This window comes from Poromitra crassiceps (genome assembly GCF_964638095.1).
Source record: "Poromitra crassiceps genome assembly, chromosome: 7".
NCBI lineage: Eukaryota > Metazoa > Chordata > Actinopteri > Beryciformes > Melamphaidae > Poromitra > Poromitra crassiceps.
The window spans coordinates 50,252,623-50,376,630 of NC_139628.1; the positions used below are offsets into that span (position 1 = coordinate 50,252,623).

At 42.9% G+C, this 124,008-nt stretch overlaps 5 protein-coding genes across 9 annotated transcripts; all 5 read left to right on the plus strand.

The window, feature by feature from the left end:
• The first annotated feature begins 32,266 nt into the window (after positions 1-32,266).
• On the plus strand, positions 32,267-59,190 carry LOC310780111 (placenta-specific gene 8 protein-like). The gene is made up of 5 exons (XM_083640662.1): positions 32,267-32,342; positions 33,816-33,853; positions 48,861-49,041; positions 50,614-50,765; positions 58,833-59,190. Exons 2-5 carry the CDS (start codon positions 33,818-33,820, stop codon positions 58,962-58,964), a joined length of 501 nt encoding a protein of 166 aa, XP_083496788.1. The 5' UTR covers positions 32,267-32,342; positions 33,816-33,817; the 3' UTR covers positions 58,965-59,190.
• Positions 59,191-67,913: 8,723 nt separating this feature from the next.
• LOC310780112 (placenta-specific gene 8 protein-like) lies at positions 67,914-78,332 on the plus strand. Of its 2 annotated transcripts, none has more exons than XM_083640663.1 (5): positions 67,914-68,014; positions 69,221-69,258; positions 71,639-71,792; positions 74,716-74,867; positions 77,971-78,332. In XM_083640663.1, exons 2-5 carry the CDS (start codon positions 69,223-69,225, stop codon positions 78,100-78,102), a joined length of 474 nt encoding a protein of 157 aa, XP_083496789.1. In that variant the 5' UTR covers positions 67,914-68,014; positions 69,221-69,222; the 3' UTR covers positions 78,103-78,332. The 2 variants fall into 2 exon arrangements, with proteins under 2 accessions (XP_083496789.1, XP_083496790.1); XM_083640664.1 differs by having other exon boundaries at positions 67,952-68,014; positions 69,164-69,258.
• Positions 78,333-80,718: 2,386 nt separating this feature from the next.
• Positions 80,719-92,043, plus strand: LOC310780113 (cornifelin homolog B-like). 2 transcript variants are annotated; one of them, XM_083640665.1, is made up of 4 exons: positions 80,719-80,815; positions 86,670-86,822; positions 87,477-87,628; positions 91,844-92,043. In XM_083640665.1, exons 2-4 carry the CDS (start codon positions 86,672-86,674, stop codon positions 91,940-91,942), a joined length of 402 nt encoding a protein of 133 aa, XP_083496791.1. In that variant the 5' UTR covers positions 80,719-80,815; positions 86,670-86,671; the 3' UTR covers positions 91,943-92,043. The 2 variants fall into 2 exon arrangements, with proteins under 2 accessions (XP_083496791.1, XP_083496792.1); XM_083640666.1 differs by lacking the exon at positions 80,719-80,815 and adding an exon at positions 86,218-86,407.
• Positions 92,044-97,194: 5,151 nt separating this feature from the next.
• LOC310779313 (placenta-specific gene 8 protein-like) lies at positions 97,195-103,514 on the plus strand. The gene is made up of 4 exons (XM_083639848.1): positions 97,195-97,268; positions 98,377-98,475; positions 98,852-99,003; positions 102,639-103,514. Exons 2-4 carry the CDS (start codon positions 98,379-98,381, stop codon positions 102,774-102,776), a joined length of 387 nt encoding a protein of 128 aa, XP_083495974.1. The 5' UTR covers positions 97,195-97,268; positions 98,377-98,378; the 3' UTR covers positions 102,777-103,514.
• Positions 103,515-109,029: 5,515 nt separating this feature from the next.
• LOC310779312 (placenta-specific gene 8 protein-like) lies at positions 109,030-121,635 on the plus strand. Of its 3 annotated transcripts, XM_083639846.1 has the most exons (5): positions 109,030-109,134; positions 111,040-111,123; positions 112,203-112,487; positions 117,507-117,658; positions 121,058-121,635. In XM_083639846.1, exons 3-5 carry the CDS (start codon positions 112,205-112,207, stop codon positions 121,196-121,198), a joined length of 576 nt encoding a protein of 191 aa, XP_083495972.1. In that variant the 5' UTR covers positions 109,030-109,134; positions 111,040-111,123; positions 112,203-112,204; the 3' UTR covers positions 121,199-121,635. The 3 variants fall into 3 exon arrangements, with proteins under 3 accessions (XP_083495972.1, XP_083495973.1, XP_083495971.1); XM_083639847.1 differs by lacking the exon at positions 111,040-111,123 and having other exon boundaries at positions 109,060-109,134; XM_083639845.1 differs by lacking the exon at positions 109,030-109,134 and having other exon boundaries at positions 111,021-111,123.
• The last annotated feature ends 2,373 nt before the right edge of the window (positions 121,636-124,008 follow it).

Consider the following 124,008-nt stretch of genomic DNA (forward strand, 5'->3'; position numbering starts at 1 on the left):
GACTGTGACAGACAGACCGATAGAGAGACGGAGGGACAGGCATGCAGACAGACAGACAAACAATTAATTATGTTCCATTCTGTGCCAACTGTCTCTGTCTCTCCAGCCGATCATGGCAGTCCAGCTCATCCTGACTATTGTGCTGAAGATCTACGACCTGTGTGAGCAGGTGAAAGTCAATAAGGAGGAATGTATGGAAGTCAAAGAGCGCGTCCAAATGCTGGAGATTCTGGTGAGGGCGGTGCAGGAGCCAACCTCCCCCAAAATAGAGGAGGTGCTGCAAGACCTTCTCAGCACCCTGGAATCAGCCTTAGAAGAGATCACAGAGTACACCACAGCCGGCAACGTGGCCAAGTACATGAAGGCGTACGGCCACAAAGACAAATTCGAAAAGCTGAACACACGTCTCACCCGCGCCTACGAGGTGCTGTCCACCTCTGTGGGGATTAAGCAGCTCGTTGTGTTGGAGAAAACGCAGAACCTGCAGGTGGAGCAACTCAACGTGCTGAAAAAGATACTGAAGAAGAAAAGTGAGGGGTGCTCTTTTCTCTTTTTTATCCTTCCTCTGTGTACACACAGTATGTGGAGGCGGTAGCTGGGTGTATACTTACCCCGCTAGCCGGGCACTTCCTCGCTCATACTGAGCATTAGTGCCCGGCGAACGTCAGCGCATTTCCCATCAAACAATCGTGCCGCTCTCACGTCTAGGTATAAAAAGCAACCCTTACCTGAGCCAAACACGTGAAGTGAAGACGCTATCCGATGGCCAACATCCTCTTCTTTTAAATACATATAGTTGCCTCTTCCAAATTGTTGCATAAAATCCACTTTTCTGTCTTTGAAAAACCTAAAATGTAGGTGCAATACCATTCCGGAAGTGTGGGGGGGGGGCATTAGTGAGTATATACAGTGAGTAAACACTGAGTCGTAGTTCCGGGTTGCTCCAGATGAATGATTTCAAAGACATTTCTGTATAAATCATTACAATATGCTCCCGTGAGGTGGGGATGCTGCCGGGCGGTATCTTCCTTGCCTTAAGGCACGCGCAAACAGGTGCGCAAGCGTAAATAGGTGCGCAAGCGTAAATAGGGGATATCGCCTGTATGAAGATAGGGCCCGTGGTCTGCACAGAGGATGACAGTTTGTGTCACTTATTCATGTGAGACACTCGAATGAAAACTGAACATAATGAATGTTTATCATTATTTATGTTGAGATGAATAGGAGTTGTTGGCTGCTGTTAAATTCAAGCCCTTTTAAAGTTCTCTCTCTCTCTCTCTCTCTTTCTCTCAGGGGATGATGGGCCGACTTCAAAGAACCAAGATGCTTCCTCCCATCATCATAACGTCAACGTCGACGTCAAGCCTAGTACATACACCCTCACCCCTACATAAGATTACGTGATTTAAAAAATAAATTAAATCCTTCAGTTTAATTGTAAACTGTTAACAATTCTGACCTGTTTTAAGCCCAGCTGGCAGCACATTCCATGTGTTGGAAAACACCCTGAGGTGCAGGTGACAGCATCATCTGTTGCTAGCACAGCTTTAGATTATGCTGTAACCTTCCATCAGCCTTCATAGTATCATCCAGCACTTCCTGTGTTTGAAACAGTTCCTTCTCTCCCTCTCACTGCTCTCTCCTGACCTCCGCCTGGGCAGTCATCAATGTCCACGTCGAGCAGCCGGTGATACACACACAGCCACAGCCAGTGGACAGCTCAGTTCATGTGCAAGGTCAGGTTTCACACACACGCACGTACGCGCGCAAAAACTGACCCACTGGGATATTGTCCTTCAGATGTTTGGGGTGATTGCTTGTAGCATGCACTATTGAGTTGTGTTCCATGTCTTTTCGATAGATAGAAGTGTGAATGGCTCCAGTTTCATCCTCGAATATGGTTAAATCCAAATAGTTGATTTTTTTCAGTGCTTTGTTCACAAGTGAATTTCAGGAAACTCGAGCTATTGTTAAGATATCTCACAAAGTCAATCAACTCCTCCTGCGTCCCCTCCCAAAATATCAAGATGTCATCAATGTACTGTTTATATAGTTTTATCTTTGGGTGATATGGATTCTTACTAGGATCATGTATAACTGTTTCCTCACATTTCCCCACAACCAATCCAGCCACAGGGGGTGCTGTTGCTGTCCCCATTGCAGTCCCAGCTTGTTGGAGGAACCAATTGGAATGATATTGCATATAGTTGCGGCTCAGAACAAGGTGTAGCAGTTCCAATAAAAATTCCTTAGGGGGGGTACGGTGGTGCAGTGGCAAGCGCTGTCGCCTCACAGCTCGAAGGTCCTGGGTTCGATTCCCACCTGGGACGCTGTGAACGCCGAAGGAATGCGTGCCCGTCCGCATGTCCTCGAGTGCCCACCGTCCGGGTGGGGTTGTCAAAAGGGCCTTTCTGTGTGGAGTCTGCATGTTCTCCCCGGGCCTCCCGGGGGTTTCCTTCATATAGGAACCCCCTTCACCAAAACATGCAATATCCTGGTTGCTGATGTGGTGCCTCCTCTGGTCGTTAAGGGCGCCTGTTCGGAGGGAGGGGAACTCGTTGGAATAGCGTGATCCTCCCACGTGCTATGTCCTACCGGTGAAGCTTCCCCTGTCAGGTGAAAAGAAGCAGCTGGCTAACTGCCCATGTCTCGGAGGAAGCATGGAGCCAGTTTTCGGCTCTCCCCAGATCGGCAGAGGGTGGAGCAGCAAGGGGGGGCGGGCTCTGTGGGATGTTTGTGGATTTTGGGGAGGCTATAAATAATGGGGGCAACTGGGTGCTGGTTAGTTAGGTGGGCATGCTCCTTTTTTCTGATCCAGTTTGATTCAAGCGCAACTTACAGTAGATTGCCAATTTCAGATTTAAATTCATGTTCATGTTTAAATTCACTGCTGATGTCATGTCATGCCCCACAATCGCCAAGTGATGTCATACCTACTGATGATGTGGATGACGTGGCATGGCACAAAGGGATTGCAACATTAAATCCTGTGTGTTTGTAAATACTTGTTTAATATAATTGCCGTTTTCATGACTTATACAGTATGTGGCTATCCACAACAGCCATATAGAGGCTGATTTCTAAAGACAGGTGTTGGTCTGGAGGTCTCATTGGAGCTTAAAAACACCCTGAGGTGCAGGTGACAGCATCATCTGTTGCTAGCACAGCTTTAGATTATGCTGTAACCTTCCATCAGCCTTCATAGTATCATCCAGCACTTCCTGTGTTTGAAACAGTTCCTTCTCTCCCTCTCACTGCTCTCTCCTGACCTCCGCCTGGGCAGTCATCAAGAAGTCGAGGAGAAAGCCACAGCGCCCCCAGGTGGACAGCTCAGGAGCATGGAGCACTCATCTGTGTGACTGCTGCAGTGATCCGGGCACCTGTAAGTGTGTGTGCAAGGTCAAGTTACACACACACACACACACACACACACACACACACACACACACACACACACACACACACACCCACATACACACACACACACACACACACACACACACACACACACACACACACACACACACACACACACACACACACACACACGTAATGTGTGTGTGCTATGGGGAGGTATTTTTGGGCTGTGTGAAGACAGCCACAGAACCCAGACTAGCAATGGAAATACCGCAATTTACTTTCAGAATAAACATATTCAAATTCTCACCTTTGGAGAAAAAAGGTATAGCCTATTTCAACGAACGAAACGGCAAACCTTGTATCAATATGGAGTGAAACTGACTGTAAAGCATTCATCAAAATGAATGCTTTACAGTATAAGATTATTAGTTTTATTTTGAAAGCCCTAAAGCGGAAGACCTACTTTTACATTCTGGCTGACTTGACGCTCGTGCACTAAATGTTGATGCCAATGTCTGTGACGTCTCTGAATCAAACTCCACAGCTCTGGGAGAGAGGAGAGCCAATCAACCTGAATGAGCTGTGACTTTATTTTTTTAAATAATAATTATAGCTGCTCCGCTATATATTATAGCTGTTCATTCATTTAAATCGAGCGAAAACCAAAACAAGTCAGCGACACTAGACATTTCACTAGGTAGCAGACACTGCTCGCCGACACTTGAAAGTGTCGACTCAAGTCCTCGTTTCTGTCGGCGACCGTTTCAAAGGTGTCGGCAGACAAAGCATAAATTGGGCTTAACACTCCAAAATTTGTTTGTTTGTTTTTTATTTATCTCATGTCTCCTGCCCCCCAGGTTGCTGTGGTGTTTGGTGTTTTCCCTGCATGCAGTGCCACACTGCCAAAGGCTTTGGCTGGTGCTGCTGCTGGCCATTTCTGGATCTCTGCCTCTGCTGTGGAGTGAGCTGCGGATTCAGCAAATCCATCAGAGAGCGCTACGGTATCAGAGTAAGACCGGGGTGGGTGGGGGGTGGCTAAAGAAAAATAAAGACTACAGTATATAGGACAGCACTCCAAATTGACTTTCTAATTGCCACATAGACGTTTCAGGGAATTGGCAATTTCACAATTAATCAATCAATTAATTAAAGTCCCTGGAATCCAAACATAAATATGTGTTTTGAGTTTGTCACAGCACAGGAAAATGTGTTATTAACCACCCAGTCAAATTTGAACTGCCCCAAAAACTAGGGATGCACCGATTTTCTTGGCCGGTTTCCGATTTCCAATTTTTGAATAGTCTGACTTGCCGATACCGATTTTGGCCAATTCAGATTTTCTTTCTAAGAACAATAATTGACAGCTTACACAATTTTTTTTGTAACTTTGCTTTAATAGAAAATTAAGATTCATGTAACAATTCTTATAATTTGCATGAAGTAGGGCCATCTCACTCAAACACATCTCAAAATAAAAGTGTTCCTGGTTACTGGACAGAACTTTTCTTTTTGTGTGCAAATACAATTAATATATATACCGTATACATTTCAGTATATCCCACAGCTATCATGCATTTACTTTTCCAAAAGAAAACGGGTCCAACAGAACATCAAAATGTTATCCATGGACAAGGAGTTTATAGGCTCCTCCAGACCTTTGAAGCCACGCCCACTCCACAGTTGTGGATTTGGTTGACGATTCAGTCTGAATATCCTCCGCTCGTCTCACGTTTTGAGCAATATATTATGAGGAAAACCCTCATCCCGGCCGCGTCATTACCCAGGACCAGATCTATAGTACTAAAGGGGAGGGTTTGCATCTTCGCTAATGTTACATAACCATGAATTTTCTCAGAGTCAAGGTAAATGCAGTGGAGAGGCACCATCTCAGTACACCACATGCACCTCGCACCACCGCAAACTGTCCGGTAAAAGTGGACTTAGCACCGCCTGCTTGGCTCTGGTGTCTCTTGAGTATGGTAACTCCCTCTGAGCCACCCAAACTTCGAAATGTTATTCTTTTCCTTTGTTATCATCATCTATAGTGGTTATTTGCATAAAAACAGACAGTTTGATTAGGAAATGATTGTATCTTTATTTAAATATGTGCTTTGATTGAATTTTGTTGAACTCAATTTGTAACTTGAGTTACTTGACAAAGTAACTGGTATAATATTACTGAAATCTTATAAGTAATAAGTTATATTACTGAGTTACTGCTAAAAGTAATATATTACATGTAATATGTTACTTTTGTAATGAGTTACGCCCAACACTGACGGCTGGTGATCCCATCACAAGATGGTCTCTTGAGCTACTCTTCAGTACTCTTTTGAATCTGTATTTGGTAATTTGTTGAACTGATTGTTGCATTAACCTCTCTCTCTCTCTCCCTCTCCCTCTCCCTCTCCCTCTCCCTCTCCCTCTCCCTCTCCCTCTCCCTCTCCCTCTCCCTCTCTCTCCCCCTCCCTCCCTCAGGGTTCGTTCTGTGGTGACTGCTGTAAGGTGATTTGGTGTTACCCGTGTTTCTGGTGCCAGATGGCTCGGGAGGTGAAGAAGATGAACAGAGAGGAGTTCCCCAAACTTTTGAGTAGCCAGTCAGATTGAAAAGGTAGCCGGATCATGGTCGCGGCGTTTGTTCCAGTGTCAAAACATACCCTACAAACTCGTGATTTTGTACTAACTGAAACTCATGGACCACAGTGCAGTGAAATAAGCTGATGGGTTTTCACATTAAATTAGTGTTATCACCAATGTGAAGAGAAGGGAAATATTTTATATCTGTATTTGTATGTGCATTTTCTTTCTTTCAGGGTAGTGTGTCATGGTTTTCAAGATTAAAGATTCCTTTATTTGTATTTTTTTTTTGTACTTGCAAAAAAAAAAATGTACCTCACTTGTAGTCTAGCAGTGCAGAGCTATGTCTAATGACTGCATAAAAAGAAGATTGGATAAAAAAGGCACACTTAGTATAAACCGACAGCAGCAATAAATATCACTATAAAAATAATCAAGTACAATCCTTCTAGATTGATCAGTCACACTCGTATGCCCCTCCCACATAATGCAATGTGGTCTCCAACCTGCACCATGCTCTTCAAGAGGTCCCCCTTCAGTAGGAGGCCAGCTCAGGCCATGTCATCATTGTTCTTGAATCATCATTTCATTGTAGTACAGGGGAAATGGTACATGTGAAAGAACACTCCCTTTGTACTAATGTTAAGCTGATCAGACTGCACAGACTGTGTGGTCGATTAGAAAGGAAGTACAGGAGGAAGAGTAGTGGTAGGGACTACGGCATGGTGCCGTGAGAAAAGTTACCACTGGAGAGGAGAGATTCCTCTCCAGGAGCTGCTGTAGGCTGTGTGGGTCACCCGTGTTTCTGGTGCCAGATGGCTCGGGAGGTGAAGAAGAGGAAGTACCAGTACCAGACTGCCAACACCAGCGTGGTCACCACACAGGTCATCAGGGCCTAGCAGCTAGCACACCCACAGCAGCTCACCGACCTGGGATCAGCTGACGCCCACATCACTGGGGGGTCCGTATGTTTCAAAACGTTCTCAAGGGAGTTCAGGGGAGATTATCTTAGCAAAAGAGCAAGCAAAAGCTCGTTATAATGTCATAACCAAATGCAATATGCCAAACAGAATATCACTCCAGCTGTAAAGTTTGTGTGGCACACTTTTTGCAATTAGCAATACGCACCATGGATATTAGTGTACTGCTGCGCACACAATTCTGGACTCCTTTTCGGACGGGCCTGACAGAACCTATTAACCCCAAGTCAGGCCCGTCCGAAAAGGAGTCCAGAATTGTGTGGCGACCACATTCTCTCATATTTCTAAGGACATCAAGTCAGTCGTTCAGAAACACTGGCATATTTTATCAAGCGACCCCTCTGTAGGACATTCCTTTAAGAGACCCCCTATTTTCGCTAACAGGAGGTCTGACAACCTCAGAAACATCCTAGTCAGAGCAGACTGTTATACCCCTCCCATTAACTTTCTCTCTACTCTACCAGGTGGGAATTTTCCTTGCGCAGGTTGTGCTCAGTGCAATGCAATGATCAAAGGAGACACATTTCGTCACCCTCATACGGGTAATTCTATCTTTATTAAAGACAGAATTTCATGCAGGACCAAATTTGTAGTCTTATCTTTTGAAATGTCCCTGTGGCTTATCTTATGTTGGGAAAACTACCAGGGAACTAAGAACCAGAATCTCTGAGCACAAAAGCTGCATTAGAAATAAAGACATCAAATCGCCTGTGGCTAGACACTTTAATTCCGCAGGACACGACGTTTGCTCCCTGAAATTCCAGGGTATTGAAGTAGTCCCCCCACCTAAGCGAGGAGGAAACAGAGATAAATCATTATTGCAAAGAGAAGCCAGATGGATACATATATTGCAAACCGAGAGCCCTAAAGGCCTTAATGAAGAACTTATTCTAAGTTGTTTTCTCTAAAAATTCTTTATTATTATAACCTGCTTGTTTTCCAACATGATTTTCTTGATACAAATCTGTTGACAGACTTGCTTTTTCTCTACTACTATTATTATTGTTATTATTATTGTTATTTTTATTTGTTTATTGTTGATTATATTTTTTCTTTTTGTTGACTAGACTACTGTGATTGTGCGGTGATGTATTTGGCTCTTGACTCATGGTAGATTTGCCTGTCTGTCTTCAATCACTTCCTACTGTAGGTCTAGGATTGCACAACTTCTCTTTGCACACGGCCCTGACGGCCGCAACCTTGGGTGCACTACAGGTGCCTTGCGTAATGATTGGTGCCCTCCTTGATGTAGGCTATGTTTGTATATATTTCTGAAAGTGTCTCTTTCTCATTGTTGACAAAGGCTTTACGCCGAAATGTCTGATTTTTCTCTGCCCAATAAAAGGCTTTTTTTCAAATTAGCGAGTTCTATTCATAGCCATTATATTATATTATATTATATTATTATACATGATATTATTGCCAGTCATTATAGTCATTGCCAATGACTCATTGGAATGCCTTAAAGCAGCTACGAGCAACTTTTTCGATTGTTATTAAACAGTATAAATTTAATATCAATGCATCACATCTTACCTCTAATAGTCGACGAGACCAAAGCCGTGTGTATCTGAGATTGCTCCCTTAGGTGATTATTAAGTCTATAGTCTGTCTAAACTCGCGCCAACAGGGGGCTCTCTAGAGCGACCGGACCGGGTAACCCGGAAGTGAAACGCGGAAGTGAAACCAGGAAGTGAAACGCAGCTGCCTTTTTACGCCGTTTGCGCTGCCTAGCAACATAACATAAACAATGTGAATGCCACGCATACTCGCGGGAACATCTCTCGTTATATTCTAATAGGTTTTTTGGAAGTTATTTTGTGGTTATGGCCGAAGTGGCTGCTGCAAACCGTTTCATTTCAATTCCTGATCTGCCCTGGCTACAGACACACTAACACTGGCCGATTCACTCGGGGTTCAAGCGAGACTACTCTGCGTTGGTATCGTCGACTATTAGAGGTAAGATGTGATGCATTGATATTAAATTTATACTGTTTAATAACAATCAAAAAAGTTGCTCGTAGCTGCTTTAAGTCAATGTCAAATGTCAAATGCCCAAATGCCTTCAATGTCATTGGTTCTCACGCCCGTCGTGGCAGGGGGTACCTGTGGTAGGGGGTCTGTGGTAGGGCTGCACGATATTGGAAAAAACTGGCATTGCAATATTTTTTTATTCTGCGATATATATTGCGATATGAAAAAATACAGGAATTTTCACCAAAAGACTTGCATACTGTAGGTCTATCAAGCCTTGCCCGTTTAAGAAGGTGGCCTAGTGGGTAACCTGCATGGTTGACGTAGTAGGAGAGTGAGTTTTTAGCTGCAGTTGCAGGATGCTAAGTGAGTAAAGGTACTTTACTTAGTAGGAAAAGAGCTTAGAACGTAACAGAGAGGGCGTGCATTACTGTAGGCTATGAGTTAATTTGCCTTACTTGACATTGCACGCTCTGCGATGTGACTATTATGGTAAATGGTAAATGGCCTGCATTTATATAGCGGTTTTATCCAAAGCGCTTTACAATCAGTAGGTAGTCTACATTCACCCATTCATACACCGAAAGCACCCACCATCGGGAGCAAGGAGGGTTAAGTGTCTTGCCCAAGGACACAACGGCAGCAGCTGGGAGGGAGCGGGGATCGAACCGCCAACCCTTGCGTCATTGGCCGACCCGCTCTACCTCCTGAGCTAAAGCCGCCCCCTCCGACTATTGCACATGTGCACATTGCGATGACGATGCTGAAACGATATATTGTGCAGCCCTAGTCTGTGGTAGGCTTGCATCCGCCCTTGTGTATCCTGAACAAGTCTCAAGTTCTAATAGCGCCTTGTTACCTCAACACAAACTTGTGTGCAACTTAAGTAGTGAAGGCGTGACATAAACTGCTTATTTATTTTGTAATTAAGCCTTCATTATTTTCTTCGTCGACCTTTACAGAAGAGAAAGGTAAGAACATTAGTGTCATATACAGTTTTATGTAAACATAATAATGACTTATTGAAGTTGTAGCCTAAGGCCTAGCCTACTAGATTACTATTCATATGAAAATAAGTTTATTTGTAAAAAGAAATATCACAATAATAGAGTTTATCCTTTCCCATTATATATTTATATATTTATGCTTTCATAATTATTTTACGATTCTAAATCATAATTAAAACATTTTCACCTAATCATTTTCACATGAATCAAACACATCTTTTTTATGTGCACTCTAGACAGTATAAAACAGGTGTTCATTTTATTTTCAGCAAATGAACTCTATTAGGTGAGAGTGGGGTGAGTTGTGCCACCCCTTGTATCTAGAAAACCATAGAAGAAATTGGTCATGTGACCACACATTTTTGAAGAGGCATCCATTTTACTCACTCTGCAAAGAAGGGAGGCAGATGGCACAAGAGCTAAGCACATTCAAGTTCAAAAAACTGTTTTTTGCCTCTCAAAGTAATTTTTTTATGATCAAGGTTTATTGATTGTTGTGTCTGAACAATTATAGACAAGCTTGAAAACATTTCACACATGTGTTAGTGTTTTAGTAAGCTACAATATGAGGCTATACTGTTAGCATGATGTTAGCTCCAAACCAGCTATATGATACAAGTTTGTTAAAATGGTGGGGATGGGGTGATTTGTGCCAAAAGGCCTGGGTTAAGTTGTGCCAGTGCAGTTGCAGTTGATTTAGTGAAATTTTATTTCATTTTGTTCTTAAAGTCCCTGGAAACCAAAAATATTTTATTATTATTTAGCATTTTGAGTTCATCACATCACAGGACCCTATGTTAATAAGCCACCAGCCAAATTTGAACGATGATGAACGTCGCAAAGCATATAAATTTAGGTTTGACAGGTGTGGCAAAACGCATGAAAATCGATTATTTTTTAGAGTGTATTATCTCCCGCGGAATGTGTGGGCGTGTCCCATCTACAGCAGGGAAATTTCTGTCTCGGAGAGCGCGAGAGAGAGGGGGGAGGGAAACGGAGAGAGAGAGAAAGAGAGATGAGTGCACACACCGTGTGTGTGTGTGTGTGTGTCTGTGTGTGTGTGTGTGTGTGTGTGTGTGTGTGTGTGTGTGTGTGTGTGTGTGTGTGTGTGTGTGTGTGTGTTCGCGCGTTGCTCCCCTGGTTGCTCCGTGGCTCTGAGAGGAAGAGATCTCTGTCCGTTCTCTCTCTCTCTCTCTCTCTCTCTCTCTCTCTCTCTCTCTCTCTCTCTCTCTCTAGTCCGAGAGAGAGAGAGAGAGAGAGAGAGAGAGAGAGAGAGAGAGAGAGAGAGAGAGAGAGGAGCACATGGCTTGAAACCCGACACCTTGCTAATCTCACACACAGGCACAGGGAGACGGACAGCGAGGGAGCGCTGTCACTGGGGGCAAAGAACAGACTTGCCATAGGTGGGTGCGGATTGCACGCGTGTACAAAGGTTATATAGAGCTTATGACGTCATAAGCTCCTACATTTTAGCACCTCACGCGCTGCTCTCTTCAATGAGGAAGTATCTTGTAGAATCTTGTAGAAAAGTGTCGATTTTAAGGCTTTGGGTTGAAAGTAATGCATAATAATTTCGGAGGCATATAATTAGTAACATAAGATCCTAAATAACATAGTTAGAACGTTTTTGTGGATTTTGGTTTCCAGGGACTTTAAATGTTTAAATAGACCTTGTTGAAGAATATTGCAGTATTGGCAAGTGTAGCCTGGCTCTGTGATAGTTGATTTTGTTCATTTTGAACATAATTTTTATTTCTGAAAATTTTAAATATGTAGGTCAACTGCTGCTACCGTTTAGCCTTGTTTAACCCTGTTATAGTACACTGGACTTTAGTGTTATCATTATTTTGTCTTGCTTTGATATAGCATTACAGTATATGAGATGAAAATGTTCTGTTTTACTTCAGTAATCAATGGCACAATTTACCCCAACGTATTCTCTCCAAAGGCAAAACTTACCCCACACCGGGGGCAAGTTGTGCCAAGAGACCACTTTTTTAAGAATAGCCATATTTTTTTAACAGTTTATTTAAGGCATTCCAATGAGTCATTGGCAATGACTATAATGACTGGCAATAATATCATGTATAATAATATAATATAATATAATATAATATAATATAATATAATATAATGGCTATGAATAGAACTCACATCTGCATGCCGCAGACACACACTGGAGTGACTTTCATGTCAGATTTATAAAGCATTTCAAGCAATTCCGGTGTAATGCAGCAGATGGCGACAGAACACTATGCCATGACTATAATGTTCTGGCAGCAATGCTGCCTTCCAGTACTGTTGGAATTAGGCTATTTACAGTTTCTTTATACTGTATTGCTACAAAAGATGTAGCCTAATTAAGATCATCATCATTACTGGCACAAATAGCTACACAACTGTTTGAGCTATTTACATATTTATGTTTAAGTGACGTAAGCTACAGAGTGATGCTGTCGATTAGGTTACAACCCGAGTCATAACAATGGATTATTTTGCAGCCTAAAAGGCTACAGTCTAACATGAATCAAAGCATAAATTACCGGCCTAAAAGGCCTACACTTTGTTCTGACCTGCAACATAAAGTAGCTCTTAAAACTACATTTCTTGCCATCCAACAATACATTTTGTTACTGTGACGGCCCTCTGCTTTGCAGGGCCTGCTTTGTGTGTGTGTGTGTGTGTGTGTGTGTGTGTGTGTGTGTGTGTGTGTGTGTGTGTGTGTGTGTGTGTGTGTGTGTGTGCATATGCTGCTGCAGGGCTTGGTGTGCTTGTGTGTGTGGTGTCCCCTTCTCTAATTGCCTGCAGGTCCAGTATAGGTGGAGTTAATCAGAGCAACCTGGAGCATGGAGTTAATCAGAGCAACCTGGAGCACCTGATCAGTCTCCAGGAGGCTTTAAATCTGGCTGGCAGACCTCAGTCTGTGTCTCTCCCTCTCCATGCCAGCACCATGACTCTTTGTTTGTGAATTTAGTTTCTATACCTTACAACACTCTACCCACCATTCCACACTCATCCAACAGCTGACGCACTGATTTCACTGACTTACACACCTCATAGTACATTTTTGTATCTTTGTTTACATTTGATTCATTAAAATTGTTATGATTTACCACTCTAAACAGTGTGTCTCCCATTTTTGTCATGGCTTCACGAGCCAGGTCATGACAAATTGGGGGCTCCTGTCCGGTCCGGTTTATAAAATAAGTAATTGAATTGGCTCTACAGTTGGACTGAGCTGATGTAATTAATTTTTACTACGGAGCTACACTTTTGTTGATTGTTGAAACCTTGAATGGGTTTTTGTTTTTGTAGTTTTTGTGCTACTGTGGAGATACACTGAGTGGATTAATAATTTTGTTTTTGTGATTTCAGACTTGGTGCCAAAAGGTAAGTGTCAAAGGGTGTAAGTGTTTTCTGTGGCTGCGCATATTCCCTGGTAGGTACAGCGACGATTCCTCTTTAGGATCGTTGGGCTTTTTTTTTCCCCTGTAGTGCTGTGAAGAAATGGTTGGAGCTATTGTTCGTATGAATTTAGCTCGGGAGCGCATCCCTAGCCTTGGTGGGGGCTGCCAGTTAGTGGTCTCCTTCACCTGCTAGCGGGTTTGAGTATATTCGACCCACGGAGTTCGACATGACATGACTAGCGTGTGTCATTGCATGCCGGGTTATGACAATTGGCAATCTAGGATTGTCCCTTGTCATGGCTAGCGCATAACTACCCGCCATTAACTTTGCATGAAGACTAGGGATGAGTTATTTTAGCATAGGTGGAAATAGAGGGGATTTGTGTAGCCTACTATTTTGTGGGTGATTTGACCCTGGGCACCTTTTTGGCACTTACTCTTTAAGTTGACTTTGGCATTTGGGAGAATAGAGGGAGCATTTTTTTTTTTTTTTTTAGACATTTACAATTTTATTTTATTAAGTCAGTACATCTTTTTTCTTTTCTTTTTTTGTAAGTCCACAAAAAAATACTGGAGGCACAATTACGGACTAAAGCTGATGTCTATGGCTTCATCGCTGAGGCTCAGCATGTCGGGAAGTCTTTTATAGACATTTACAATTTTATTTTATTAAGTCAGTTCATGTTTTTTGAACTGAACTTTTTCAACTGCTTCCTGGTAGAGAAAGGATCTGCACCCAGAGTGGTGAGACTGTCTCCCAGGTCCAAACCTTTGAACCTGCCATTCATGGGAGAGGTTGTTGTGGTCACAGCGTCTGCAAACTGATTGGCTAAGTTATCGCATTCCCAGTTCAGGATCTGAGCCCTATTTCTCGGGGCAGCTGCCTTTGGAGGAGCACCAGTCTTTGTCCTCACACTGGCCTGGTTAATACCGGCCTGTTGAGGAGGAGGTGATGGTGGCGGCATTAGTGTGACCTGGTTAACACTGGTCTGTTGAGGTGGTGGTGGTGGTGAGGGAGACCTGACGAGCTGAGGTGGGCATGCTGGCGTGTCGAGGGGCCCATGGAGTGAGGTATTCGCTCGTGACGACACTTCGGTGGTGGCTCTCAATTTCTTTTCTTTTTTTTTTTTTAGCGCTCGAGTGTTGGAAGGCAGAAGCTTGTTAGGGAGCATTTTTTCCCCCCTCTTGTTTGGTGTAAAGTATGAACAATAGAATAAAAATAGGAGAATTATTAGAATAAAAATAATGCTTGGTATATAGATTACTTTGTTTTGAATAAATTTGAATGTAAAAAAGAAATGTCTGATCTGGTGGCAGATTTTGTTAAGGCTCCATTAGAAGGGGTTTTGGATAAATGTACTAGGAGCAGCTATTAAAAATAGTTAGCCATTATGATATTGAGATTTCTGATAAATGGTTAAAATACACTGTTAGGAGTATTTTGAAAGCAAATCTGAGTGACATGGGGGTTTTGGCTAGCTCAGGAGGAGCCCTCTCCTGTTAAATTAGCTGTTTTGTCGCCGCCTGTTCTCTGACGAACAGTAATTTAACATTTGAACAGCAAAAAGAGTTGCTTGAGCTACAGTTACAGCATGTGCAAAGAAAGCAGGAGACTGAGATTGAGAGGCAGATCACTTTGACATCTTAGGAAACTTGCGGTTATTGCCCAGGTTTAACGAACTGGAGCCAGAAATATTTTTCTCCTCGTCCAAAGCTAATTGTGGCCTCATTAGTTCCTGTGTCAAGTTTGGGACATTCAGTTTCCTGAAACTACTTGTAAGTATTTTGCCTGGCAGTTTTGACAGTTTTTTGATGTGTGATTTAGTGTTTTCCAGATGCACCTGTGTGAGCTCATGTGGTAGCCGGTGTTGACGACCGTTCGGCTGTGGCAATTTGGTCGTGACAATGGGCGTCGGAAGCTGTGCATGCTAGAGTCTTTTCTGTGTTTTTCGTGTGGCTTTTGACCCAACCTTGTGGTAAGGTGGGTGTAAAAAGCAGATGATTGGTTGCTGTGGTGGGAAAGGAATAGTTCCTGCGCTCCAGCATTTTGTGTTGTCGGGGCAGTGTCTAGCATTTCATTGTGGGAGGGGTGGTTGAGGCTGCCCGTTCCACACCAAGGACTGCTGCCGGACGAGTGGACAGTGGTGACAATTGCTGCCCACTCAAGTCCAGACTAATCCGATGGCTCAAATGGAGGCCGGGGTAGAGACGACAGAGCACCTGGGACTCGCCCTCCACGTGAGAGGTGGAGCTGGAAGCGAGGGACCGTGAGATGGCTGAGGTTGCGCAACTCATGTATCTCCATGTCCGACAAGCAAAGCTGGAAAAGGAGTCTGCTCAAGTCATGTCTGCAGTCTACCCTGGTGAGTTTACGGTTTCCCACCCTACTGTGTCAGTGGACAAAATGCTTTGTTTCATTGTAGTGTTCAAACTAAGTCGTGGAAGTTAAATTCATTTTGGTTGTTCCTGTGTTAAAGCTGTTAGTTTTAAGTCTGCCAACCAAGAATACATTTTGCCTGTTGAATACATTTTGCCTGTGTTAAGTCTTGTGATTTTTTTTTTTTTTTTTTTCTGGGAGTGGCACTTCGGCTTTATTGTGGCAAACGGACATCTTGAGGATGGGGATTAAGAAAGAGAGAGGGGGGTACGTTTGGCCCACGCTGCTGTGTGGTGCCAACATCTTCATGCTTTGGCTCCAGGTCTTCTGTAGCCCTTCCTCCAACTGTAGACTCATCAGTTTCAGAATCCTCCACGGCAACACCTGAGATTTCAGCGGTGGTTCCCAGGGTGGAATTGTCGAAAAACATACTAATATCATACCAGCTAAATTACTCTACTATAGAGAAAGAAGCACTTGCACTAGTCTGGGCGCTGATTTCATTTTGATGTCTTATGTGGGCTCTGGTGTTGTGCCTGTAGTGGTCTACACCAACCACAATCCCTTAACGTTTCTCAACTCTCTGCAGTGTCCAAATCAGAGATTGATCAGATGGTCACTATTGTTACAGTCTTACTGGTTGGAGATCCGTTACATCAAAGGTTCTGACAATGTGGTGGCGGACACTTTGTCTAGAGCTCCTCATCAGTAGGCTAAATGGCCTGTTCTAACCATGCCTGTTTGTTTCTGTCCCCTTCATTCTTTCTTTCTTCTTATTCTTCCCTCTTAACTCATTGAGTGCCAGCCACTTCTGGAAAACGGATGCTCCCAGTGCCAGCCCTTTCAGAGCGTTTTCAGTGATAACTCAAGACCCACAGAGTATTGTGTGATATTACTATGTAAACACCGAACACGCCCAAAGAACGATGAGACTCTCTTGTATCATCAGCAAAAAAAAGTTTATTGATATCATTTTCCGTTCTTGATATCATTTTCCGTTCTTTAGTTATCAGCAGGAGAAGATAGGTTGGTTTCAACAAAAACAGACGTTTCAAACTAGAAGCTGAGATAATGAGCCTTTTGTGAAATGAAGCATTTCAAGCACATCACTGACTCTGAAGCTAATATTTTCTGATGTAGTGACACCTCAAAAATAATTTCCTTCAATAAAACAGCGGAAAACAAAGGAATTTTGATGGCAAAATAATATTTTTTATCTGCAACCAGCAGTGCTGGCCCCTGCGTGCGCAGACCCTACACAGCCAAGGGCGCACGGTGATTATGATGTCATTGCACGGGGCGTGTCGGGGGGCGAGGCCTGAGCGCAGCGCTGTGCGTCCATGGAGATGTTTCTATCAGCGCGTCGGGTTTTGCTGCCTGTGCCTGTGAGATCTCCGTGGTAGGCTATCAGCGGATATCTGCTGTGATTGAGTCCTCACTGTCGTAAAGTTGCCTTTGAAGCATGGCGTTCGATTATAACGAGCTAGTTGTGTGGCTTAGCCTTCCCAAATGTTGAGGGTCGTTTTTTATAATTTAATACATAGAATTGGGAACGTTACATTCAATTTCATTCAGACTGCCTGGAGCCTGGAGCTGCGCATTGAGTATGTTCTGTTTTGGCCCGCGCAGAGTGCGCGCGCCCCAGCGCAGAAACGTCATTACGCATGGACGTGCCACGGCAGGAAATCAAATTCTGCTGCTAAAATTGAGTAACCAGGAGATTATTCGGTGAGGAAATCAACTATAATTCACTGAGAAACTGTTATCACATCGCAAGGAGGGCTTATGGTAAATTAATTGAGAAGACTTGTACATTGTAGCCTACTTGCAATAGGCTATTCACCTACTGCTATCCCATAACCCGGAGGGTCATTGGCACTACAGCCAATCTGTCACAAGCTCTCTCCATCTCTCTCTGTCCTCGGCACGAGTCGTTATGAGACTGTTTTAATTGAGTCCACTGTAAATATTCCAATCTTTTCTTTTGTCTGCGCCGTTTACCCGCTGCAAACACGTTTGTATTGTCCCACCCCAGTCAACAAAATAACCCAAATTGCATCCTAACACAGAGTTATAGTGATGGTGTCGTTATGAGAGAGGGATAATATATACAGTCAATAGGCCTACACCTATCCAAATTACGCATGGCGAGAATTACAGCATGCCTCACGCAAACTGTATTACAGGGACTGCAAGACGAGAATCTGGTTTAATTGATGTAACGCCCAGGCATTGCCAGGCCACACCTGTGAATAATTTTGGTGGTTAACGCCGCCCAAATCCCGTTTGCGCCGTGCATAAATGAGTTACGATACGATACGATACGAAATACTTTATTAATCCCCCAGGGGGGAAACTGAGTGCCACCATACTGTACATGCAAGACAAACAGACAATGGTAAACAGTAAAGACAATTAAGACAAAGAATAAAAATGAATAAAATACATGTGACAGCAGTACAAAAAAAGAGGAGAGCACATTGCCAAACGAGGCCAACCAGGTTAATAAGTCCAATATTCCATGATGCCACCCACTGCAGCAGTCTGCAGGCTAGAGTGCAGCAACAAAATAGCAACAACAAGCAGCTCAACGACAATAATCGTTAAAAAACCTCACAGCAGCAGGTACAAAGGATTTTCTAAATCTCTCTGAAGAGCACCTAGGCATAATAAGCCTGTCACTAAAGGAGCTCTTCAGGTCACTAAAGACAGCCTGCATTGGGTGATCCTCATTGTTCATGATCCTCCTGAGCTTCCGACCCATTCTCTTCTCCAGGATCGTCTCAAGGGAGTCTGGCATCACGCCAATGATGGATCCGGCTTTTCTTATTTTTATCCTCGGTTTTTAGACCGCAACAAACAACAGCATAAAACAACACACTTGCTAAAATACTTTGATAAAACACATGGAGGAGGGACCTGCTTACATTAAAAGAGCGGAGCTTCCTAAGAAAAAACAGCCTGGACTGTGCCTTTTTAAAAATGGCACTGGAGTTCTCACTCCAGTCCAGCTTACTGTCCACCAGGACACCGAGGTACTTGTAGGAGGAGACAAGATTCAAGATTCAAGATTCAAGATTTATTAAGTGTCCCAAAAGGGCAAATTGGATTGCAGAAAGCGTAGTACGAAGTACATACATAAAAACAAATAAGACAAAAAGAACATTGTAAAAACAGTCTAGAGCAGCAGTTTAAAGTGCAACACAATAGTTAAAGTGCAAATGACAACAGTAGCAACGATCTAAAGTGCACAGTAGAGATATAAAGTGCATAGTAGCAAAGTGCAGTTCGCTCACAGCAGCACATTTATATCACAAGAAAGAGCTACAATGTATCATTGTATTAAAGCACAAGAGAAAAAACCTCAGTCCAGACCAAAGGGCAGACTACCTCAATTGCCTCACCATTGATAAGAACAGGAGTGACTGGGGCCTTTTTCCTTCTAAAATCAATAATAAGCTCCTTGGTCTTGCTTATGTTTAAAATAAGGTGGTTGTCTCCACACCATTTCACAAAATGGTCTACCTCCTGTTGGTAGGCAGGGGGTTGTCGTTGGTGATGTAGCCAACAAGTGCAGAGTCATCTGAGAATTTTTGGAGGTGGCAACCGGATGCTCTAAGCCTACAGTCTGAGGTGTAAAGTGAAAAGAAAAAAGGGGAAAAGACTGTGCCTTGGGGCGCACCAGTATTGGTGATAATGATTTTCGAGATCTCGCCACCGATTCTCACAAACTGGGGTCTAGATGTGAGATAATCTACAACCCAGGCAACCATGCTGTTGTTTATGCTAAAATCAATCAACTTGTTGGCTAAAATATGAGGCTGGATTGTGTTAAAAGCACTAAAGAAATCAAAAAACATAATTCTAACAGATGCACCAGCTGTCTCTAGGTGACTGTAGACTCTGTGGAGCATATAGAGTAAGGCATTGTCCACTCTGACGTTTTCCCTATAGGCAAATTGCAGAGGATCCTGGAATGCAGAAACCTGCTGACTAAAATGCCCAAGAACAACTCTCTCGAAACATTTCATAATCTGGGAGGTGAGAGCTATGGGCCTGAGGTCCTTAAGTCCCTGAGCATTCGGCTTCTTGGGCACAGGCACAATACAAGAGGTCTTCCAGCTAACTGGGATCTTAGACAGGGAAAGAGAGAGAGAGAAAATGTACTGGAGAACACCACTGAGTTGCTGAGCACACACCTTAAGTGCACGTGGCAAGACCCCGTCTGGGCCAGCTGCCTTGTTGGCCTTAAGCCTCTTGAGTTGGGAGCAAACCTCCTCAGAGGTGACTGTAATTGGGGGGCTGGGGTTACTAGTAGACCCCCTCATGGACATGGTGGATCGGACTGCTTCAAGCTCAGCAGTAAAATCATGTGTGTGGAATCTGGCATAGAAGAGGTTAGCCTCATCAGCACTAAAGGCCCCCTCCTGGAGCCTAGCAGTGGAGGGGCCATACCCTGTGATTTGCTTCATGCCCTTCCACAGCCCCCTAGTGTCACACTGCTCCAATTTACCTTCAACTTTATTTTTGTAATTCCGCTTACCCTGTCTGATAACACGTTTTAGTTCTTTCTGTGCTGATTTAATCTGGTCCCTGTCTCCACTTTTAAACGCTGATTTTTTGTTGTTAATAGCAGCCTTGATTTCTCTGGTTACCCACGGTTTGTTATTAGAAAACATTTTAATTGTTTTACACGGGATGATCATATCAACACAAAAGTTTATGTACTCAGAAACACAATCAGTAACATTGTCCACATTATTGTCCTCGTTGTGAAAAACAGACCAGTCTGTGCATTCAAAACAGCTCCTCGCATGCCTCCTCTGACCACACACGCACAGATTTAGTGGATGCGGGCTGTCTGTGAACCAGCGGAGTGTATCTGGGTGACAGCGACACCAGGTTGTGGTCAGAGCAGCCGAGAGGAGCAAACGCTGTGGACGAGAAGCTGTTCTTAACGTTCGCGTAAAAGAGATCGATTGTTTTATCCTTTCTTGTGGGGCAGGTGACAAATTGTCTGAATGAGGGCAGGGAGGAAGAGAGTGTACAATGGTTGAAGTCCCCGTTTATGATCGTGAGCGCGTGTAACGTACAGACTGTGTATAGCTGCATTTGCCGGATGTAGATGAAACAGTCTGTTTTAAGAGACTAGGAGACTTGTGTTGCAGATCGTGAGTGACCCTACTAATTATGTCAGTAGCATATTTGGCGTTGGCCGATGGTGGGATATACACTACGAGGACAAAAATGTTGGAAAATTCACGCGGGAGGTAGTAGGGTCTGCAACTCACCGCCAGCAGCTCAATGTCTTTGTCGCTCACTCTCTCCTTCACCGTGATGTGCCCTGAGTGACACCACTGATTGTTCACCTAGAGGCACAACCCTCCACCAGATTTTTTGCCCGTCCTCTTCAGATCCCTGTCCAGTCTAAGCATAGTAAATCCATCCAGCTCTGTATGCACGGCAGGGATCCGGTCCGTCAACCAGGTCTCCGTGAAGCATAACAGGCTGCTTTGTCGGAAAAGACGGTCATGTTTCGTCAGACCGGCTAAGTTGGCACGCCTCTAATCTGCGTTTGCGCCCGTTGTTATGACGAGTTATGCTTCCCGCGAGTAATTGCATCCAACCATATTTTGGGTCTGTTTTAACTTAAAAACAGGGTGGTCACGTCTACCCAAACAATTATATAATTTTTAAACAGTTATGTTTATGTATAAATCATTACAATATGCTCCAGTGAGGTGGGAATGCGTTTAGCTGCTGCCGGGCGGGGGTGCAAAACTCACCTGGACAGCAGACTGCAATCGTCCCTGCCTTAAGGCACGCGCAAACAAGCGCAAATAGGGGATATCGCCTGTACCAAGATGGGGCCCCCCGACTCTGGGCCAGGTTTATCCATATATCGGATCGGGCGAGTGCCCGGGGGCACCCGCCAATTTGCGTTGTTGGGGGGGGCACCACACATTCAAATTCAATTCTTTATAAGCTTCGTCATATTTTCTTTATATATTAGGCCTACTCCATGGCCGAAATTAATCTTCAATACTAAACGATATATGAATAATGAGAAAGAATTGTGTTTGGTGTGTAGGTGCCCCCCCCACCCCCCTCCATCACATTTGAATGTATCCAGTTCAAGCATTTTGTGTGATGAGAGAAAACATGTTCACCAGAGGAACTGCTAAGAAAAGGTAGGCTGAAAACTACTTCCCCAAGTCTGACATGTTCACCACAGTCAGGCTTTTCTTGGCCTGCCTGTTAACTGTGGATGAGATGTCTCTCACCCTGTCACTAACTGTAGACTAAGTGTGACCAGGTCATAAAAGAGCGACAACGCCACCTGGGGAATTGCGCCCCAGGAAATACCGAAAATGGTTTACTGAATGTACACTTTGATACCCAAAAGGCAAACACAGGTTCAAAACACACTGGGCAAGAGACGGACTTCCACAAATATAATTTAATGTTTATTTTCCTTTGACACAGGTTTAAAACCAGAGAGACACCATAAAACAGTTCATACAAAAATATATTTCTTTTTGTTCAGTACACTGGTTAGGATTACCACATAGATAGGCTATAATTTCCACGTTAATTAAGCGAGTGCAACTGCTAAGCGATCACCTCCTGGAGATACACAGCGCAAGGGGCTTACACGCCATGGGCAGATTACAGAAGAGCAGATCAAAATTAAATACTCACAACAAAGTCACAAATCAAACCACCCAGTGCTTTACCAAACGAGTAGAAGGGGAAAACAGTGCCGCCACCAAAAGTCTGCCATACGGTGCCCAAGCGCCTGTGAAGGAGGGAGACAAAGAGCAGTTAGCCTACAGCTTTACTTAGTGGTGTGCTGTAATAGCCTATAGGTGACTGAACCAGACCATAAAATACTCACAGCTCTACATATATACAGGCAGAAGAGAAACTCAGACACATCATTCCATCACTCCTCACACACACACACACACACTCACACACCCGACTGGGGGCGTATAAGTAGAATTTATAGGACACCGCCCCAGTCATAAATATAACAAAAGAAAAAGAAACAAACTAAACTTAATAAGCTGTGGTGTTGCTGAGTTGGAGCGTCAGTCGCTACACAGCATAGAGTATGGAGACAGAGCAGCAGACACCGGACCGGTGGCCACAGGTATGTACGGCCCACGCTGATGCAGCTTCCCGCAGGGGCAGGGGGACCGAACGTGGGAACCCCAGCCGTGGCTTACCCACTATACAACAGAACAGAGAGCACAGCAGTGTTATAGTACCTATGGGCCAAATATAAGCCAATTACGTACAGGTCCAATGAACCAGCTTACCCGACAAAGCGAGCTGCCTCACGCCAGGCTCGCCAAAGGTAATTCACCGGGTTTCAGGGTTTGAGGAAAACCAGGCACCCACTCCGCTCTAGAGGTAAGCCTTGACGGCCGCTTCCTCTCACAGCAAGCAGCCCTGCCGCGCTGGACAGGGGCAACTGTAGAAGCCGCTGTAAAGCGGGGACCAAAGTCAGACTGTAACCCCCCAGTAACAACGTGAAAGTACATGACGTAAGTTAGTAACGCTTTAGAATACAGCCCGCAAATAAGCATGTAGTTATAGTATAACAACGGGGTTTAGGGCTGTAGTTATAGTCTAACTACGGGGTTTAAGGAGTGAATTATAAGATCTGTACTTATAGTCTAACTACGGGGTTTAAGGAGTGTAGTTATAGTATAACAACGGGGTTTAAGGAGTGTAGTTATGGTATAACAACGGGGTTTAAGGAGTGTAGTTAGAGTATAACAACGGGGTTTAAGGAGTGTAGTTAGAGTATAACAACGGGGTTTAAGGAGTCTAGTTAGAGTATAACAACGGGGTTTAAGGAGTGTAGTTGGAGTATAACAACGGGGTTTAAGGAGTGTAGTTAGAGTATAACAACGGGGTTTAAGGAGTGTAGTTAGAGTATAACAACGGGGTTTAAGGAGTGTAGTTAGAGTATAACAACGGGGTTTAAGGAGTCTAGTTAGAGTATAACAACGGGGTTTAAGGAGTGTAGTTAGAGTATAACAACGGGGTTTAAGGAGTGTAGTTAGAGTATAACAACGGGGTTTAAGGAGTGTAGTTAAGAGTATAACAACGGGGTGTAAGGAGTCTAGTTAGAGTATAACTACACTCCTTAAACCCCGTTGTTATACTCTAACTACAAAAAAAAAAAAAAAAAGACCCACCCAATGGGCAAGCCAGGCACAGTTTAGTCTGAGCCATGGAGCTGACCGATTGTGTTGTGAAATAATCAACCAGGATGGTTGGTGTCCAGCTGATGGTGGTGGGCTGGTCTGGACTAAAGTCCAGATTCAGCCCGTTGTCTCAATGTGGTGCTGCTTTCACCTTCTGCAGCTCCCACTGTCACATCATCTCACCTGAAGTGACTTCTTGCTACAGTTTTTGAGCTTTGTCTTTGGTGGTATGGAGCCTTCCTTGTCTGTGGTGATGGAGTTGCATTAGATCTCTGTGTAATGTTTGTTTTGACCCATTGATAGCTGATGCAGCATTTGCTTGTATATCCCTCATTTGTGTGTGTATCCCTTTAAGACCGCGAACTGCGTCATAAGCAGTTCGCTGTTTTAAAGGGATACACACACAAATGCTGCATCAGGTATCAATGGGTTAAAGGTCCTATCCGTAAGTTTGGCCGGAAAATAAATGTTCACAACGTGTTTTCTATTACCAATGAGTGAATGTGCCATTCCGTAACTTAAAAAACGAGCCCAGCCGCGTCTCTCTGCGTTCACCCATTGCAAAGATATTGCAGGATTTTTCTTGCTGGTCACGGGCAAATTTGGCGGATGTGACGTTCTGCTTGTTCACGAGCATGCCTCTTGTTCCCATGGCTCTGGCGGAAATATCAACGAAGAAGATGGCTAACAGGAAGTGTCACGTTACGTTTGTCGCTAGCTGCCAGCAAAAGCAAACAACAACAACACAGACGCCAGAAAAAATTCCACACAAAATAAATACATATTTATCTAGTGAAGCCCGTCTGGCCAGACAGCAGCAATGTGACCGTCATCGGGGGAAAACTAGAGTCGGGACTGTGTTTTCGGTTCTTGGAGGGACCTTGCTGCTTGTAGTTGCTGTAATGTGGTTTTGACCAGATAACGTTAGCTGCTTGCTAATGGATTTACCACCTGGTCAGAAACTCCGCTAACATTACCGTCTTGTGTGAAGTAATGCAACAGTCACAAATATGCCTAACGTTACTACCGTTATGCTTATGGTCATGGAACATTATTGTTTGACTGCAGTTAGCTGCGGTGGTGAGACTGCCTATTCTAACGTTAGCTTGATGCTATAGGCGGCTAACTAATAGATTTAGCTATATTTATAGAAATTACCACCAGTCCCACTAATAACGTTACCGTCTCGTGTTGATAATGAATGTAATAGTCGTAAATATGCCTAACGTTACTGTCTGTTATGCTTATGGTAGGCTACATTGTTTGACTGTTCAGTTTGGTCAACTATTAGACGGTACCGGGGGAGAAGGCTCTGATTGCAGTTACTGTCGCTGCAGTGGGACTGCACATTAGTATAACGTTAGCTTGATGCTAATCGCAGCTAACTAATATTGATTTACATTTATAGAAATGACCACCGAGCTCCACTAATAACGTTACCGTCTTGTGTGGATAATGAATGTAACAGTCGTAAATATGCCTAACGTTACTTATGAAACATTGTTTGATTGTTCAGGGTCAACTCCAGGCACTAGAGGGGAAGCAGGGTAGTTCCTGGCTCGTGAATATCCTATCCATTTCCCTGCAGCCAGGGCCGTAGCTAGAGGGAGGAAAGTGTGGACGATTCCAAGGGCCCTTGACCAGGCCCGGTTCTACGGGGGTGCAAAAGCATGCATTGCACCCTTATTTTAATTGTCTGCATGCTCAGTTGAAAAGTTTTTTTTTTTTTTTTTTAATAATAAATGCTGCAGCTGCACACTTACTGTTTAAACTTGAATTATAATTGTTGTTTTTCTTTGTTCTTTGATGTGAATTTATGGCTTTTTGGCACCTATATGTAACCTTTTGAGGTTGAGATAATTGTATTATCATTATATGGTCCAAATATTTCAGTAAAGCACTTGAAACACTTGAAATATTCTTGCTTGGGTGGTATCATTCTACTTGAAATGATGGTAAAATGCATTATTTTTAGTAAAATAACATGTCAAATTTGGGCCCGGCCTTCGGCCGGCCATCTGCACCCCTTCCTATCTAGGATGCATCCCTAGTCATCTTGTTCTGGAACCGGCCCTGCCCTTGACTGACAGGGGCCCTAAAAAAATGGCCTTTAACACATTTCTTATAGCATGATGATGATGCCAACAGGGCAGGGAGAGGTGACATGGTGAGTGAGAAAAGGAGAAAACATGTATCAAGACTGAATAATCATCTCATGTTAATAATAAAAGACTCCTGTTGGACTCCATATGTGTATCAATATTCTTTCTAGTCATTAGTTTAGTGATAGCATTTCTTTGTTCACTGTGGTGTATTCAGGGCAGAAAGAGAGCATGATGATTCAACAGGGCAAGGAGAGCTGGTATAGCTGATATAGAGGTGATTGAGAAAAGGCAAATAATGACATTACAATAGTCTCTAAGCTGAGCTGAATATTAATTTAAAATGAGATATTCCTCTAAATTGGGCTTCAAATGGCCAAAACTTTCCGCCGCCGCCCTTCGGACGCCGGCATCCGTGGGCCCGATGTGATATCCTTTCATGGGGCCCAAAATCCCTGGCTACAGCATACTGTAGGTTGAGTGCATAGGTCATGTTCAACTAATTTATTCTGAGCTGATAATTAGAATTGCTGATAATTAGAAGGTTCAACTAATATTAATTAAATAGTTTACAAATTGTTGAATATTTGTGACATCTGTAAAGCATAGGTTGAGTGCATAGTTCAAGTTCAACTAATTTATTATGAAACTATGTAGATATGTTCATGAATTGTCACATAATACTCTATAGATCATCTGTTAAACATCTACAGATTAAGCTGAATTGATGAATTGTTGAATGTCAACTAATAAGCTGTTGAAACATTACTAATACTCTGTAGACTATCTGTAGGCGGACTATCCAAGTAAAGTGTTACCCACACATCAGATGACATCTCTCTTGACGCACACTTGAAGGCTACTCTGTAGACTCAACCTATCTATTATTCTGGCCCTGTAGAGGGCACCGTGGCATGGTGACAGGGCACAGTGTGCGATAGAGAGGAGCTGCAAATGTAAGGTACAAGTTTATCTAAATACTTCTGTCTGTGTATGTACTGTACACAGGTTATCCAAATATGTCTGTCTGTGTATGTACACAGGTCATCTAAATATGTCTGTCTGTGTATGTGCACAGGTTATCTAAATATGAAGTCTGTCTGTGTCATAACTATATGTAACTAAAATTGATTGATTGATTAGTTTATTTGGTCATATTGTTCCAGAAATCAATAATCAATACAAGAATTTTCATGTGGATCAAACAGGACCAAAAGGTGTAGACTGAAGCCGGGGCTTATTTTGTCTACCCTTTTAACACAGTCTCAAAAAGCCTTTGTAGTGCAAAAGAAAATATTTAGAGAATGAAAGAAACGAAATAAAGAAAAATAAAAAATAAAATAAAAAATGTTACTCAAACTGGCGTTGTCTCGGCTAAGAAGCATCGAAATTCCATAATATATAATGTAATATATATATAAACATATATCTATATACATAGATATATATATATATATATATATATATATATATATATATATATAATATGGCTATACCACTGTTTTATATTTATCTATAATCTTGCATTTATACATATTTTTGAAAGTCTTAAGTGAGTTGCACAGTTTCATTTCATCATCAAAATTGTTCCACAGGTTCACCCCTTTTACTGAGATGCATCTCTGTTTCACATTCGTTCTTGTTTTTGTTTTCATAAACATAGATGTTCCTCTTAGTTCGTAAGGACTGGTTCTGCGTTGGAAGAGCCTCTGAACACAGTCAGGGTGCATATTATTATTTGTTTTGAACATAAACTGAGCGGTTTTAAAATCCACCAAGTCATTGAATTTTAGAGTATGTGAGTTTATGAATACAATGTTGGTTGATGCGTAGTAATCTGCATTGTTTATGAGCCTGATTGCCCTTTTCTGTAAAATAAAAACCGGATTAGTTATTGATTTATATGTTTGTCCCCAGACCTCCACACAGTAATTAATGTATGGGACTAGGAAACAATTGTACAGCAAGAGTAGGGAACTGTGATTGAAGATGTCCTTTGTTTCATGTAATATTCCTATTGCTTTCGATAGTTTTGACTTGACATGGTTTACATGCGGCTTCCAGCTCAGTTTATGGTCAATAATAACACCCAAAAATTTGTTCTCATATACTCTTTCTAATTTGATATTATTGATCATGATTTGTGCCAGGTTATTGGTTTGACGGTATCCAAATAATATGAATTTTGTTTTATTTATGTTTAAAGATAATTTATTAATGTCAAACCAAAGTTTCAAATATTTAAGTTCCTTTTGAACAATGTTGAGAAGCTCAGCCAAGTCCTTTCCAGAGCATAGCAAGGTGGTATCATCGGCAAAAAGTACACATTTAAGGAGCTTTGATACATTGCAAATATCATTTATATATAAAGTGAACAGTATTGGTCCCAGGATTGATCCCTGGGGAACTCCGCATGTTACTTGCAACTGATCTGATTTGACTTCATTTAACTGCACATATTGTTTTCTGTTTGCAAGATAGTTGGTAAGCCATGTGTGTGCATTTCCTCTGATTCCATATCTTTCCAGTTTTCTCATCAGTAAAGTGTGATCAATAGTGTCAAATGCCTTTTTTAGGTCTATGAAGATCCCAACTGTATGTTCATTGTTATCAATGGCTGTAGATATTTGTTCAGTCAGATCAATCACTGCCATTGCAGTTGATCTTTTTGACCTGAATCCATATTGATGTTCACTCAAAAGGGTGTGGCTTTCAATGAAGTGATCTAATCTAGTGGCAAAGAGTTTTTCTATTATTTTTGAGAACTGAGGAAGAAGAGAAATTGGTCTATAGTTTGAAAAGGTGTGCTTATCTCCGGTTTTATATATTGGCTATTTTCATTGAATTTGGAAAAATACTGGTAAGAAATGATTGATTGCAAATATGTGTGAGTGGTTTGGCTATATACTCTATAATATATTTTACTAGTGCCATATCAATATCTGTACAGTCTGTGGATTTTTTATGTTTAAACTTGCGAACCACATCTACCAGTTCATTCTCACCTACTTTCTTCAAAAAGATGGTGTTTGGGTTTCTGGTGATACTATCCTCAACCTCATCCCTTTCTAAAGGAACGGTGATGTCCTTTGCTAAATTAAAGCCTACATTTACAAAGTAGTCATTGAATTAATTTGCCGTTTCCTTAGATGTGGTTGGGATTGATTGATTATTTTTAATAAAATAGGTTGGGTAACCTGATTTTCCAGTTCCCTTTTTAATAATAGTGTTGAGCACTTTCCATGTGCCCTGTGTGTTATTTTTGTGCTTTTCCAACAATTTATTTTAATAATCCTTCCTGGAGATTCTCATTATATTTGTCAATTTATTCTTATACTTCTTATATTTACTTTCTGCTTCCTTGGTTCTCACTTTTAGAAACTGTTTATATAAGAGATTCTTCTTTTTACAGGCATTTTCCAGCCCCCTGGTCATCCAGGGCTTACTTTCATATTTGTTTTTCCTCAGTTGAGTTCTTATAGGGCAATGTGAGTCATAAAGGGTGTTAAATACTCTCAAGAATTCCTCATATGATTCATTGGGATCATATTTGGAATAGACCTCGCTCCAGCATTGCTTCCTTAAGTCATCCTTAAGACCCTCTATGGCAGTTGCTGTTTTAAGCCTCATCCATTTATTGTTAACAGTATCATTGCTTGGTTTATTCTTGAGAAGGTTCTGAAAGGTGGCAAATACTGGAAGGTGATCACTTATGTCACATAGGAGCAGTCCACTAACAATTTTACTCCCCAGTTCATTAGTAAAGATGTTGTCAATTAATGTTGCACTGTTACTGGTTATCCTTGTAGGTTTTAAGATAGTAGGGAGTAGACCTAAACTATACATAGTGTCAATAAAATCACTGTTTTCTTTTTGTTCATTCGGGTTTAGCAGATCTACATTAAAGTCTCCACACAGAAAAACCCTTTTCATAGAATTCATTTGTTCGTACATATCAACCATCACATCCTTAAATATGTCTAAGCAGGAACCTGGTTTTCTATAAATGCAGCTTGCAATTATGTTTCTAGAATTTTCCATTATAATTTCAATGGTTACGCATTCCATCACATTCTGTATTGTAGTTGACATTTCCTTTACTATTTTGCAGTTTAGTTCATTGTTAACAAATAAGGCTACTCCACCTCCCTTTTTTTGTTCTCTGTTAGTTGTAAACAACACATATCCATCCAGTTCAACCTCTTCTTCTTTCCCTTCACAAAGCCATGTCTCAGAGACAAAATGGAAATGTATATGAATATATTAATAACTAGTGATTGTCTAAATAAAGGCTAATTTGATTTAAATTTTCTCTATCATACAGGGTACCAAATCTGTACTTACAGGGTAAGTACGGGGTACAAGAAGTGAATTTACCCTGTAAGTACAGGGTACCACATCACCACACCTTTAGGCTACTTACAGGGTAAATTCACTTCTTGTACGGGGTACAATATGTAAATTTACAGGGTACAAGATGTGAATTTGTGAGAGATGTAAATCATTTGTGAATCCGGCCCCAGGTCTGCATTTTTTACTGCAGGCCAAATATTTATTTAAAATCATTTTTCAAAAACAATCAATTCATTAATTACTAAACTTACTGTTTGCATGTGACAGCTTATTCTAGTGAATGCAAGTATTGGGAGAAACTCCAGCAGAGCAGAGTTGAATTTTGAATGGTTAATATGTTTTCTCGTCAACTCATTTGGCAAGCTACTGCAGTTGGACTCCACATTTGTGAAAAATTAGGCCAATGCAGAAGTACCAAATACTGCAGTTCCTCAAATGGCCACTTGAGACTGGCTCCAAAAGTGAGTCATTTCCTGGTAAAAAATGATAATATCAAGTTTTGGTGTTTTAGCTAATATCACGTTTCATAACAACTGTATGGGGGGGTTAATATAACTCACCTGTTTATACAGTCTACAGTTTATACAGTATATAATATATAATATTGGCCCATGACCTACTTTTCCACAAAGTTTTGTGGTGTTACATGAATCAGCTTGGACGATAGGCGACATTTTGTGATTGGTCATGTGCATTACCACGCCCCATTTTGGCCAGTGGGTGTAGAAATTTAGTCAGTTCGTCCATATTTACATTAATTTAACACGTTGACTGCCACTGACGTATGAATACGTCAAAAAAAATCCAGCGGTTCACTGCCATTGACGTATTAATACGTCAAAAAAATAATTTTTTTTTTTTTGACGGTGCTACGTGGATCAATGCCCCCCGCGTCTCCTATGGAGATATTGGAAGTATTGAATGTGTATAATCTATTTTACCGACCAGCTAGGTGGCGACGGTGCCCTCCCGACAGAGAGAAAGTCAACCAAAAGCAGCCGCCTCCCGCGGCTGCTTCCTCCATTCTCAAGGAAATGGCTTGCCGATTTTACAGTCATCAGTCACCAGACTCGCCGCTCTCGGGCCGCGCCAGCAGCAGCACACGGGGGATTGCAAATTTGCATAAGCCTAGAGTCGCACGGGGCTTCATCGGGGCTCTCAAACCCAAGAGACGAGTGAGACCTATCCACACTCGCTGCCAGGGAGGGAGGCTGCTCGAACTCGCTGCCAGGGAGGGAGGCTGCTCAACTCGCAGCAGCAGCAGCAGAGCACTCGCTTGTGACAAACGCAGGCTGAAAGCCACTAGACACGCCCACGGAGGGAGGATTTGAAGGAGAGGGCGTTCGGAACTATATTGTTTGGATGTCTGATCTCTCACTGATGCCAAAAATAAATGGTTAAAGTGACTGTTCTGCCTGTTTGATTGAATTTCACAAAACTGCGATTATCTCAGCTTTCACTCTCAGACAGCTGAAACCATGCTGTACTCAACGGCTAATATCTACATAACTACTAACTCTACAAACTAACTCTTTTAGACAGAGAAAGCACACATTCTATTAGTACTTTTCTGAACTTTGTGTTCACAAACTCCAAGCAGAAAAGAATCCTCGGCTCTTTTAAAATGAGCCAGAATCCTCAAAAAACGGCCTGGCAGAAGCTACCTACAGCAAAAAAAAAACGGCTGGCAGTCAATGTGTTAAATAGAATATTAATTAGCATAGGATACTAAAAATGGTGTGTTCATGCTGCCATGCTAGCATTACATGAACTATATTTTGAGCTGACCTAAGTTTAGAATCCTCCAGCCACAAGGCTGTCAAAAGTGGGGGGCATAAGTGAAGTTACGCCCTTTTGGCAGAGAACAAAAACCCCACTGTTACGGCTTTCAGTGTTTAAACTATAGGTCATGATTTCACTGACTGACTGACTGACTATTAGGATATTATTATTTTCTTCATCGATCTTTACAGAAGAGAAACGGTAAGAAAAATTGTGTCATATAGGCTACAGTTTTATGTAAACATAATTAATTATTGAAGTTATATTCATATATGAAAGTATTTTTTTTTAAACATAGCTCCATTTATATGTTATCCTTTTCCATTATATAGGCCTACATATATTTTGCACACAATATTGTTTATGTGCACTCTAGAGAGTATCAAACAGGTGTTTATTTATTTTAGGAATAGCATTTATCAAGTGGTGTAGTGGTCGCTGGAGAAGTGGGTAGACTGTAATTTATGCCCCCCTGCCCTATATATATACATATATATATATATATATATATATATATATATATATATATATATATATATATATACATATATATATATATACATATATATATACATATATATATATATATATATATATATATATATATATATATATATATATATATATATTTTTTTTTGTGTTTCGTTTTGTTTTTCCCCTGCCGTCGCACGCAGTACACTTCAGATTCAGATTTCAGATTCATTTATTAAGGACTGCACAACAAGTTGTCGGAAATTGCTTTCGGTACAGCAATTGTTAAGCACATGAATATTGTGTCAGCATGAGACATTACAGTACATAGACAGACATATGGCAACATAAATACAGAACATTCAACATATACATTGCTGGAGAGGTATGCAGTGAGATTTCAGAGGTGAGTGGAGTTCAGAAACCTGATGGCAGTGGGGAAAAACCTGTTTTTGAATCGTGTTGTTTTGGTGGAAATTGATCTGTAGCGCTGTCCAGAGGGCAACAGTTGGAACAGGTGATTGGCTGAGTGAGATGGGTCAGAAACTATTTTTTGTGCTCGTGTGATTGTCCGTATATGGTAGAGAGTGTCTAGTGATGGGAGTGGGGTACCTATAATTTTTGAAGCTTTTTTTATTATTCGTTGGAGTTTGTTGCGTGAGTTACTGTGTAGGTGTTGGGTGAGGTGTTGGGTTCAGGATGCAACGATCACACGGACGGTAGCCAGCTGGTTTCATCTGTTTGTTGTTGTTGATTGTTCACACTGTAAACATGAAAGCCAGATTATTGGAAATTCTGGCAGCAGTGGAGGTTGAAGATCCCCTGGCAGGAGAAGGGGTAGGAGGAGTGACATTGATGAGCAGCGCGCTTTTCCTCCAAATGTTGAACTTTTTTCAGCTTGAGATGCCCAGAGTGCTCCGTCCAAAAATACTAGCCGCCAAGGTGCGCTCCTTGAAAGAGGAGCGCTCCTAGTGCATCCTTACCATAGAGAATGAATTGCAGAAAGGCACTGGTTTCTTAAACACACACATCCTGCTTGAACAGCCCCTAACTGAACCAGAAAGCAGGTTACAACAGCAGCAGTGTAGCCAGCACAGCTTTAGATCAGTCTGTAACCTTTGATCAGCGTTCCTGTGTCTGAAACAGCTCCTTCTCTCCCTCTCTGTGGTCCTCACTGTTCTCCCTTGACCTCTACCTGGGCAGAGATGGCCGTCCTGTACCAGCAGCCAGGCCAACTTACAGTAAGTTGACCAGATTTCTCAAATGAAAATCGGGGACATTTTGTGGTCTGCTAGGGGGGCCCAGGGGGGGCTGTGCCCCCCCGACTTTTAGAAAATTGTGTACATTTTACAGAAAAATGCATCAATCTGGTGCACTTTGAGAGCAAAAGTAAGAGGCTAGATCTATGAAGAACTTTGTGATTTGGAAACAATTGAAAAATAAGCAGTTTACAATGGTTACTAGTTATCTGGCACATTCTACCACAAATTAGACGTGTATTGTGTAGAGTGGCAGGAACATAGAGAGGGACAACTTCTCTCTTTAACCTCACCAACTGGTGGATCATTTATTTACACAAAACAAAAACATTACAGTGGTGGTTTATTACCTCAGTAAACACTTTCCTTGAGTTTAGGGTGTCGCTCAGTTTCAAGTATTCAATGGCCACATGACCATATTAAATGCTAATTTAATATTAAATGCTGACAAAATAATAAAAAAAATCATGTTAATACTAAAAGGCAATTTTAATGATTAAAATTGTAATCTAGAGATAAATATGACCATAATTGTGTTAATTTAAACCAGGGGTTATCAAAGTTTTGATGGCTGAAGGCCAATTTAGGGAGTAGGCTAATGACTAGACAACAATGATCCATTGCCAATCATGTTAAAAATTGACATTTTTTTCAATGGAGTTTGGTGTACATACAAACGTTACTGACTTCTCTGCAAAAACGTTTTGAGTTAGTTACTGCACTTACTTACCAGGTAGTTTTACTGTACTTTTAATTATTCAAAACAACTGGGATGGATAACACGCTGAATGGGGTCCGGTAAACAAGGACGGTAGCAAAAGCAGCAAGCAGATGCCGCCTCTCGTTCAGTTTATGGTCAATAATAACACCCAAAAATTTGTTCTCATATACTCTTTCTAATTTGATATTATTGATCATGATTTGTGCCAGGTTATTGGTTTGACGGTATCCAAATAATATGAATTTTGTTTTATTTATGTTTAAAGATAATTTATTAATGTCAAACCAAAGTTTCAAATATTTAAGTTCCTTTTGAACTATGTTGAGAAGCTCAGCCAAGTCCTTTCCAGAGCATAGCAGGGTGGTATCATTGGCAAAAAGTACACATTTAAGGAGCTTTGATACATTGCAAATATCATTTATATATAAAGTGAACAGTATTGGTCCCAGGATTGATCCCTGGGGAACTCTGCATGTTACTTGCAACTGATCTGATTTGACTTCATTTAACGGCACATATTGTTTTCTGTTTGCAAGATAGTTGGTAAGCCATGTGTGTGCATTTCCTCTGATTCCATATCTTTCCAGTTTTCTCATCAGTAAAGTGTGATCAATAGTGTCAAATGCCTTTTTTAGGTCTATGAAGATCCCAACTGTATTCATTGTTATCAATGGCTGTAGATATTTGTTCAGTCAGATCAATCACTGCCATTGCAGTTGATCTTTTTGACCTGAATCCATATTGATGTTCACTCAAAAGGGTGTGGCTTTCAATGAAGTGATCTAATCTAGTGGCAAAGAGTTTTTCTATTATTTTTGAGAACTGAGGAAGAAGAGAAATTGGTCTATAGTTTGAAAAGGTGTGCTTATCTCCGGTTTTATATATTGGAATGACCTTGGCTATTTTCATTGAATTTGGAAAAATACCGGTAAGAAATGATTGATTGCAAATATGTGTGAGTGGTTTGGCTATATACTCTATAATATATTTTACTAGTGCCATATCAATATCTGTACAGTCTGGATTTTTTATGTTTAAACTTGCGAACCACATCTACCAGTTAATTCTCACCTACTTTCTTCAAAAAGATGGTGTTTGGGTTTCTGGTGATACTAACCTCAACCCCATCCCTTTCTAAAGGAACGGTGATGTCCTTTGCTAAATTAAAGCCTACATTTACAAAGTAGTCATTGAATTCATTTGCCGTTTCCTTAGATGTGGTTGGGATTGATTGATTATTTTTAATAAAATAGGTTGGGTAACCTGATTTTCCAGTTCCCTTTTTAATAATAGTGTTGAGCACTTTCCATGTGCCCTGTGTGTTATTTTTGTGCTTTTCCAACAATTTATTGTAAAAATCCCTCCTGGAGATTCTCATTATATTTGTCAATTTATTCTTATACTTCTTATATTTACTTTCTGCTTCCTTGGTTCTCACTTTTAGAAACTGTTTATATAAGAGATTCTTCTTTTTACAGGCAGACTAGACAACAATGATCCATTGCCAATCATGTTAAAAATTGCCATTTTTTTCAATGGAGTTTGGTGTACATACAAACGTTACTGACTTCTCTGCAAAAACGTTTTGAGTTAGTTACTGCACTTACTTACCAGGTAGTTTTACTGTACTTTATTGATACACATATGGAGTCCAACAGGAGTCTTTTATTATTAACATGAGATGATTATTCAGTCTTGATACATGTTTTCTCCTTTTCTCACTCACCATGTCACCTCTCCCTGCCCTGTTGGCATCATCATCATGCTATAAGAAATGTGTTAAAGGCCATTTTTTTAGGGCCCCTGTCAGTCAAGGGCCCTTGGAATCGTCCACACTTTCCTCCCTCTAGCTACGGCCCTGGCTGCAGGGAAATGGATAGGATATTCACGAGCCAGGAACTACCCTGCTTCCCCTCTAGTGCCTGGAGTTGACCAACCTGAACAATCAAACAATGTTTCATAAGGCATATTTACAACTGTTACATTCATTATCCACACAAGACGGTAACGTTATTAGTGGAGCTCGGTGGTCATTTCTATAAATGTAAATCAATATTAGTTAGCTGCGATTAGCATCAAGCTAACGTTAGACTAATGTGCAGTCCCACTGCAGCGACAGTAACTGCAATCAGAGCCTTCTCCCCCGGTACCGTCTAATAGTTGACCAAACTGAACAGTCAAACAATGTACCATAAGCATAACAGACAGTAACGTTAGGCACGACTGTTACATTCATTATCAACACGAGACGGTAACGTTATTAGTGGGACTGGTGGTAATTTCTATAAATATAGCTAAATCTATTAGTTAGCCGCCTATAGCATCAAGCTAACGTTAGAATAGGCAGTCTCACCACCGCAGCTAACTGCAGTCAAACAATAATGTTCCATGACCATAAGCATAACGGTAGTAACGTTAGGCATATTTGTGACTGTTGCATTACTTCACACAAGACGGTAATGTTAGCAGAGTTTCTGACCAGGTGGTAAATCCATTAGCAACGTTATCTGGTCAAAACCACATTACAGCAACTACAAGCAGCAAGGTCCCTCCAAGAACCGAAAACACAGTCCCGACTCTAGTTTCCCCCCGATGACGGTCACATTGCTGCTGTCTGGCCAGACGGGCTTCACTAGATAAATATGTATTTAATTTGTGTGGAATTTTTTCTGGCGTCTGTGTTGTTGTTGTTTGCTTTTGCTGGCAGCTAGCGACAAACGTAACGTGACACTTCCTGTTAGCCATCTTCTTCGTTGATATTTCCGCCAGAGCCATGAGAACAAGAGGCATGCTCGTGAACACGCAGAACGTCACATCCGCCAAATTTGCCCGTGACCAGCAAGAAAAATCCTGCAATATCTTTGCAATGGGTGAACGCAGAGAGACGCGGCTGGGCTCGTTTTTTAAGTTACGGAACGGCACATTCACTCATTGGTAATAGAAAACACATTGTGAACATTTATTTTCCGGCCAAACTTACGGATAGGACCTTTAACCCATTGATACCTGATGCAGCATTTGTGTGTGTATCCCTTTAAGACAGCGAACTGCGTATGACGCAGTTTGCGGTCTTAAAGGGATACACACACAAATGTGGGATATACAAGCAAATGCTGCATCAGCAATCAATGGGTCAAAACAAACATTACACAGAGATCTAATGCAACTCCATCACCACAGACAAGGAAGGCTCCATACCACCAAAGACAAAGCTCAAAAACTGTAGCAAGAAGTCACTTCAGGTGAGATGATGTGACAGTGGGAGCTGCAGGAGGTGAAAGCAGCACCACATTGAGACAACGGGCTGAATCTGTCCAGACCAGCCCACCACCATCAGCTGGACACCAACCATCCTGGTTGATTATTTCACAACACAATCGGTCAGCTCCATGGCTCAGACTAAACTGTGCCCGGCTTGCCCATTGGGTGGGTCTTTAAGCACTGTGATTGGCTCGAAGGTCCGAACACCGCCAGCCGGCAAATTCGTGTCAAAACTAACCAACTCAGTTGTTTAAGCCACCAAATTTTTAATGCTCTGTAATTTATTTTTTCAGACCGTCATCAGATAGCACGGCCAACTGAATATATTGCAATTCATAGGCTATCCGTTATTATGGTTGTTATAAGCATCACAAACCGCACGTCAGTTTCAAAGTGAAAACCTTTCAAGAAGCATAAACTCATTGTGACGTTCTTCACTCTTTTAAGTTGTGAAAACGATCTCTCACCCTTAGTCTACAGTTAGTGACAGGGTGAGAGACCTCTCATCCACAGTCAACAGGCAGGCCAAGAAAAGCCTGACTGTGGTGAACATGTCAGACTTGGGGAAGTAGTTTTCAGCCTACCTTTTCTTTAGCAGTTCCTCTGGTGAACATGTTTTCTCTCATCACACAAAATGCTTGAACTGGATACATTCAAATGTGATGGAGGGGGGTGGGGGGGCACCTACACACCAAACACAATTCTTTCTCATTATTCATATTAGTTTAGTATTGAAGATTAATTTCGGCCATGGAGTAGGCCTAATATATAAAGAAAATATGACGAAGCTTATAAAGAATTGAATTTGAATGTGTGGTGCCCCCCCCAACAACGCAAATTGGCGGGTGCCCCCGGGCACTCGCCCGATCCGATATATGGATAAACCTGGCCCAGAGTCGGGGGGCCCCATCTTGGTACAGGCAATATCCCCTATTTGCGCTTGTTTGCGCGTGCCTTAAGGCAGGGACGATTGCAGTCTGCTGTCCAGGTGAGTTTTGCACCCCCGCCCGGCAGCAGCTAAACGCATTCCCACCTCACTGGAGCATATTGTAATGATTTATACATAAACATAACTGTTTAAAAATTATATAATTGTTTGGGTAGACGTGACCACCCTGTTTTTAAGTTAAAACAGACCCAAAATATGGTTGGATGCAATTACTCGCGGGAAGCATAACTCGTCACAACAACGGGCGCAAACGCAGATTAGAGGCGTGCCAACTTAGCCGGTCTGACGAAACATGACCGTCTTTTCCGACAAAGCAGCCTGTTATGCTTCACGGAGACCTGGTTGACGGACCGGATCCCTGCCGCGCATACAGAGCTGGATGGATTTACTATGCTTAGACTGGACAGGGATCTGAAGAGGACGGGCAAAAAATCTGGTGGAGGGTTCTGCCTCTACGTGAACAATCAGTGGTGTCACTCAGGGCACATCACGGTGAAGGAGAGAGTGAGCGACAAAGACATTGAGCTGCTGGCGGTGAGTTGCAGACCCTACTACCTCCCGCGTGAATTTTCCAACATTTTTGTCCTCGTAGTGTATATCCCACCATCGACCAACGCCAAATATGCTACTGACATAATTAGTAGGGTCACTCACGATCTGCAACACAAGTCTCCTAGTCTCTTAAAACAGATTGTTTCATCTACATCCGGCGAATGCAGCTATACACAGTCTGTACGTTACACGCGCTCACGATCATAAACGGGGACTTCAACCATTGTACACTCTCTTCCTCCCTGCCCTCATTCAGACAATTTGTCACCTGCCCCACAAGAAAGGATAAAACAATCGATCTCTTTTACGCGAACGTTAAGAACAGCTTCTCGTCCACAGCCTTAGCTCCTCTCGGCTGCTCTGACCACAACCTGGTGTCGCTGTCACCCAGATACACTCTGCTGGTTCACAGACAGCCCGCATCCACTAAATCTGTGCGTGTGTGGTCAGAGGAGGCATGCGAGGAGCTGAGAGGCTGTTTTGAATGCACAGACTGGTCTGTTTTTCACAATGAGGACAATAATGTGGACAATGTTACTGATTGTGTTTCTGAGTACATAAACTTTTGTGTTGATATGATCATCCCGTGTAAAACAATTAAAATGTTTTCTAATAACAAACCGTGGGTACAGAGAAATCAAGGCTGCTATTAACAACAAAAAATCAGCGTTTAAAAGTGGAGACAGGGACCAGATTAAATCAGCACAGAAAGAACTAAAACGTGTTATCAGACAGGGTAAGCGGAATTACAAAAATAAAGTTGAAGGTAAATTGGAGCAGTGTGACACTAGGGGGCTGTGGAAGGGCATGAAGCAAATCACAGGGTATGGACCCTCCACTGCTAGGCTCCAGGAGGGGGCCTTTAGTGCTGATGAGGCTAACCACTTCTATGCCAGATTCGACACACATGATTTTACTGCTGAGCTTGAAGCAGTCCGATCCACCATGTCCATGAGGGGGTCTACTAGTAACCCCAGCCCCCCAATTACAGTCACCTCTGAGGAGGTTTGCTCCCAACTCAAGAGGCTTAAGGCCAACAAGGCAGCTGGCCCAGACGGGGTCTTGCCACGTGCACTTAAGGTGTGTGCTCAGCAACTCAGTGGTGTTCTCCAGTACATTTTCTCTCTCTCTCTTTCCCTGTCTAAGATCCCAGTTAGCTGGAAAACCTCTTGTATTGTGCCTGTGCCCAAGAAGCCGAATGCTCAGGGACTTAAGGACCTCAGGCCCATAGCTCTCACCTCCCAGATTATGAAATGTTTCGAGAGAGTTGTTCTTGGGCATTTTAGTCAGCAGGTTTCTGCATTCCAGGATCCTCTGCAAATTGCCTATAGGGAAAACGTCGGAGTGGACGATGCTTTACTCTATCCCAGCAAGCAAAATTACGTCATGATAACGTTGTGATGACGTGTTCCAGTGACGTTCAGGACTAGGTGATTTGGGGATGATTTAGACGTCTACGCGGGAACGTCAAGCTGACGTCGAAATATGACCGTTACCATGAATGGGCATGTTCAGTTATTCTGCTATGTACACAGTGTATATTCAGCAACTTTATACATAAAGCTATAATTATGTCCAGATTAACAATTTTATGCTACATTTTCAAAAAATATAATACCACCCCGAACTCGGGATCTACAACTTACAGGCCGGCTATTCTACCGCTACACTAACTGTTCGCTGAAATACTCTGCTGTAGGTTGGAGTAATATAGCCTACTGTTTCAAAACATGGAACCCTTGTTATTTTTATACCGGTATAACATCCATGGAGTCGGGACAGTTTTATTAAAAACGATAGCTAATTTAATTCAAAACTGAATCTGGAAGAATCATTGAAGGTCCCCTCAGTCAAAATTTACAAGTGTCACCAGACCAATGTTATTTGTCCAGCTTGGAGGATCGCTCATTTAGGTGAAAATGAGGTTGTAGCTCGTTGTCTACCTTACTAAGATGGGGAGGCGTCGTGTGTGCAGTACACGCTTCGTTTATGAGCTATTGATCCGGGAAGTGCAAATCTGTCAATATATTTCCAACTTTACCGAACTTTTGTGGATCGCACATCACAGTGTAACAGTTTACAATCTGTAGCAAGCAGAACCCTGAAACACATGCTACAGCAGGCAACTCCCAACTCAAATATTTACGCCTCGCAGTGTATTTTCTCTCTTTCAAAACAATCTGGCAACACGATATGCAAGTGAGACAATTGCAGGATTCCCCCGCAATTCATCTCCTCGTAGTCCCACCTCCACGAATAAACAGTTTGTTAATCAGCAGATGTCCACACGTGCTGATCACTCGGATTTTGGATAAAAAATAGCCCAGGCTGAGAAATACGTGATTGATTGCAACCATTTAGTTATCCTCATGGATATTTCAGTGGTGAGTGAAATTAGTTGGATAGTGATACTTGGGCCAGATCTGACCCGTCATGATATGACTTGAGCTGGCCCCGATTGGGCTCTCTCGATTCGTCCGGGTCCGTCCGTGCTTGCTGGGATATGCTCCACAGAGTCTACAGTCACCTAGAGACAGCTGGTGCATCTGTTAGAATTATGTTTTTTGATTTCTCTAGTGCTTTTAACACAATCCAGCCTCATATTTTAGCCAACAAGTTGATTGATTTTAGCATAACCAACAGCATGGTTGCCTGGGTTGTAGATTATCTCACATCTAGACCCCAGTTTGTGAGAATCGGTGGCGAGATCTCGAAAATCATTATCACCAATAATGGTGCGCCCCAAGGCACAGTCTTTTCCCCTTTTTTCTTTTCACTTTACACCTCAGACTGTAGGCTTAGTCCAGCATCCGGTTGCCACCTCCAAAAATTCTCAGATGACTCTGCACTTGTTGGCTACATCACCAACGACAACCACCTAGCCTACCAACAGGAGGTAGACCATTTTGTGAAATGGTGTGGAGACAACCACCTTATTTTAAACATAAGCAAGACCAAGGAGCTTATTATTGATTTTAGATGGAAAAAGGCCCCAGTCACTCCTGTTCTTATCAATGGTGAGGCAATTGAGGTAGTCTCCTCCTACAAGTACCTCAGTGTCCTGGTGGACAGTAAGCTGGACTGGAGTGAGAACTCCAGTGCCATTTTTAAAAAGGCACAGTCCAGGCTGTTTTTTCTTAGGAAGCTCCGTTCTTTTAATGTAAGCAGGTCCCTCCTCCATGTGTTTTATCAAAGTATTTTAGCAAGTGTGTTGTTTTATGCTGTTGTTTGTTGGGGGAGCGGTCTAAAAACCGAGGATAAAAATAAGATCAACAAACTGATCAGGAAAGCCGGATCCATCATTGGCGTGATGCCAGACTCCCTTGAGACGATCCTGGAGAAGAGAATGGGTCGGAAGCTCAGGAGGATCATGAACAATGAGGATCACCCAATGCAGGCTGTCTTTAGTGACCTGAAGAGCTCCTTTAGTGACAGGCTTAGGTTAGGTTAGGTTCGCTGTCTTAAAGGGATACACACACAAATGCTGCATCAGGTATCAATGGGTTAAAGGTCCTAACCGTAAGTTTGGCCGGAAAATAAATGTTCACAACGTGTTTTCTATTACCAATGAGTGAATGTGCCATTCCGTAACTTAAAAAACGAGCCCAGCCGCGTTAGGTTGGCCTCGTTTGGCAATGTGCTCTCCTCTTTTTTTGTACTGCTGTCACATGTATTTTATTCATTTTTATTCTTTGTCTACTGTGATTGTCTTTACTGTTTACCATTGTCTGTTTGTCTTGCATGTACAGTATGGTGGCACTCAGTTTCCCCCCTGGGGGATTAATAAAGTATTTCGTATAGTATCGTATCGTAACTCATTTATGCACGGCGCAAACGGGATTTGGGTGGCGTTAACCACCAAAATTATTCACAGGTGTGGCCTGGCAATGCCTGGGCGTTACATCAATTAAACCAGATTCTCGTCTTGCAGTCCCTGTAATACAGTTTGCGTGAGGCATGCTGTAATTCTCGCCATGCGTAATTTGGATAGGTGTAGGCCTATTGACTGTATATATTATCCCTCTCTCATAACAACACCATCACTATAACTCTGTGTTTTGATGCAATTTGGGTTATTTTGTTGACTGGGGTGGGACAATACAAACGTGTTTGCAGCGGGTAAACGGCGCAGACGAAAGAAAAGATTGGAATATTTACAGTGGACTCAATTAAAACAGTCTCATAACAACTCGTGCCGAGGACAGAGAGAGATGGAGAGAGCTTGTGACAGATTGGCTGTAGTGCCAATGACCCTCCGGGTTATGGGATAGCAGTAGGTGAATAGCCTATTGCAAGTAGGCTACAATGTACAAGTCTTCTCAATTAATTTACCATAAGCCCTCCTTGCGATGTGATAAAAGTTTCTCAGTGAATTATAGTTGATTTCCTCACCGAATAATCTACTGGTTACTCAATTTTAGCAGCAGAATTTGATTTCCTGCCATGGCACGTCCGTGCGTAATGACGTTTCTGCGCTGCACAGCGCGGAGATTATGGTGCGATCAAGCGCAGCGAGTGTTTTAGCGCCTAAGAGATGCACACATACGCCTAGAGCGACGCTTAAAGCGACGCTTTAAGCTACGCCTACGCATATAGGCATCGCTTCATGCACGCTAGGCGCCTATTTGCGTTCACACAGGATGCCACACTGAAGCCCCGCTCTGTGCTACGCTGATCAGAGCCAGATTAACACCCCCAGGGGCCCCGGGGCACTGAAGCTCCCAGGGGGCCCCCTACCCATCGTCCGGATGTTTGGATGTTTTTTCGCCATATTTAGAGGAATATCTAATTTTAAATTAACATTAGTATTATACTGTTATGTTATTATTCCGTCTCTGAGATGCAGTTTCTCACTTACTCATAGGCGATTCTAGGCTTTGCAAAGAGGTAGCACCAGCAGGATAAAGATATTAGTCTGACTGGGGAGTTTTTAGGGGGCCCCCTGGACAAATAAATTTTGTACATTTTAAAGTAAAATGCATGAATCTGATGCACTCTGAGAGCAAAAGGAAGAGGCTAATCTTCACATTAATATCCTCTTCACTGTGCTGTGGCTTTACAATGATGAACAAATAATTGACATTACATTTCCAATACAAAACAGCAGAGGGTGCCGCAGCACCACAAGCACCCCCACTTCCCGCGCCCCTGGTCACTACTTGCCCACAGGCATCCAATGAGACTAAATCATCAGACTTAATCTTCTTGGAAACACATTTTATTTTGTCCTGATTGGTCTTAGATTTGTGTCATAGTTCTGTGGAGCCCAACATGAGCCCGACAAAAAAAAAAAAAAAATTGTGGAGGGCCCCTTCACCCCGAGGGCCCCGGGGCACCTGCCCCGGTTGCCCTATGGTTAATCCGGCCTTGACGCTGATCACATGAGCAGCGGTTTTTTACACTTTTCAGATCTGATTTATAGCATGGGTGAGTATAAACCTCTTTTTTATTGTAATGTGCAAGTGACGATGTCTGTCTATTTCCTGGCCGGCTGTAATTGTTATTTTCCCTCGGGTAATCATGTGACTATGAGTCATCAACACCATGAGTGATACATGCATTGAGACAGGGGGGGTATATATACATCTGACAGAAAAGACGTTAATAGAGGAACACATGAAGGACAGCTCTCCTACTATGCACTCGTTAATTCGCGCTCCACCCTCCCTTTTGGGCAAACTCGCTAGAAAATATGGCCCAAGTCAACAACAGCCAGCTTGACAGTTCAGCGCGCCTAGACGCTGAAAAATAGAACAGACGCCTAAACGATAAATGCAGCGTAGGCGCAGTGCGAGCGTGGCTTCAGCGCAGCGTGGCAGCGGTATGTGTGAACGCTCTCTTCTGTTAACAAGGACGCCTACATTTTATGCGTTGCTTAGGCGTTGCTTAAAGCGTCGCTCTAGGCGTGTGTGTGAACCCGCCGTTAGCGCAAAGTAATTGCGCGCTGCTGACGATAGGATAATGTCATCTATCCCCACATTTTAGCGCTGAAACACCTGCTTTCTCATGTGGCATGCCTATGCCCAGTACAATTATAACAGGCATGCGCTTGTGCCTGCCCTAAATTTGCATTGCACGCAGCGTTAAACGAGCGCAAACGCTAAATTACCAAAGATAGGGCCCTTAGTTATTATTCTGGCCTTAATTGTGTGCATGTGCGGTGTGAGGGGGGCCCTTTATGTATCGAGGCCCAGGGGCTCGTCATGTCATAAGATCCCCACCCCCCTTCCTTCCCCCTACCGCGCCGCCTGCTTACTTGATTGTTGCGCTGTGGCCTGGCTTTCAGCCAGTGGCGGACTGCATAATCGGGCACGTCGGGCAAATGCCCGGTGGCCTGGCCTGGCCTGGCCTGCCAAAATTATTATTATTATTATTATTTTTTTTTTTGCAGGCCAGGCCACTCACTGAACAGCAGGCCAGGCGCCGCCTACTGGTTTACTAGTGGTTTTATTACTTTATTCAGGTTTGAAGTGGGTGCATCTCATTGTAAAATTGGACTTGGCCCAAATTGGGCTTCAAACGGCCCAAATTGGGCTTCAAACGGCCCAAATCTGGCTTTAAACGACCCAAATCTGGCTTCAAACGGCCCAAATTGGGCTTCAAACGGCCCAAATTGAGCTTCAAACGCCCCAAATTTTTCGCGGCCGCCCTTCGGACGCCGGCACGCGCGTCGGCCCGTATCGGCCTGGCCTGCTTGGTATCTAATGCCCGGCCTGAATTATGATCCCAGTCCGCCCCTGCTTTCAGCCATTGTGGGAGTTCTGCTGGACTACCTGGTTCGTCCAAAACTAAAAAGTATTGTGATATTCTGGGACTGGGCTAATCGTTAGGATGTGTCCCCTCACTGTTTAAGCAGGTGTGTGAGCGTTAATAGCCGAAGGCAGGTCTTGCTGGCCTCATACCATTTTTTTCATCCATCAGTCCATCTTTTGGCAGTTTGCCCAATGTGCCTTATAAGTTATGTGTATGGATACATAAAACATTTGTACAACTTTGTACTTCTGCTTCATCTGTACAGTCAATGTTTTCATGAATAGTATGGATATAAATTGCCTGTAGACTATCAACTAGTTTTCACTTTACTTGGGTAGTCCAAATGAAAATCTACAGATGTTTAGTGGTTATGCAAGAATCAAGTTCCATATCTACTTGCATATCTAATTGCTCTATAGATAATCTGTTAAACATCAACAGACTTTTACCGCACAGACACAGACATGAGGTGAGTGGAGATGAAAAGGTTTATTTGCAAAAAGATGCTGGTCAAGGGGATGTGAATGATAAGATGGATGGAAGCTGGAAGCCACGAGGTGTTTGTGATCTAGGCCGAGCAGGCAGACAGGCTGAGAGACAAGTGGTGCAGCAGAGAGGAGAATAATCTTCAACACAGAAGAAACAGGATTAATCTAGCCTATACAGGCACAAGGAAACACTGGGAAAACTCAGGTAAACTGTATATGGAGCAGCCAAGAGAGTGACTACCATTGGTGGTACCAGTGACGCGGACCAGCTGATGAAGTTCAGTGGGGCCATTGAAGACCGACACGGCTGAACCGTGACACAGACACAGCGAAACAGTTGAATCCCCTCACTAATAAACTGTTGAAACGTTGTGGAACATTGGTATATAATCTTGAACATCAGTTGATCATTAGAATGTTCAACAAAATTAATTAAATGGTTAACTAATTGTTGAATATTCATATATAGGTTGTTGAACATTTGTAAAGCATAGGTTGAGTGCATAGCTCATGTTCAACTAATTTATTCTGAGAATCGCTGATAATTAGAAGGTTCAACAAATATTAAATAGTTTACAAATTGTTTGTTGAATATTTGTGAAACATCTGTAAAGTAGGCTATAGGTTGAGTGCATAGTTAAAGTTCAACTAAATTATTATGAAAAGATGTAGATAGGTTCATGAATTGTCACATAATACTCTATAGATCATCTGTTAAACATCTACAGACGAAGCTGAATTGATGAATTGTTGAATATCAACTAATAAGCTGTTGAAACGTTACTCTGTAGACTATCTGTAGGCGGACTATCCAAGTAAAGTGTTACCATTATGGCTAGGTCTTTTCCCCCTTTTATTTTATTTTTATTTATTTTTCTTATCCTTTGCTAAGGTGTGTATATATGTATGCATACATTTTGCTGTTGTGACTTATTGATATGCTTTACTTTGCTGTTCGGAATCAGAATTTAATGTACACTGAACCTGTATAAGTCAGGTTTTTCAAGGTAGGGGCGGGAGGAGGGAAGGGGCATCTGCTGTCAAAAAAGAAAATCTGAAGGAGAAAATTAATGTTGTCTGTGCATGTTTGCCATGTTTGTCCTTCAATAAAAATAATTGGAAAAAAATAAAATAATAATAAAGTAGAATAAAGTAGAATGTACAGTGTCAAATTGCAGTTATTGCACACTGGAATTATACTAAATCAACTTGCACATTGCATGTGGCGTAGCTAAGGCACAGTTAACCTATCGGCTGACTCAGTCTCAGGGAGACTGAGTGTCTCCGAGGTGCTCTTTTTAGTGAGGCATTAAAGAGACCAATGGCCACAGGCAGGAATGATTTCCTGTGCCTCTCTGTGGTGCATCTGGGTGGGATCAGCCTCTCACTGAACGTGCTCCTGTGTTTGACCAGCACGCCGTGGAGTGGGTGAGAGTCATTGTTCATGATGGAGCGTAGCCTGGTCAGCGTTCTCTTCTCCGACACCGCTGTCAGAGAGCCCAGCTCCAGCCCAACTTCAACTGGGTTACACTAATTACATTTCTAATTGTCATCATATTGTTTAGAGATAACCTTTTGTTGTTGGCCCACCAAAAGGCATTTAAAGACATAAACAAGTCCCTGCAGGAAAGTCACAAAAACTTGTGAAATTCTGGATGGATCGATAAACAGATATAACAGATGTTGTAGTTGGCTCTAGAGGACAATACAGGAAATCATAGTCGGTTTTTGTTCCTGCATGCTTATCATTATGTGTTGCTGACAGAAGTCAGAATCAAGTCAAAACAAATTAATTAAATCGATCAGATCAATCAGTCACTGGTTAGCCAATCAGATTCAGCATGTCACATCCATATCTAATTGCATATCAGCCTGTTTTTTATTGGTGGGTTAGTACATCATTCATGTTTACATCTAAATTGGGCTTCTCTTAGAATGCTCAATTGGATTATGGCACAAAGGATTGCAACATAAAATCTTGTGTGTTTGTAAATATATAATAAAATTGCCGTTCACATTATGCTGATTTATTGTGGCTACTGTATGTGCAACAGCCATGTAGAGGCTGACATGCAAAGAGAGGTGTTGGTCTGAACATTTCATGTAATTTGAGCTTAACTGAACCAGAAAACACCCTGAGGTGCAGGTTACAGCAGCAGCACTGTGACCAGCACAGCTTTAGGTCGGATCATCACCCTGTAACCTTCCATCAGCGTTAAGTATCATCCAGCACTTCCTGTGTCTGAAACGGTTCCTTCTCTGCAGCTGCCAATGATGCAGCCGCTAATCCAGCAACCACAGATGATAGTCCAGTCGGTCCCGATGATAGTCCAGCAGCCCCAGGTGGTCCCTCCCCAGGTGGAGGTGGTCACCACAGTGACCACCTCCGCCTCAGATGGAAGATGGAGCTCTAGTCTGTTGGACTGCTTCAGCGATATTGGGATCTGTAAGTTCAAGTTCAAGTTCAAGTTTGGCAAAACAGACAGAGACGGACAAAGAATGTTCAAATTAACCACGGGACTACAGGTGCTTCGTAAATAGCCAGTAAATTGGAGTAAATTGGGAGTGCTGGAATACACAGGGCACATGGCACTACACTCTCATAACAGTTAGCTTAAACAAATAACTGTGTGAACAGTAGTCTGTAGATAAGTCTCTTTCTTTCTTTCTTTCTTTCTTTCTTTCTTTCTTTCTTTCTTTCTTTCTTTCTTTCTTTGTCTCAAGTTATAAAGAGGAACCATGTAGCCTAAAGAACTAGAGTACACTCGGTAGAGTGCATACCTCTGCCAACCATTTTGTGGTGCAAACTTGCCTTTTTGTGCCTTTTGGTGGGCGTGTAAAGATAATCAGTCCTTCCTTGGCCCATGAGCAGGCTTTCTATGAGGTTTTGTGGTGTTATGTGAATCCGTTTGGAAGTTAAATGCCTTCTTGTGATTGGCCACGACCATTGGGCTAGTGTGGGAAAGATAATCAGTTCTTAGTTGGCCCCATGATTAGCCTCAACGCGAGACTCATCAGTCATTCTTCCTTCTGAGTCTCAGATGCACGGCCCCTATATCCACTGCAACGCCGACTAAATGGCTGCACGTGATATAGACGTTATCAATCACAATAAAACTGTACCCACCTCAGAGGCAATGTTGTTATCCAAGATGTGGGTGCCCTGGCACTCCCAAATAGTACGTAGTTTCCAATACCGAGCCCTTTTTCACATGCCAGTGTCGAAGTTTTTAGGTGCTCCACAGCACCGGATTAATTGGTTCGGTGCTCAGTGGTTGGGAGGGTGTAGTGCAGTTTACAATTTTGAGCACCGGCTCCGCCACTTTCTTTCTTTCTTTCTTTCTTTCTTTCTTTCTTTCTTTCTTTCTTTCTTTCTTTCTTTTCAAGTCATAAAAATTTACCATATAAAGAAAAGTCACACCCTAACCTTATGTCTCCTCCAATGTATTTTTAACCTCACTCTTACAGGTAATTGTATCCCTAAAATCTGGAAGTCTGTCTATATATTGGTACATGTTTATCTATAAATCCATCCTTGGATTAATTCCATCGTACCTCTGTGGCTATATTTCTAGAGCCCACAGTAGTTACCGCTTACGCTCAACCGATTACTACCAGCTAAATGTCCCCAAAATTCGTACGGATCGTGGCAAACATGCTTTTATGTATTCTGCCCCTACAGCTTGCAACTCACTTCAGAGCAACCTCAAACTGAAGGAACTTGTTCCACTTGGAACTTTCAAAAATCTAATGAAGGTCATAGAAGTAGATTCTTTTCGTATTTGCACATGTTTCTTATGAACGTTGTAACTGCTTTTGCCTGTTTTATTGCATGTTTGTGCCTTGGTGTTTGCCTGTTTTAATGTTGTAACTTTATTTCTTTTATGCTGCTATCTTGACCAGGCTTCCCTTGAAAAAGAGGTCTTTGTATCTCAATGGGACCCACCTGGTTAAATAAAGGTTAAATAAAATGTCGTGATCATGAACATTCATTGTTACCATGTCTCCTGCCCTCCAGGTTGCTGTGGCCTCTTTTGTCTTCCTTGCCTGCAGTGCAAAACCGCCGACGACTTTGGCTGGGGCTGCTGCTTTCCGCTCTGTGATGCCTGGAGCTGCTGTGTAGTGACCTGCCTACTCAGCGTCTCCATGAGACAGCGCTACGGCATCGACGTAAGACAACATTTGTTTACCGAAAATCTACATAGGCTGCTGAGTCAACTTATTTACTCAAGTAAAAGTACAAATCCCACAAATCCCTCCTGGCACTCTTGCACCAGAATCAGAATTACTTTTATTGCCACGGCCCACGGTATGCAAGATTACTGTACATATGAGGGATTTGTCGTGTCATTATGCAATATCAATATATTGTAGCGTTCCTGATACTTCACGAGGCAGAGGCTTCTTGCTGGTACAGGTTCTTTATTCACAGTTATTCATATTCACAACTCTCCGCTGTTGTCATGCTCATAGATAGCAGCTTCCCCTTAGGCAGTGCACGGAGACTGATGCGCATGCTCAGTCTCCGTCAGGAAGTGGTCCCACAGCATAGTGCTCCCCAACATAACACTCCCCCACACAGTTCCTATCTGTAGTGGAGACACTACCATTGCTCACCACTATGTGTGTACTGCTGATTCGCTACATACTCCCCGCCCAACAATAAGGTCAACGCCCACGTTGACACCACATCACACCTCCCCTGTACCAACACTCCCAGCATCTTTTTTTTCTTTTTAACAGTTCTTTGTTTTTTAACCACATTTTTATGTTTCCATCTCAGGCTTTTCCCACGTCTCCTCCCCACAATATCTCATGCCATACACATCATTCACTTTCCATTATAACACTTCCAACCACCATCTCCTCCTTTTTTTTTTTTTTTTTTTTTTTTTTTTTTTTTTTTTTAGTACAACTCGAAGTTGCTCAAATGTCCTGGAGCCCTTGGCTCTCTCCGTGGCCGTGTTAGTCTCTGTGAATCTGCCGGTGGGCCTGACCCCACCTGCAGTGTCTCTGGTGCTTCAAGTCTCTGAGTGGGGCCCGCCCGGTCATGGCCGGACGCCCCTCTCTGTGGAAACAGATTCCTTCTTTCACTCTGTCTAAGTGAAACCGCTGGGCGGCCGAGATCTGGGGGAAGGGTGCACCCCCCCCGGTATGGGGCCAACCTGTCTCTGTGGAGTACCTTCTTGCCACCAAGTGGCATCTGCACTCGGTACACCACCTCCCCCATTCTCTCCATCACCCTGCATGGGCCTGTCCAGTGACAGTCCAGTTTAGGGCTACGCCCTTTTTTTCTCCGGGGTGTGTACACCCACACCAACTCCCCCCCCTGGAAATGGTTTCCCTTTGCCCTCACATCATAGTTCCTTTTTTGTCTCATGCCCGCTTTCTCTAGCTGGTCCCGAGCGAAGTTGTGAGCGGACTCTAATCGATCTTGTAGCCTCCTGGCGTACTCTCTCCCCGGGGGAGCGTCCAGTGCATCCGGTGGCTTGCCGAACGCCATTTCTGCTGGTGTCCGCAGTTCTCGACCTAACATGAGCAGGGCGGGTGTGCAGGAGGTGGACTCGTGTGTTGCGGATCTGTAGGCCATGAGGATGAGAGGCAGGTGCGTGTCCCAGTCCCTCTGGTGCTCCTCCGTGAGGATGGCCAACTGCTTTTTCAGTGTCCTATTGAATCTTTCTACTAGGCCATCGCTCTGGGGGTGCAATGCTGTGGTCCGTGTCTTTCTAATGTTCAGTTTCTCGCACATGGTGGCGAACACTCGTGACTCGAAGTTTCTTCCTTGGTCACTGTGTAGGGTCTCTGGTGCTCCGAACCTACTGAACATGCCTGTGACTAGTGCGTCGACCACCGTCCCCGCCTCCTGGTCGGGCAGCGCGTATGCCTCTGGCCATTTTGTAAAGTAGTCCATAGCTACTAGGACGTATCGATTTCCACTCTCTGAGCGTGGAAACGGCCCCATCACGTCTACCCCTACCCTCTCCATGGGGGCTCCTGCTGCTAGCTGTTGGAGCGGGGCGCGAGACTGGTCTAATGGCCCTTTGTACGCCGCGCAGAGGTCGCAGCGCCGACAGAAGTCCTGTACGTCTCTCCTCATCCTCCCCCAATAAAAGCCTTGTCTGATGCGACGGAGGGTTTTGCTCACCCCAAAGTGGCCCGCCCCTACTGTCCCATGGCAGCTCCTGCACACCTCATCTCTCAGTGTCGTTGGCACTACTTTTCGCCACTTGTTTTCTCCCGTTGCTGGCTCTTTCCAGCACTTCATCAGCACTCCACTGTTCAATCTCAGGGTGTCAAACCCTGCCCACAGCCCTTTGGTTGTGTCGGTGGCCCCCGCCACCTCCTCCCATTGCGGCTTCTGGCCCGCTTCTACCCACTGCAGCACTGGTGACAGCTCCCTGTCGTTTTCCTGGTGGCCCTTCCAATCTGCTGCTTCTGCCATCCGCAGTGTCTTGCACACTGGCCCATCTCCCGTGTGGTTAGGGCAGACTCTAGCGTCTTCTTGGAGCTCCCTCTCTCTCCCCTCTCTCTTCTCACAGTACACACACCCCCTTTCCGCGCAGGGTCGTCGTGACAGGGCATCTGCATTTACGTGGTGTCTCCCTGCTCTGTGCTCTATGGTGAAGTTATAGTCCGCCATTCTCTCTAACCAGCGGCACACCTGTCCCTCCGGCTCCCGGAAGGACCATAACCACTGCAGCGCTGAGTGGTCGGTCCGTATGGTGAACTGAGGCTGTCCCAGGAGGTAGTATCTAAAGTGTCTCAGTGCTTCTACGACTGCTAGGAGCTCCCGGCGTGTGACGCAGTAGTTTCTTTCTGTCTTATCAAACGTCTTACTGAAATACCCCACCACCTGCTCCCCCTCCGGCCCTGCCTGGGACAGCACGGCCCCCATACCTCCATTGCTGGCATCAGTGTCTAGTAGGAACGGCAGTGCGGGGTCTGGTGCTCTAAGCACGGGGGTCTCGGTCAGCGCTTTCTTGAGGGTTTCGAACGCTAGGTGGCATTTTGCTGTCCAGTCGAAGTCTGTGTTCTTTTCTTTAAGCCGGAACAGTGGCTCTGCGATGTCAGAAAATCCTTTTACAAACTTCCTGTAGTAGGATGCTAACCCTACGAAGCTCTCGAGTTCACTTTTGTCTCTGGGGGTGGGCCATTCTGAGACTGCCCGTGTTTTTTCCTCTAGAGTGCGGATGCCCCCCTCGCCGATGCCATGTCCCAAGAACTCTACCCTCTTCTTCAGGAAGTGGCACTTATCTGGGTGTAGCTTTAGACCCGCCGCTGCTATTTTCTGTAGGACCTTTCGTAATGCTCCCACCGCTGCCTGAAACGAGCCCCCGTGTGTCAAGATGTCATCTAAGTATACGACGCATTCTGTTTGGGGAATGTCCCCCAGCAGTTTCTCCATTAACCGCTCGAACGTTGCGGGTGCGTTACACAGCCCGAAACTGAGTACTCGAAACTGCCACAGTCCTCTCTCGGTGCGGAAGGCGGTCTTTGGCTTGGCATCGTCGCAGAGGGGCACCTGCCAGTACCCACTGCGGAGGTCTAGGGAGGAGAACCAGGCTGACTCCCCCACTATGTCTAGTAGCTCCTCGATGACGGGCATCGGGTACGCGTCTTTTTTTGTCACTTTGTTCAACCCTCTATAGTCTACGCAAAATCGCATCTTTGCGCTATTTTTCTTTTTTACCAACACTACTCCCGATGCCCATGGGCTCTCTGACGGCTCGATGATCCCTGCCCTCAGCATGTTTTCTACAGCTTCGTTCGCTATATCTCTTCTTGCTGCTGGAATTCGACGGGGATATGATCTGATGGGCCGCGCCCCTTCAGTGTCTATTTGGTGTTCTACCAGGTGAGTGCAGCCTAGTTCATCGTCCGTCATCGCGAAAATGTCTTTGTACTCTTCTAGTACTCTCCACAGTTCGTCACTCTGTTGTGGTTCTAACCCCTCGCTCTGACGTTGGTGTAGTGTCCTGAGCATTTCTAACCTCTCTCTCTCTCCCTCTGCCTGTTGCATTGGCTGAGGGCAAGTGTTTGGAGGTGGGCTAGGGGCGTGGTTTTGGGGGGGGGCTGGGTCTGCTAGGTGGGGTTCATGCTCTACGGTGACGCGGTACACGGTGATGTTGTTAACGTTAGGCCGTTCCCTTGGAACGGTGGGCGGGTGGCTCATTTGGACTACCGTTCCTTCTGCAAATGTCAATGTGCTTCTTCCTAGGTCTACTGTGCATTTGTTCATCGTTAAGTAGTCTTCCCCCAGGATGCAAGGCCCCGCCATTTCTACCACCCACACCGGAAAGTCCACTGTCTGTCCCCCCACTGTTATCAATACGTGTCCCCTCCCCCTCATTGGCATTAACTCACCGGACACTGTTCTTAGCAGCTGTGCTGCTGGCTGCTCCAGGCGCATCCCCTCGGGCATCATGTTGACGTTCACCAGCGTCGCCGTACACCCCGTGTCCACCAGGGCGGCGCAGTATCTCCCCTGTAGGTAGGCTGGAACATGGCAGCCGTTCATCGCGCGCGGCCCGCTCTGCATGTTGACAGCTCCGGCGATGTCGTCTACTTCGGGGCACGGCGGAGCCCCACCTCTCTGTTGCTGTCGGTGGGCTCCCTCCTGCGACGCTGTGGCTACGGGGACTGTGGCATCGTAGACCCGTCTCGCCCCATCTGGACGGGCCCCGTACCGTTTCCCTGGTTCCACGTTCTCCGGCGGCAGTCTGCTTCCCGATGACCGGGACGCCCACATCCCCAGCAGATCATGCTCCCTCTAGCCCAGCTGTTGTTCCGCTGGGTGGGCTGTCGAGCGGGGTTGGGCTGCAGGGTCGCTCTGCGGAGCAGTTGTTCTTTGAGCTGTTGTACTGACTTGGACAGTTCTTTCACCATGTTGCCTTGTTCTGCCAAAGCCGTCTTCCACGCTGGCTCTTCTTGTATCGGGCTTTCCGCTGCCATTCTCACTACGGGGACAGCTCTCCCCTCTTCGCTGTTCATGGCCCAGCCCTCTACTGTCTCTCTTTCAAACGCCAGCTCTAGCGCTATTTCTAGTGTCTTTGGCCGTTGCAGCATTACTTGCTCTCGTAGCCCTCGCGGCGCGATAGCCTGGACGAAGTAGTTTCGGGCTAGCTCGTCCAGTGCTTCTGGCGGCAGCCGGCTGTATACACGCCGGCTGAGGATCTCAATGTCTGTGGCTAGCGCCCGCAGCGACTCCCCTGGTCGTCTACGCCTGTTACACAGTTCTGCGACCATAATGCCTTCTTCTTTGCATCGTCCGAAACGCCTCCTCAGGGCCGCCATCACCACGTCTAAGTCTTTGGTATCTGCCATTGCTGCTACACATGTTATAGCTTCACCCTCGAGTGACATTACCAGATGACTGGCTCTCTCTCCCCTCGACCAGCCATTCATTTCCGCTGCTACGTTGAACATTGTGCAATATGGCTCCCATTCGCCTTTACCGTTGAATTTTGGCGGGGTGATTTCCTTTCTTCCTCGCCGCCCGCCGTCCTTCGTCTCCTCGACCCGTGTCCCGTCTTTGTCTCCGGTTCTCCGGCTAGCTTCACCGGGCTGTGGCACAGCCTCCATGGCTACAGCGGTGTTGTCAACCCGCTCGATCTTCACTCTCACCGGCCTCGGCTCTTCCGCTCCTTCTCCCGCCTCGCTAGCTTGCCTGCTAGCTCCCTTGGGCTGCGGGTTAGCTTCCGTGGCTACGGTGCTAGCTCTGTCTGGCTCGGATTTTATTTTCACCAACCCCAGGCTTTCTGTTGTTTTTCTTTCTTGGATCCCTGTGGTAGCAGCTGCGTCTACCCAGACATCATCCTCCTCGGCCGGCTGGTAGTCTACCGCGTCTACCCAGACATCATCCTCCTCGGCCGGCTGGTAGTCTGCCCCGGCTCTCGCCTCTCCCGCCTCTCTCTTGAGTCTTTGCTTCTCTCTCTTCAGGAACTTGTTAACCATCTTGCCGATTCTGGAGGTAATTCACCGTTTTAAACTTCTGACGCCAATGTAGCGTTCCTGATACTTCACGAGGCAGAGGCTTCTTGCTGGTACAGGTTCTTTATTCACAGTTATTCATATTCACAACTCTCCGCTGTTGTCATGCTCATAGATAGCAGCTTCCCCTTAGGCAGTGCACGGAGACTGATGCGCATGCTCAGTCTCCGTCAGGAAGTGGTCCCACAGCATAGTGCTCCCCAACATAACACTCCCCCACACAGTTCCTATCTGTAGTGGAGACACTACCATTGCTCACCACTATGTGTGTACTGCTGATTCGCTACAATATCATCATATCATCACGTCATGTCAATATTCAGATAAGGAAATAGTTAAAACAACAAAAAGACAATCACAACATTGCAAGTGCCGTCCAATATATACAATATATACATGAGTGGAGGAGTGTTCAGTAGGCATCCAGTTTCAACCTGTAATCTGGCCCATTGATAATGTCATTGGTTTAGCAAACCTGATCCCGCCCATTGATGATGTCATTGGTTTAGAGGTTGCAAGAGGTCGGGACTACAAATCACATGTAATCTAAACTGAGAAGTAGTGGTTTACTTAGCAGTAGTTATTCAATTTAGTTTCTGACCATACATAGGCTATATTCACTAAACACGCTGTTGCATGTAAGAAAAGTCAATGATGTCAGCAATTAATATGTTTTTATGGTGAAATATTGATTGCCTTCTGTAATTTCTTCAAATGACAAAGACAGTACAGTTCATGTGTGTGTGTGTGTGTGTGTGTGTGTGTGTGTGTGTGTGTGTGTGTGTATGTGTGTGTGTGTGTGTGTGTGTGTGCGTGTCGGCCTGTGGACAGATTTTGTGAATGCGATAGCGTGCAAGATGCACGAAACTTTACAGGTGTGCAGTTGAGTTCTTCACAATGAAGACCGAGTTCAAAAATAGGTCTGATCTGAGCAAAGGGGCTGGCCTAATCACTTAACGCCCCACATTTGTTCTAAGTCACGAGCGTCACGGCTGGTGGCCATCACAAGATGGTTTCTCATTTTCAGTACTCTCTTTTGAGTCGGTATTTCATCATGGACTGATTGCTGCATTCAGGTGCGATTCTAGGATCAGACCTCTTGGGGGACTCAGCCCCTAATCAGAATGCATAGTACAGTGCCTTGCAAAAGTGGTTAAATCCCTCACGACACTGGATGGCATGATTAAATATTTTTCTATTTTAATTTACAGCAATAATTATAATTATTATTATATTAATATATATTATTATATTATTTATTATAAAATATTATAATAAAATAAATTACTAAGTAACATGAGTTTTTACACCACAAACTCTTTTTGTAAATGAAAATTTTAATATGTGCTCTCACTGAGGACTTTATTGGGAACACCATATAATACGGGTAGGTATCAGAAATTTCAGCTCAAAGTCAACTGGCTACCAAAGTGACATCCGCCTTAAGGCTTGATGTGTTGCATTCTGACATACTTTTCTGCTGAAAAGTATGTCAGACTTTTCTGCAGTTGTTGTTTTTGCACCATTCTGTGTATATTCTTGTGAGACCGTTGTGAGATCAGCAGTTTCAGAAGGGTTGTGAACTTTGGCATCAACAAACATACCGTGACGCAGTCAAAGTCGCTTATGGTGTGAGTTGATGTTAGGGGACATTCACACCAAAAGTGTTTTTGGAGCTGCCGGCGGCGGCACACCAAAGCACTTTTTATATAATAAAAATAATAGAATAATGAAAAACACATAGAATAATGAAAAATGCTTTTGGTGTGAATGTCCCCTAAGTCAGTTTGTTGGCCATAGAAACCACTCGCAATGCCAGCATTGGTAAAATAGCTGTTGAATTCAACATATTGCTTTAATCAGAGCAAAGATTATTAATAAACAATATAAACACATATTGCATAATTACACCTCAAATTAGGTCAACACTTGATTATTATTATTATTATTATTATTATTATTATTATTATTATTATTATTAATATTATTATTATTATCACCATTATTATTATTACCATTATTATTCGTATTATTATCATTATTATTATTATTATTATTATTATTATTATTATTATTATTATTATTATTATTATTATTATTATTATTATCATTATTATTATTATTATTTAGGGGTGCTGAGATTAAATTTAGGTGTGCTTGAGCACCCCTAAAAAGAATCTAAAATCATCAATGGTTGCATTAATATCTCTCTCTCTCTCTCTCTCTCTCTCTCCCTCCCTCCCTCAGGGTGGGTTCTGTGATGACTGCAAGAAGGTGGTTTGTTGTTACCCGTGTTTCTGGTGCCAGATGTCTCGGGAGGTGAAGAAGAGGGACAACCCCCGGACTGACACAGTGGTCACCACCACCAGACAGTTCTGACCACTGAGGTGCTCATCAGTGGCTAGCACGTCCACAACAGCTCACTGACCTGGGACCAGCTGATTCCCACATGACAGGGGTTTCCGTATTATTGAGTGTTGTTATGTTATTCACCTCATGTAGCCCCGCCCACTTGACCCATTGTGTCACGACTTCCCGGTCAAAACGCAAGCTGTTTTACCTGCTCAGTCTTAGCCTGGGTAAACCCAGCCCCCACGTGACCTGCTCTCAGACCTGTTCTCAGTCACTACTTGTGACTAGTGAGCAGGGTCTGTCTGAGAGCAGGTCACTGGGGGCTGGGTTTACCCAGGCTAGCTCAGTCTGACTCACCTAGTCAAACCTAGATTGACTCATATGAGTCAGACTAGGTTTATGAGTCACAGGATGTATAGACACAATCAGAACCTCCGATTGTGTTTACACTTCCTGTTAGTCTCTCAAGCCAGATTGTCTCTACATTAAGCATTTCTGTTGACGCTTTCATATTTTTCAACCCTTTGTGTGATTTTGATTAATAAAATGGCTCTCTGTCAAGAAACAAGTGCAATCCTATCTTTAATCAAGTATTATCTGGTTCATCAGTGTTACTTACTTTTCCTTGACAGATCAATGAAATCCACTTTCCTATCTTTAGACTTCAGAATTTCTATTTTCTGTCAAATCACTTTCACAGCAGACAAAGAAGACATTTTGGGTCTGCATCACCAACAGTTTACGGTTTCTAACTTCCTGTTTATTTTCTACTACTGAGGAAGGAAGAGAATCGGGCACATTAGACCATAGGAGGCTGGAGGGGCGCTCTTGGCTCCTCTCTGCCTCCCAACCATAGTCAGCCTGGCCATCGGGGGCACCGGGACAAATCCTGGTGGGCTCGTGGGCCGCTTGACCAGGCAATATATGTATTTCAATCAGGAGAGACTAGAGACCAAAGGATGAATAAAGTGATATTTATTACAATAAAGTGAATAATTTACTACAGAAAGAATGATGAGAATAACATTTTGTTATTAGTCTTTGGCGGTTAGACACCGCAGGGAGATCTTGAGAGAGCTGCACCAGCCCAGATCAGCATCCAGATATATCCCCCTGCAGTGTCTAGATACTGGTGGTGCTGGTGATCTCCTTCTGACACTCATGATGAGACTCTTCCGACTGAAGAATCGGATAGGTCTGCGATGACCGGGAGGAGAAGGGGAGGAGGAGGGTGCGAGCCTGACAGCAGCGATGATTGAGAGGCTGAATGAGACAGAAACAAGCATATTTAAGGAACCCGCCTCCAAGCAATTGGCTTACGACTGGGTTGTGGAGCAACGTGATAGGCTTACACTGGAGGTGCATAGGGTGAGAGGTGATGAGAGCAGTGATGTGACACTATGCAATTGGTTAACAAAGACTGGGCAACAACCAGCTGATTGTTCATTGAAACCCGGAAATTGACAGCTTATTATGATCTTGTGAGTAGATTGAAGAGTGGAGATATAAAGTGAATTAAGGAAGTGTAAAAGATATTATAGTCTTCCTGCTTGAACTTACGTTGAGAACTACATATATACTTATATATATAGTTTACCTGGTTAAATGTAAGTAAATAAAAAATCTATAAAAAATCAATCAATCAATCAATCAATCAATCAATCAATCAATCAATCAATACATAAATACATAAATAAATAGATAAATAAATAAATAAATAAATAAATAAATAAATAAATACATACATACATACATACATACATACATAAACACATAAATACATAAATAAATAAATTTAATATAAATTTTTACATTTGAATATTATTGTAATTTTTATATTCGAATAAATAATATTCTTTGACAGCCCTACAGCACTCAGCATGTATTTTGAGCTGACCTAAGTGCTGTCTACCCACAAGGCTTGGTCAGTGTCAAAAGTGAGGTTTTGCTCGGTGACAAAAGGGCGTAAGTGCAGTTACACCCTTTTGGCAGCAAACAAAACATCATGTTGTTTTTCTTTGTCACTGTGGGACCAGTCATCCCTTCTTGGGACAGATAAAACTGAAGTCTGAGCTTGACCATTTCACCTTCTTCCACTGTCCTCTACTCTCGAATATATCACTATTGATTGCCATGTACAAACATCTTCTTCATGCATTTTCCCCCACGACGTAGACGAGGACATCACAAGCCAAATTCAGGTCAGTCAGTCAGTCAGTCAGTCAGTCAGGAAGTGCTTATGAGGTGATGGGTGCAGGCCTTGTAGTTCCTGCCTTGCCTTGCGAGTTCCCTCCTCCTGCACCTGCACAGTTTCCATCAGCCTATTAGTCCTGTTACTTGGTTCCACCTTCACCTGCCTGCCATCAGCCAATCAGCCCCCAGACTCATCCCATCCAGTGTGCATATTTATAGTCTGTGTTCATTTGTTGGGATTGTCTGTGTTGTATTGTCGTTTTCTTCCCTTTTTGGAAGAAAACGACAATGACTTTCTTGGACCATGTCTCATGGTGATTTTACACTATAAATAAAACTGAATTGAATTGAATTGAATTGAATTGAATTCCCACACCTGTTACCGGCTGTTAAGTTGGATTCTTGATTCCTTTCCCCTGCCGTGCACCGGCCAGATGTAATTTAGTACAAGTTTGCTTTTTTGTGAGATCGCGTTGTTCTTTTTTTGTGACCACAATGCTAGTTTTTGCCTGCAACAAGCTGACAACCACATCTGCAGAAGCGTTGCATTTTTCCAAGCCTTGTCTGAGGAGAGGCCCAGAGTCTCAGACTTTGAAAACCCCTGATCTAAAGTGTTTTGTCGCCATCTAGTGCATTAAACCGGATGTATATGTACATTACATATACATACATATACATTACATACATCAGACAGAGTAGAGAGAAAGTTAATGGGAGGGGTATAACAGTCTGCACACAATTCTGGACTCCTTTTCGGACGGGCCTGACAGAGCCTATTAACCCCAAGTCAGGCCCATCCGAAAAGGAGTCCAGAATTGTGTGCGCGACCACATTCTCTCCTATTTCTAAGGACATCAAGTCAGTCGTTCAGAAACACTGGCATATTTTATCAAGCGACCCCTCTGTAGGACATTCCTTTAAGAGACCCCCTATTTTCGCTAACAGGAGGTCTGACAACCTCAGAAACATCCTAGTCAGAGCAGACTGTTATACCCCTCCCATTAACTTTCTCTCTACTCTACCAGGTGGGAATTTTCCTTGCGCAGGTTGTGCTCAGTGCAATGCAATGATCAAAGGAGACACATTTCGTCACCCTCATACGGGTAATTCTATCTTTATTAAAGACAGAATTTCATGCAGGACCAAATTTGTAGTCTATCTTTTGAAATGTCCCTGTGGCTTATCTTATGTTGGGAAAACTACCAGGGAACTAAGAACCAGAATCTCTGAGCACAAAAGCTGCATTAGAAATAAAGACATCAAATCGCCTGTGGCTAGACACTTTAATTCTGCAGGACACGACGTTTGCTCCCTGAAATTCCAGGGTATTGAAGTAGTCCCCCCACCTAGGCGAGGAGGAAACAGAGATAAATCATTATTGCAAAGAGAAGCCAGATGGATACATACAGTATATTGCAAACCGAGAGCCCTAAAGGCCTTAATGAAGAACTTATTCTAAGTTGTTTTCTCTAAAAATTCTTCTTTATTATAACCTGCTTGTTTTCCAACATGATTTTCTTGATACAAATCTGTTGACAGACTTGCTTTTTCTCTACTACTATTATTATTGTTATTATTATTGTTATTTTTATTTGTTTATTGTTGATTATATTTTTTCTTTTTCTTTTTGTTGACTAGACTACTGTGATTGTGCGGTGATGTATTTGGCTCTTGACTCATGGTAGATTTGCCTGTCTGTCTTCAATCACTTCCTACTGTAGGTCTAGGATTGCGCAACTTCTCTTTGCACACGGCCCTGACGGCCGCACCCTTGGGTGCACTACAGGTGCCTTGCATTCTCCAATTACTGCCCTGCGTAATGATTGGTGCCCTCCTTGATGTATGTTTGTATATATTTCTGAAAGTGTCTCTTTCTCATTGTTGACAAAGGCTTTACGCCGAAATGTCCGATTTTTCTCTGCCCAATAAAAGGCTTTTTTTCAAATTAGCGAGTTCTATTCATAGCCATTATATTATATTATATTATTATACATGATATTATTGCCAGTCATTATAGTCATTGCCAATGACTCATTGGAATGCCTTAAGTCAATGTCAAATGTCAAATGCCCAAATGCCTTCAATGTCATTGGTTCTCACACCCGTCGTGGCAGGGGGTACCTGTGGTAGGGGGTCTGTGCCCTCTGTGGTAGGCTTGCATCCGCCCTTGTGTATCCTGAACAAGTCTCAAGTTCTAATAGCGCCTTGTTACCTCAACACAAACTTGTGTGCAACTTAAGTAGTGAAGGCATGACATAAATTGCTTATTTATTTTGTAATTAAGCCTTCATTATTTTCTTCGTCGACCTTTACAGAAGAGAAACGTAAGAACATTAGTGTCATATACAGTTTTATGTAAACATAATGACTTATTGAAGTTGTAGCCTAAGGCCTAGCCTACTAGATTACTATTCATATGAAAATAAGTTTATTTGTAAAAAGAAATATCACAATAATGTGTTTTATCCTTTCCCATTATATATTTATATATTTATGCATTTATAATTATTTTATGATTCTAAATCATAATTAAAACATTTTCACCTAATCATTTTCACATGAATCAAACACATCTTTTTTATGTGCACTCAAGACAGTATAAAACAGTTCATTTTATTTTGCAAATGAACTCTATTATGCTTTTAACACAAAGTTAACCTTTTGGAGCAGCTTTTGAATATCTAACCTAAACCTACTTACATTTGTAATTGTCCCCCCAACTAATAAATATCAGCATGAAATTTTCCCAATTGCTTCTTTACATTAAGACCCTTTTTGGTAACACATTACATTACATTACATTACATTACATTACATTACATTATATCATTTGGCAGACGCTTTTATCCAAAGCGACTTACAATAACACATTTTTGTCAGCAATAGAACAATCAACTATGCAACACAGTCTATGACAACTACAACTTCTGAAGGAATAGTGGTAAAGTTTAGTTTAGGTTAGGTTAGTTTTTTCTTTTTTTAGAGAGAGAGAGAGAGAGAGAGAGAGAGAGAGAGAGAGAGAGAGAGAGAGAAAGAAGTTAGTTTCAAGAAGGGCCCAGATGGAGCCTGAAAAGGTGTGTCTTTAGTTTTCAAGATTAAAGATGCCTTTGCCTTCAGTAGGAGGCCAGCTCAGGCCATGTCATCAGCATACTTAGACAGACTGTCAGCACCTGACGCAGTTCCCTAGGATGTCCACTGGATGGCGGCCTGGGGCAACCCAAGAGCCTGGTTCGCCCACACAGCTGGGTTGCATCGTAATCAGCAGTGGCTGTCGCAAATTGGACTTGATTACTGTGACTCTTATTTAAGCTCCTTTGTGTGTTGAGACTGTGCCGAGGTATTTTGGTCTGCTGCCGAAAACCTTGTGTTACTCTTTAAGTTTCTTAGTAAAACTCCTTTCTTGAACCATGACACTTTGACTCCTGACTCCAAGTGATTTCTGCATATGGATCCTATTTCAAACCTGTGACACAGACTGTAACATTGTTATTGAATCATCATTTCATTGTAGTACAGGGGAAATGGTACATGTGAAAGAACACTCCCTTTGTACTAATGGTAAGCTGATCAGACTGCACAGACTGTGTGGTCGATTAGAAAGGAAGTACAGGAGGAAGAGTAGTGGTAGCGACTACTACGGTATGGTGCCGTCTGTGTAACTTCCGGTTGTCAAGAGTAGTTTCCTCAAACTAGTCCACAGCATCCTGTGCCCTCATTATGACTTGGTTTGTAGCCTAATCCAATGGTTCTCAAAGTGGCGTCTGGGGACCCGCAGGGGTCCATGATGGGGTTTCCGGGGGTCCACAGCAAAAAAGAGAGATACTTTATTTTCACTATAATTCCATCCATAAAGTAAATGCATACACAATGCATACACTTTCTGTAATAAAACATCCAAAAGCCTAAATCGTATCAGATGGCGCCCCCTGGGACAGAATATCAATCAACCTGTCTGTCTACCACCTCATCTATGTATTCCTGGGGTCAGTCGGCTAACGTTACTCCACCCAGTGTGAGACAGCCAGGTATTATGTTGACAAGTGTAAAGATGACTAGGCTACATGAAAAAAAGATCAATGACTCCTAACAGTCGTGTGTTTGTGCCTGTAATGATGTAGATCTTCACATCCTTTGTAGCTATACATAAGCTCTATGCTAAATAGTATTTGCAATTGTTGCCTATTTAACACCAAAAGGCCAAGAGGGTTACACTGGAAATAGCGATAATTATGACAATTCCCACAGTACCTGAAGGCAGCGAGGTTTTCAAAGTCGGAGGCGGGCCTCCCCAGGGGGGCTCCAAACTGTTTCAAGGGAGGCTCAGTGAATGAAAGTTATAACAGAAGTGGAGTATTGGCCAGAATGACATGAACATTTGGACACTTATTCAGCGGGTATCTTGCATGTTGCGTTCAGGTGCACTGTAAAATATATATATATATATATATATGGTATATATATATAGCCTACTAAATGACTATTCATATGAAAATAAGTTTATTTGTAAAAAGATATCTCCGTTTGTGTTTTATACTTTTCCATTATATATTTATGCATTTATAATTATTTTATTTTTCATTATATTTTTTATTCTAAACCATAATTAAATCATTTTCACCTAATCATTTTCACATGAATAAAATGCATCTTTTTTATGTGCACTCTAGACAGTATATACTCTATTATGCTTTTGTTAACAGAAAGTTAACATTTTGGAGCAGCTTTTGCATTATCTAACTTACTTACATTTCTAATTGTCCCCCTTCTTTCCTCCTGCTTCTTTACAAGACCCTTTTTGGTAACACTTTAGAATACAGCCCGCAAACAACCCTGTAAGTACAGGGTAACAAGATCTGTACATACAGGGTAAGTACGGGGTACAAGAAGTGAATCTACCCTGTAAGTACTGTATAGGGTACCAAATCTACCACACCTGTACTTACAGGGTAAGTACGGTTTACAAGAAGTGAATTTACCCTGTAAGTACTGGGTACCAAATCTGTACTTACAGGGTAAGTACAGGATACCACACCTGTACTTACAGGGTAAGTACGGGGTACAAGAAGTGAATTTACCCTGTAAGTACTGGGTACCAAATCTGTAGGCCTACTTACAGGGTAAGTACAGGATACCACACCTGTACTTACAGGGTAAGTACGGGGTACAATAAGTGAATTTACCCTGTAAGTACAGGGTACCAAATCACCACACCTGTAGGCTACTTACAGGGTAAATTCACTTCTTGTACGGAGTACAAGAAGTGAATTTACAGGGTACAAGATGTGAATTTACCCTGTAAGTACAGTGTTATAGAATGGAATTCCACAGCCAAAAGGTAAACAGTGAACCACTTGAAGAAAACCAGTTGAAATTAAATGATGGAGCCAGGAGTCAGAAGAAGTCGTCTGATATGATGTATTTAACATAGATCTTGGCCAAGAGATGCACTCTTGTATATTCACGGATGGATACACAGGCTGACATACATTAAACAGAAAGTCAAAGATACTTATAGGACACACATCAGATGACATCTCTCTTGACGCACACTTGAAGGCTACTCTATAGACTCAACCTATCTGTTATTCTGGCCCTGTAGAGGGCACCGTGGCATGGTGACAGGGCACAGTGTGCGATAGAGAGGAGCTGCAAATGTAAGGTACAAGTTATCTAAATACGTCTGTCTGTGTATGTACACAGGTTATCCAAATATGTCTATCTGTGTATGTACACACAGGTCATCTAAATATGTCTGTCTGTGTATGTACACAGGTTATCTAAATGTGAAGTCTGTCTGTGTCATAACTATATGTAACTAAAATGGAAATGTATATGAATATATTAATAACTAGTGATTGTCCAAATAAAGGCTAATTTGATTTAAATTTTCTCTATCATACAGGGTACCAAATCTGTACTTACAGGGTAAGTACGGGGTACAAGAAGTGAATTTACCCTGTAAGTACAGTACAGGGTACCACATCACCACACCTTTAGGCTACTTACAGGGTAAATTCACTTCTTGTACGGGGTACAATATGTAAATTTACAGGGTACAAGATGTGAATTTGTGAGAGATGTAAATCATTTGTGAATCCGGCCCCAGGTCTGCATTTTTTACTGCAGGCCAAATATTTATTTAAAATCATTTTTCAAAAACAATCAATTCATTAATTTCTAAGCTTACTGTTTGCATGTGACAGCTTATTCTAGTGAATGCAAGTATTGGGAGAAACTCCAGCAGAGCAGACTTGAATTTTGAATGGTTAATATGTTTTCTCGTCAACTCGTCAAAAGGGAGTCATTTCCTGGTAAAAAAAAATGATAATATCAAGTTTTGGTGTTTTAGCTAATATCACGTTTCATAACAACTGTATGGGGGGGTTAATATAACTCACCTGTTTATACAGTCTACAGTTTATACAGTATATAATATATAATATTGGCCCATGACCTACTTTTCCACAAAGTTTTGTGGTGTTACATGAATCAGCTTGGACGATAGGCGACATTTTGTGATTGGTCATGTGCATTACCACGCCCCATTTTGGCCAGTGGGTGTAGAAATTTAGTCAGTTCGTCCATATTTACATTAATCTAACATTTAAATATAATATTAATTAGCATAGGATACTAAAAATGGTGTGATCATGCTGCCATGCTAGCATTACATGAACTATATTTTGAGCTGACCTAAGTTTAGAATCCTCCAGCCACAAGGCTGTCAAAAGTGGGGGGCATAAGTGAAGTTACGCCCTTTTGGCAGAGAACAAAAACCCCACTGTTACGGCTTTCAGTGTTTAAACTATAGGTCATGATTTCACTGACTGACTGACTATTAGGATATTATTATTTTCTTCATCGATCTTTACAGAAGAGAAACGGTAAGAAAAATTGTGTCATATAGGCTACAGTTTTATGTAAACATAATGAATTATTGAAGTTATATTCATATATGAAAGTATTTTTTTTTAAACATAGCTCCATTTATATGTTATCCTTTTCCATTATATAGGCCTACATATATTTTGCACACAATATTGTTTATGTGCACTCTAGAGAGTATCAAAATCAAACAGGTGTTTATTTATTGTCGCACGCAGTACACTTCAGATTCAGATTTCAGATTCATTTATTAAGGACTGCACAACAAGTCGTCAGAATTTGCTTTCGGTACAGCAATTGTTAAGCACATGAATATTGTGTCAGCATGAGACATTACAGTACATAGACAGACATATGGCAACATAAATACAGAACATTCAACATTGCTGGAGAGGTATGCAGTGAGATTTCAGAGGTGAGTGGAGTTCAGAAACCTGATGGCAGTGGGGAAAAACCTGTTTTTGAATCGTGTTGTTTTGGTGGAAATTGATCTGTAGCGCTGTCCAGAGGGCAACAGTTGGAGGTGATTGGCTGAGTGAGATGGGTCAGAAACTATTTTTTGTGCTCGTGTGATTGTCCGTTTATGGTAGAGAGTGTCTAGTGATGGGAGTGGGGTACCTATAATTTTTGAAGCTTTTTTTATTATTCGTTGGAGTTTGTTGCGTGAGTTACTGTGTAGGTGTTGGGTTCAGGATGCAACGATCACACGGACGGTAGCCACTAGCCAGCTGGTTTCATCTGTTTGTTGTTGTTGATTGTTCACACTGTAAACATGAAAGCCAGATTATTGGAAATTCTGGCAGCAGTGGAGGTTGAAGATCCTCCTGGCAGGAGAAGGGGTAGGAGGAGTGACATTGACGAGCAGCGCGCTTTTCCTCCAAATGTTGAACTTTTTTCAGCTTGAGATGCCCAGAGTGCTCCGTCCAAAAATACTAGCCGCCAAGGTGCGCTCCTTGAAAGAGGAGCGCTCCTAGTGCATCCTTACCATAGAGAATGAATTGCAGAAAGGCACTGGTTTCTTAAACACACACATCCTGCTTGAACAGCCCCTAACTGAACCAGAAAGCAGGTTACAACAGCAGCAGTGTAGCCAGCACAGCTTTAGATCAGTCTGTAACCTTTGATCATCGTTCCTGTGTCTGAAACAGCTCCTTCTCTCCCTCTCTGTGGTCCTCACTGTTCTCCCTTGACCTCTACCTGGGCAGAGATGGCCGTCGAGTACCAGCAGCAAGGCCAACTTACAGTAAGTTGACCAGATTTCTCAAATGAAAATCGGGGACATTTTGTGGTCCGCTAGGGGGGCCCAGGGGGGGCTGTGCCCCCCCGACTTTTAGAAAATTGTGTACATTTTACAGAAAAATGCATCAATCTGGTGCACTTTGAGAGCAAAAGTAAGAGGCTAGATCTATGAAGAACTTTGTGATTTGGAAACAATTGAAAAGGAAGCAGTTTACAATGGTTACTAGTTATCTGGCACATTCTACCACAAATTAGACGGCCTAGGTAATTCATGGGAAATACTGGTGTATTGTGTAGAGTGGCAGGAACATAGAGAGGGACAACTTCTCTCTTTAACCTCACCAACTGGTGGATCATTTATTTACACAAAACAAAAACATTACAGTGGTGGTTTATTACCTCAGTAAACACTTTCCTTGAGTTTAGGGTGTCGCTCAACAGTTTCAAGTATTCAATGGCCACATGACCATATTAACTGCTAATTTAATATTAAATGCTGACAAAATAATTAAAAAAAATCATGTTAATACTAAAAGGCAATTTTAATGATTAAAATTGTAATCTAGAGATAAATATGACCATAATTGTGTTAATTTAAACCAGGGGTTATCAAAGTTTTGATGACTGAAGGCCAATTTAGGGAGTAGGCTAATGACTAGACAACAATGATCCATTGCCAATCATGTTAAAAATTTACATTTTTTTCAATGGAGTTTGGTGTACATACAAACGTTACTGACTTCTCTGCAAAAACGTTTTGAGTTAGTTACTGCACTTAGGTAGTTTTACTGTACTTTTAATTATTCAAAACAACTGGGATGGATAACGCGCTGAATGGGGTCCGGTAAACAAGGACGGTAGCAAAAGCAGCAAGCAGATGCTGCCTCTCGTTCGTCACCTCTGGGGTTGCTTCAGTTGCGGGCGGCTGGGTCCTGGGAAAACCACGGCACGGGCAGAGGGAGAACATCTACTCTGTGATCTACTCTGTCACACACAGGCAGCACTTTGCACAACATGCACAACGACAGGCTTTTGTGGTGCCGCAAATGCTCTGTTATCGAGTTTCTTGCCAGTATTATTATTTGACTTTGTGACCAAAATCGGGGACATTTTCGGGGACAGCTCCAGCCGGGGACAGAGCACCGACATCGGGGACTGTCCCCGAAAATCAGGGACGTCTGGTCACCCTAACTTACAGATGAGTTTTGGGATGCAGCTGTTGATAGGATACATTCATCAACATCATGTGCACGCCTCGGGCTTATACAGTTTAAGGTCCTGCACCGTACCCACTTTAGCAAGGCCAGGCTGGCCGAGATATACCCGAATGTTGACAACAGATGTGACCGCTGCAACAACACTCCTGCAGACTTGTCTCATATGTTTTATTTCTGTCCCAATCTAAGTCATTTTTGGACCTCTGTTTTTAGAACCATGTCAGACATTTTAGGAAAGAATTTGCAACCCTGTACCTTCATCTCACTATTTGGGGCTCCAGAAGACCACACTACTCTAACTGTTAAACAAGCTGATATTGTGGCCTATGCATCACTACTGGCTCGTCGCAGAATACTGTTAGACTGGAAGTCCCCTAAGCCTCCAGCATCCACCATTTGGCTTAGAGACCTGTCTTTTTTCTTAAGCTTGAAAAAATTAAGTTCACTCTCAGGGGCTCCGTAGCCCGTTTCTATGAGAAATCGCAATGCCTGATAGACTACTTTATTGGCCTTCAAACACTCCCCCCGGAATGAGAAAATAACATAGTGCTAGGATTTTCTTAGTATTATTATGGCTAGGTCTTTTCCCCCTTTTATTTTATTTTTCTTTATTTTTCTTATCCTTTGCTAAGGTGTGTATATATGTATGCATACATTTTGCTGTTGTGACTTATTGATATGCTTTACTTTGCTGTTCTGAATCAGAATTTAATGTACACTGAACCTGTATAAGTCAGGTTTTTCAAGGTAGGGGTGGGAGGAGGGAAGGGGCATCTGCTGTCAAAAAAGAAAATCTGAAGGAGAGAATTAATGTTGTCTGTGCATGTTTGCCATGTTTGTCCTTCAATAAAAATAATTGGAGAAAAAAAAGAATAAAGTAGATTGTACAGTAGGCTACGTGTCAAATTGCAGTTATTGCACACTGGAATTATACTAAATCAACTTGCACATTGCATGTGGCGTAGCTAAGGCACAGTTAACCTATCGGCTGACTCAGTCTCAGGGAGACTGAGTGTCTCTGAGGTGCTCTTTTTAGTGAGGCATTAAAGAGACCAATGCAGCAGCACTGTGACCAGCACAGCTTTAGGTCGGATCACCCTGTAACCTTCCATCAGCGTTAAGTATCATCCAGCACTTCCTGTGTCTGAAACGGTTCCTTCTCTGCAGCTGGAGCAGCCGCTAGTCCAGCAACCACAGATGATAGTCCAGTCGGTCCCGATGATAGTCCAGCAGCCCCAGGTGGTCACCACAGTGACCACCTCCGCCTCAGATGGAAGATGGAGCACTGGTCTGTTGGACTGCTTCAGCGATATTGGGATCTGTAAGTTCAACTTCAAGTTCAAGTTTGGCAAAACAGACAGAGACGGACAAAGAATGTTCAAATTAACCACGGGACTACAGGTGCTTCGTAAATAGCCAGTAAATTGGAGTAAATTGGGAGTGCTGGAATACACAGGGCACATGGCACTACCCTCTCATAACAGTTAGGTAACTGCTAGCTAGTAGCCTGCATTTCTGAAACGTATGACCCATTCGTTAATTCCTCACACTCTGCCCCCCAGCCACGCGCTCTCATTTAAGTGTATAGAGCATCTATTGGACTTACTACAAACGCACCCATAGAGGTTATAGAAGACATAAGATATTGCAATAAAATAGCATTCAACAAAATGAAATCCCACAAATTTAGTACGTTAAATAAATCAACCTGCAACACTCTGACGTATCAGCATTTTGTGTCTTTCATCGGTCACACTTTAATGACAGACTTTAATGACAGACTGTGCTGCTCATAACTGTGTGAACAGTAGTCTGTAGATAAGTGTCTTTCTTTCTTTCTTTCTTTCTTTCTTTCTTTCTTTCTTTCTTTCTTTCTTTCTTTCTTTCTTTCTTTCTTTCTTGGTCTCAAGTTATAAAGAGGAACCATGTAGCCTAAAGAACTAGAGGACACTCGGTAGAGTGCATACCTCTGCCAACCGTTTTGTGGTGCAAACTTGCCTTTTTGTGCCTTTTGGTGGGCGTGTAAAGATAATCAGTCCTTCCTTGGCCCATGAGCAGGCTTTCTATGAGGTTTTGTGGTGTTATGTGAATCCGTTTGGAAGTTAAATGCCTTCTTGTGATTGGCCACGACCATTGGGCTAGTGTGGGAAAGATAATCAGTTCTTAGTTGGCCCCATGATTAGCCTCAACTCATCAGTCATTCATCCTTCTGAGTCTCAGATGCGCGGCCCCTATATCCACTGCAACGCCGACTAAATGGCTGCACGCGATATAGACGTTATCAATCACAATAAAACTGTACCCACCTCAGAGGCAATGTTGTTATCCAAGATGTGGGTGCCCTGGCATTCCCAAATAGTGCATACTTTCCAATACCGAGCCCTTTTTCACAAGTCAGTGTCAAAGTTTTTAGGTGCTCCACAGCGGCGGATTAATTGGTTCGGTGCTCAATGGTTGGGAGGGTGTAGTGCAGTTTACAATTTTGAGCACCGGCTCTGCCACTTTCTTTCTTTCTTTCTTTCTTTCTTTCTTTCTTTCTTTCTTTCTTTCTTTCTTTCTTTCTTTCTTTTCAAGTCATAAAAATTAACCATATAAAGAAAAGTCACACCCTAACCGATCTACTCCAATGTATTTTTAACCTCACTCTTACAGGTAATTGTATCCCTAAAATCTGGAAGTCTGTCTATATATGTCCTCCCCCTACTAAAAGGGGGGGACCCTACCTCCCTTAATAACTATAGCCCCATTTCAAATTTGTGCGTCTTGTCAAAGGTCCTTGAAAGATTAGTCAATGACCAGTTAAAGGATTTCCTGCACACTACACATACTCTTTCCTCATATCAATCTGGCTTTAGGAAAAAACACAGCACTATTACAGCCTCCCTAAAAGTAACAAATGATATAATAGGGTCACTGGATCAGAAAAAATACTGTGCACCACTTTTTGTTGATCTTTCCAAGGCCTTTGACACAGTGGACCGACCATGTCATATTGAGAAAACGATTGCTTAATATTGGATTGTCTGAGCAAGCAGCTGGCTGGTTTGTGAATTACCTGTCAGTGTGTACGCTTTGAAGGCAGCTCCTCCAGCATTTTAAATGTATCATCTGGCGTACCCCAGGGCTCGGTCCTGGGTCCAATTTTGTTCACCATTTTTGTTCCCAATGCTAAGTTCCATTTTTATGCAGATGACACTGTAATCTATTGCTGTGGATCCACTCTCACTCATGCCCTTGGCTATTTGCAGACTTCTTTTAATGTCGTTGAGTCTCAACTAATTGATTTAAAGCTTGCATGTCCTAAATGCAGCAAAAACTAAATGTATGTTGTTTTCAAATGGCAGAAAGACCACAGATCCTCCTCCCAACATGTTGTCTCTGCAGGGCACGCAGATCGAATTTGTGTCATCTTATAAGTATTTGGGCATTTTAATTGATGATCATTTATCTTTCAGACTCCACATTGAAAGTCTTGTGAAAAAGTTGAAACTGAAGCTGGGTTCTTTCGAAACAGGTCATGCTTTTCTTTCGTTGCCAGGAAGAAATTGGTTGCAGCCACCTTTCTCCCTGTGCTTGACTATGGTGATCTGTTGTATATGCATGCTCCTGTCTATTGTCTCCATTCTCTGGACACTGTGTATCATGGTGCTCTGAGGTTTGTCCTCACTCACCACTGCACCCTATATGCCAGGGTTGAGTGGCCGTCTCTGGCCGCACGTAAGCTCACCCATTGGTACATGTTTATCTATAAATCCATCCTTGGATTAATTCCATCGTACATCTGTGGCTATATTTCTAGAGCCCACAGTAGTTATCGCTTACGCTCAACCGATTACTACCAGCTAAATGTCCCCAAAATTCTACGGATCGTGGCAAACATGCTTTTATGTATTCTGCCCCTACAGCTTGCAACTCACTTCAGAGCAACCTCAAACTGAAGGAACTTGTTCCACTTGGAACTTTCAAAAATCTAATGAAGGTCATAGAAGTAGATTCTTTTCGTATTTGCACATGTTTCTTATGAACGTTGTAACTGCTTTTGCCTGTTTTATTGCATGTTTGTGCCTTGGTGTTTGCCTGTTTTAATGTTGTAACTTTATTTCTTTTATGCTGCTATCTTGACCAGGGCAGGTTTCCCTTGAAAAGAGGTCTTTGTATCTCAATGGGAATAAATGGTTAAATAAAGGTTAAATAAAATGTCGTGATCATGAACATTCATTGTTACCATGTCTGCTGCCCTCCAGGTTGCTGTGGCCTCTTATGTCTTCCTTGCCTGCAGTGCAAGACCGCCGGCGACTTTGGCTGGGGCTGCTGCTTTCCGCTCTGTGATGCCTGGAGCTGCTGTGTAGTGACCTGCCTACTCAGCGTCTCCATGAGAAAGCGCTACGACATCGACGTAAGACAACATTTGTTTACCGAAAATCTACATAGGCTGCTGAGTCAACTTATTTACTCAAGTAAAAGTACAAATCCCACAAATCCCTCCTGGCACTCTTGCACCAGAATCAGAATTACTTTTATTGCCACGGCCCACGGTATGCAAGATTACTGTACATATGAGGGATTTGTCTTAGTGTCATTATGCAGCATCATGTCATGTCATGTCAATATCATCATATCATCACGTCATGTCAATATTCAGATAAGGAAATAGTTAAAACAACAAAAAGACAATCACAACATTGCAAGTGCCGTCCAATATATACAATATATACATGAGTGGAGGAGTGTTCAGTAGGCATCCAGTTTCAACCTGTAATCTGGCCCATTGATAATGTCATTGGTTTAGCAAACCTGATCCCGCCCATTGATGATGTCATTGGATTAGAGGTTGCAAGAGGTCGGGACTACAAATCCCATGTAATCTAAACTGAGAAGTAGTGGTTTACTTAGCAGTAGTTATTCAATTTAGTTTCCGACCATACATAGGCTATATTCACTAAACACACTGTTGCATGTAAGAAAAGTCAATGATGTCAGCAATTAATATGTTTTTATGGTGAAATATTTATTGCCTTCTGTAATTTTTTCAAATGACAAAGACAGTACAGTTCCTGTGTGTGTGTGTGTGTGTGTGTGTGTGTGTGTGTGTGTGTGTGTGTGTGTGCGTGTGTCGGCCTGTGGACAAATTTTGTGAATGCGATAGTGTCACAACTGTGCAAGATGCACAAAACTTTACAGGTGTGCAGTTGAGTTCTTCACAATGAAGACCGAGTTCAAAAATAGGTCTGATCTGAGCAAAGGTGCTGGCCTAATCACTTAACGCCCCACATTTGTTCTAAGTCACGAGCGTCACGGCTGGTGGCCATCACAAGATGGTTTCTCATTTTCAGTACTCTCTTTTCAGTCTGTATTTCATCATGAACTGATTGTTGCATTCAGGGGCGATTCTAGGATCAGACCTCTTGGGGGACTCAGCCCCTAATCAGAATGCATAGTACAGTGCCTTGCAAAAGTGGTTAAATCCCTCACGACACTGGATGGCATGATTAAATATTTTTCTTTTTTAATTTACAGCTATAATTATAATTATTATTATATTATTATATATTATTATATTATTTATTGTAAAATATTATAATAAAATAAATTACTAAGTAACATGAGTTTTTACACCACAAACTCTTTTTGTAAATGAAAATTTGAATATGTGCTCTCACTGAGGACTTTATTGGGAACACCATATAATATGGGTAGGTATCAGAAATTTCAGCTCAAAGTCAACTGGCTACCAAAGTGACATCCGCCTTAAGGCTTGACGTGTTGCATTCTGACATACTTTTCTGCTGACCAAAGTTGTTGTTTTTGCACCATTCTGTGTATATTCTTGTGAGACCGTTGTGAGATCAGCAGTTTCAGAAGAGTTGTGAACTTTGGCATCAACAAACATACCGTGACGCACTCAAAGTCGCTTATGGTGTGAGTTGATGTTAGGGGACATTCACACCAAAAGTGTTTTTGGAGCTGCCGGCGGCGTTCACACCAAAGCACTTTTTATATAATAAAAATAATAGAATAATGAAAAACACATAGAATAATGAAAAACGCTTTTGGTGTGAATGTCCCCTAAGTCAGTTTGTTGGCCATAGAAACCACTCGCAATGCCAGCATTGGTTGAATTCAACATATTGCTTTAATCAGAGCAAAGATTATTAATAAACAATATAAACACATATTGCATAATTACACCTCAAATTAGGTCAACACTTGATTATTATTATTATTATTATTATTATTATTATTATATTAATTATTATTATTATTATTATTATTACCATTAGTATTATTACCTTTATTATTCGTATTATTATCATTATTAATTATTATTATTATTATTATTATTACCATTATTATTATTACCATTATTATTCGTATTATTATCATTATTATTATTAGTATTAGTATTAGTATTAGTATTATTATTATTATTATTATTATTATTATTATTATTATTATTATTATTATTATTATTATTATTTAGGGGTGCTGAGATTAAATTTAGGTGTGCTTGAGCACCCCTAAAAAGAATCTAAAATCATCAATGGTTGCATTAATATCTCTCTCTCTCTCTCTCTCTCTCTCCCTCTCCATTAACTTCCTTCATCTCAACCCTGACAAAACGGAAGTCATTTTAATTGGCCCAGATAACTTTGTTAACACAGTCAATCCTTTTATTGGCCCACTTCAGCCAAATATCAGTCCGACTGCTAAGAACCTTGGAGTCATCTTCGATCAACACTTAAATTTCAACCATCATGTCACTAAACTTGTCCAGTCCTGCTTCCTCCAGTTAAGAAACATTACCAAAATTAGACACATGTTATCTCTCTCAGATCTTGAACGCCTAATTCATACCTTCATTTTCTCTAGATTAGACTACTGTAACTCCCTCTACTCATGCCTCAGTCAAGCTGCCCTGAACCGGTTACAGCTGGTTCAGAATGCAGCTGCCAGGTTATTAACCAGAACAAACCGTAGGTCCCACATCACCCCTGTCCTTGCATCTCTTCACTGGCTCCCTGTAAAATTCAGAATTCAATTCAAGATCCTCCTGTTTACTTTTAAAGCCCTGCATGACCTCGCCCCTAATTATATTTCAGAACTCATTGTTCCTTACTCCACCTCTCGACCACTCCGCTCCTCAAACCTCGGCCTTTTATCCGTTCCATCGTCCAACTTTAGAACTAAAGGTGACCGTGCCTTTTCTGTTTTAGCCCCAACCCTCTGGAATCAACTCCCCCAATCTGTTAGATCTGCTCAATCTTTGGGCTGTTTTAAGCAATTTCTAAAAACTCATCTTTATAGGCAAGCCTTTTTATAAATATTTTCTTTGATCATTTTGTTTTTGCTCTTTATCATTGTACTGTATTATGTTGTATTTTACTGTTTACTTTGTCCATGTGTAAAGCACTTTGTAACCTTGTGTTTTAAAAGGTGCTATATAAATAAAGAGTTACTTACTTACTTACTTACTCTCTCTCCCTCCCTCCCTCCCACAGGGTGGGTTCTGTGATGACTGCTGGAAGGCGATTTGTTGTTACCAGTGTTTCTGGTGCCAGATGTCTCGGGAGGTGAAGAGGAGGAACAACCCCCGGACTGCCACAGTGGTCACCACCACCAGACAGCTCTGACCACTGAGGTGCTCATCAGTGGCTAGCACGTCCACAACAGCTCACTGACCTGGGACCAGCTGATTCCCACATGACAGGGGTTTCCGTATTATTGAGTGTTGTTATGTTATTCACGTCATGTAGCCCCGCCCACTTGACCCATTGTGTCACGACTTCCCACTCAAAACGCAAGCTGTTTTACCTGCTCAGTCTTAGCCTGGGTAAACCCAGCCCCCACGTGACCTGCTCTCAGACCTGTTCTCAGTCACTACTTGTGACTAGTGAGCAGGGTCTGTCTGAGAGCAGGTCACTGGGGGCTGGGTTTACCCAGGCTAGCTCAGTCTGACTCACCTAGTCAAACCTAGATTGACTCATATGAGTCAGACTAGGTTTATGAGTCACAGGAAGTATAAACACAATCGGAACTTCCGATTGTGTTTACACTTCCTGTTAGTCTCTCAAGCCAGATTGTCTCTACATTAAGCATTTCTGTTGACGCTTTCATATTTTTCAACCCTTTGTGTGATTTTGATGAATAAAATGGCTCTCTGGCAAGAAACAAGTGCAATCCTATCTTTAATCAAGTATTATCTGGTTCATCAGTGTTACTTACTTTTCCTTGACAGATCAATGAAATCCACTTTCCTGTCTTTAGACTTCAGAATTTCTATTTTCTGTCAAATCACTTTCACAGCAGACAAAGAAGACATTTTGGGTCTGCATCACCAACAGTTTACGGTTTCTAACTTCCTGTTTATTCTCTACGACTGAGGAAGGAAGAGCCGCTTGACCAGGCAATATATGTATATATACTTATATATAGTTTACCTGGTTAAATGTAAGTAAATAAAAAATCAATAAAAAATCAATCAATCAATCAATCAATACATAAATACATAAATAAATAAATAAATCAGTCAGTCAGTCAGTCAGTCAGTCAGTCAGTCAGGAAGTGCTTATGAGGTGATGGTTGCAGGCCTTGTAGTTCCTGCCTTGCCTTGCGAGTTCCCTCCTCCTGCACCTGCACAGTTTCCATCAGCCTATTAGTCCTGTTACTTGGTTCCACCTTCACCTGCCTGCCATCAGCCAATCAGCCCCCAGACTCATCCCATCCAGTGTGCATATTTATAGTCTGTGTTCATTTGTTGGGATTGTCTGTGTTGTATTGTCGTTTTCTTCCCTTCTTGAAAGAAAACGACAACGACTTTCTTGGACCATGTCTCATGATGATTTTACACTATAAATAAAACTGAATTGAATTGAATTGAATTCCCACACCTGTCACCGGCCTGAAGTTGGATTCTCGATTCCTTTCCCCTGCCGTGCACCGGCCAGATGTAATTTAGTACAAGTTTGCTCGTCGCATTTTTCCAAGCCTTGTCTGAGGGGAGGCCCAGAGTCTCAGACTTTGAAAACCCCTGATCTAAAGTGTTTTGTCGCCATCTAGTGCATTAAACCGGAGAGAATTTGAAATGCTGTCTAAAAAGCTGACATGCCACATTCCTGACATGCAGTCAGTGTGTCTGTAGTAGACCTCTTTCTTTCTTCTTTCTTTCATAGACGATTCTGAGTGAGTGCTGTCGCCTCGCAGCTAGAAGGTCCTGGGTTCGATTCCCACCTGGGGTGCTGTGGGTGCTGAGGGTGTGTCCCCATTCCGATGGCCTATACGGCCCAGGTGGGCTATCTCGTCAAAAGGGCCTTTCTGTGTGGAGTTTGCATGTTCTCCCCGTGCTCCCCTGGGGTTCCGGTATCGGTATAGACCCCCACTAAAAACACGCAGAAGGTCGTCATCTGACCAGTGACGTCAACGTTTCAAGATGGTTCCCGGGCGCTGTACACTGCTCTTGGCTGCCCCCCGGAGGAAGGACAAGCCTGGATGGGATAAATGCAGAGTTCACCGGCCACCGTCGGCATGAGTGTGTGTGTGTGTGTGTGTGTGTGTGTGTGGCCGCCCGCATGTGTGTGTTGTGGGTTGTTCCGTGACAAATAAAGACAGGTTTGTCCGTCCAGTTCTCTCTCTATTCAAAGACTCAGGGTGTGTCATGAATGTTGTGATGATAGGCTTTTATATCCCTTGTCCATTATACAATGGCTGTACTGTGTGTGTGTGTGTGTGTGTGTGTGTGTGTGTGTGTGTGTTACAGTATCTACAGTATGTGTGTGTGTGTGTGTGTGTGTGTGTGTGTGTGAGAGAGAGAGAGTGTGTGTGTGTGTGTGTGTGTGTGTGTGTGTGTGTGTGTGTGTGTGTGTGTGTGTGTGTGTGTGTGTGTGTGTGAGCGTGTGTGTGTGTGTGTGTGTGTGTGTGTGTGTGTGTGTGTGTGTGTGTGTGTGTGTGTGCATGTGCGCCTAACTAAGGGACTTTGATAGATTATCTTTGTATGAAATGCACACAGGTAAATTTGCAATGAAAACACAGGCGCGGTTTCAAGCTCACAAAAAACATGTTTATTTATGAAAAGTTAGCTAAAGGAAAGAACACTGGAAGCTGTTGTAGGAAAAAAAGGTTAATTTATTTGTGGCTAGAGTAGAAAAACATTTCATTTATTAAGATTGTTAAATTAAAATTGACTAATAGTATCAGATATGGAATTTCTTGGCATATAATACCAAGGGGGAGGGGGGAATGGATCTCAGGTGCGTTATCCTGTGAGGGGGTGTGTCACACAAACAAGGTAGGTAGATCTACCTGTATGCTGTATCTGTTACACATCTCCCGTCGACAGAAGAGGAAAAGGTAAGACCAAATTTGTCTCATAGTTAACCTGAATGATTGGCTGATTTAAATGTTTGGCTGATTTCTCATCCATTACCTAAACAAAAACCATTCTCTAACTATCTAACAGCCTCTTGGGATTAATCAGTTGTTTCTATCTTCAGAATTAAAAAATATGTATAGAAAAATATTTCTATTTATGGTAATGTTATGCACATGTTTTTGACACAACGTATTATAGCCAGCCTCTGTATCCAGTCAGCCTGAAAGGTTGACAACAATTCAAGAATTTCCCATTTGGAAGACACATTTATCAAAGAGATGTATAGCTACACGTGATATTATTATTATTATTATTATTATTATTATTATTATTATTATTATTATTATTATTATTATTATTATTACCTTTATTATTATTATTACCTTTATTATTATAATTTATACTAATATTTGCAGTAAGACTCTGGTTCAGTATCTATCTATCTATACTATAATGACGATAGCGGTTGTTTATCTCTCTGTCTCTCTCTCTGTCCTTCGCGTATCTTGAGAACCGTTGGTCGGATCGACTTGAAACTCGGGGGGTGCGCTGATGGCGACCCGACGGAGTGCAGTGCCCTGTTTTGCCCCTATGTTCCCAGAGTCCTATGTTTCCAGGGTCCCCTATGTTCCCAGAGTCCTATGTTTGCAGGGTCCCCTATGTTCCCAGAGTCCTATGTTCCCAGAGTCCTATGTTTCCAGGGTCCCCTATGTTCCCAGAGTCCTATGGTTCCAGGGTCAGCTATGTTCCCAGAGTCCTATGTTTCCAGGGTCCCCTATGTTCCCAGAGTCCTATGTTCACAGGGTCCCCAATTTCCCCCCTGAGTCCTATGTTCCCAGGTTCTCCTATGTTCCCAGGGTCATATGTTCCCAGGGTCCCCTATGTTCCCAGGGCCCCTATATGTTTCCAGGGTCATATGGTCCCAGGGTCCCCTATTTTCCCAAACTCCTATGTTTTGAGGGTCCTATGTTCCCAGGGTCCCCTATATTCCCAGACTCCTATGTTCCCAGGGTCCCCTATGTTCCCAGAGTCAGGGGGCGGTCTTACTATTAGGCAAAGGTAGGCAACTGCCTTAGGCCCCAGCAGCCAGAGGACCACAAAATATACTAGAATACAACTTAAATAAACATATTTCTCATCAGTTTAATAGCATACATATACATCATCCTCAACAGGATGCAACAAAATAAATCGGAAGTCAAGATTAACCTAGTTTGACTTTTGTTATTGAACTGCAGGTAGCCTATACTACAACAAAATTCAACACGACACACAAAGGGCTTCCTCTCTTTGACGGTTATGTCATAATCGTCAATTAACCTATAGTTTGAATTTTGTTGTTGAAGTGGCAGGTAAGATTACCTGGTTAATTGATGGTTATTAAATTGCCCATTGTGTGTCGTTCACCTGTAAGCCAAATGCACTAAGTTGTTAACTGTAGTATGTGCTCAATTTTGTGCAGTGGCTCATATTTGATTGCTTTGGGTGGTAATCTGTGGTGGTCAAGGAAACGGAGGCTAAGGCTAACGGCTACGGCTGAAACAAATGTAAACACACACACACACCAGGTTCAGGTTGATGTTTTAACAAATGATGCAGCAGATGCAAAGCGAGCATGGGTAGAAGCTTTGATCATAGGCGGATTATGACATGATGGGCCCCTGGGCCTGAATGCATAAAGGGCCCCTCTCACAGTGCACATGCGCACAATTAGGCCAGAATAATAACTAAGACTCTGGGCCAGGTTTATCCATATATCGCATCAGGCGAGTGCCCGGCGGCACCAGCCAATTTGCCTTGTTGGGGGGGGGGCCACACATTCAAATTCAAATTTAGTATTGGATATTAATTCTGTAGGCCTAATATATAAAGAGCCTACTCCGCAGCCAAAATTAATCTTCAGTACTAAAAGAATATACATAATGAGAAAGAATCGTGATTGGTGTGTAGGTGCCCCTCCCCCCACCTCCCTCCATCATTTGAATGTATCCAGTTCAAGCATTTTGTGTGGTGAGAGAAAACATGTTCACCAGAGGAACTGCTAAGAAAAGGTAGGCTGAAAACTACTTCCCCAAGTGTGCTCAGTCACCACAGTCAGGCTTTTCTTAACCCTGCCTGTTAACTGTGGGTGAGAGATCTTCACAATTTAAAGATCTCTGTATCTCACCCTGTCACTAACTGCAGACTAAGGGTGAGAGATGGTTTTCACAACTTAAAATAGTTTAGAACGAACTGGTCGAGTTGATGCTTCTTGAAAGGTTTTCTCTTTGAACCGGACGTGCGGTTTGTGATGCTTATAACAACCATAATAACGGATAGCGTATGCATTGCAATATATTCAGTTGGCCGCACTATCTGATGACGTAAAGGTGGTGTTTCTCTATGGGCTGTGTTTCGCGGATTCACTTGTGTTGTTCAGTCAGCCCTCAGCAGGCAAGGCGGCAGAAGAGGAGAGATTTCCCCTCTATATTCTGTCCAATAGACGAGTGACCGTTTTGTAATTTTGTGGTTATGGCCGAAGTCAGTGGCTGCCACACACCGTTTAATTTCACTTCCTGATCTGCCCCGGCCCGCAGACAGATTTAATCATCAAGAGCGAGACTACTGGGCGTTGGTCTCTCCCCTGCCCAGAGTCCTATGTTTCCTGGGTCCTATGTTCCCAAAGTCCCATGTTTCCAGTGTCCTATGTTCCCAGAGTCCCATGTTTCCAGTGTTGTATGTTCCCAGTGTCCTATGTTTCCAGGGTCTGATGTTTCCAGTGTCCTATGTTCCCAGTGTCCTATGTTCCCAGTGCCCTATGTTTCCAGGGTCTTATGTTCCCAGTGTCCTATGTTTCCAGGGTCTGATGTTTCCAGTGTCCTATGTTCCCAGTGTCCTATGTTCCCAGTGCCCTATGTTTCCAGGGTCTTATGTTTCCAGTGTCCTATGTTTCCAGTGTCCTATGTTTCCAGGGTCTGATGTTTCCAGTGTCCTATGTTCCCAGTGTCGTATGTTTCCAGGGTCTTATGTTTCCAGGGTCCTATGTTCCCAGTGCCCTACAGTATTTTTCCAGGGTCTTATGTTTCCAGGGTCCTATGTTTCCAGTGCCCTATGTTTCCAGGGTCTTATGTTTCCAGGGTCCTATGTTCCCAGTGCCCTATGTTTCCAGGGTCTTATGTTTCCAGGATCCTATGTTGCCATGGTAAATGGTAAATGGTAAATGGACTGTATTTATAGAGCGCATTTTATATAGTCTATTGACTACCCAAAGCGCTTTTACATGAATACCTCACATTCACCCATTCACACACCGACGGCGTCTGCAGCCATGCAAGGCGCTAACTGCTCGTCGGGAGCAGTTAGGGGTTCAGTGTCTTGCTCAAGTCCCCCAGTTCAATATTCTGTTAACACACATTAAAAAAGTAAACTTAAAAAAGTAAACTTTTCAAAAGATTTTCATATTGTCGGGGACAAATGTTTCCATGTTCCCTGAACATGCCCACACACAAACAAAAACTGATTTTCTGATATAAGTTAATATCTGTAATCATGTTTGTGCATAGTTTGGTTCCAATTACTGTAGATTCCCATGCTAACACATTCCAGTCAAAAGCTACTTTCCATTGGGGAAGAATGACATTAGAGTATACCCTGATAGCTGCACCTTCAACTTGCAATAACATTACCAAAAAGACTGATCGTTCTGGTTTGTCATAATTCCATTCACGTTTGGTGTCAGATGTGGGGTGAGTTTAGGCCAAACATTCTGTTTACAACCATGAAAAGCACAGAGTGACTTCTCTCTGTCTCTCAATCTTCGCTGCATTTCAATAACATTGACAATTTGAAAGGGAAAAATTATCGAAACGTTGTCTCAATAAACTATGGCATGGAGTAAGTGTGCAGGCTCTACATAATCCAATAACATTGACAATAACATTAAAGGCGAACTAACCCCCCAGATTTCTGGCAAAACGGCATTCTACCTCATTTGAAAAAAACAAGGAAAGAGGCAGAAGAACGTCTCCTCTTGTCCCACTATACTCTTTGGCTGTATTCAGACCCAAATTATAAACCGGAGTACGTTACAAATATAGTCACGTTATAAACAACTAACCAACGCTGGTGGTCCGTATGGAAACACTGTTGCTCGAAATGGTTACAAGTTATATCAGTTTGGTCATTCAGTGACGTTTTACTGCCATGTAAATTAACTAACGTTAGCCGCTAGCATTAGCCACAGTAGCCGACTACCCATAATGCATTACGTTATCCCAGCACCCAAATGGCTCACGCTACATTTAATGCATAAAATAAAGCTGATATACAATTGATTCACATTGAAGTACACCACGCGCAAATACCACCGTGACGTAACAATGTACCAAATCGTCCATTCATTTGAGCCCCACCTCCCCCCAGAAAAGCAGGTTCGAACCCATAGAGGGCACTTATGCTAGTGAAAATGATAAAGATTGTAGAATAATGTAACAGTTTTAGGTCTCAAATGTGAACATTTTGGCCAGAATCCTTCACACACTACCCCAAAAGCCATATTGGTTAACAGCTGAAAAAAAGGGTTTTGGGGGGTTAGTTACACTTTAAGCACAGGTACACATGCACCACTACACATGATGCACCCACACTACACACAACAAACAACGCATAGTGAGTGACAAAGGAGGTTCCAATGAAATAGATGCCGGTCCCAATCTGGGAGGTCCTGTTCCCGGCAGGATGCTGCACAACTTAAGCCCTGCTCGTGAGCAATGTTAATCTGTGCATTGATCTGCAAAGGTCACGAGCTGGTCCCAACCCTGACGTGTCTGCGGACTGCGGGGGGGAAAAAAAAAAAAAAGAATTGTTCTATTTTTCAAGATTGTTTCCCCAGTTCTTATCTGTATAGACATGTGGGTGTGGTAACAGGCCTAACTGAAATCAGAGAACCAACAAGGAAACAAACAAGGCTTTTTACTATTACACTTGGCATGTATTACCTAGTGACAAACACTGCAGCAGTTGGGGTTAGGTTACTTGCTCACTGGCACCTATATGGTTGTTTTTGCTGAGGAAAGAACAAGTGTTAATGTTTTGAATGTGTTCCGCTCAGGTTCCACTACAGGTTGGTGCCATATCCAGAAAGGCTGAGTGTCATAGGGATGCCCACATGACCTACAGTATAGCTCGATGCCAGATGTTATGACCTGCTTTAACTTCATTTGTTTATGATAGATTTCTTCTGCACTGCGATGTTTAATTGATTGCTTCCTCTGCTGCATTGGTAGTCTTCATTGGAGCCAGGTCTAACCCTGACCCTAACGCTAACCTGACCCTAACCACACCCACCCGTTCCCTAAACCTAAAGACCACCTACCCAATTCTGAAACATAATCCTCCCCAGGTGAGACTACCGTCCCCTGGGTGATACTACCGTGTGTCCAATCTCGCTGTGGATGACGAGGCCTTCTTGACCTTTCCCTGAGCCCACAGGGGTGGAGTGCTGTGTTCCACAAAACACTCCCGGCCCCCGCAGAGCGTTACGGAGGTCGTCAAACGCGCTTGACAAAGCGCGTCTGTGAGATGAGTTCGGAGTAAGAATATGTTGGCATTTCAAGTCCACCAATGCGTGTGTTTGGAACATATAATTGGGTTCTGAACAGTTACTGAACCAGAAAACACCCTGAGCCTGAGGTGTGCAGGTTACAGCAGCAGCACTGTGACCAGCACCGCTTTAGGTCAGTCTGTAACCTTCAATCAGCCTTAAGTATCATCCAGCACCTCCTGTGTCTGAAACGGTTCCTTCTCTCCCTCTCTGTGTTCCTCACTGCTCTCTCCTGATCGCCGCATGGGCAGACATGGCTGGTCAGCAGCAGCAGCATCAGATGGCAGTCCAGGAGCAGCCTCAGCAGGTTTTCACCACAGTGACCAACATCACTAACGTCACTAACGTTAGTTCACGGACATGGTCAACTGAGCTGTTTGACTGCTGCAGCGATCTGGGCACCTGTAAGTTCATGTTCAAGTTCAGGCTTGGCAAACAACACATAGAACAAGGTACACTAAGACAGTGGTCCTCAACCTTTTTGAGCCGCGACCCCCAAAAGACGTTCGGCTGGGGTTCACGACCCCCCCCCCCCCTCCCACCGACAGAAAAAATCAGATGTAATTTTTAACAAATACTTTTAAATACATAAAACACATTGTTTATCTTATGTCGTTTTATTCTCAAATATTCTCAAATTGACACATCGCCACGTTTAAACCGGGGGGGGGGGGGGGGGGGGCGCAACGTGAGATGTCGCCTCTTTTTGCATTCTGCCTCTCTGATTGGCTTGTCTAGTCATAGCAAACCCATTAGAGACAAGAGAGTTTCTATTTTAAACATCTTCACATTGTGAAGTTGTTTAAAGGGCACCATGTTTTTTCCGGATTTCAGTTATGAATAAAGAAACATATATCTATTATATCTTCTAGCGTCCCTCGGCACGCCTGCTGAACTGGTAATGTCCATTCCTACCATACCTCATCGTCGTCCTCCTTCTCATTGCTCATTTCTACCGTACCTCATTGATTTGCCCTCGAGGTGTCGCCCGCTTAAGAAAAATCACACAGTAAATTATGTCATGAACACTTATTGTTACGGTGTCTCCTTCCCTCCAGGTTGCTTTGGCTTCTGGTGTTTTCCCTGCATGCAGTGCAAGGCTGCCAAGGACTTTGGCTGGTGTTGTCTCATGCCAGTCCTGGACTCCTGCAGTTGCCTTGCAGTGAGCTGCATATTCAGCAAATCCATCAGAGAGCGCTACGGCATCCAGGTAAGACTGGGGGAAGGGGGGAGGGGGGAGGCCTAAACATGGTCGTCCGTCAGAGCCTCGCCCCGCCCTCCCCGTATGACGGCGGGTGGAGCGCCGTCCTACGGGGAGGGGGCCCCGTCGGCTGACGGGGGCTGCTCGAAAATGTGACTTCACGGCGACGATACGTGCGTGACGTCAGCAGTGTTGGGAACGTTACTTTAAAAAAGTAATTAGTTATAGTTACTCACTACTTGTTCCAAAAAGTAACTGAGTTAGTAACTGAATTACTCTATAATAAAAGTAACTAGTTACCAGGGAAAGTAACTATTTGCGTTATCTCCACCTTGAAAATGCCAAATTTTCATGGATTGCTGCAAACCTGAGGGTACCCTCACGGGCCCCTCGGGCCGACCAAAACGGGCCGAGGCCGGGCTTGTTTTTTATTTATTTTTAATTAATAGGTCCGGGGTCGGGCCGTTTCAATAATTCAATTAAATAATGTTGTATTAGCGTACTCGCTTGATTTTACACAGCGGAGCAGTCAGACAAAGAGGAGGAGAGGTGCACAGACACTCCTATAGCCACACACAGACCCTGTCCGTCCATGTACAGCGAGCGGACAGCTCCCGAACACAGAGAGAGAGAGAGAGAGTCAGAGAGACAGACAGAGAGAGGCTGCGCAGGACGGCCGCGCGGCGACGCAGCACGCGGAACAGAGAGGGAGAGAGATGTGTCATTATATCGTAATATTGGCTTCGGGCCTCGCAACGGGCTGGATCGGGCACGGGTCTGCATGTCACGGGCCGGGGAGGGCTCGGGCCGAAATTTCAGCCCCGCGCAGCTCTCTACTCCGGACTCGCCATTTCTGCTGCTTCCTCGAATCTGTTTGGTGTGTCTGTGTGTGTGTGTCGCCCGTGTCCTGACTCCTGGCTCGTGTGTAACACTGGCTCCGATTGGCTACCATGAAACACATGACTCTGCCTTAGCCAATCATAATCGTTTATCTCGTTATAACCCACCCGGTCTCCTCACTTGACAACACTAGTGTAGGCTACGGGTAGTTTACTCAATCATTTCATAGTAACGCACCGCATTTAGCGTTCAGTAACGATAACGGCGTTGTAACGACGGAAACAGTAATTAGTTAGATTACCCCGTTACTGAAAAAATAACGGCGTTACCTAACGCCGTTCTTTTAAACGGCGTTATTCCAAACACTGCACGTCAGCTGCAGGAGAGTTGTGATTGGCCGTTGCCTTGGCTCTTCGTCGTAAAGTCGCCTTTCAAAGCATGATGTTAGATTATAACGAACTAGTTGTGTGGCTTAGCCTTCCCAAATGTTGAGGGTCGTTTTTTAGAATTTAATACATAGAAGTGGGAACGTTACATTCAATTTCATTCAGACTGCCTGGCACACAATCTCCGCCATTTTCACACGGAGCTTCCACAGGAGGAGGGAGGGAGGGAGGAGGGAGGGCGTAGTGGCGTCCGAGCATGTAGGGCTCGCTGGCGCCGCCAGACGGCGAGACGGCTCCAATTCGAGGCGGACGGACGACCATGTTTAGGCCTTAAGGCCTAAACATGGTCGTCCGTCAGAGCCTCGCCCCGCCCTCCCCGTGTGACGGCGGGTGGAGCGCCGTCCTACGGGGAGGGGCCGCCGTCGGCTGACGGGGGCTGCTCGAAAATGTGACTTCACGGCGACGATACGTGCGTGACGACAGCTGCAGGAGAGTTGTGATTGGCCGTTGCCCTGGCTCTTCGTCGTAAAGTCGCCTTTCAAAGCATGATGTTAGATTATAACAACTAGTTGTGTGGCTTAGCCTTCCCAAATGTTGAGGGTCGTTTTTTTGAATTTAATACATAGAATTGGGAACGTTACATTCAATTTCATTCAGACTGCCTGGCACACAATCTCCGCCATTTTCACACGGAGCTTCCGCGGGGGGGGGGGGGAGGGGGTGCGTAGTGGCGTCCGAGCATGTGGGGCTCGCTGGCGCCGCCAGACGGCGAGACGGCTCCAATTCGAGGCGGACGGACGACCATGTTTAGGCCTTTAAGACTGGGGGAAAGGGGGAGGGGGGAGCGCTACGACATCCACGTAAGACTGGGGGAGGGGGGAGGGGGAGCGCTACGACATCCACGTAAGACTGGGGGAGGGGGGAGGGGGAGCGCTACGACATCCACGTAAGACTGGGGGGAGGGGGGAGGGGGGAGCGCTAGGACATCCATGTAAGACTGGGGGAAGGGGGGAGGGGGGAGCGCTATGACATCCACGTAAGACTGGGGGGAGGGGGAGGGGGGAGCGCTACGACATCCACGTAAGACTGGGGGGAGGGGGAGGAGGGAGCGCTACGACATCCACGTAAGACTGGGGGGAGGGCGGATTTGGGGTGTGTGGTTATGGAGGATCTTGAAGCAGACCCAATGCGGAGACAAAATAGTTAAAGTCTCTCTTGACGAGGAGTCAAATAAAACAAACACATACTGTATATGCATGCTTACATGCATATATATATATATATATATATATATATATATATATATATATATGTGAAGAGTTAATTTGCAAAAACAGGTAAACGCCATTCTTAAAATGAACAAACAACATTTGATACTCCCTGGAGTGCACATAGAAAACATTATTGAGGTGATTTATGTGAAAATTATCAAATGAATGTTTTAGTTATGATTGATAATAAAAATTTCCCAAAAATAAATAAATTACAGTATAAATACATCAATATATAAAATAAAATGATAAAAAGTCCAAACGGAGATACCTGTTTTTGCAAATGAACTCTTCATATATAGATAGATAGATAGATAGATAGATAGATAGATAGATAGATAGATAGATAGATAGACAGACAGACAGATAGATAGATGGATACAGCAGGTATGTGTGTTTGGCACGTTGCAGTCGGAAACATGCAAACATAGCTAAAGCTGCATGCAAAAATGTAGTCCAGTAACTGAAGTGGAGGTGAAGCCAGGACAAGGCAAGGCAAGGCAGCTTTATTTGTTTAGCACATTTCATACACTGAGGCATTTCAAAGTGTGTTTACAGAGTACTGCGGTGGCTGTAGCTCAGGAGGTAGAGCGGGTCGTCCACATTTCAAGCTGCCAAATAAATCTAAACGGACTTGTGACATAACAAAAATAATCCAATAAAATAAAATAGAAAGATATCTTTACCCACCTAAAGGAAACACAGAATGAAGTCGTAATAATAAGTGTGCCTTACCTCTTCAAAGATAATCACAATTATTATAATTATTATGTTGCCGGCCTGCATGGTGACACTGTCAGTCAGTATCCGATTATTTGTGCCTATCCAACACAAACAAATATATTTGCCTTAACTCAACCTATTCCATAAGCTTTTGGTATTTTTGTTTTTGTTGAATTTGGCAACGCTACAACCACACCTCATGGCCAAAAAACCTATGAGCTTGGGCGTCAATCCAAGACTCATCTGATGAGTAAACACAGGGCTTAATTTGTGCCAGATGCTGCCGGAACAGGATCCAGGACCTCCCAGATATAAAGTGCCTAAGTGAGGTCTGATCACAAGAAGCATTGATGGAGACGCATTCTAATGCCAGGTGTGAACAGACGTACTCAGAGCTGGCCACTTGTGATCGGATCACCCAAGATGCATGTTTAATACCAGGCTTGACCAGGGCCTAAGTCACACCCTCTTCCGGATTCCCCATGGGGCCTGAATTCCCCATTCATTTTTCCATTGACGTTTCATAACCAGCGCAAAACGTTTAGACCCACCCGGCCATATCCCCCTAGCCACTAATCATACCCGCCCCTCGAATCCCGACTCTCTACCACCTTCCTATCCCTAGCTATGCCCTAGTGTTAATTTCGTGGACGAAAACTACGACGAAAAATGTTACTCAACTACCTTTTTCCCCAAGACTAAGACGAGACTAAAATGTTCAGACTTTTAGTTTCATTGCCTAAGACGAGACTAAAATACTCAAACTTTTAGTCGACTAAAACTTGACTAAACAAAAAGACGATGAGGTTGACTAAATATGATAAAAACTAACAAGGACATTTGACACAGGACTAAGACTAAGACTAAATTTAAAAATAGACGACAAAATTAACACTAATTATACCAATTATAGATACACGATTGTGATTACTCAGTTTAATTAATCTCTCTCTCTCTCTCTCTCTCTCTCTCGCCCTCCCTCCCTCCCTCCCTCCCTCTCTCAGGGTTCCTTCATTAATGACTGCTGTAAGGTGATTTGGTGTTACCCGTGTTTCTGGTGCCAGATGTCTCGGGAGCTGAATCTGAGGAAGGCCTCTGCATAATGTTGCACCCTTAAAATGAACCAGGCTCGTTAATCTTCTTTGAACAACATTTAATAAAAGGCTTGGTTCGTACAAAGAATGAATGAATGAATGAAACCTTTATTTATCCCCGAGGGGAGATTCAGGCGTCTAAAAACAGCAACAGCAGCAGGGGTTAAAAATACAGAGCAGACAGATAAATAGGGATAAATAAAAACAGATAAAAACAATACGATTTAAAAAAATAAGTTAGTCTATGTGCAAAGTCCGTTTTGTAAAGTGCAGGGCCATGTGCAAAAATGCATACGCAAATGAGCGAGTGCAAAAATGCATAAAGTGACTAAGACAGGTCTCACTTCTTGTTATGGAGCCTGATGGCCGCTGGCACGAAGGACTGGCCAAAGCGCTTGGTGGAGTGTCGGGGGGGAATGAGTCTGTGGCTAAAAGTGCTCTTCATCCCCATTAGCACACCATGTAGGGGATGGGAGGGGTTGTCCAGCACAGCGTGCAGTTTCCTCCTCAGCCTTGTCTCTGCAACCGCCTCCAGACTGCTCAGCTCAGCTCCAACTACAGAGCTGGCTTTCCTCACCAGCTTGTTCAGCTTCCCAGTGTCCCTCATGCTGGCACTACCCCCCCAACATGCAACGGCAAAGAAAAGGACACTAGACACAACAGATTGATAAAATAACTGTAGCAGTTTGTTACAAACATTAAAAGACCTCAGCCTCCTCAGAAAGTACAGCCTGCTTTGCCCCTTCTTGTACAGTACATCTCTGTTCAGCCTACTAACCTTCTTCGGTAACCCTTTATTTGACAGGTACCCTAGTTACATATGAACTATTTGTAATTACACATGGACACCAAATGTAGTTACACAGTAATTACCAATAGTTATAAATGACGTTCATATGTAGTTACATTGTAACAAACCTGTAAAATGGAGTGAGTCTGTTCAACTGTAGTTCATATGTAGTTACATGCTACTAGACCTGTAAAATGGAGTAAGTCTGTTCCATTGTAGTTTATATGTAGTTACATGCTACTAGACCTGTAAAATGGAGTGAGTCTGTTCCATTGTAGTTTATATGTAGTTACATGGTACCGGACCTGTAAAGTGGAGTGAGTCTGTTCAACTGTAGTTCATATGTAGTTACATGGTACCGGACCTGTAAAGTGGAGTGAGTCTGTTCAACTGTAATTCATAGTTATATGCTACCAGACCTGTAAAATGGAGTGAGTCTGTTCCATTTGTGGTTTATATGTAGTTATATTGTAACGGACCTGTAAAGTGGAGTGAGCCTGTTCAACTGTAGTTCATAGTTACATGTACCGTACCTGTAAAGTGGAGTGAGTCTATTTAACTGTAGTTCATATATAGTTACATGGTACCGGACCTGTAAAGAAGCTCTGGCCTGGGACAGAGATTGCTAAAACCCAGTGGTGGATTCGAACCACTGAACTTCAGACTGCAAAGCACACGGCTCCAGCCGCGAGGGCTTTCCAAATTTCTTAGTGGAGTTTGAGAGGATAACTGTATGTCAGTTAGATGTAGTCACTTTGTAGCTTTGTTATTATATATACTATTATACTATATACTATTATATACAGTGTTGGGCAAGTTACTTTCAAAATGTAATATACTACATATTACTAGTTACTTTCATTTGAAAGTAATAAGTTACTTTACAATATTACTGTCTGCGTAGGGTAACTCGTTACTTTATTACACTACTTCTGCATTACTTTCACCAAAACAACAGCAGCAGCAGAATGACATCGCTGCCCCGGAACCATCCCGAAAAATAATGTCAACCGCCTTCAAGTCAGTGTAAACAATCCAAAATTCAAAATGTTATTCTTTTCCTTTGTTATTGTCATCTGTAGTGGTTATTTGCATGAAAACACACAATTTGATTAGGAAATTATTGTATCTTTATTTAAATATGTGCTTTGATTTAAAAAAAAATACTCAATTTGTAACTTTAGGTTACTTGACAAAGTAACTAGTATAATATTACTGAAATCCTATAAGTAATAAGTTATATTACTGAGTTACTGCTAAAAGTAATATATTACATGTAATATATTACTTTTGTAATGACTTACCCCCAACACTGATTATATATATACACAGAGACTTGGGGGGAAATATAATAATAATATAATGCATTTATTATATTACACCGGAAGAAGCACCCATCATGGCATCTAGAAATAAGGTGGATAAACAGACACTTAAAACTCTACAAAAAAACAAACCAATTCCACCATTGTGCAAAGTGCCTTTAGCCAGTCAGCCTTTTCTGTTCGAGCCTCACGAGAGTGGAACAATAATTATTCCAACACACATCAGAGAACTCAACACATACCGCAAGTACCTTGGTTACTAAAGCAATGTGCTGATGATCTTGCACCAGTTGTCACACATCTAGTGAATTGCTCGTATCAACTGGGAGTTGTACCTAATGAATGGAAGGCTGCAAACATCTGCCCTGTCCCAAAAGTCCCAAACCCAAGCCAGATAGGGGACTGGAGGCCAATTTCCCTAATCTCATGTCTTGGAAAGGTCCAGGAGAAATTTGTGCTTAAAAAGCTCATGCCAACAGCCCTGAAAGAATGCAAGAATCAGCATGCATATCTACCAGGACATAGCACAACAAATGCTCTTGTTGAAGCCACCCACACCTGGCTTACTCAGACAGACTCTTGCAATGCACCAATGGTCCAGATACTGCTGGCTGATATGTCAAAGGCTTTTGACCGTGTTGACCATGCAAATCTCCTACAGCACCTGGCTGCACTAGATCTATGTCCACAGCTCCTCACCTGGCTCCACAGCTATACAACAGGGAGAAGACAGAGAGTTGTGGCTAATAGCATATATAGCACATGGAAAGATATTACATCTGGGGTTCCACAAGGGGGCGTCATTTCACCTTACCTGTTCCTGTTATATATGTCCATCCAATCAGTCCTGTTCAATGATTAAAAAACGGAAAAAAACGATTTTCAGACGGCAGCCCGTCTTTATTGTCACACAACACACTACAACACATGCACGGAGGGCCACAACACACACATGCTGACGGTGGCCAGTGAAATTTGTCCTCTGCATTTAACCCATCCTGGCTTTGTCCTTTCCTCCTGGGGCAGGCCAGGAGCAGTGGTCGCTTTCTCGTACAGCGCCCGGGGACCGACTTCGGATGTTGTCGTCACTGGTCGGATGACAATGACGATCTGATCTTCTGCATGTTTTTAGTGGGGGGGGGTTATATACGGAGGAACCCCCCTGGGGGAGCACGGGGAGAACATGCAAACTCCACACAGACAGAAAGGCCCTTACGACGAGATACCCCACCTGGGCAGTAGGCACTGAAGATATGGGGGGGAACACAACCACAGCGCCCACAGTGTCCCAGGCGAGAATCGAACTCAGGACCTTCTGACTGCGAGGCGACAGCTCTACCACTGAGCCACCGTGCCAGGGTATGCTGACGATATAGGGCTGTCCCGTGTCATTAGACTCTCTGACATAGGAACTGATACATCAATGGCAGGTGAAGCAAAGCGGCTTGAGGAATGGGCTGCAGCAAATAACATGCTTCTCAATGGCAAGAAGTCAATGGAGCTGAGAGTATGCTTCGCTAAGGACCCTCCCCAGCTAGCCCCTCTAATCCTCAACGGCCAGGTTGTCCCTGTTGTCACAAGCACAAAATACCTGGGTTTCCATCTGGACAATCAGCTCAGTGGAGATGTTCACGTTGAGGAGGCTGTGAAAAAAAGCCCCCAAGCGTCTGCATTTTCTCACTGTGATGGCAAGAAATGGGCTCCCTGTAGAAGACCTGGTCGATATCTATAACACACTGATAAGACCATGTCTAGAATATGGGAGTGTACTGCGTGTGGGCTGTACGGCTAAACAACAAGCCACCATGGACAGGGTTCAGAAAAGGGCTGTCAAAATAATGACGAGGTTCAAGGACATCTCTTTGCATCTACCTGATCTGCAGACACGAAGAGAACAGGCCACTGTGAAGCTGATTCAGGACATGCACCAGCCTAACCACCCGCTCCACCACATCCTCCCTCCTAGTAAGAAGAAAGGACTGGCCGTGTTCTGCACAGAGGCAATCAGTTGTCTTTGCCAAAAACCAGAACAAATAGACTGAGAAACTCCACCATCTCCTGTGGCGTCAGGCTTTTTAATGGAATGTAGCGTTGATTGTATTTTTGATGTTGGGGTCTGTTTTAATAATGCATAATGTATGTGTATTTTTTGTTGTTGTTTTTTCGAGTGTACATTCTGCATAATTCAATCATGTATTGCAAGTCAGAATGATTAAATTCAAACTCAAACTCAAAAACTCAAACTAGTTAAGTAATGCTTATTCAACACTGATGAATAAGCATTACTTAACTATGGTTAAGTACAGTAATGCTTAACCATAGAACACAGTCAAACTCCGCCTATGGTGACTGTTGTGATGTGCATGCTTGTGTGTGTGTGCAGAAGCGTCATGCCCATTGTAACCCCTCAGATTTTTGAGAGGTAAAAAAATAATAATAATAATAATAATAATAATAATAATAATAAACATAGGCTATAATATTATAGGCTGTGTATGGTAGTTGAAACCTAGTTTCAAGTTTACGTTTATGTATGTTTGTAGTTAAAACAAAAACATAAATACTGTATAGGCTACATACAGTACAACACACAAGGCTGTTATTTACCCTTTGTCGCCACCTGGTGAGTAAATATATATAACTAAACCATTAAAATTGACAAACGGTCCGCGACTTTTTCCCCATGTAGCTACCAGTCCTTGGCACAAAAAAGGTTGGGAACCCCTGAGAGGAAAGATTTCTACCTTCTGAAAAGGCAATACCAGCCAAAATAAACATTGTGTTACATTGCTTTGAAACATGTGGTCTCCCTTTTTTGTCAAGTCCATTGAGCCTGGGCAGTGGCAATGTACTTAGTCTGGTGATTATGGATCTTTCCAGGAGGCTGAGCAGTTTGGAAAATAGCCTTATGGTTACACCTGCTCAGTCTGTTAATTTAAAATGAGATATTCCTCTAAATCTGGCTTCCAACCCCCCAAAAGGGGCGGCGCCAAAAATTCAGAGTTCGCCCTCTCAGATTGTTGGCTTGCATGACGCCCCTGTGTGTGTGTGTGTGTCTGTGTGGCGTGTGTGTGATATAACTGTATGTGCGTGCATGGGCTTCATCCTCAACACTTTCAATCTGCATTCAACGAGGAAGTGAAGACGTGACATTTAATTATACTGTAAGCAGCTTATTATCCGGAGCATCTCTCTCCCATCTTTACAAAAGAGGAAAAAGGTAAGATAAAATTAGTCTCATAGTTAACCTGAATGATTGGCTGATTTCAATGTTTGGCTGATTTCTCATCCATTAGCCTACTTAACGAAAACCATTATCTAACAGCCTCTTGGGATTAATCAGTTGTTTCTATCTTAAGAATTCAAAAATATGACAAAATGTTTCTATGATAATTATGGTAACATTATGCACAAAGGATTTTCAACACAATAAGGTATTAGGCTATAGCCAAGCTCCAGCTGTATCCAGTCAGATTGAAAGGTTGACAACAATTCAAGAATTTCCCATTTGGCCAATAGTCCTCTGCAGAGCTGGAGAGTCTAGCCAGCAACTCATCTAGCTACAGATTTACCAACCACAGTAATACCAACCTAGGTATTCAGTGCCGCCTAGCGAGTTCGATGACAAAATGTTACTTTTTGACCATGTATGACAGGAGTGGGAGGTTTTAGAGGGGTGGGAGAGGTTAGATTTAAGGTTAGGGTCTGGGTTAAGTGTGGGTGGTGGGAGAGGTTAGTTATAGGGTCTGGGTTAGGGTTAGATGTGGGGGTGGGAGAGGTTAGGTTTAGGCGTGGGGGGTGGGAGAGGTTAGGGTCTGGGGTCGGAGACCCCCTAACATTATTCTCCCAGGCTAACATGTTAATTTTGCTACATTTCCGTAGCTAACTTAAAGCTTAACTTAACGTTCGTTAGCGTTAAGCTAACTAACTGCAGAGCAATTGTGTGCAGAACACCTCCACCTTATTATAGTCGTGAGATTGTTAATAAAGTACATAATTTGTGTTTAAACAGTAAACATGTTATATTACTACATGTCAAATATTATATGATACATAGTTTTTATTCAGGATTTCTTCAAAAACATCAGTCAATTGGAATGGACAGGGGATCTGAATGTCACTGGAAGGGAACGTAGGGAAATGAATAGGGAAATACCGTTTTGATTTATTCTGACTGTTCTGATTTGATTTTCTAATGATGATGCTTTAGGCTGTAACCTTCCATCAGCCTTAATAATGTCATCCAGCACTTCCTGTTTCTCAAACAGCTCCTTCTCTTTCTCCGTGTGTTCCTCACCTCACTTCCTCTGTGACCTCCCCCTGTGCAGACATGGCCCAGGTGGTCACCACAGTGACCAACGTCAATACCGTCAATAACAGGGAATGGAGCACTGGTCTGTGTGACTGCTTCAGCGATATGGGCACCTGTAAGTTCATGTTCAAGTTCAAGTTTGGCAAGTTCACTTAAAACAGACAGAGAGGGACAAGGAATGCAAATATGTAAAACACATAACATAAACATAAACACAACACAGACAAAACACAAGGTAACACATAAGATAAAAGCAATAAAATAGCATAAAACAAAATGACATTGCACAAAGGAGTTAATGAGTTAAATCAGCAAGTGTCGTTGCTCAGCATTTTGTGTCTTTCATCGCATCACAATTTATTTGGATACTCAACTTTCTATCTTCTTTCATTCTTTCTTTCTTTCTTTCTTTCTTTCTTTCTTTCTTTCTTTCTTTCTTTCTTTCTTTCTTTCTTTCTTTCTTTCTTTCTTTCTTGTCGCCTGCCCTCCAGGTTGCCTTAGCCTCTGGTGTTTTCCCTGCATGCAGTGCAAGGCTGCCCATGACTTTGGCTGGTGCTGCTGCATGCCAGTTGTGGACTCCTGCGCTTGCTTTGCAGTGAGCTGCATACTCAGCTCCTCCATCAGACAGCGCTACGGCATCCATGTAAGAGCGGGGGGGGGGGGGGGGGGGGGGTTGGTGGGTTTTGTGTGCGAATATGAACCAATGGAGCTCAACAGTCACGTGACTTTGCATCACGTTTCCTGCCTATAATACTGTAGCGTTCCAGGTAATCCAGGTATTACCTGTAATGTGATGTGCAATAGAAGTGTCTAGATTGCAGCTAGGAACTAATGTGTGTGGGTGTGTTCCTAGGGGGAAGGGGGTATATAGGACCAGCGGCCGCGGGCCGGATGTCAGTCTAGTTCTGCGAACGGGCTAGAGCGGGTGTCGTGTGTGGAGCTAGCTGTGAAGCTAGCTGCTAGGAGCTGAATGAGCCTGTCAATAAAGAACCTGTACCAACTACAACTCTCCTTTCCTTGGCGGATACACGATCCGTTACATTGGTGTCAGCAAGTGAAGCGGTAGCGCCTCTGATTCGGTCGAGAGGGGAGAGAGTGAGGAGGAACGGCGGAGGAAAAGTTGGAGATCAGACGGCTCGAGCGACCTAGCGGTAGCAAGCTAGCTGTGTGAGCTAGCTGCTAGGGCCGCCACGTGTGATGGTGCGCGAGGAAGAATGGCCATCGGTGAACGGGAGAAAAGAGGAGCTGACGACGGGGATCAGCTCGGTGCTGGCGGGCATGGAAGCCCGCTTGATGCAGGAGATCAGACGGCTGTTGGAGGCGACGCCAGCCTGGGCAGAGGGGCTTATGGAGCTGCTACGAGAGGTTGCGCAGCACGGAGAGAAGCGGACGGAGGAGCCGCAAAGACTGTGTTGGACCTGTGGAGAACCGGGCCACGTGGCGAGGTGGTGCCGAGACGGTTCCGGGAGACGGACCGGGCATGCGGAGCAAAGGTACTGGGGACAGCAGGGAGCCTGCTGGGCATGCGGTGGATCGGGACACAGCTAGAGAGTGTCAAGAAGCTGTCGGGGACTGGAGAACAGCGGGAGAGGAGAGACGTGCAGGCGGCGGACAGGTGAGACTTTGTTGGACGTGCCGGTCGCCTGAGCATTTAGCTAGAGACTGCACTAAGAGTGTGAACGCGGGAAGAGACACACAGCCGGGGGAGCAGCCGGAGCAACAGGCAGAGGAGCAGCGGAGTAGCGGAGCAGTGGAGCAGCCTGAGCTACAAGCAGCGGAGCAACGGAGCAGTGCAGAGCCGGTTGTTCTGGGCAGGAGAGTGACGGTTGAGCCGGCCCAGGCTAGCTGCTCTGCATACCAGCCAGTAGTGGGGGAGATCACCATCAGCGACGAGACCATCAGGATAATGGGAATTGTGTTGAACAGCCAGAAGGAAGGGAGAGACATCACCTGCAATGCTGTTAGAGTCGGGGGAGCGGCGCTCGTGTCCCCAGGTGAGCGAGAGGGGCCAACGCCGGAGGAGCCGGCCCAACCAAGCCGCTACACACCCCCCACGGCTGCACTGCAGAAAGCCGAGGTGGAGATCGACGCCGATGGTGTTCGCCCTGCTGTCCTCAACACGCCGCCCCCTGGGGGAGCGGGACGGGAGGACGAGCGAGTGCAAGAGCTGGACGACGACGACAGGGTCATCTGGGATGTCGACGTGGGTGAGTGGATACGCAGACAGAAGGAGGACGCGGATATCGGTCCGGTGTTCGCGTGGGTAGTGGCCGGACGCCGGCCCCCTGTGGAAGAGATTCACCTGTGTTCTGGTGCCACGAAGGGACTGTGGAACATGTTTTCGGACCTGCATCTGAGGGGAGATGGGGTTTTGGTGAAAAAGGGGCACGGGAAAAGCGGGACCCAGTGGGTTGTACCTAGTTGCCTGCGAGAATTGGCACTGAGGGTGGCGCACGTGGGCACAGGATCCAGTCATTTTGGGACTGAAGAGACACTCAGCCACATCCGTAGAGTTTACTACTGGGGCAAACAAAAGGAGGACGTGCGGAGATACTGCAGTGCGTGTGAGGACTGTAGAGCACAGAAAAGGGACCGAAAACAGTCACCTTGCGAAGGACTAACCCCACTGGGGGTGGAGAAGGACTAGAGTGCTTCAGGTGGGACAGAAGCTTAAAAGGGGGGGATGGAAATGGTGGTTTAAATGAATGTGTAAAGAAGAAAAGAGAAATAAGGTAAATGTTGGGGTCAAATGTTGAACTGAAATGATATGTGGGTTGAATTGAAAATGAGTGTAAAGAAAAGAGGGAAAACGTAAATGGGTTTGAGTTAAATTGAAATGTGTGTAAAAAGAGAATTGAAATGTGGGTTGAATTTAGAGGAATGGGGAGGAAGGAATGAAAAGAAAAGCAAACGGTGGTGGTGGAATGCGGAAAGAAGTGGTGAAATAATAAGAGACTATTTGGGGGAATGCAAAGAATGTAAGTGTTGGTGTGTTTTGGTACAGGGGGGATATGTGTGGGTTGTGGGTGTCAACGTGGGCGTTGACCTATTGTTGGGCGGGGAGTATGTAGCGTTCCAGGTAATCCAGGTATTACCTGTAATGTGATGTGCAATAGAAGTGTCTAGATTGCAGCTAGGAACTAATGTTACATACTAATGGTACATACATACATACATACATACATACATACATACATACATACATACATACTGATAGAGAATGAAATTCCACAGCCAAAAGGTAAACAGTGAACCACTTGAAGGAAAACCAGTTGAAATGAAATGATGGAGCCAGGAGTCAGAAGAAGTCGTCTGATATGATGTATTTCACATAGATCTTGGCCAAGAGATGCACTCTTGTATATTCACGGATGGATACACAGGCTTACATGAAATGAACAGGAAGTCACAGACATTTATACGACCCACATCAGGTTACATCAGCCCTGCCACATATTTTGAAGGCATTCTGCAGACATGACGTTGACATAATGGCAGGGATTCTGTAGACAACCTAGCTTTCTGCAGATGACCTAGCATTGTTCTGGCCCTGCAAAGAGCACCATGACAGGGCTCCCTGTGAGATAGGAATATGGTGCCTGTCTGTCTGTGTATGCACAATAACTCTGTGTATTAGGCTAACTATGTGTTACTTAAATGAAAGTGTATGTTATATGAATATATTATTAATAACTAGTGATTGTCCAAATAAAGGCTAATGTGATTTAAATTTTCCCTGTCACATACATACATACAGTACATACATACATACATACATACATACATACATACATACATACATACATACAGTACATACATACATACAGTACATACATGTACGCCCCTTTCTGGAGCGGTGTTTTTTGCAGTGATACTAGCCAAATGAGGAGGCTTGAAATAGGTCATGTGGGCAACAGCAGGTACGTGTGTTTGACACGTTGCAGTCGGAAACATGCAAACATAGCTAAAGCTGCATGCAAAAATGTAACAGAAGTGCATTAGAGGCTAAGCTAAGAAGAAGGCAAGGCAGCTTTATTTATACAACACATTTCATACACTGAGGCAATTCAAACTGCTTTACATAGTAATAAAGGTAAAGTAGAAGATTTACAATGAAAAAGTGGAAAAGTACAGACAAGTGCAAATGTCTGTACGCATGCCTGATATTTGAATTGAGAGGCTGCATGAGCCTCTTCATAGTTGTCACTACTGTTTTGAGTCAGTATTTGGTCAGTAGTTGAGCTCATTGTTGCATGAATCTCTTCATCCCTCTCTCAGGGTTCGTTCCTTGAGGACTGCTGTAAGGTGATTTGGTGTTACGAGTGTTTCTGGTGCCAGATGGCTCGGGAGGTGAAGAAGAGGAAGTACCAGAGTGGCCACACCACCGTGGTCACTACACAGGTCATCAGGGCCTAGCAGCACCCACAGCGGCTCACCCACCTGGGACCAGCTGACGCCCACATCACTGGGGGGTCCGTACGTTTCAAAACGTTCTCAAGGGAGTTCAGGGGAGATGATCTTAGTAAAAGAGGAAGCAAAAGCTCGTTATAATGTCATAACCAAATGCAATATGCCAAACAGAATATCACTCCAGCTGTAAAGTTTGTGTGGCACACTTTTTGCAATTGACAATATGCACCATGGATATAGTGTAGCTCCTGCTGTTCTGCTGTTCCTAAGCCTTGATGTTTAAATGTTTGCTGTTGAACGGAATTGAATGTTATAATGTTATATGTTTAAACCTTTTCTGTTGAACGGAATTGAATGTTACAATGTTATATGTTTAAACCTTTGCTGTTGGACGGAGTTGAATGTTACAATGTTATGTTGCATTAAGCACTTTTCTTGCCGCTTTAATATTTTTCTACCCTTTGTGTGAGTTTTCTCAATAAAATGTTTCTCTTTCAAGAAACAAGTTCTTTAAAGTTGATCATCATTATCTGGTTCCTGTCAGTGTGACTTATACTTTTCCTTGACATATCAATGAATTCCACTTTCCTGTCTTAGACTTCTGATGTCATCTCCTACATGTAGATCATTTCTCATTTACAATCTCTTTGATGATTTCTAATTTCTAATTGCTTAGATGATTTTTTATTTAGAATCGCTTAGATGATTTCTCATTTCTGTGAAATGACTTTGACAGCGACGCAGAAGCCGTTTTAAGAACTGCATCCTTTGGATCTGCATCACCAACCATTACGGGTTCTCACTTCCCGTTTATTCTCTAGATGTGGAGGTTATTTTTTTAATTAAATAGAAGTGAAAGTGAAAAATGTAAATGACATTTATTGTAAATAAAGCAGTCTTTTTTTATTGGCTACAGTATTTTACTCTAAATCAGTGATACTCAACCCGAGGCTCGAGAGCCACATGGGGCCCCATTAATGCAAGGTGTAAAGGCATCGTGATCAGAATGTGATCAGATCTACCTGACCACATCTGGAGGTAGTCTGACTCACATTGTATTCAGATCTCTTTCACCCCATTTACACCTGGTTTTTAAATGTGGCCATTATCCAGATAGCTTATCCGGATACAGGTCGCATTTAAAAAGCATTTGTAAATGGGGCGTTAGTTTCCTTTCTCTGGGAAAGTACAGAGGGTAGAGAGACAGAGACAGTAGAGAGAGCCAAGGGTGTGTCATCTCACTTCTTTTTTTTGAATGGTTAATGGCCACAGCCTGCAGCCGCACGCACACACATACACACACACACACACACATGCACGCACGCACACATACACGCACGCATGCACGCACACACACCCACACACACCCACACACACACACAGCCGGGTGAGTAGCCTATCAATGCACACACACCCTGTTCATTTGAATAGAGAGGTCAGGTGACCACCTCTTAATTGTTCTGTTGCAGGAGCAGATAGGACACGTGGGAGGGAGAGAATAGACTATTATTAGGCTATGTAAATATTGATTTAATATTGAATGCCTATTTGCAGTTGATTAACCTGTTTTCAATCATCGCTTTATGCATTTTTAATGGCAGTATTTGATCCGATAATATATACACACAGTTTGGTTGAAAAGCACATGTTATGCTAAACAGACCTAGTTTCCAAAATGCATGGTTAAATAAATGTATAAGTAGCCGATGATGAAAAGAAAAGAAAAAAGGCCAAATGATTATAATAAGAATGTGAAGTGTGTGTGTGTGTGTGTGTGTGTGTGTGTGTGTGTGTGTGTGTGTGTGTGTGTGTGTGTGTGTGTGAGAGTGAGTGAGTGAGTGAGTGAGTGAGTGAGTGAGTGAGCGATCTGAGTGAGTGAGTGAGTGAGTTTGTTTTACCTTTATTTATACAGGGGGAGTCTCACTGAGAGCAATGCTCTCTTTTTCAGGAGTGCCCTGTTCACATTCACACACACATTCATACCTGGAAGCTGACCAGGACAACCACAGTCTGATCTGCTGGCCACTGATCAGCTCCACTGGAGCAGTTGGGGTTAAGGGCCTTGCTCAAGGGCACCTCAGTGGTGGTAATGAGGGAGGGGCAAGCGCTGCCTTTTCACTTTCCCCACCCAGATTTATCCTGCCGCTCCCGGGGATTGAACCGACGACCTTCCGGTCACAAGCTCGCTTCTCTAACCATTGGGCCACCACTGCCCTAAAAAAAAAAAAAAAAAAAAAGTTAAAAAAAAAAAGCATAAATTGTGTTCGGTCACAGCGGCGCCATTTTACATGCGATGGCGCCAAATCTTTCATAAAGTAATAAGTAGGCTATAAAGAACACGCCTGCGGGTGACCTATAACTTACATTTTTTAATTAGGTAATTAGGTGTGAAAAAGACTGATTGTTGGGATAATTGACTTTCAAAGATGTTCTGTTGTGGAAACTGTGGATGGATCAGAGAGCCTCTGACTGGTGTGCACATTAAAACACAAGGATCCAAGGGCCGTTTAACCTTTTATTTTGGAGTAGGTTTGGCATTAGGTTGAATGGATGGATGGATGGATGGATGGATGGATGATTTTCTGTACAATAATAAACAAAAAAGGATTAATACATTGATGTGCCCACCATAACTAACTAAAAAATAACAAAAGGAATATAAGCTTACATTTTTTATGCATCCACTAAATTAAGGTCAAAATAACTGAACAGGTTTCACACTGGTCTCCAACTTCAGACAGGGCCTGTTCATATATGCAAGATAGACATAACTCAGATGCATGACAGCAGGTAAGTATAAATCAAACATGACCTAAAAAGGTACACAGTTAACATACAAAAGGTACATAGTTGTCTACTTACTGGTTCACAGGTTAAATTCTAAGATAGTGATGCAAACATTTGCTTCTTCGTTTGGTGCTGCAAAACGGTGGTAGACAAAGGGGAGTGAGGGAGCACACCCAGCTCTTATATAAGCTCCTCTTCAGCTCCTCCCCTGTACTCAAGTGTGACAGGTGATCTCTCCTCCCACTCCTGGTTTCACGGCACTGATCTACTGAGTTTGAGCTTGAGCTTTAAGGTGCGTTTAATGGCCGAATTTGCGATGGCTGTGCAGATGAAGGGCCGGACTTGCGATGCTGCGCAATGGCTGCGCAGCCTCCACCATTCTGCATGGAGGCTACACTCAATATTCAGCTCGTGCTCGTCAGAAAAGCGGGACGTGTGTGCTGCTTGATGTGCGTGATGTGTGGGACAAACGTTCCAAATGTGGTCACCCTCTCACCTCTTGGGGTCATCCCTATGTTCCCCGGGTCCTATGTTCCCCGGGTCCTATGTTCCCCGGGTCCTATGTTCCCCGCTTTTCCCAAATAGGGTCCTATGTTCCCCGCTATGTTCCCTGGGAGAGGTTAGGTTTTGGGTTAGGGTCTGGGGGAGGTTAGGTTTAGGCGTGGGGGGTGGGAGAGGTTAGGTTTTGGGTTAGGGTCTGGGGGAGGTTAGGTTTATGGTTAGTGAAAAACGGGGAATATAGAACCCGGGGAACATAGAACCCGGGGAACATAGACATGATCCCCACCTCTTCCTTACAAAAGGCTAGAGAGTGACATTGTAATGCTTCGCTCAACAAAACAGGCTATACTGGCATATTTGACTAATTTTGGTGATGCGCGTGTTCACACTTGGTCCCTCTCAGTCCTCTAGTGACCTCTCAGATCTAATAGTCAGCATTTTTGGCACATATAATATCAACACTCCAAAAGAACTCAGACCCCTCTGAAGTGAGCCGAACTGAGACCTCCTCAGGAGGTGGTTTGAGTTCGGTTCACTTCAAGTCCCCGTTGTTGTGGTTCTCTTCACCTGTGCAGTGTGAGCACAATGCGCTCCAGTGGAACTGCTAGTGTGAACAGAAAGAGAAGTGAGGTGAGGCCCCATCAGCGGTAGAGCTGAAGTGGACCAGAAAGAGAACTAAATCCTGAAATGGCCGAGATTAGATTCAAGTTATGATAAAGGGCTCTAATAAACAAACTTGACTTACCCTGGAATTCCATTGAAAATACTAAGAGAGAGGAGAGACATAAGGGACCTGGCTGGTGTTTTAAAGTTGATGAAAAAAAATCTGTATAGGTTATTCCTTTATTAATATTGCTGTGTGTCTGTATAGTGAATTTGTAGTGGTATTGGTATCATATCCCTCTAAGGTGATTTTCTTATCTCCTGAATGATTTCATGAGGTATGCTTTTGACCTTAGACCTGCATGATATAGGCTATTTTAAAGTTTTGTCAAATGCTGGTCAGTTCCTCTTCCTTGCAGAGGAGAGAAAGTCCAAAAACACAAACCATGAAATATTTAGCCTGGCTATTAAATATGAAGATATTTGCAAAATACGTCACCACTTATCCCTAGAGCTCTTTATCCTGTTGCTTCGCTTTTTAAAGGATTTTTAAAGTCATAAAATGCTCCTTATATCATGAAAATCCTCACATTAAGCAAATCAGTCCAGTTGGAGCAGGGGTGGGCAACTGGCGGCCCGCAGCCCGCGGGCCGCATGTGGCCCCCGGCCTCACTCAGTGTGGCCCCTGGGTCAATTTCAACTTAATTTTTTTTTCTTTTAACAAGGCGGACGTTTTTGGTTAGGTTAGGTTAGACCACCAAAATCTGTTTTTATTTTACTGTAAAACCCACAACAACTAACGCTATTGTAACAAACTATATCCAGGATGCACATTGCACATGCAACATTACTCATGTGATTAATATCACATATTTGGGTGATGTACCCCATCAAATTGCTGTAGCAAAGTTTCTGGTGTCATCTGAATGGAAGAAATTAGTCAATTTAAATATGAAAAATATAAATGTTGGTCTAAAAACTTTGATTACCAGTCCTTTTCATCAAATTAGTAGCTATAATTGGGAGTGATGGTGTTACAGTAGGCTACTGGTTCAAGTGCACGGTCACAATCTGGCCCTCTGGTAGCGAGGATTTTTGTGTGTGGCCCTCGTCTCTATCATCAAAGTTGTCCATCCCTGAGTTAGAGTCAAAAGCAATATGGCTACAACAAAGGTGTGTGAGTGACTCCTGCAGACAGAACCACAAACCACGTGACGTGAGTTTGTAAAAGCAGGAATGAAAGACAGAAGATAAAGCTGTGCTTACTACACCTTCTTCCACCCTAGGGGGCAGTGTTGGACTATAAATACACTTAGGCCTACATTTATGATTTTAGTGCACAAATACTATACAAATGTGTAAATGACTTTCGATAGAAACATTTTTAACAAAATATGTTCAATAAAAGATAAAAGATACCATAACAGAATTTTTGACAACCTCCATAGTTTTATGTGATTTTATATTAAAAAAAAAGGAGATCTGCATGCCAAATACAAATCATGCAGTCTGTAAAGCACTTTATCAGTTGTTATTATTATACAGTAAAGGGCTTCAAGTTACTTTACTATCCTTTAAAATGTTTAAAATGTAGCTTTTTTTTTTTTTTCCACTGTCAAACATTTTTGAAGAGCCATTTTACAATGATTGCTTTCTCATACTGGGCAGTGTGGCAGTACAAGCCTGTTTTATCTTGCTCCCTTTTACAATGTGTTTTGTGTGTGTGTTTGTGTGTGTGTGTGTGTGTGTGTGTGTGTGTGTGTGTGTGTGTGTGTGTGTGTGCGTGTGTGTGCGTGCATGTGTGTGTCTCAGTTGAAGTGGAAGCAGCAGCTGATGTCCTGGACGAGGATGTGTTCCATGAGGAGACAGTGTCCTGCCTCCTGTCCCCCCTCCAGACGGACAGCGTGGACATACCCGACACTCCTGTCAGTTCACCAAACGTCTCGGTCTCTCGCCGTAGACTTTCTAGATTTCCTTATGGGTTTGATAGGAGACGCATTTTCCATTAGAACTGCAATGAATAGTCGATTAATCAATTAGTCAATCGACAGAAAATGAATCGCCATCTATTTTTAAAATTGATTAATCATTCAGAGTAATTGTTAAGAAAAAAATACAAAATGTATCTCGTTTCAGCTTCTTAAAAAAGAAAATTGACAGTATGACAGTAAACGGACAGAAAGTAAATTTTAACCACTAAACAATTACCGTAGTTGAGAAAATAATCAACAGATTAATCGATAATTAAAATAATTGTGATGTTTCATCCAACTGAAACACCAACGGCAATAAGATATCAGCCTTTGGTGTCAGTTAGAGTTGAATAAATGAGGGTTGGGGACGTTAATACTGAATGTGTTTGCTTCAGACAATCCGCAGCTCAGAGGAAATGTTGGAGAGGAGGCTGCTGGTCCTGAGAGGCATGCTGGAGTGTGAGGAGGTCTACCTCTGTGAGCTGGAGGCGTTACTCATGGTAACACACACACACACACACACAGACACACACACACAGAAACACACATACACACACACACACACACGCGTGCGCGTGCGCGCGCACACGCACACACACGCGCACACACACACGCACACGCACACACACACACACACACACACACACACACACACACACACACACACACATCGTGATCAGAATGTGATCAGATCTTCCTGACCACATCTGGAGGTAGTCTGGCTCACATTGTATTCAGAACTCTTTCGCCCCATTTACACCTGGTTTTTAATTGCGACCATTATCCAGATAACTAAGTGGAGGTGTACTGCATATAGACAAATCAGAAAGTGACTTAATTTGTTAAATCTATACTTTCCTCTACCAATCTAAACTTGTGATGGTACAGTAAAGTCTTAGAGGCCATTTACACCTGGCGTTAACATGCGTTTGATCAGATTGCAATCTGATTGCAATCTGATGGCAGAAATGGGTGTACTCTCAATCCGCATAAAGTTGCTGTATCCAGATTGAGAGGACACATTGCATTTACACTTGTGTTCAATGTGTACACAATGCATCCCTAACCCTTTATTTTACAGGTACCCTAGTTACATATGAACTATTTGTAATTACACATGGACACAAAATGTAATTACACAGTAATTACCAATAGTTATAAATGACGTTCATATGTAGTTACATTGTAACAAACCTGTAAAATGGAGTGAGTCTGTTCAACTGTAGTTCATATGTAGTTACATGCTACTAGACCTGTAAAATGGAGTGAGTCTGTTCCATTGTACTTTATATGTAGTTACATTGTAACGGAACTGTAAAATGGAGTGAGTCTGTTCAACTGTAGTTCATAGTTACATGCTACTGTACCAGACCTGTAAAGTGGAGTGAGTCTGTTCAACTGTAGTTCATATGTAGTTACAGTACATGGTACTGGACCTGTAAAGTGGAGTGAGTCTGTTCAACTGTAGTTCATATGTAGTTACATGGTACTGGACCTGTAAAGTGGAGTGAGTCTGTTCAACTGTAGTTCATATGTAGTTACAGGGTACCGGACCTGTAAAGTGGAGTGAGTCTGTTCAACTGTAGTTGATATGTAGTTACATGGTACAGGACCTGTAAAGTGGAGTGAGTCTATTCAACTGTAGTTCATAGTAACATGGTACCGGACCTGTAAAGTGGAGTGAGTCTATTTAACTGTAGTTCATATATAGTTACATGGCCTGGGACAGAGATTGCTAAAACCCAGTGGTGGATTTGAACCACTGAACTTCAGACTGCAAAGCACACGGCTCCAGCCACGAGGGTTTTCCAAATTTCTTAGTGGAGTTTGAGAGGATAACTGTATGTCAGTCACTTTGTAGCTTTGTTGTTATATATACTATTATACTATTATATATACTATTATATATATACACACAGAGACTTGGGGCGAAATATAATAATAATTTAATGCATTTATTATATTACACCGGAAGAAGCACCCATAAGGCATCATGGCATCTAGAAGTAAGGTGGATAAACAGACACTTAAAACTCTACAAAAAACCAAACCAATTCCACCATTGTGCAAAGTGCCTTTAGCCAGGCAGCCTTAACTATGGTTAAGTAATACTTATTCAACACTGATGAATAAGCATTACTTAACTATGGTTAAGTAATGCTTAACCATAGAACACAGTCAAACTCCGCCCATGGTGACTGTTGTGATGTGCATGCTTGTGTGTGTGTGTGTGTGTGTGTGTGTGTGTGTGTGTGTGTGTGTGTGTGTGTGTGTGTGTGTGTGTGTGTGTGTGTGTGTGTGTGTGTGTGTGTCTGTGTCTGTGTGGCGTGTGTGTGGTTTAACTGTATGTGCGTGCATGGGCTTCATCCATCCTCAACACTTTCAATCTGCATTCAACGAGAAAGTGAAGACGTGACATTATAAGCAGCTTATTATCTGGAGCATTGTTTCCCCCCCTCTCTCTCCCATCTTTACAGAAGAGGAAAAAGGTAAGATCAAATTAGTCTCATAGTTAACCTGAATGATTGGCTGATTTCAATGTTTGGCTGATTTCTCATCCATTAGCCTACCTAACGAAAACCATTATCTAACAGCCTCTTGGGATTAATCAGTTGTTTCTATCTTAAGAATTAAAAAATATGACAAAATGTTTCTATGATATGGTAACATTATGCACAAAGGATTTTCAACACAATAAGGTATTAGGCTATAGCCAAGATCCAGCTGTATCCAGTCAGATTGAAAGGTTGACAACAATTCAAGAATTTCCCATTTGGCCAATAGTCCCTATCTGCAGAGCAGGAGAGTCTAGCCAGCAACTCATCTAGCTACAGATTTACCAACCACAGTAATACCAATCTAGGTATTCAGTGCCGCCTAGCGAGTTCGATGACAAAATGTTACTTTTTGTCCACGTATTACAGGGGTGGTATTACAGGGGTGGGAGGTTTTAGAGTTATATGGTCTGGGTTAGGGTTAGATGTGGGGGTGGGAGAGATTAGGTTTAGGCGTGGGGGGTGGGAGAGGTTAGGGTCTGGGGTCGGAGACCCCCTAACATTATTCTCCCAGGCTAACATGTTAATTTTGCTCCATTTCCGTAGCTAACTTAAAGCTTAACTTAATGCTAACTTACAGTAACGTTCGTTAGCGTTAAGCTAACTAACTGCAGAGCAATTGTGTGCAGAACACCTCCACCTTATTATAGTCGTGAGATTGTTAATAAAGTACATCATTTGTGTTTAAACAGTAAACATGAGATGTTATATTACTACATGTCAAATATTATATGATGCATAGCTTTTATTCAGGATTTCTTCAAAAACATCAGTCAATTGGAATGGACAGGGGATCTGAATGTCACTGGAAGGGAACGTAGGGAAATGAATAGGGAAATACCATTTTGATTTATTCTGACTGTTCTGATTTTATTTTCTAATGATGATGCTTTAGGCTGTAACCTTCCATCAGCCTTAATAATGTCATCCAGCACTTCCTGTTTCTCAAACAGTTCCTTCTCTTTCTCCGTGTGTTCCTCACCTCACTTCCTCTGTGACCTCCCCCTGTGCAGACATGGCTGTCCAGGTGACAGTCCAGCAGCAACCGCAACAGATGATCGTCCAGCAACCACAGATGTTAGTCCAGCAACCACAGATGATATTCCAGCAACCACAGATGATAGTCCAGCCGGTCCCGATGATAGTCCAGCAACCACAGATAATAGTCCAGCCGGTCCCGATGATAGTCCAGCAGCCCCAGGTGGTCACCACAGTGACCAACGTCAATACCATCAATACCGTCAATAACGGGGAATGGAGCACTGGTCTGTGTGACTGCTTCAGCGATATGGGCACCTGTAAGTTCATGTTCAAGTTCAAGTTTGGCAAGTTCACTTAAAACAGACAGAAAGGGACAAGGAATGCTAATATGTAAAAGACATAACATAAACATAAACACAACACAGACAAAACACAAGGTAACACATAAGATAAAAGCAATAAAATAGCATAAAACAAAATGACATTGCACAAAGGAGTTAAAGCAGCTACGAGCAACTTTTCGATTGTTATTAAACAGTGTAATTACAATATTGATGCATCACATCTTACCTATAATAGTAGCTGAGACCAAAGCCGTGTGAATCGGAGATTGCTCCCTTAGATGATTATTAAGTCTGTGTCTGTCTAAACTCGCGTCAACAGGGGGCTCTCTCTCTCTCTGTCCTTACCGCCGGACCGGCTAAACCCGGAAGTGAAACCCGGAAGTGAAACGCAGCTGCCTGCCTTCACCCGTTCGCGCTGCCTAGCAACATAGCATAAACAATGTGAACGCCACGCATACTCTCGCAAACATCTCTCGTTATATTCTAACAGGTTTTTGGAAGTTATTTTGTGGTTATGGCCGAAGTGGCTGCTGCAAACCGTTTCATTTCACTTCCTGATCTTCCCTGGCCACAGAGAGACTAACACTGGCCGATTCACTCGGGCTTCAAGCGAGACTACTCTGCGTTGGTCTCGGCTACTATTAGAGGTAAGATGTGATGCATTGAAATTAAATTTATACTGTTTAATAACAATCGAAAAAGTTGCTCGTAGCTGCTTTAAAGCAGCTACGAGCAACTTTTTCGATTGTTATTAAACAGTATAAATTTAATATCAATGCATCACATCTTACCTCTAATAGTCGACGAGACCAAAGCCGTGTGTATCTGAGATTGCTCCCTTAGGTGATTATTAAGTCTATAGTCTGTCTAAACTCGCGCCAACAGGGGGCTCTCTAGAGCGACCGGACCGGGTAACCCGGAAGTGAAACGCGGAAGTGAAACCAGGAAGTGAAACGCAGCTGCCTTTTTACGCCGTTTGCGCTGCCTAGCAACATAACATAAACAATGTGAACGCCACGCATACTCGCGGGAACATCTCTCGTTATATTCTAACAGGTTTTTTGGAAGTTATTTTGTGGTTATGGCCGAAGTGGCTGCTGCAAACCGTTTCATTTCAATTCCTGATCTGCCCTGGCTACAGACACACTAACACTGGCCGATTCACTCGGGGTTCAAGCGAGACTACTCTGCGTTGGTATCGTCGACTATTAGAGGTAAGATGTGATGCATTGATATTAAATCAATGGAGGGAGCCATAGGAGGAGGAACTCAACCTCCCTCCCCTGGCTCAACTCGTCGTGTTTGAAACTGATGAAAGTCAGGGACCTATTGCTTAAAAAGTCAATTACAACTGGGCTAGGCACTGACCGACAATTGTTTGTTTCAGCTAGAAATAAGGTGATTGCTGAATTAAGGAAGGCTAAAGCCAACTTTTTTGTTACTGTTATGGAAAGTGCAAGGGGGAATAGCAAAAAGATCTGGCAAAATATTAGCAAATTGACAGGTAAACAAATGAAACAGGACACTAAAGCTATGGAATTAAATGTCGACAACCGGCTGGTGAGCAACCCTGTCACCTTGGCTGAAAAACTCAACACCTTCTTCATAAAATCTATTGATGACATCTCGAAACAGTTTGGCGTATCCACATGCTCTGTAAATATGGTGAATAACCTTACAGTCAATGGAGTACCAATTTTTACCATCCAGGAAATCTCTGTACCTGAGGTCATTGACATAATTAGTGCTTTGAACAGCTCTAAGGCTAAAGATGTTTATGGTCTTAACACCAGCTTCTTGAAATTAAATAAAGAGACATTAGCGCCACCTATTATGCATCTAGTTAATTTATCCATTAAGTACTCAACCGTCCCAAAGGCATGGAAACTGGCCTCAGTTACCCCAATCTACAAAGCTGGTGATAAATCTGACATGAACAACTTCAGACCCATCAGTATTTTACCGATAATCTCTAAAATCATTGAAAAATGGGTCGCTAAACAACTTATAGAATTTCTTGAGACGAGCCAGACCCCCTTGCACCCCATGCAGTTTGGTTTTCGTCCACACCACTCAACTGACTCTGCTTTGGTCCTGCTCTTGGAGAAAATAAAAGGCTCCTTGGACAGGGATGGTTGTGTGGGAGCTGTGTTCCTCGATCTTAAGAGGGCATTCGACACCGTCAACCACAGTGTGCTCCTCTCTAAATTGTCCAGCTTCAATTTTTCTGCTGAGGCCAATAAGTGGGTTGAATCATATCTGTCTCACCGGGAGCAGTGCACTGTGGTTGGCGGTGTCAGCTCCCCTTACCTGAGCTGTCCAGTAGGGGTCCCCCAAGGGTAAATTTTGGGCCCAATTTTCTTTTCCCTGTACATTAATGATCTTCCAGATTACTGTTTTAATGTAGATGTCCAGCTTTATGCTGACGACACAGTTATTTTCACAAGGGCTAAAAACCCAGTGGAGGCGGCACGTGTCCTATCTTCAGCTCTCTCTCATATTCAGGCATGGCTAACTAAATCTTGTCTCGTGCTGAATGCAAAAAAAACCGTTTGTATGTTCTTTTCTAAAAAAAACATTGCACCTTCGTGCTCCAATGTTTTCCTGGGGTCAGAGGAATTATCAGTAGTTAACGAGTTTAAATACTTAGGCGTGATGCTGGACTCCAATTTAACGTTCAGCAATCACATTAAAATGATCTCCAAAAAAATTAAATTCCACCTGTATAATTTCAGACAAATAAGGAGCTGTCTGTCCACAGACGCTGCGTTTTTATTTTTACACTCAATGATCCTTTCGCATCTGAACTATTGTATAACTAGCTGGTCGCTGACAGGAGTAACCATCCTCAAACCAGCCGAACTACTCTATAAAAAAGCCCTGAAAATACTAGATAAAAAACCCTTTTCTCATCACCACTGCCATATCATACGTAAATATGGCATGCTAAGTTTTGAGAACTTTAGAAATTTCACCTCTGCCTGTCTAATATACAAAGTTCTACATGGACTGGCGCCGCCTCCTCTTGCTGACTTTATCAAATATCGTGCGACCGCCAATTCGACCCGTGTCACCCGGGCCATTACGAACAAGGTCTGTGAGGTCCCCTTTAGAAAAACTTCCTTTAGTCAGAGGACCCTATCCTTCATGGGAAGCACTCTCTGGAATAATCTACCTCCCTCGATCAGAGAATGCCCGAGTCTCGCCACCTTCAAAGGCCAGTTGAAAATATGGCTCAGATCAAACCAACAATGTGATCACAATTAACATTTGCCATGTTTTGCAGCATGCTCTGTGTGTTTTATTTATTTTATTTATTTTAGGTTTCACTAACCTTTTATACTATTAATTTTTTTTGGTACTATTAATGTGTGTTTTAATCATTTTTGGTTTTACTAACTTTCTGTACTTTTAATCTTTGTTGTATTATTAATTTTTCTTTCGCCTTCATGATTACACCAACCTGCCATGGGACTACAGGTGGAAACTAGCCCTTGGGCTACAACCTGGCATATTTACTGTACGGCTGTACTGTTCATCAATGTGTAAAGTCCCATTCTTTAAATAAATGAATCTGAATCTGAATCTGAATCTAAATTTATACTGTTTAATAACAATCGAAAAAGTTGCTCGTAGCTGCTTTAATGAGTTAAATCAGCAAGTGTCGTTGCTCAGCATTTTGTCTTTCATCGCATCACACTTTATTTGGACAGTCCTGTGTTGATTATCAACTTTCTATCTTCTTTCTTTCTTTCTTTCTTTCTTTCTTTCTTTCTTTCTTTTCTTTCTTTCTTTCTTTCTTTCTTTCTTTCTTTCTTTTCTTTCTTTCTTTCTTTCTTTCTTTCTTTTCTTTCTTTCTTTCTTTCCTTTCTTTCTTTCTTTCTTTCTTTCTTTTCTTTCTTTCTTTCTTTCTTTCTTTCTTTCTTTCTTTTCTTTCTTTCTTTCTTTTCTTTCTTTCTTTCTTTTCTTTCTTTCTTTCTTTCTTTCTTTCTTTTCTTTCTTTCTTTTCTTTCTTTCTTTCTTTCTTTCTTTCTTTCTTTTCTTTCTTTTCTTTCTTTCTTTCTTTCTTTTCTTTCTTTCTTTCTTTTCTTTCTTTCTTTCTTTCTTTCTTTCTTTCTTTCCTTTCTTTCTTTCTTTCTTTCTTTCTTTTCTTTCTTTCTTTTCTTTCTTTCTTTCTTTCTTTCTTTCTTTCTTTCTTTTCTTTCTTTCTTTCTTTCTTTCTTTCTTTTCTTTCTTTCTTTCTTTTCTTTCTTTCTTTCTTTTCTTTCTTTCTTTCTTTCTTTCTTTCTGTTCTTTCTTTCTTTTCTTTCTTTCTTTCTTTCTTTCTTTCTTTTCTTTCTTTCTTTCTTTCTTTCTTTCTTTTCTTTCTTTCTTTCTTTCTTTCTTTCTTTTCTTTCTTTTCTTTCTTTCTTTCTTTCTTTCTTTTCTTTCTTTCTTTCTTTCTTTTCTTTCTTTCTTTTTTTCTTTTCTTTCTTTCTTTCTTTCTTTTCTTTCTTTCTTTCTTTTCTTTCTTTCTTTCTTTCTTTTCTTTCTTTCTTTCTTTCTTTCTTTTCTTCTTTCTTTCTTTCTTTCTTTTATTTTCTTTCTTTCTTTCTTTCTTTCTTTCTGTTCTTTCTTTCTTTCTTTTCTTTCTTTCTTTCTTTCTTTCTTTCTTTCTTTTCTTTCTTTCTTTCTTTTCTTTCTTTCTTTCTTTCTTTTCTTTCTTTCTTTTTCTTTTCTTTCTTTCTTTCTTTCTTTCTTTCTTTCTTTCTTTCTGTTCTTTCTTTCTTTCTTTCTTTCTTTTCTTTCTTTCTTTTCTTTCTTTCTTTCTTTTCTTTCTTTCTTTCTTTCTTTCTTTCTTTTCTTTCTTTCTTTCTTTCTTTCTTTCTTTCTTTCTTTTCTTTCTTTCTTTCTTTCTTTCTTTCTTTCTTTTCTTTTCTTTCTTTCTTTCTTTCTTTCTTTCTTTCTTTCTTTCTTCCTTTCTTTCTTTCTTTCTTGTCTCCTGCCCTCCAGGTTGCCTTGGCCTCTGGTGTTTTCCCTGCATGCAGTGCAAGGCTGCCCAGGACTTTGGCTGGTGTTTTCTCATGCCAGTCCTGGACTCCTGCATTTGCGGTGCAATGGGCTGCATACTCAGCTCCTCCATCAGACAGCGCTACGGCATTCATGTAAGGAGGGGGGGGGGGGGGTTTCAAAATGTCTATAGAGGAAATGAATGGGTTCCGGGGCAGGAAGTGAGGGGGGGGGGGGGGGGGGGGGTTTGGTGGGTCTTGTGTGTGATTATGAACCAATGGAGCTCAACAGTCATGTGACTTTGCATCACGTTTACATTTACATTACGTCATTTGGCAGACGCTTTTATCCAAAGCGACTTACAATAACACATTTTTGTCAGCAATAGAGCAATCAACTATGGAGCACAGTCTATGACAACTACAAATTCTGAAGGAACAGTGGTACAAGTTTAGTTTAGGTTAGTAGTTTTTTTTTTTTTTTTTTTTTTTTTTAGAAGTTAGATCAAGAAGGGCCCAGATGGAGGATGAAAAGGTGAGTCTTTAGTCTTTTCCGAAAGATCGGCAGTGATTCAGCAGTCCTGACCGAAGGTGGAAGCTCGTTCCACCATTGAGGTGCCAGGGACGAAAAGAGTCGAGATCGGGATGAGCGACTTTTGAGCCCCCGTAGCAAAGGAGGGGCGAGGCGACCTGCACTGGTGGAGGAGCGAAGGGAGCGCTGAGAGGTTTGGAACCTGATCATAGATTGCAGGTACAGGGGAGCTGACTGGTGTACTGCCCTGTAGGCCAGTACCAGTGTCTTGAATTTGATGCGAGCCGAGATGGGAAGCCAGTGGACGTCCTGGAAGAGGGGAGTGACATGAGAGAATTTGGATTGGTTGAATACCAGACGGGCTGCAGCGTTCTGAATGAGCTGAAGCGGTCAGATGTCGGTGGCAGGTAGGCCGGCCAGGAGCACGTTGCAGTAGTCCAGGCGAGAGATGATAAGTGACTGGACCAGGAGTTGAGTCGCTTCTCTTGTGAGAAAGGGATGGATTTTGCGGATGTTGTAGAGGGAGAACCTACAGGAGCGTGCTGTCGCAGCTATGTTGGCTGAGCAAGACAGCTGGTTGTCAAGGATCACCCCAAGGTTCTTAGCTGTTTGGGAGGGAAGTACAGTGGTGTTGTCAATGGAGATGGAGAGATCTGCGAGAGGGCAGTCTTTCCCTGGGAGGAAGAGTAGCTCTGTCTTACCAAGGTTGAGCTTGAGGTGGTGGGCAGACATCCAGTCGCCAATGTCTTTGAGGCATGCAGAGATGCGAGCCTCGATTTGAGTGTCAGAGGGGGGGAAGGAAAGGAAAAGCTGGGTGTCATCAGCATAGCAGTGATAAGAAAAGCCATATCTTATCAATCTGATATAGAGAAGGAAAAGTAAGGGGCCCAGGACTGAGCCCTGGGGGACACCGGTGGTAAGAGGGCAGGATCTGGAGAGGGACCCTCTCCATAAGACCTGGTATGAGCGGTTCGAGAGATAGAAAGCAAACCAGGAGAGTGCAGAACCTGAAATGCCGAGGTCAGACAGAGTGGAAAGAAGGATTTGGTGGTTGACTGTATCGAAGGCAGCAGACAGGTCAAGGAGGACAAGGACAGAGGAGAGGGATGAGGCCTTAGCAGTGTGAAGGGCCTCTGTGACAGCAAGAAGAGCTGTCTCAGTGGAGTGAGAAGCCTTGAAACCGGACTGCAGAGGGTCCAGGATGTCATTCTTGGAGAGATAGAGAGAAAGTTGTTTGGACGCTGCTCGTTTGAGGGTTTTGGAAAGGAATGAGAGAAGAGAGACAGGTCTGTAGTTCTGAATGTATGGTCAAGGGAGGGTTTCTTAAGCATAGGCTTGACTCTTGCAGTCTTTAGAGCAGGCGGAACAAGACCAGAGGACACAGAGGAGTTTATGAAGGTAGTGAGGAAGGGAGATATGTCAGGTGAGATGGTTTGTAGGAGAGAGGAAGGGATAGGATCGAGGGGGCAGTAAGTGGCTCGGTTCGAGCTGATGAGTTTAAGCACTTCATCGGGAGAGAGGGGAGAGAAGGAAGGAAATCCAGGGACAGGGGGCCGAGAAGCAGGATTGGAGTCGGGAGTGTTAATGAGGGTGCCTGGAGGATGGAAGGAGGAGCTGATGTCATCCACCTTTTTAGTAAAGAAGGTTACAAAATCATCAGCAGAGAGGGAGGAGGGAGGGGGAGGGGAGGGAGGGTTGAGGAGCGTGGAGAAGGTGGCAAACAGTTTACTGGGGTTGGATGCAGAGGACTGGATTTCAGAGATGAAGAAGGAGGTTTTTGCTTCGGAGACAGCAGAGGTGAAGTTGGAGTGGATAAGATGGTAGGAAGAAAGATCTTCAGGATGATGTGATTTTCTCCATTTTCTCTCAGCTGCCGAAGCTCTGTTCGATAATTTCGCAGAGATTCAGTCAGCCAAGGAGCAGGGGGAGAGGATCGGGCAGGCTTAGTGGTGAGTGGGCAGAGAGAATCAAGAGCGGAGGAGAGAGAGGATAGAAGAGCGGTGGAAGCCTCGTCAGTGGACAGGAGAGCAAACTGCTCGGGTGAGGGAAGCAAGGAGAGACAGTACATACATACATACATACATACACACACACACACACATACATACATACATACATACCGTACATACATACATACATACATACATACATACATACATACATACAGTACATACATACATACAGTACATACATACATACATACAGTCATACATACAGTCATACATACATACATACATACATACATACATACATACATACATACATACATACATACATACATACATAAATTACTAGAAGGGCACTTGGAGAGCGCAGACCTCCGTCAAGGCCAATAATCCAGTATGCTATGATATACAAATTTCATGAGTCGGATCGGATCCGTTCCAAAATGTCACGGGTTCTTCCTTGGCCCATGCTACACCCTTCCACCAAGTTTCATGAAAATAAGCCGTAAACTGTAATCCTGCTAATAGACAGACAAACGGCACCGAATACCTAACCTTATTGTTGGAGGTAATAACTTGCGCTCTATATTCATGTCACCATTGGTTTTGAAGTCAGTGTCATGTAGTTGGATGTATTGTACGCCCCTTTCTGGAGCGGTGTTTTTTGCAGTGATACTAGTCAAATGAGGAGGCTTGAAATAGGTCATGTGGGCAACAGCAGGTACGTGTGTTTGACACGTTGCAGTCGGAAACATGCAAACATAGCTAAAGCTGCATGCAAACATGTAACTGAAGTGCATTAGAGGCTAAGCTAAGAAGGCAAGGCAAGGCAGCTTTATTTATAGAACACATTTCATACACTGAGGCAATTCAAACTGCTTGAGTAATAAAGGTAGAGTAGAAGATTTACAATGAAAAAGTGGAATAGTACAGACAAGTGCAAATGTCTGTACGCATGCCTGAGATTTGAATTGAGAGGCTGCATGAGCCTCTTCATAGTTGTCACTACTGTTTTGAGTCAGTATTTGGTCAGTAGTTGAACTCATTGTTGCATGAATCTCTCCATCCCTCTCTCAGGGTTCGTTCCTTGAGGACTGCTGTAAGGTGATTTGGTGTTACGAGTGTTTCTGGTGCCAGATGGCTCGGGAGGTGAGTAAGAGAAAGTACCAGAGTGCCAACACCACCAGCGTGGTCACTACACAGGTCATCAGGGCCTAGCAGCTAGCAGCACCCACAGCGGCTCACCGACCTGGGACCAGCTGACGCCCACATCACTGGGGGGTCCGTACGTTTCAAAACGTTCTCAAGGGAGTTCAGAGGAGATGATCTTAGTAAAAGAGGAAGCAAAAGCTCGTTATAATGTTATAACCAAATGCAATATGCCAAACAGAATATCACTCCCAACTGTAAAGTTTGTGTGGCACACTTTTTGCAATTGGCAATACAGTATACACCATGGATATAGTGTAGCTCTTTCTGTTCTGCTGTTCCTAAGCCTTGATGTTTAAATGTTTGCTGTTGAACGGAGTTGAATGTTACAATATTATATGTTTAAACCTTTGCTGTTGAATGGAGTTGAATGTTACAATGTTATATGTTTAAACCTTTGTTGTTGAATGGAGTTGAATGTTACAATGTTATATGTTTAAACCTTTTCTGTTGAATGGAGTTGAATGTTACAATGTTATATGTTTAAACCTTTGTTGTTGAACAGAGTTGAATGTTACAATGTTATATGTTTAAACCTTTGCTGTTGAATGGAGTTGAATGTTACAATGTTATATGTTTAAACCTTTGTTATTGAACGGAGTTGAATGTTACAATGTTATATGTTTAAACCTTTGTTGTTGAATGGAGTTGAATGTTACAATGTTATATGTTTAAACCTTTGCTGTTGAACGGAGTTGAATGTTACAATGTTATATGTTTAAACCTTTGCTGTTGAACGGAATTGAATGTTACAATGTTATATGTTTAAACCTTTGTTATTGAACGGAGTTGAATGTTACAATGTTATATGTTTAAACCTTTGCTGTTGAATGGAGTTGAATGTTACAATGTTATATGTTTAAACCGTTGCTGTTGAATGGAGTTGAATGTTACAATGTTATATGTTTAAACCTTTGCTGTTGAACGGAATTGAATGTTACAATATTATATGTTTAAACCTTTGCTATTGAACGGAGTTGAATGTTACAATGTTATATGTTTAAACCTTTGCTGTTGAAAGGAAATTGAATGTTACAATGTTATATGTTTAAACCTTTGTTGTTGTTACTTTTCTTGCCGCTTTAATATTTTTCTACCCTTTGTGTGAGTTTTCTCAATAAAATGTTTCTCTTTCAAGAAACAAGTTCTTTAAAGTTCATCATCATTATCTGGTTCCTGTCAGTGTGACTTACTTTTCCTTGACATATCAATGAATTCCACTTTCCTGTCTTAGACTTCTGATGTCATCTCCTACATGTAGATCATTTCTCATTTATAATCTCTTTGATGATTTCTAATTTCTAATTGCTTAGATGATTTTTGGGGCCGGTGTGCATGCACAGCAGGGCCCCTACATTCGACTCTGTCGCCCAGATTTGAGCACGGATTCAGGTTCTAAATGTCTTTCCACACTCCCAGCATGCATTTCGGCATAAGAAGAGGCACAACGCAGCAGAGAAGATGCCATAAGCTCCGGAAAGTTTTTTACAATTTAAAGTTGTATTTCATCACTAAATTAATTTCTGATGACTTTTGATGCCTACAAGCAGGGTAGTAGGTTTCAATAAGTGCCACTTTACGAACATTTATGGCGAAAAATGGCAAAAAGTTCCAGAGCACAATTGGCTGCATCTACATCAGCTGAGCTTTTTATTTGTGTAGTACTGCACGGACACGGAGGACGCTGCAGCTCCACACTACTTTTCTCGCGTCACCATAACGTTTATAACGTACTCCGACCGGTTTGCGGTGTTGCGCAATAGCTCCAACCCCTGGCTGTAGACTGATAGTATAAACCGGAAGCTGGAGCACGTTATAAACATTATAAATATAGTCACGTTAGAAACTAACCAATGCTGGCGGTCCGTATGGAAAGTGGAAATCTGAATGGTTAAAAGTTAAATCAATTTGGTCATTCGGTGGCGTTTTACTGCCATGTCAAGTAACGACAAGTAACAGTTAGCCGCTAACATATTAGCCACATTACCCATCAGCAGAGCGTCATTTGACGTCAGCACACTCTTCCAAACAGGTCGCGTGCTCATTCCACTCGATTCCAGTGGGCATTCGCCTCCTTTCACATGGACCCATGTTGGGTGTGGATGGTGTGGATGCTACTAACAGTCTTGTATAAACCGGAAGCTGGAGCACGTTATAAACATTATAAATATAGTCACGTTATAAACTAACCAATGCTGGCGGTCCGTATGGAAAGTGGAAATCTGAATGGTTAAAAGTTAAATCAATTTGGTCATTCGGTGGCGTTTTACTGCCATGTAAAGTAACGACAAGTAACAGTTAGCCGCTAACATATTAGCCACATTACCCATCAGCAGAGCGTCATTTGACATCAGCACACTCTTCCAAACAGCTCGCGTGCCTCATTCCAGTCGATTCCAGTGGGCATTCCCCTCCTTTCACATGGACCCATGTTGGGTGTGGATGGTGTGGATGCTACTAACAGTCTTGTGTCTGGATGATGTGTGTACAGTCCAGTGTGTGACCATCTTACATGGAGCATTTTGTCTTTCTCCAAAATTAAGAGCACTGTTACTGAAAATTGCACACCATTGCACTGTAAGATGATGATTTTATGTTGGACTGCTGCTAAACTCAGTTGACTCGGTTTTTGGTATTCCTCCTGAAAGTGACTTGAATATAATTTATTCTACTATTTTATTTTGAATTGCACTATATTCATTTTATTTGAGGACAAGCTCTTGCTTTAATTTTATTTGATAGATTTTATGTTGGACTGTTAAAGAGAATGAGATGGTTTAATAATATAGACATCAGCAGGTGGTGGTGGAGGTGAGTCA

Excerpts from the sequence above, each read along its gene's own strand:
- LOC310780111 (XM_083640662.1), top strand. The coding sequence starts at position 33,818 with ATGGCCGTCCTGTACCAGCAGCCAGGCCAACTTACA. Across the intron at positions 33,854-48,860 it reads AGCAGCCAGGCCAACTTACA|CTGCCAATGATGCAGCCGCT; the intron begins GTAAGTTGACCA and ends CCTTCTCTGCAG. Across the intron at positions 49,042-50,613 it reads CTTCAGCGATATTGGGATCT|GTTGCTGTGGCCTCTTTTGT; the intron begins GTAAGTTCAAGT and ends CCTGCCCTCCAG.
- LOC310780112 (XM_083640663.1), top strand. The coding sequence starts at position 69,223 with ATGGCCGTCGAGTACCAGCAGCAAGGCCAACTTACA. Across the intron at positions 69,259-71,638 it reads AGCAGCAAGGCCAACTTACA|CTGGAGCAGCCGCTAGTCCA; the intron begins GTAAGTTGACCA and ends CCTTCTCTGCAG. Across the intron at positions 74,868-77,970 it reads GAAAGCGCTACGACATCGAC|GGTGGGTTCTGTGATGACTG; the intron begins GTAAGACAACAT and ends TCCCTCCCACAG.
- LOC310780113 (XM_083640665.1), top strand. The coding sequence starts at position 86,672 with ATGGCTGGTCAGCAGCAGCAGCATCAGATGGCAGTCCAGGAGCAGCCT. Across the intron at positions 86,823-87,476 it reads CTGCAGCGATCTGGGCACCT|GTTGCTTTGGCTTCTGGTGT; the intron begins GTAAGTTCATGT and ends CCTTCCCTCCAG. Across the intron at positions 87,629-91,843 it reads GAGAGCGCTACGGCATCCAG|GGTTCCTTCATTAATGACTG; the intron begins GTAAGACTGGGG and ends TCCCTCTCTCAG.
- LOC310779313 (XM_083639848.1), top strand. The coding sequence starts at position 98,379 with ATGGCCCAGGTGGTCACCACAGTGACCAACGTCAATACCGTCAATAAC. Across the intron at positions 98,476-98,851 it reads CTTCAGCGATATGGGCACCT|GTTGCCTTAGCCTCTGGTGT; the intron begins GTAAGTTCATGT and ends CCTGCCCTCCAG. Across the intron at positions 99,004-102,638 it reads GACAGCGCTACGGCATCCAT|GGTTCGTTCCTTGAGGACTG; the intron begins GTAAGAGCGGGG and ends TCCCTCTCTCAG.
- LOC310779312 (XM_083639846.1), top strand. The coding sequence starts at position 112,205 with ATGGCTGTCCAGGTGACAGTCCAGCAGCAACCGCAACAGATGATCGTC. Across the intron at positions 112,488-117,506 it reads CTTCAGCGATATGGGCACCT|GTTGCCTTGGCCTCTGGTGT; the intron begins GTAAGTTCATGT and ends CCTGCCCTCCAG. Across the intron at positions 117,659-121,057 it reads GACAGCGCTACGGCATTCAT|GGTTCGTTCCTTGAGGACTG; the intron begins GTAAGGAGGGGG and ends TCCCTCTCTCAG.